Source organism: Mytilus galloprovincialis, chromosome 3 (genome assembly GCF_965363235.1).
Source record: "Mytilus galloprovincialis chromosome 3, xbMytGall1.hap1.1, whole genome shotgun sequence".
NCBI classification, from domain to species: domain Eukaryota; kingdom Metazoa; phylum Mollusca; class Bivalvia; order Mytilida; family Mytilidae; genus Mytilus; species Mytilus galloprovincialis.
Window position 1 is genome coordinate 46,053,972 of NC_134840.1, and position 144,179 is coordinate 46,198,150.

The 144,179-nt window shown below is 31.3% G+C and overlaps 3 protein-coding genes across 9 annotated transcripts in view; 1 reads left to right on the forward strand and 2 right to left on the reverse strand.

The window, feature by feature from the left end:
- Nucleotides 1-5,533: 5,533 nt before the first annotated feature.
- On the forward strand, nucleotides 5,534-33,300 carry LOC143068112 (uncharacterized). Its single transcript, XM_076241901.1, has 25 exons — nucleotides 5,534-6,804; nucleotides 7,365-7,510; nucleotides 8,320-8,560; nucleotides 9,278-9,653; nucleotides 10,299-11,489; nucleotides 12,809-12,927; nucleotides 14,482-14,864; nucleotides 15,231-15,511; nucleotides 15,914-16,024; nucleotides 16,994-17,221; nucleotides 17,899-18,013; nucleotides 18,538-18,722; nucleotides 19,577-19,709; nucleotides 20,546-20,722; nucleotides 21,418-21,519; nucleotides 22,207-22,884; nucleotides 23,542-24,225; nucleotides 25,546-26,211; nucleotides 27,481-27,588; nucleotides 27,857-27,970; nucleotides 28,690-28,808; nucleotides 29,880-29,947; nucleotides 30,849-30,994; nucleotides 31,793-31,942; nucleotides 33,104-33,300. Exons 1-25 carry the CDS (start codon nucleotides 6,008-6,010, stop codon nucleotides 33,247-33,249), a joined length of 7,464 nt encoding a protein of 2,487 aa, XP_076098016.1. The 5' UTR covers nucleotides 5,534-6,007; the 3' UTR covers nucleotides 33,250-33,300.
- A 704-nt stretch (nucleotides 33,301-34,004) lies between these two features.
- On the reverse strand, nucleotides 34,005-52,250 carry LOC143068113 (uncharacterized). 5 transcript variants are annotated; one of them, XM_076241903.1, is made up of 5 exons: nucleotides 52,002-52,160; nucleotides 49,228-49,311; nucleotides 46,307-46,402; nucleotides 34,188-34,307; nucleotides 34,005-34,141 (listed from the first exon to the last, which is right to left on the reverse strand). In XM_076241903.1, the coding sequence occupies exons 1-4, from the start codon at nucleotides 52,062-52,064 to the stop codon at nucleotides 34,191-34,193; spliced, it is 360 nt and encodes a 119-aa protein (XP_076098018.1). In that variant the 5' UTR covers nucleotides 52,065-52,160; the 3' UTR covers nucleotides 34,005-34,141; nucleotides 34,188-34,190. The 5 variants fall into 5 exon arrangements, with proteins under 5 accessions (XP_076098018.1, XP_076098020.1, XP_076098019.1 ...); XM_076241905.1 differs by having other exon boundaries at nucleotides 34,005-34,307; nucleotides 52,118-52,250; XM_076241904.1 differs by having other exon boundaries at nucleotides 34,005-34,307; nucleotides 46,328-46,402.
- Nucleotides 52,251-100,215: 47,965 nt separating this feature from the next.
- Nucleotides 100,216-144,179, reverse strand: part of LOC143068114 (TNF receptor-associated factor 3-like) — a 45,597-nt gene continuing 1,633 nt past the window's right edge. The window contains exons 2-13 of one of the 3 annotated variants that reach the window (XM_076241908.1): nucleotides 142,141-142,194; nucleotides 141,048-141,154; nucleotides 138,310-138,396; nucleotides 123,305-123,796; nucleotides 122,475-122,579; nucleotides 120,609-120,779; nucleotides 120,290-120,367; nucleotides 117,657-117,731; nucleotides 117,041-117,160; nucleotides 111,263-111,376; nucleotides 110,292-110,505; nucleotides 100,216-107,531 (exon numbers count right to left, since the gene is read on the reverse strand). In XM_076241908.1, coding sequence (XP_076098023.1) covers nucleotides 106,960-107,531; nucleotides 110,292-110,505; nucleotides 111,263-111,376; nucleotides 117,041-117,160; nucleotides 117,657-117,731; nucleotides 120,290-120,367; nucleotides 120,609-120,779; nucleotides 122,475-122,579; nucleotides 123,305-123,544 — 1,689 coding nt within the window. In that variant the 5' untranslated portion in view covers nucleotides 123,545-123,796; nucleotides 138,310-138,396; nucleotides 141,048-141,154; nucleotides 142,141-142,194 and the 3' untranslated portion in view covers nucleotides 100,216-106,959. Of the gene's footprint in view, nucleotides 107,532-110,291; nucleotides 110,506-111,262; nucleotides 111,377-117,040; nucleotides 117,161-117,656; nucleotides 117,732-120,289; nucleotides 120,368-120,608; nucleotides 120,780-122,474; nucleotides 122,580-123,304; nucleotides 123,797-126,876; nucleotides 126,981-138,309; nucleotides 138,397-141,047; nucleotides 141,155-142,140; nucleotides 142,204-144,179 lie in introns of those variants that run through there. The other 2 variants (XM_076241907.1, XM_076241910.1) reach the window with 2 other exon arrangements.

Below are 144,179 nucleotides of genomic sequence, written 5' to 3' on the forward strand. Positions count from 1 at the left end.
AAAATTCCGTTGACCCTGAATTCAACGGATCGATAATAGCATCATCACCATCAACAAAATGTTTACCGTTATCTTTGTGAAATTTCAGTTATATAGTTCTTTAATTAGAGAAATTTTGGTAAGTATTACTTATTAATGTTAAGGTTCTACTGATGTGCTCCTCTAGACCTTTTTGACGGTCCGTTTTATCCCATTTATCTCAATATTATCTCCGATGACAGTAATGTCAACACGACCTATTCGTGTCAAAAGTGAAAATCGCATCGATTTATTGAACTAATTTCTTCTTAAACTATGCATGCATTATTTCTGTATTATATGATAACCAATCACATTCACGTTGCATGTTTGCATGAAAATGGTCATGTATTAGTGAATTGTAAGGGCGATGCAACTTCAGGTCAGTGCGCGATCACGTGACATTATTATTTGTAAACAAATTTAAAACATGCTCCCCGCGTAACACGTGTCTGAATTATCCTTTCAAAGTGTTATGAATCTTTCAATCACTATTTTATGAAATATTTCTAGGTTTGCATATCAGTAGTCAAAGTGAATTAAACGTAGTTCTTAGTTGTGTTTTTTTTATATAGAATTAGAAGGTAAATCTACATAAGGGGGTCTCATTGGGGGGGGGGGGGGGTGTTCTGATCCCAGATCCCACTTACTGTTTTGTCAGATTCCCATATCCCGCTTACACTATGTACATGAGCAATTTTCATTTTTTTGTCATTTCCGGGGTCCTGCAGAACCCCATTTCCCGTTTTCACGACAGACCTCATTTCCCGTTTTCATGACACAATAATTTGACTTTCACGTTTCACGCTTGCGAAAAATTGTCAATATTGGTCACGCTTAGACCCAATGAGAACCACACACTAGTCAGTATTTAACTTCACCCAAAAAGATGACTCAACTTCCCTCTATATTTAAAACCTGCATACTAATTTAAATAGCATTTGCTCCCCTTGAACACTATTTGGCCCCTTCCGTGTCATTTCCCTTTAAATTTGCTGAAAAGTCATACTTTAAGTCCATTTACAGTAACGGCTAATATTTGATTTTACCATCTTAATTTCAATTTTCATATTGAACACATTTGACCATTCAATATGAGTTCCCATGTATTTTTGTCATATATGAAGGAGGTTTTAGGTCATGTTTTCCTAAACACCTTATTGCTATTTGTCTGTCTGGATTGTTAAAACCACAAAATCAAATATTGATGAATATGCAAGTTTTCAACAATCCCGGAACATTAACAAAGATGTGTGTTAGAGGGTGAAAATTACCCTTCTGATGTACTGATATTTTTAGCACCCCAAGTGAGAATCTAACTCAGGACTTTCAGCACTGTAGCCATCGGTCTTAACCACAAGATCACGAACTCACATTTGATGAACTAATTTCTTCTATATTAACTGTACGTGCATAAATCCTGTATTATTTGATAACCAATCACATTCACGTTGCATGTTTGCATGATAATGGGTTCTGTATGAGTGAACTGTAGTGTATTGCAAAATTAATGCAAATTGTGACGTCAGTGCGCCTTCACGTGACATAATTATTTGTAACCAAACCGGTTTCTCATGTAATGTAACGGTTTATTTCATCCTCTGTGATATTTTATCCTGAGGATAATTTGTCCCGGTAATTTTTTTCCAGGCATGGTATTTCATTTCACAGGTTGATTTTTCCCAGAGGAGTGAAAATCTATCAGATTTCTGTGTTATGCGGATAGTATGTACGGGTATATATTTGCCGTATTATATTTCACAGAACCGTGTGAAAAAGAGTCCCATTAACTACTATGTAAGTTACTCTCAATCAATATATACCTGACTATAATTATAAAATGTTTACAAAGGTAAGCAACTGTCTAGGGCCAGGTAAGGGAGGGGAAAAATTAGTATTAGTACTATTTCGCAGAACGATAAACAGATGCATAGACAGACCAAGGGGGTGGGGGAAATTTAGCTTATGACATATATGTAAGAAATCATTGAAGCTTGATGGGAGTGGGCAACCCTCTGGTCCATCAGAGCCCCCACACCTTTTTGAAAAGTTCTGGATCTGCCACTGAGATTTGCAGGTTTTCTTAGTAAAGATACCTTAAAATATCACAAACTGTGTGCTTTCCAGACCATAGTTTACATTTTTTTTCATATTTTGCCGTGTCAAAATGACCTAAATTTAAAGGACAGTATATAGACCCAAAAATGGTATATCACATTCTACACATCAAGATTTTAGCAGGAAAGACTGCCATTGGAGTTTTTAACCATTGTGACTTTTTAATTTGATCTACTCCACTAATTAAAGTCGTTGAAGTAGAATATTTAATGTAGGTTTGTCCACATTTTGGTATATATTAATACATGTTTAGAAATAATGTTGAGCCTGTTCCTAGATGCCTGTTATAGACTTCAATATTTATTGTTTATTGAAAATAAATGGAATCAATTCTTTCAGAAAAGTTTAATTCTATGGAAATGTATCCCCCCTTTTATAAGTTGAAAAGGCTACATAGAGGTCAATATACAGTCTCCAACAGAAAACCAAAAAAGGAAAAATAAAGGGAATTTTGGAGAATTATTAAATGTACATGCATTTGAAATATTTAAGATATATTGTTTCAATTTTTTTAGTTCTAGGTTCCACATAACTACCATTTTAGAAAACGATTTCAATGCTAAGTCTATTAGAGGGATATTTGATTTTCATTGGTTGTAAATATGGAATCTTATTCAGTGGCAAAGGAAATAGACACTGACAAGTCTTAGATAACATTTTATATAGTTTTGAATTTTTCTTCGGCAGTTGACTAAAATTAGATGGAGGTGTGTTCTAATTTCCAACAGAGGAGCAATCAACCTATATCAATATGTGCATGAAGCAAATTGATAGTTGCTAGATACTGAATGATTATATCCACAATAAAGGTTTAACCTGTGCATATATACTTAAAACAAGATAAAAAAAGTCATGTCTTTTTCAGGACTTCTGAATCCAATCATGTAGTATGGAATGTTATTGAGATATGGTTTGGGTGGATGGATGGTCATGAAGGACCTGTAGTACAAAGTATATCACTGGATTTAGCTCTTTGTCTAAGTGTATTATTAAAGTACTTTGCTTTGAGCTCAGTTCATTGTTATGCAATTCATTCTTTGTGAAATTAAGATTTGACAGACAACTCTAATGGACAAGGATTTGTCAAAGTAGTATCATCTCTATGTACAATGTAAGTATTCAGGAGATAAAAGCATTCTATTTTGATTTGAACCATACATTTTATAAAAAAAAGTGGGAACAAATTTACCGGACAATGCTACTCCCACTACTAGCAATATGATGCTAGGTTGTTTTAATACATCTGTATTGCCTGCTGATGACTCGGCCCTGAGTGTAAACGGTCCTTCAATTAGGAGGGGAAAAAATTATAAGGCCTATCCAGTCTAAGGGAGCTACCATTTGATTTTTATGGGGGGAGCTAGGATGAAATTTGAAAAAAAAAGGCAGGACAGGATTTTGAGTAAAAAAAAAAGGCAGGATGAGTAACTTGGCAAAAAAAAAAAGGCAGGATGACAATTGTTGTAAAAAAGTCAGGATAAGCTAAGAAAAAAAGAGGCAGGACCGAATAGACTGAAAAATAAAAAGGCAGGACAGAGATTACAACTAAAAAAAAAGGCAGGACAAAATTTTTCATCCTAGCCCCCCCCCCCCCCCCCCCCCCCCATAAAAATCAAATGGTAGCTCCCTAATCGATTTCTAAAACTATACTTCATTGCACATGTTCAACATTTTTATACAACCACAAAAAATTTGGGGTCGTAAATTGGTATCCTGTCCGAAAGATGGTTTCTGGATAATAACTTTATTATAAGTCAACAGAAATCAACAAAATTATAACACAACGTTTATAACCACAAAAGGAAGCTTGGGATTGATTTTGGGGGTTATGGTCCCTAAGGTTTAGGAATAAGGGGTACAAAGGTGCCCAAAACAAGCTTTAATCTAGTGTCGGTTTAAAAAGTTGTGTATAAGTATTTCAATTGTTCTGAAATTGTACCACAATGTTTAATACCATAAGTAGAAGGTTCGGATATATTGTGTGGGTTATGGGACAAACAGTCTAATAATTACGGACCAAAAACAAACATTTTTGTAAATTCAAGACCCTTAATTGGAGTTTGTCCAGAATGGTTCTTGAATTACCTAATACCAATGCTTTATGAAATCTTCTTTGAAAATTGGAGTTATCTTTCTTTGTTCAGTCAACTTAAATCAATTATACAATATACAATGCAATATTCACTTTATTACCAACTGATAAATTAAAGCAGTCATTAATAACCATTCAGTGATTGCAAGCACTTTCTAGGGTATGCCCTTTTACAAATGGAAAAATTATACATTTTTTTAGTTTCTGATCTCTTAACTGAAGTTTGTCTCCTCTAAATGTTTCTCATTTCAGAAATTAAAAAGAAAATTTCTTTAGATATTTTTGTTTGAAAGGATTAATATTCAGCAGCATAGTGAATTGCTCCTAACACAAAAGCAAAACAAATATTTAAGTTCATTAGACCACATTCATTCTGTGTCAGAAACCTAAGCTGTGTCATCTATTTAATCACAATTCAAACTCAGAGCTGTTTCCAGCTTGAATGTTGTGTCAATACTAGCCCCAACTGTTCAGGCTTCGACCTCTGCAGTCGTATAAAGCTGGGCTCTGCGGAGCATCTGGTCCATTCATTTGTTTATTTTTCAATTTGTGTGAATTAACATAGTTACAGTAAATGCTAATTACTGCACTTTCATACCACAACAAATATTGTATTGGTACATGTATCACTCAAATGTGTATCCATATAACAAAAAAAATGAAAAGGAATAATTTTGCATTACCTTTTGAATACTATGACTTTTTAGATATGTAGACATATTAAGACTCATTAGTAGATGTTGATAATATTGGCTTAAAATGCTTGAAATTCTATCAGATTACTTTTGGAGCAGTTATGAGTTTTGAAATTAAAAAGATCATATCATATGCAACAAGTGTAGTAAGTTTCAAGTTGATTGGAATTCAGCTTCATCAAAAACTACTTTGACCAAAAACTTTAACCTGAAACTCCCACTTCCATTTTCTATGTTCAATGGACCGTGAAATTGGGGTCAAAAGTCTAATTTGGCTTTAAAATTAGAAAGATCATATCATAATGAACATGTGTACTAAGTTTCGAGTTGATTGGACTTCAGCTTCATCAAAAACTACCTTGACCAAAAACTTTAACCTAAAGCGGGACAAACGAACGAACGGACCCACAGACCAGAAAACATAATGCCTATCTACTATTGTAGGTGGGGGCATAAAAAATTTAATAAATAACACTCATAATGCTCAGATTGGTTGTCATCGTGCAACATAGTTAATAACACCATATAGAAAAAACATAGAACTCATTTTGTCATAAGACACTGTCAAACATCCATACATACTATCCACACTCATCTGTGTCCACACTTGTTCCTTATACAAAATATTCCACCAGAGGAAACATTAGTTATAAGATCTGAATGTAAAGTCATCGATACATTTTATGAAATAAAGGTTAAATATGGAAAAGTAGCGACAGATGTTGATTTCGATTTTGTTTCTGATGACCCTTTTAAGTCCAACCAAACTATCACTATATCTAATACAAAATTTGGTTCCTATTATATATTAGTAACCACCACAGACTCAGGACAGCGTATCTCACCAATTGATGTTTATCTTTCGGTAAAGCTCGCTCGTTTTGAAATATTAAGTGTTTTTCCAACCCGTGCAATTCCACTTGGTAATGCTACCTTAAGAATCGAAGGAACACTGTTCCCAGAGGAGTTAATCGTTTCCCTTGTAAATAAAACATCATATGAATTGAATCCTTTGCAGATATTTCGATTTTCTTCGATTCTGTTGTATGCTACGTTTGATTTTCGTCATACGATTGAAGGGCAGATGTTTAATTTACGCCTGGCTAATTCATTGACTGGAAATACAACGATATTAGAAGAAGCCGTTGAAATTACTACTGGAGAAATAGGCAAACTATCTGCTCATATGGACGTGCCTAGTGCATTACTACCAGGTCAACATGGTTTATTGTATTTATACATCAAAAACATAGGTGACACTGATGTCGTTGCACCTCTATTATGCATCCAGGCAAATGGAAATGCCCATTTGAATATCAAAAGTGATTCTGACGAAACGAAATTCTGGAAGCATAATATCCTAATTGCTAGTTCTAAAAATGAACCAGGTGGTATAATGCCTCCAGGAGCATCATATAGATTCGTCTTCAATGTAAAACAAATTGATAATTCCATAATTGGAAAAAGTAAAATAAGCGTAAAGTTGATCAAACCTTTGAAAGACCGGAATCACTTATATTTTCCACTGAAAGACCAACTACAAACTTTCGATATTGAAAATGAGGCATGGGATCGAATATGGGACAATTTTATTCAGTTGGTTGGTAAAAGCTGGTACTCTCTGAACTGGAAGGTGTCTGAAGTTATGAATCAATTAAGTCTTGCTGGTCGTAATGTAATTGAGCTGTCGGATTTAGTCGCCCTGCTTCTTAACATGGCCACTGGACATAACGAGGACACAACACTGACACAGGAAAATGATATCATAGTGAGGGGAATGACAAGAAATCTGATTTTAGATTTTAGAAGATTTTTTTCCTCAAAATTATTGACCAGATATCATAAAAGTGTGATGGGTAAAGGATGGATGATACCATATTGGTACGTAAATGATATGCAAATTTATATCCTGTTATTGTTAAAGAAGAACATTTTATTTTTTCTTAATTGCGAAAGACAGAATTAAAAAAGACCTGCTCGTACTTTTTCTTATGTTAATTACCCTTCTAAGGAGTATTCGTTCGTTTTAGAAATGACAGACAATATGCATATATTGATCTGCTTCAGAAACAGATTAAATCCCTTCAAAAACTATGGTAATATCAAAACTGCTTAACATTTGTTAGATGCTTTAAAATGTATGCAAATCCTTTGCCACATAAAACGAATAAATTTGTTTGACACGTACAACGATTTTCGTTTTTGTTAAGTGCTTTATTGCCAAAATATAAATATTTTAATCAATTTTTGTCCACATTTTGCAGTGTACTATTACAAAATGTGTATTGTAATAATAAAAAAAAACATTACTATTTAAATTGCTATTTTCAATAACTGACACGGAAAAATCGATTCTGATTTTTTTTAATGTTGCTTTATTCATACAAAAGAGACCCTTTCAAAGAAGAACACCCAGAAACTGTATAGACCTTACTTTTCAGGAGTACTAAGCTTAATACTGTTAATTATAACGAGGCTAATGTAACGTTTAATGGGAAGAGTTATACTTTTGAAAGACAAGTAGATGGTATATATCAAAACAAGCACCTTGGGAATTTGTGTGTTGTGTCAAGCAATGATACAAATAGTGAGTATATATCTCCACTTTATTATAGAAAAAAACATGGTCACGTTCAATGAGTACAACCCATTTTAAGACATTCAGTTTTACGCTGAAAAGATTATTTTAGTCGAATGAGGATCATTACTACTTAAATGTGTTAAATTAAGGAATGAACTTTTGTTGGATCACGTACTTCATATAAATGTTTTACTCTACCCTGTAAAGAGTTGTTCCTTTCTTATACGGATGATCCTTTTATGGACGAAATGCGCGAGTTTATCAATTTATGATTGGGGATGTTGTTAACAAAATACGTATATAAAACCAAGTTATTCAAGTTTTTCCAATGAAAGAAATACAAGCAATTTTTTGAAAGGAAATAGTAATTCCAAGGATCTTGACAGAATGTTTGGCATCTAAAAATTATATGTAGAAACATAATAATTAGCGGTTGGTATTTGTTTTTGTCGTAGAACACACCTAGGATGTCAAGATTGCCCATAAAAAGACACCCCTATATGTGTTCTACGACAAGACAAACCTTAAAATATGCATTATCTATAACAAAATATACCCCAAACTTGAATAGAATATTGAGGCATATCGTGCGTCGATTGATAGACTGAAATCAGACAAAGTTTGGTAATAAATATCGTCGGATTATATTTCGATTAGAGGATAAAGTTATTGGACCTTGATTTGATATTTTTTCTGGATGGACTCTTGTTTGAGTAAAATACGTAAATCAAAGTGCGGACGTCGATCTGATTCTATCAGATAAACAATTTAATAAGAACAAAAAAGACAGATAACTTTTAAATTTGTACTTGCAGATTTAACATACATTTATACCGACAAAGTTGATGGCTTGGAATATTTATATTCAAATGAAACAGGATTACTGATTGCTATCACATCAATTCACGACAACAGTTTTGCTAGTCTTTATTATAAAGATTCACAGTTACAGCAAATAAAACATTCCGATGGCCCTTTCCTGGTTATGACTTACAACGAAAGAGGTTTCATTAATTGGGTTGAACTTAGAAATAATTCAGATAATGAACAGGGGAGGTAAGTACCATGTTGATGAGTTTTTGATAACGTCCATTGAAAAATATTTTTTGCATATTCAGGAAGGGAGAATAAATTGAAAAATTATACTAAATGTATATTATGAAAGGGAGTTTAAACTCCAACTTTAAAAGGACCGAAATATTACGTTGCAACATGGTACGGTCAGACCACTCAGATAGTGTTGCAAGGTCCTCAACATGCAGAGATCAAAAACCAATCACGCTGGTCCCTCATTTCTACCGGACATGAATGCGCATTGACAGATCCACGACAGTCGAATGAACACCTCTCTATATCAACGGTTTTACCTCTGAACGGGAACAGTTCGGTGATGACCATTATTCTATTACTCGTTCAACCCTTTACTAATTGGAAAGTGAATCTAGTGGCCTAGAAGAATAACTGTAATCGGTTCTCGAACTAAGAAAGGAAAAAAGAAAATACAAAGCTTGCCTGACTTATTTAATTCTAAAACTCCTTGATATTTTCGTTTCATTGAAATTGGCATTTACAAATATTCAAAATCAAAATATCTAAAGAAAACCATAAGAAGTCAGAAATTTATTTTCATATTTTAAGAAGATAAATCAAATAAAAATTAAAAAATATCTCAAAATATACGGCTGAATTACATGTTAACTGAAATCTGTACTGTATCGTATATCCATAAAAACAGTATCATTTTTCATTAATATGCTATTTTTTATACATTAGTATATATGAATATGACATGGAACACGATTGGCTGATATCATCGGATGTAAATGGGTTAATCACAAGATACGAATACAACAGTGACAACTCTATTCAGCGGATAAAACACCCATCCGGATCGGTAGAAGATTTTGAATATTACCCTCAAGGTTGGTTAAAACTTTGGAGATTGATGAAAAATAACACAGAAATGGTAAAAAAGAAGTACAACTTTATCGGCGAAGCAATGGTAACTACCATCACTTACCCGAACAACGTGACTCTAACATTGACGTATGATGAAAATGGAGAAATTGCATTACGTAAAAGATTGGGATATTCAACAGAAAAAGTACATAATACAGGACATGCTACAATAATATCTCAAAGCGATTCCGTAAGTATGACTTATTGCAAATTTACTTTCTATTTGGGTTTTGCACTGGTCATGTCGTCCTTCTCGTATTATATTAATTAACTTGAAGGCTTCTTTTTTTCTCGAATAAATAGCAGTAGTCAATTTTGCCTACTTACTTTTTGTTTCCTAATTTCTTTTAATACGTCTGAAACTACAGCCTGGCTGGGACTATTATAATAGTCCTATGATAGTACCAGACCCATGCATGATTCCATAAAATCTTTGCTACTTTAAAGAAATGTTAAGAAAAACAAAGTGTTCGATGTAAAACATATCAATGTAGAATCCTTAATAAAATAAATATATTAAATTAGAATAATAGGACATATCTTTGTCCTGTTGTTCAGATAGTGTGTACGTGGTATCGTTTATCTGTTTGTTATTTGCGAATTACATTGAATAGAACTTCAGAAGAAGAACCCAGTATTCTATTTATAGTCTGATATATATGTGTAGTGTTTTAAATGGTTTTGATCTTGCTTTTTTCATTTCTAAAGACTTAGGACCTGGAAATTTGTACAGCAACTTTGTAGATTCAAAATTAGGTGTTTTTTCTTCTACAGTTGATATATTGCTTTTCTTATAACTTTCAAACAAATAGGATATTTTTCACACTTTCGATAGATAATTTCTCAAAACATCTATGATGAACTGGCGATGACATTAGTTGGAGAAGATGCTAACGGAGACTTGTTGAATGTATCGTACAATGATCACGGTCGAATAACCAAATTGAAGGATGGTGACAACAATGCGTATTCCATTACATACAATCCTGATGGAACTTTGGATAATGTCTTGTATCCAGATAATACGACTGAAAAATATGAATATAGTAAAAATGAAAGAAACTTTAAAAGTAGGTCTGGGGCAAAGGTCAGATCAGAAATAGATGGGTTTGGAAATATTGTTGTGAAAGACTTTGGAAACGATCGCGTTCATTCATTTTCTTACGATGAACAGCAAAGGTTGAAAGAGGCAAGAATGGAAATGGGAACAACTTCAATTGGTTATACCTATAATGGTTTGCCAGAGTATGTCAAGTTTCAATACTTCGATAACGATTTATTCGTAAACTATAGCATAAATGAAAATTTTCAAAAAATCAGGCTGAAAATATCTTTGGAGGGGTATGATGTAAAATATGAATATAATTCGAGAAAATTGTTGACACGGGTAATCAATTCATACGACAATACAAACTTATTGAGAGTGGAATATAACGATAAGATGCAACTAAAGAAAAAAATGCTAGGTAACGGTGCATATACGGTGTACTCGTACTATGTTGGTACGGACCTACTGAAAAGAGTATCTAACTACTTGTCAAATGGACATCTAAATTCAGAATTTGAATATTCATATGACCCACGACAGAGAAGAATATTGATGAAAACAATGGACGGCAACTGGAATTTCCGTTATGATCCATCTGGACAATTAACGTACGTCAAACATCCAGATGGCACTGTAAAAACTTTCCAGTATGATAAACGCAAGAATCGTAAAGTTTTAAATGAAAACAACGTTCGTAAAGAATATACCGTTAATGCATTAAATCAATACACCAAATTTGGGAATGGTGAGATCTTCAAACATGATGAAAATGGTAATTTCATATCAAAGGATGGATTGACAAAAGAGGATTTTATATTTGATGTGGAAAATCAATTAGTCCAGTATAGAACACCAAATGAAGAATGCACGTTAGATTATGATGGTCTCAAGAATCTTGTACGAAAAGTCTGTGGAAATGAACGAACAGATTATGTTGTTGATGCATTTGGGCGGTTTGGTCAAGATATTTTAGCAGAGGTATATTCACCACTATGTTTTAATTTGTTTTAACATTAATCATCTTTGTTAATATTGAAAACAGTTGAAACAAAGACAGCATCAGTATCAGCTCAGTTGATGTTAGGGACACTTTTTTTTGTTTCACTATTCATCATTTAAACTTATAAAGACTTTGAATAATATAAAGATATCTAGGAACTATCAAAAAGTAAAATCGCAAAAATACCGAACTCCGAGGAAAATTCAAAACGGAAAGTCCCTAATCAAATGGCAAAATCGAAAGCTCAAACACATCAAACGAATGGACAACAACTGTCATATTCCTGACTTAGTACAGGCATTTTATATGATACGTTTACATTTTTTGCGTGTGTATGGCGGAAGCCCCGTCGTCTGGCAACGAAAATATTTAAACGACGGGACGACCTGCGTGTATGCTTTGTTTTACATTGACGTTCGAGTGAAAGAAAAAATAGCATGAGAAAGGTAAACAGACCGGTAACGAGCCCCGTGAAGGGCCTGTGTACCTGTCAACCTGCACCCACCCGTCGATTGTGGATTAAACCTGGTTTTATAGCTTACTAAATCTCTCACTTGTATAACAGTCATTTAAAATTCCATTATATTGACACCGATGTGTGAACTAAACAGATATAATATGTCAAAATGTCAAAAATAGGGGTAGATCTACAGCAGTCAACGTTGGGTTATTATCTTAATAATTATAAAACAAAAACAGATATATAAACAAACATTCACCATTACACAATGATACAATGACATGATTTGTCATTAGATAAAAGCACAGGGAACAAAATAGTAAGCGGTTTTAATATAGTATGGAATATACTCATCATAGATACCAGCATTAAAATGTTGTACGCCAGACGCGCATTTCGTCTACAAAAGACAAATAAATGACTCTCGAAAAAAAAGTGAAAATTTGTGTGAAAAACTGAAACCAAATATCAACACAGATTATTCAATATTAAATCTTTTTGCAGTATAAATATTAATTATATGAAATCGCTTCTCAGTATTTAGTTTTGTATGTTTGTGTTGTGTTTTTTGTGTTTTTTTGGTCAATTATTGTTTGTCTGTTTATTTTTTTATGTTTTAGCCATGGCGTTGACCGCCCGAACTTCTCACTTTATTTTCAACTTATGGGGTTAAATGTCCCTCTGGTATCTTTTGCCTCTCTTTACGTTGAACTGTTACTTATTTTTTTATATCACCGGTAAAGTTTACATTCTAAAAATAAGATAACTCGTTACTGTTCTAAAGATATTTTGTTCGTCTTGTTATGTAATGTTTTAAATATAAATATGTATCAACAGATTACGCAAAAAGGCGAATCTATAGACCGCAATCTGTATTTCCATGGCGGTGATCAGTTAGGTTTGATAGCAATGAAAAACAAGAATGGGTATAATTATTATCAGTTTGACCCAATGGGGTGAGTAAAAACTATTTTGTTTTAATTCATGTTAAAGAAACCGTAAGTTGAATAAAAGCAGCGTCCACCTAATTAATCAACACTAGTTTTAAAACTTAGCTTGATTACTTGCAACACATTTTATATTTATAAATTATTACATACTTTTGAAACAGTAGTTGACATCATACATTGGAAAATCAGAACAATAATTTAAAAAAAAGTTATATAACAATGAATTGTTATACTTTGATATTAACATATAATTATAATTGAAAATAAACAAAAAACGAATATGATTTATCTACTTTAGATGATATATTGGCTCTCAATATGCCGAATTGACTTTAAATAAAGCTAATACTAACACTGTCCCTACCTGGATCTTGAGATATATATCTTTAATGGGATGCTTTATACCAAAATGTATGATAAAAGAGATGATTTTTCATTTCCTATTGTTCATTATCCATTTTTTAGTTAGTGACGTTCCCTAGTCACCATCGTATGTTGTTTAGATATCTCATCTTGTTCAATTCGCTTCTGTATGTAACAATGTATTTGATTTCAACGAAAGAAATTTCTGTTTTACTGAAATATTATGACACCATGATTTTCGATATCACAAACACTATGAGAAGAACATAACCCGTGTCATGCCAAAAACTGGTCTCAAAACAAATGTGTTTATTTCTGATGCAAAGACCCTATGAGTTAATCAATATTAATACCAAAATTTGCAATAGGTCATGACCTAACAATAGTATCGTACCAATATCCCTTCTAAATAAGTCTGTTTAAAGGGTTTGGTTAGATTTTGAGGTAAATGACGACATTATTGCGTTTTGTAAAGAATATTACCATAACAGATTGGATGTGAAATACCTGAATGTATAAGATGTTTTCATATTGATTTTGGTTTACGTATGATGTCCTTGTATCGATGATAAAACATGATTAAATGTGTTCACTAGTTTGTGTTATCGAAAACCCTGGTCTTATTATTTTTCAGTAATATAAAGACCTTTTTTTTCAAAATTGAATACGTGTATAAGCAACAACTTTACCTAAATTATTCTGTATTCATTCGACATATTTGTGAAAAAGCATGTTTAAACTAATTATTGCAATGGATAAATTTGTTACCATAGGTTTAAAGGTAAAAGGAAATATATATTATTATTATTATTGATATTTGAAAAACGAGTGTCTTGTTAAAATATACAGGTTATTTCTAGGTAAATATATACATTTTTATATTGTATCATTCTATAATCGATTTTTTGTATTTCAAAGGTCAAATTAATGGCTTTGTCGAAGGTTTTACTGTTTCACTTGTAACAATCTTATTATACTCCATTTGTTTATTGTAACATATGACCCTCTTGTTTGAATAAAGGATGAATGTTTATGACAATTATGTCTCAAACTGTGCACATAGCTGCTTGGGTTCTAAATAATATTGTACATAGTGAGAAAAAAAACTGTATATGTACACACACTGATTGCGTCAAAAGTCATTAAACATTACGCATTAAAAACACCTTAAAAATATTAAATATTATTTGATTTCAGATCAGTCATTAGCATTTTAGACAACAATTGTGATATCCTGAATACCTACAGATATGATCCTTTTGGAAATATTACGTCTCGTGTTGAAAAGCTACAGAATCCATTTACGTTTATTGGACAATGGGGAGTAATTAACATGAAGGAAATCATAGAACTCTTTTATATGAGAACACGATTTTATAACTCTGAACATGGACGATTTTTAAGCATGGACCCACATGCACTAGAAAGTAAACTGAGTAACTTCTATGCATATGCATATAATAATCCAGTTCATTTTGTTGACCCAAAAGGAATCTTTGCGTTTCGAATAACCAAAGAAGTAAATTTGGCATTTGATCGTGGATATAACTGTTTGATTGACCAAGAGAGCACATCAGGAGGTAAAACAATGCACTTTAATGTTATACATGAATCTTTATTTGTCTGTATACAGTTTGTAACCTAAACAACTGACAGATCTTTTCGTTACATTTATTTTGGTATTATTTTATCACCTACTTATAAAAAAGAAATGAGAAGTTCCAAGGTAACATTCCCAGTATCTGTACTGAATATGTTATTATGGGTTCTAATCTTTTATCTGATATACTTTTGCAGTTTCCTATCCTATTGTATTGTATGGACTGACCAATTAATGAAAACACAAAGAATGGTGGTAAAATTGTGTATCCTTAGTTGCATAGCGTTTGAGGAAGGTAAATTGAATATGCTACTAGTAATTAACGTAACTTTATTTGATATTGCAGGAGCCGCGGGTGCATTAGTCGGTGGCATGACAGGTGGAGAAAGTTCTTGTATGATAGGTGGAAAGGTTGTTGGGTATATTGGTAGTAAAATTGGGGCAATATCTAGACCGGTTACGGAAAATACTGAACAACTCGTTGCTGTGGAGGTTGCAAAAGTCATAGGTGATAGAGTTAATGGAGATAAACCGGTCAGCTGGAACGGTTATGGAAAAGATATTGCTTCAAGAAAAGTATCTAGTTTCTGGCCTAGTAAAAACGATGCAAGAAAATTAAGACAAGCGGTAGTATTGCTTAATCTAAGTTTATTGGCAGAATAATTGTGTAATCCAAATCATTTAATGATAAGTCAAATCCATTTTTGTTAGTCTATTGCAATCTGAAACATTTAATGTAACAGTTCTTTTTAGAAATTCCGAATATTTCAAATTAAACTAGGAACACTAATGTCGTATCATGTTTTGGTAACAATAAAGTAAATTTCGATTCAAACAAAATACCTCTTTTACACTGTTGTAATCCGTCCTCCAGACCTTGGTCCCGACTTTTCACCGGCATGTTCTGTGAGTATTCTCTAAGCTTGGAAACACATGTGAAGCAGAAATATAAGCTTACAGGAAACCAGTGTTACTTAGTTACGACAAACGATTCATGTATCTTTACAAATTCCAAATCATTATTTGCAGGACATCGAGAGTATTGCAGCGAAGTTAAACAAATCACTCAGTCAGGATTCCTGTTCATATGCAATATATTTGAAGGAGAAATCTGTTAAATGGATTCGATCGCATGACCCGGTAAGACATTTATTGAGCTATCTTTATGTACATACATGTTTTAATACATGATATGTGTCTTTAAAAAGGACTCTCTTACATGTTTATGTATAGTGATATTTGACCAGAGGGTCGTTTGTAAACTACACTTTACACCAAAAAAGAGTTAAATGTCCCCATTTTGTTATTTCTATTCAGCGACATTTAAGCAGTGCTTGTATATAAATTACATATTTCCTTTGTTTTAAATTTTCCAGAACTTGCGTTTTCTTTCATAATATCCTTTATTGAGCTAGCCCTTATCCTCATGAAAGCCTTTGAACAAATGGCATTGAATTATAAATTTTAGATTATCTCTTCAACAGTTTACGATAAAAAATCATGATTTTGTTGTCCGTTTTGGTATATCTATGAGCACAGGAATGTTCAAATGACAGAAGCAGTTGCTTCTTCCTGTTTCCTCCACAGTTACATACCGGAACTGCTTACTCTAGAAGTTTTACTTTCGATGAGTAACTCAACGGTTCCTACTTGTGTAGCAAAAAACAACAGCTTACATTTCCAATGCCCATGGTGTTATTAATATGCATCGAGGTAAAAATAAAATCTTGTCACAAAAACAAGGATTGAAGGAGTGGTGTAAACATAGAGATGAAATAAAAGAAAAGAGACAAAAGTACCTAAATATAATTTGTTTTACTTGGAACTTGTTTTAGAAATTGTCTTCCATTGGGTTCACTCTAAAACAGAATTTTATTAGAAAATTAATAACAATCTGCGGTTTAATGCGAGTAAATAATTTTTATAAACGTGATTGTTAAAATTGAAAGAGTTACTAAATAAAAACAAACCTTAGTTTTGGTAAATATTAATTTAAGAAAATGGCAAAAGTGACAAATGAAATAAGATATGTCGATACTGGTTAGAAGGTAGTGAAATTGATTTGCATTTATGTATTTATGAACTATGACATATTTTGTTTCTTCACAGAACGACATCATTGGACCCTCGGGATATGGTTCTGCCCGCTTTATCAAGAAGGATACTAGAATGGACATTAAAATTCGATTTGAAAATGACGCCAACGCATCAGCTCCAGCGCAAAAAGTTTTTGTAGTACATTCATTTGATAAATCCATCGATATGAGAACGTTTAAATTGGGTCAGTTTGGTTTTGGGAATTTCAATCATACTTTAAAGGAAAGAACACATTTTCAGGTAGGTATTTTGTTATATGATATAACATTTAATGTTATATAATATAATAAATATTGTTATATAAAATACTAAATAGTGTTATGATATATAAGATATAATGTTAAATAATATGATGAATAATGTTTTATAATAGAGTATCTAAAGCTATATCATTTCTATGGGATATGAAGTAAGGTAACAAAAATACTGAACTCCGAGGAAAACTCAAAACGGAAAGTTCGTTTTATCAAATGGCAAAATCAAAAGCACAAAGAAATCAAACGAACGGATAACAACTGTGATATTCCTGTTCTTGAACAGGGTTTTTCTTAAGCAGAAAAAAAGTTTATTAAACCTGGTTTATATATAGCTAAACCCCTTACTCGTATGACAGTTGCATAATATTATCTGGTGCAGTAAAATAAGTACCGATATTGTTTTCTCTCTCTTTGATATTTTCATCTGCCTTTGATTCCAGATTATATCATAACTAATTTTTATAACATATTGCAATAATTGTAAACCCTATTATTAAGATTCCAGATAATTCATTAAAAAAAAATTTCGATATGCAGAACATTTTTTTTAAGTAGCACATGTTAATGGTACAAAGTGCGATTTGTATAATCCTCTTATTAAAGAGTTCAATATTTTTTTAATATTCTTTGCATTTTTAAATTTTTTATTTTTTTTTTTAGATATTAGTTGATTTGACTAAAACATATGAGGGGTTGTTTGTTCGTGTTAGAGGTGGTTTGGACATTATGAAAAATAGAGTTACTTGGGAGTTTCAAACAGTTGAGGCCAGTACAGGTACTTACATTTGTAGAATAATATGTTTTTATTAAAAAAAAAAATTGAGAGAATAATTTCAATAAATAAAATTAACCATTTTGAATTTATAGATGTTTTTTTTAATCATCAAAAGTTATGCAACTGCTTAGAAATTCAAAATTTAAAAGCAAATGTTACATATTGTTCTTGAAAAAAGGATAAGGAAAACATCAGAAAATATATATAAAAATATGGAATTAATTTATGCAGAAGAAGATGAGTGTTAAACCAAAAAACTAATTGAAACAATGATTCCTAAAATTGAAATAGAAACTACTTATATTTCGAATTTTGTATATCAGGTAATTGTTTTATCATTTAATTACAAGCATATTATTTAGTTATTAAAAATTTCCTTGTTATTGTATTTTCTCCCCATTTTTTTATTTGGAATTTGAGATTACATTGTTATAAGACAACTCCAATTATTTTAACGTTTAGCATAATATAACATAGATTATATGATAGAATATTCATGATGACAGCTAACTATTTATACTAAGGTCTTGCCCCGAACGATCCACGTAAAGGTTTTCTCCCACCGAACAATGGGACCAATGGGCAAGGATATGTCACATTCTCGGTCAAACCAAAGAGAGATGCTAAAACCTTGTCAAGAATTGATATAAAAGGATCTATATATTTTGACCAGAACGAACCGATTGATACGCCACTGATTTTCAATACGGTAAGAAATTTAACCCAAAAAAAATGTTTTTGCAATATGTTGAATGTATTAACATTATATTGAAATATGGATATAATTTGTGTTGTGAGACAGTTTGATCCAGGAATAAAATATCATAATATATTGGACACCAGTTCACTAATTCATATGTCAATATCATAACCGCTTGAGTCTAAACAGAATGTGAGTGAATTCGATTGCAACAACCAGAGTTCTGCTACCAACACTAAATTATTTATGGACAAATACATGATTAAGAAACAACAACCTCAGGAAAAGTTGAATTTTTGATAAGATTTTTTTTAGTAATATAAACGATTTTATACAGGACTGATGACAAGGAAATAGTGTTTTTTTCTGTTACTTAATATTAATTCTACTTTGAATTTTGATAAGGAGTCTACAGTTAGGAATGTAGACTCGTTATCAAAATTCAGAGTTAAATTAAAAAAACCACGACATTCGAAATAATAATCAATCTAAACATTATTTATATGGTCCAAGAAAATTGAATAAAATATTACCAACAAAGGTTAAACGCACATCATCATTATCATCATCATCCTAATCTTTGTCGTTTTTTCCTCATTCTCTCTCCCCTTTTAAGTTAAGTTTAGTAATATTTATGATATTTATACTATATGAATCAAGATCACGTTCAATTTGTATTTTTATATATATTGTATTGTGGAGAAGACTTTATAAGTATGTTTTACTTGTGTCTGATCCTTTTTGCTCTGAGCAAAAAAATATGTTTAAATTTAAAAAAAAATAATGTAGAAGATTTAAGAAAACCGAACAACCTGATTTGATGTTTTTAGGAAACAGTAACCTTGTGTTTTCGTTTTTGACAGATAGATGATACTCCACCAGACATAAATTGCACTGTTGTAACTGAAATGCTGAGTTCAGAAATTCTGGCAGTAGCAATTTCAACAAATGATATCGGATCCGGGTTTCAATCTACAGACGTTCTGCTAAAATCGGGTTGGATTATACGTATATTTAATATAAAGTTGACAATTGTACCACTATCACTGCGAAAATATTTGATTCTCTATCGCTCATACCTGTATCTTGTTTTGATTTTTTAAAACAAGGGAAATATGACTTTTACACAAAATGTTTAAAGGATATATCACGATACATTTAAGCGCCTCGCACTTTTTTTTTTTTTTTTTTTTATCAATTTCAATATGGCAAATGACCCATAAAAAATGAATTTATAGACTATTGAGTAAACAAGAGGAAGAAGTTATTTAACGGGTATCCAAAACTTATAAGTATAAGATAATCTACCAAAGCCATAGCAAGAAACGAAGACAATGGAAAGACAAACAAAACATTACATAAAATTAAAAACTTAGCAATATAGGAAGGTACAAATCCGATGAAAAATCAAGCAACATGTGAACAAAACAAACAGACATATTAAGGGTAGAGCAGTTTGTGTTATAAACTTAAACTCTCTAAAACCAAAAAAAACTATGCCAACAAAGAAAACAAAATGACTCAGAAAAACAAATCAGTAAAGAACACTATAATACGTAATTAAGATTAAAACAACATCAGTGCCACTTAGAATCTATACTTCGAGACCACCGTGGATTACTTGTGATGTTGATACGGATTAGTTGTCAAAAATGTATAGGTGTCTTCCGATGAAGCTTTTGCCCTTTGGTCGGGTTGTTTTCTCTTTGAGATATTCCCCATTTCCATTCTCAATTTTACTTATAGAAAAAGTTTGATACGTTCTTTGACATAACCTTGGATCATAAACTTTCTGCTGACACTGATAACGTTTTAATATAATTTTATTGTAGAATACGGATATGAAACTTTACTTACCGGCAGGACTGAAAGCGTGATACAAATACCATTACCTCCAGGACAAGAGTATCAACTGTTATTTAATCCTGTGGATTTTACAGACAATCGACATGTCATCGAAAATATAAAACAAAAAAATTCTATTCATGTACAATTCCCAAAAATAGCAGGTACTGTTCTTTTAGTCGATATTAATGTATCAATATGAATGTAACGGTTCGAAAGTAATTGTTTAAGAATTAATATTTTTACTAAAGCAAATTTTGCATTAATTTGAAATTAGTTGGGCTATATCAGCGTAATTTATCATTCTCTAAACAAAATATGTTGCAGAAAATTGATATATTTTTTAGACTTGTTTTATCCAAAAACCATCTTCTTCAAATCATATCTAAAAATATAAAATTACAATACACATAATGCTGTATTGACTCCCCTTATATACGCCTGACGTCATGATTATTTTAACCTCCAGTTTTTATTAGTTCTTTAACGAAACTGAGATAAGAAAAACGAACTCGAAAAATATGATTGCAAATACCATATACATAATTCGTAAGGCAGTTCTCTTCAAGATGCGAGGGAAAGTTTTTACTTGTAAGAAGAAAAAAGCGTTGCCTCAACAATTATCCGAATAATTCTTGAATAAAAGATTGAAATTCGAGATCAAACTAACAACACCATAAGAGGAATAAAACGTTAAAAGCCCGTCTCAAAACATATAATTAATACATGTACAGTATTATTGTTCATCAGCGTGAATATTTTGTAGAAATGTGTTGCTGTCACTTTCATTTTCAAACACATTTAATTATTAAAGGTAATGCCAGATATTGTACTATAGATTTTTGTAAATTATTTTTAGGTAGCTGCAATGACCAGAACAACTGTTCTGGAAATGGAAACTGTACAAGTAATAATATTTGTGTCTGTGACTTAGGGTTTTATGGTTCTGATTGCAGCGAAGGTAACTGTTTATAAAAGCTTACATCTATTTATGATTATCTATGGTATTGTATTGAATACAGTGTTATATAATTCAAATTTATGATAAATACAGAGATGAGCATACCTGTTTGATTATAAGTCAACCTGCTTCTGATTTCTAGATAAAAAAATCTCAAGTCTCATTATTTTTAAAAACAAACAAAAAAATCTATCTCAATATTTGTTTCTTATTAAAACAAATCATCAAAGATATCTAGCTTATCACTTTATACGCCAGACGGTCGTTTCGTCTTCAAAAGACTCATCAGTGACACTCGAATCATAAAAGTTCAAAGACCAAATTTTATTATAATCTTTTTAAAGATAAATATCGTTTTCCCTTATAATGCCATTTTAAATAATGTGGAGGATAACATGTTCTCAAATAAAGCTTAGGTCAAATTGCAATTAAATATTTGTAAATTTTGGTTGATTCGTCTAATCTTATTTGGAATATCGTCCTGCATGCTAAAAAACAACTTTCTTCGCCTGATTTTCAAGGATTGCATTTTCATTTAAAAGATGTTTGTGGGGAAATATTATAAGATTATTTTGAACTCATTACAAAGATATGTAAAAATTCGAACACGATTTATACCAAATTATTAGTATATCACATTAAAACATTTTAATGGTAAACTTGATTATGTCATGTTCTCATTTTCAGACAATCCACCCCTCGAACCACCAATACTAGATGCTCGAGATGCCGAAGGTTTTGAAGACTCTAACATTCAAATATATTTATCGGCGAAAGCAACAAACAGAACGTCGTATGATACCTTAAAGATTTGTATAACAAATTTCCCTGACCAATCAACATTCTCATCTGGACACTTGGTTGATAATCGATGGGAATTAGATTTAAATGATTTCGGCAACATTTCTTTTGTGCCACCCAAGGATGTTTCAGGAAATTTTTCATTCAAAGTTATAGCAGAACTGATACAAGGTTTACGTAATTCCACCAGAGAAAGTTTTATTTCCGTTGTTATTAAACCCATTGTTGATGGTGTAGACCTACGAGTAAGAGTTGGTTGCTTTAGCAATATAAATTCGTATGCCAATTTACATATACATGCTCATTTGAAAGATACTGATAGTTCAGAAACACTTGAAGTAAGGGTAACAATTCCAGAAAATTATACTTTGAGTACAGGGCAAGAAAATAAAACAGGAAAATATGCACTTTCATCAATGGATATATTAGATACTATTAAAGTATCTGGGACGAATATGACAGATGATGATGACTTTGAAATTTTAATAGTTGCTATAGTAAAGGAGAATGGAACTACTCTTCAAACGTCTTCTAATGAAACTGTTGTTGTAAAGATATGTACAGGTAGGATTTCTATAACTAACAAGTTTTTTAATTCAATAGTATCAACTTATCATTTGAGTCTTGCAGAATTTAGACACCCCTAAAAAAACCCACCATAATGCAAACATTTGCAAGTGGGAAAATATTACACCCTTCTTTTTAATATAGATAAGTGCAATATTGAGAGGCTGCAGTATTTATAACTTTTTAACTTATGGAAAATTGAGATTATCTCAAAATGTAGCGATCCGGATAGGTCGACTGGGTAAACGTCTTAGGTTATATATGCATCATCCTCAATGTGAACCTACATTCATATTCAAATTTTCACAACAGGTAAATTTACAGATCAGACGACAATATTGCATCTAATGATCTAAGACGACAATACAATGTCGTCGCGATTTGAGATACAGATACAAGTAAATGTAAATGGTAACATTATGTTGTGTCGATTTCAGTTCTTATTCCCCATAACCCTGCTTGGGCATTTTTTTTTGTGTCATTTGCACACACTTGTAACTTTAGTTTTTATGTTCATGTTATTGCATTTCATTTGGAATCTACCATGAAAATTGTCTTATAGATATGTTTGATTGTAATAAACGTATTTGACATCAGTTTATTGGTTCTGGTCTTAGCTATATTTTAAATAACCGATTATGTCTTTTGTTAAAGGTAAACCTTTGGAATCACCTGTTATTCATGTCCAGAATTCGACTGGAAATGAAGACACCCAAATATCATTTTACGTTTCTGCAGTGCCTTCGAACGGCACAGAAGTTCAAATTGATGGAATTTACATTTTTCTAAGCGGTTACCCTATTAATTCATCCTTTTCCAACGGAAAGATTGTCGGTGATCATTGGAAGCTCCAAGAATCTGAATTTGGCAATATGCTCTACTTTCCACCGGATGATTATTCTGGAACATTTGATCTTCATATATTAGCATACATATTAAGCGACGAGGAAAATTCTACAAGTCAAGCTTCGTCTCATGTCCAAGTTAATCCAGTGATTGATGGTATAAATGTAACATTTAGTGTCGGATGCTACCAGCTAGATACACCAAACATAGAATTAAATATTTCTACATACTTTCTCGATATAGACAATTCCGAATCTGCAACTTTATATGTAACCGCTCCTTCTGCTTATACCATAATACCTGGTCTTAATCTATACGGAGATTTCTATCAAGTAGAGTTTTCGGACATACACAATATGATTCTCATGAGAAAACATGCTTTTGCGCATATCACTTCACCTCTTATAGTCGAGTTAACAGCTGTTATGAAAGAGAGAGAGGACAAGAAAAAGACTGTAATAAAAGAAAATACAGTTTTGCATAAATGTTTAGGTAATTTAGCATTTTAATGATGGTGTATTTAATAATATAGCTTCTGCATAGGGAAATTAGTAAGAATTAGTAACCTATAATAATTTATAACTGATAAAGGGAACATGAAAGTCTTGAGCTAAACAGATCATTTTCTTAAATATAAATAGAAAGCAAAGAATAATTAAATCGAATGCTATTTCAAGACTTATCTCTTTAAATTAGGGATTTTATACAAACATAGTACTGAAAGGTATTCTTTTGTTTCATAGCTGTTTATTTCAGGTCAGTTTCCGTCTCGTACCAGAAATGACTTGCATAAATCGGAAAGAACCATTTTTTTCTTTTTTTCCCAAAGAATACCTACTGTATGTTTTGTTTTGATACGATTAACTTGTATGTCCTAAAAGACAAATGGAGATTTTAATTCTTTAAAGATTTTAGATTACATCCTTTTGTTAAAACAACACTTGTAGCTATCCAAATTCACCGATCTCATAGTTCCGGTTTCCTTTACTTTAAGGTTAATAACCAAAAAGTAAAAAGTGAAAGGGTATTCAAAACGGAAAGTCTTTAGAAAATCGAATGCTAAATCACATCCTTTTAATGTGTTTGTCATACCAGTGAGATGTGAAACTAGCTATAGGTAAAAATGTACAAAATGGGATACAGCAGTCAACATTGTAATAAAAGCGTTATCCCTATGAAAAATTAAAGTGTTTCAACAAAGAAACACAAAATGGCATATATATAAAGTACATAAGCAAAAATAAAAAACAAGAACCTAAAATTGACCTTGCACACTAACACCATAATGGCGGGATGTATAAGTATCGTCAAGATCCACGTCATTATTATAATAATAAAATATGGATAAGCTAGTGTACTTTCATGAATCATATGATATATAATTGACGTAATTTATCAAAATTTATAAACATGATGTTTCGAATCTTTCAATGACCATATGCTAAGAAGAAAAGCAAAACCGAGGATTGTTTATTAACTGAAAGAAACCCCTTAAATGAAACAGGGCAAAAGATACCAGACGGACATTCAAACTCATAGATCGAAAATAAACTGACAACGCTATAGCTAAAACAGAAACTAATATTCAATTGTTCTTGGGTTTAGTTTTGATGACTTTTTATCTTGTTTTGTGATTTTCATCGAAGATATGGGGTCGTAATTTGTGGCCTTGGGCAAGTGATGAAAACAATTAACATTTCTATTTTATTGTTGTAACAGTCGACTTGATAATTTTCATATCTTAACATGTTTTCAAGGATTTTGCAAAACAAAACTAATTATTCTATTTTTCATTATTTAATTGATTTACAGCACAACCAATTACAACCTATCCTATAATAAAGGCAACCGCAGGACATGGCAGAGAGGATACTGCTGTTCAACTTTACCTTAACGCTACTGTAGACAAAGGAACTAACTACGATTCATTGGTTCTACTCATTCATAATTTTCCTGATGGTTCCAAATTCTCAAGAGGATTATATAATGCAGTAAATACATGGAAATTAGACCAAACTGATTTTGGGAATATTTCTTTCTTTGCGCCGAAAGACTTTTCAGGAAACATCACTTTAAATATATCGGCAATATTAAGCAATGAGTTATACAACATGTCAAGTAACACTGCATTACCGTTCAACATTGAACCAGTTGTTGATGGAATGGAGTTTAATATCAGCTATGGATGTTACAATGTCACTTCAAAAGAAATTTCCATCTTTATGTCTGTATACATGCTTGATTCAGATGGATCAGAACAAGGAAGAATAGATTTTCTTTCACCCGATAACTTTTCGTCACCACCAATACCAGTTAAAACAATTGTAATACCTTATTTAAATATTTCTGAAATATTTCACTGGAAAATTGAACTTTTGCATTTGCCTGTAAATATCACAATATACAGTTCCGTCTCAGAAATTCTTGGATCCGAAGAAAAAATATCTGATAAAGTCATAGAGATTGAAAGATGTGAAGGTAACAATATTTTAAGCAAATTAAAAACGAACTGATTAATAAGCAAACTTACAAACAATAAAGTTTCGTTTTAAGAGTTTTACGTTATCAAAGAACTCATGACGAAAGTAGCAATTTAGCGAGAAGTCGGTTCTTTAAAAATAACTGCTTGGAATTCAAATTCTAGAATGTGATGTTAAAATTATTTCGTATAAAAACTTAATTTCACTTGAATATTGAATGTTGTTCACTCTGAAGAATTATCTCTAACATTGTGAAATCTGGCGAGTCAAAATCAATAAAAATGTAAATCTTCAAGCAATAAAGGTCACACAGCTAATTGTTTGTTTTCGTCGGTAACAATACTGATTACAAATTATTTTAAGGCCTAACATTTTCGAATGTATGATTCACTTAGTAACCCGATAATATTATGTTATCCATGTCCGTCATTCTATCGTTCCGTCACTTTTTAATCAACCAGCTGGCCGGACGTTCTTGTAATGCCTACCTATCTGGATATTTTTGGGAAAATTCTTGCAGAATGATAAAATTATAAGATAGAATTTCATTTAAGATCAGTTTGAATGCGTTTTTGCGGAATTACAGATTAAGAATGTCATGAAATGTTACTCATTAGGAAATTTTTTTCTTCGCTTGAATAGCTGGTGTTCTGTGGTAAGTTAGTGCATACTAAAGACTATCATCTTATATTTATTTGATTCCGGCGCCACTGATATTTTTTTGGATACAACAAGAGCGTATGTCGTAACTGCATGCTGAATTAAAAGCATGGTATCTTTGATGGAATCGAGGCATACAGAATCTTTAGCTTGTGAACAATATTCCTATTAATTTTCTGTATTTTACAATGCCCCAATATCTATATATATTTCAATATAGCTCTTCTCTTGAACCTTTCATGGAAATAACATTTTATACATTTCGTGAGTTTAAAGCGCTTTTGGATCAACTTTCATCAAGACATCTGAAACCTAAACATTTCGAAGCAAGAGATGTATAAACGGGTAAAAAAACTAGGAGTTTAGTGAAATACAAAACAATAACATGCATAGGTGCTTATTAGTGCATTCCCCATTTCCATTCTCAATTTTATTATTGAAATGGTTGTAAGTAATTCAATTAACAGATATATTTTTTATTGTAATATAAGATAACTACAATGAAATGATAAATGTTTTCGTTTTTAAAGTCAAATTTGAGTTTCCAATTTTATAACTGTTTGTTCTTTTTCAAATTAGTCAAACAATCTTTTTTTTTAATATTTAGTGACATCAACTCAGCATTTAAGACCAGGAACAAGTGGTTCTTCATCTACATCTTACAATCCAGCCGCCTCAACAACAGAAACGCATCCAATTGTTCCTTCTACAAGAGGTATGTACATGAACTCATTGTTTATGTGTGACAATTAAAAACAATTGTTTTTTTTTTTAAAGTGAAAATTGATGTATCTCATTTTATGACTGATTGTTCTTTTTATAAGACAATAACAATCAAAACCAAGGAGTAAAAAAAGATTCACTTAACCAAAAGACATTTACATCAACAGTTATAAATAATAAATAAGAAACAACACGAACTCCACTAAAACCGGGAGTGCTCCGGAAGGATATATATAAATGTGTCAGACAATCTTTTCTAGATTTTGTGACATCAACTCAGCAATTAAGTCCAGGAAAAAGTGGTTCTTCATCTACATCTTTCAATCCAGCCGCCTCAACAACAGAAACGCATCCAATCGTTCACTCTACAAGAGGTATGTACACGAACTCGTATATATACGTGACAATTAAAAACAGTTGTATTATTTTTCTAATAAAAGCATATTAAAACATTTTGAGTATCAAGTGAAACATTGATTTAATTTATTGAAGGGGAAAATAATCATTTCATTGTATTTTTATATAAATATATCTCGATCAGTAATGTGTTATTTGTTTGATGTTTTTCTAGCATTATACAAGATGTTTTGCATATCTTCATAACTTATAATGACTTTGACCTTGATGCTTCTAGTAGGGTGAGTCAAATCAAATTTGACATCAATCGTTTAAAGTTATAATCAGCTTGACCTACAAATTAAACCTAAGTATGCCTTTTTAATTGTGGATCTGCTCTAACGACGTGAACTTTTTTGTTCTTAGAATGTGAAGATATCTAAGTCAAGTATTACTGCATCTTAGATTTAATCGGACTATTTGATTGGTCTGTTAAGATTTCATGATTCATTCGTGAGGCCGGGAGTCTAAGTAAATTTAGATTATTTTCTTCCATAGGATGTTAAAGGCCTATTTTTTTACGTCTGTGGATGATATGTAACAATTGTGAACGCAAGGACAAATGTAAACAGTTATTAAATTGAGAATAAGATTGCAAAATGTTTAAAAAGACCTTGCATATTCCGTGACATTAAAGACCAGGAATCCTTAACACTGAAATTGCTTTTATTATTTGTTCTATATTTTGCTTTGATAGTAATGGAAAAGACGTACATCGAAAAAGTAGAATTACGCCTAAATTACGAAGTCACAGATGATTTGACAGATACAAATACCGAAACATACAAAAAGCTGTTCCAAGATACATTCAGAGGGGTAAAGTTAGATTATGACATATATAGGTGCTAGCAAATATGATTAAGAGAACGATTATCGGCTGCCGTCGTTCGTTTCTAAACCTTATGTAAACAATATTTTCCTTTGGAAACACCCGGCAATTGGTAGCCAAACTTATTCATCCTGAAGCTGTCTATTTTCTGTGATGATCCTGATGTTTCTACATATCAACCAACATGAATACATATGCAATGTATAGTTAACAAGATACAATAATTTGATTGTCAAAATCTTACCCATAATAGATACAGTTACCGAAAAAGTTTACTTTTAAAAAATATGGCCATTATTTCATTTCTATTACAAAATATGGAAAAAATCACTTTTTATAATACAGATAATGATTAAAGACAAAAACGACATACATCACAAATTCATAAATATGAACATTTTCAAAACTTCTCGGGCTGATACCCGGACCGATATGGAAAAGTCCATGTATTTATCTCTATATATTTGAAAAATTAGGTTTTACATTTTAATATTAGGGCTACATCTTCGTGCATTTAGCGCAAATGCTAAAATTACAACTATAGTCTAATTTTTAAATAAATCAACTCGTAAAGCTTTAAAATGTATCAAATATAATATTGTGTGTAAAATCTTTTTTATTTTGCCTTTGCTTATGTCTTTTTTCTTCTATCAACTATGCTTGCTGTTCGTTGTGAGCCAAGGCTCCGTATTGAAACCGTATTTTGACCTATAATGGTTTACTTTTATAAATTGTGACTTGGATAGAGAGTTATCTCATGTGCACTCATGCCACATCATCTTATATAACACGTTCACATGAAAAATCCGAAAATTTCGACGTTTCTTAAGTATTATTAATATCGCATCTTTAGCATTTATAATGATATATATCTCTGTGAAAAAGTAATGGGCTTTGCTCATTGTTAAAGGCCGTAAGGTGACCCATAGTTGTTAATTTCTGTGTCATTTTTGTCACTTGTGGAGAGTTGTCTCATTGGCAATCATACCACATCTTCTTTTTTTATATAATGTTAATTAAATCTGAAGATAAAAAATGCATATACCTTCTTTTTTTAGTTGTTCGAGTATTATTCTCAATCATCTATCAAGAGTGTATTTATGAATATTACGTTGTACTCAATTGCGTAAGTATTATTTTAAGATTTTCATATCTAATAGCAGGCAATTCTTTTAAAAAAACATTTAAACTCATCAGTCGAAAATAAACTGACAAAGCTATGTCAAAAAAAAAATTAGGCAAACAACAGTATACAAAACACAACACAGATAAAACACTGAGCCAAAAAAACGTCTCAAATTTTATTTTAATTTTTAAAAAGTAGATTTTGGCAATAAATTCTTTAAACAATCCAATAATTTCCGTCATTTTTATATTTATATAAATGTGATTTGTCTCAAGTTTTATATACATGCATCCAAATATAAATTTAATTTAAAGTTTGAAATATGTGGATTTTCGTATAAAATTTTATATTTTGTTTACAATCTCAATACTTGTTTGCATGAGCTAATCGAAAATGCTTTGAGCATACAACAATCAATCGATATAAATATGAGTTGACTACTGCGTATGATTTCGAGTTTAGCAACAAATACAGTATTCACATTAAAAGTGAATAATTTCATCACTTGGAGTCATGTTAACATTTTTACAATTATTAAATAAATGTTAAGAAAATATTGCCAATTATATTTTAAAGGATTTAGAAATGAAGTAAATACGGTATTATGAAATCATGCCCATTTCCGTAAAAGATCAAATTTAAGTGGGAACTGTCATATGTATGCTACAGTCTTTAAGGATTACAAGTTCATGCTTTACTATAGGACTGTATCCTGTTACTTCTGATATCTCCATCTACAGCGTTAAGTGACAAAAGAGGTAACAAAAAATAGTATTGTGACAACAAAAAGGTACATTTTCGACAAGATATATCCATGATGGCAACATATATTCTGTTGTCTTATTTAAGAAACATCATGGTCATGTCACATATAATTCAATTTTAACCTTATATTGAATAGGAAAGGAAGTCTGATTGCTAACCATGCCGTAATAACAAGTACAGAATCCAAAGAAGTTATCAAGAATATATTGGATGCGACAAAAAATGAACCACTTATAAATATTGGAAATAAAGCTGTTAAAGTTTCGTCTTTCAGTGTGATTGGTAAGACTTTTCAGTTTATTATGTGAAATGGTTTTATGTAATGTCGTATTTTGTTAAAAATCTCTTCCCTAATTATTGCGATAAAAATCAAGTTTAGAAGAATTAATAATTAAAAAAAAAACTGTCACATGTAAGACTTAGATTTAATACGTTGTCTTTATCGTGCGTGGAAGGCCAAATATAAAAATATTCAGAATGTTTGGAAATAATCTGTTCTTTCATACATTCATTTTTTTTTTCACCACAATAATAATCAACATTTTACTGATTTAAGAACTGTTTATTTACCATTTCTTTTTCGGTACATTACTGTACATGTTGTCTTTATTTACATTATAGAATTATTCTAATCGTCTTTTAGAAACCAAAATAATTTTTGTTTAAAATTTCGTACAATTATATAACCTAACTCGTATATTCATTGATTTATTGCAGCCAGGCATTTTATCACAGTTTGTAATTGAAATAATGTTGAGGCAAACTATTTTGTATGCCGTCCTGTAAAATTAGATATCGTTATCGTCATTGGTAAACTTCATTCAGTTTCTGTTATTCAGATAGAAAGGGGTTGATACATTCAGCTTCAAGTATTTTATCTAGTTTGAATAATGGTAATTTAATTACTATCAACCAATGGCAGTTCATTAATACCAAATCACATGCAAATTTAAGCACTAGGGCTACAAGATAAAAATGAAGAATATCAACAAAAATGTAAAACTAACTATCTTAATCTTTTAAGGTGATAAACTTCCAATCATGAAAAGGTAATATGATAATGGTTTATATTTCTTTCAGATTCAACAGAAAGCAATTCACCAAAACTGTCAACACTTTGGATAGCTGTTATAAGTGCTAGTTCAGCCATTTTTGTATTTATAGTCATAGTTACCACTACCATAGTAATACGGAAACAAACGACCAAACATAAACCGACCGAAAACCTTGGTAAGTGTAAATAAACAATGTATGGTACGGCTATTTTAAGCGCTTCTCGATTTGTATGTAAAAAGGATCAATAATACTCTGCTCTTTTTCATAAGTTAACAAAATCATGAAATAAAACGAGCATAATGCATACCTATACTATGAATTCATATCCATCAGACAAATCTGGTGCCCGAAAGTTATTTTGATATTTAGCCCGTTTACACATATCTTGAATTATTTCTTACTTTTCGCAAGTGCATACCTATTTTGTTCTATATATTTTAAATATAACTGAATTCTTTGGTTTCAGTTCTATTTTTCAATTTGAAACAAGGTATATGACGGAGAGTTGTCTCATTGGCAATCATTCCACATCTTGCAATCTTTATATGCAGAGAGACCATATAACATAGTAGTCTATAGAGTGAGAACATAACCTCCTCGGGACATTCATTAATTTGTATTTTTGTTTTAAATTGCAAAATTTCATGTTGGTTCAGAACGTATTTCTATTGCACAGATTGTTTTTTTTTTATATAATTTCTGAAGACATAACTCGTTTCCTGTCAAATATTGTTGTCATTAAAGAGGTATTTTTTTTAACATTGCAATATAAGCGGGAGATTTGGCTAGCCAAACAATAAAATTTAAACCACAACATTTCTGAAAATGTCCAGTAACAAGTCAATAATATGGCAGTTGTTATCAAATAGTCCGTTTCTATGTGTTGGCGTCTTTTTTTTTATAGCAGGTCAGTGTTCCGTTGTTCATCTATTTTCCTTTTTCAGTTAATGCGTCTTCTTCAGTTTTGGTCTGTGACCAGACTCTGTTCAAGTTAAATCGATTTATGAACACTAAACAGCGGTATACTTTCATTGCATTTATTTGGCAGAATTTTGTAACAGTAATATGAAAATTCACTAGGATCAGTCATAAGATGGTAGTATTCTTCCTGTACACATTATTCCGACTCATACATCAGGACTAGTTTTAACTCTTAATCCTGAATGCATTGCTAAGTAGAAAAACAGAACATGGCAATTTTCAATGTTTTTCTTTAAACCAGACCGGGATCAAAACTAGGACTTCCGCATTCGAGGCGTGCAAGTTACCAAAATTACACCGGAGTTTCAATTTCATTGGAATTGAATCGTTATACACTTTTTATCTTATTTTTAGAAGTTCAAGACGAATCACAAAGTCTGATGGAAATGAAACCCATCAAAATAAATAGGCTGATGGACATGACACCTGTCCGAATACCTAGACCAAAACTGATTAACGAATGGAGTACCTATGACAATGACGCAGCTGTATATACATAATGTTAAAAAATGTAAAAGAATATATTACTCTATATTAAACTCGAAATGTTTTGTTTTGTTGTTATTATTAATTTTTTTGTTAAATATTTGGAATTGTGCTAGTGCAACCAATTCAAATTAATCGTATACTGTGCTATTTTCTATTTGTGATTAAGCAGTATCACAGGCCGGTACATTCGTTGGATTAATTCTAAATATCGTTGTTTTAAGTTTATAATTTAGGCTTAAAATGAATGAATACTGAGAATTAATCATAGAATCCTTCCATGGTAGGGAGATGTCCTTTTTTCAGAGAAAAGAAAACTTAACAGCACATTACTGTCTGTCAGAATAAAAGAATCAAGTTTACGGATATCATGTGATGAATTTGGTTACACGTTTATTTTCAATGCATTTTAGCAATGACTGCAATATTTTTTTTTGTCTATGAAGAAACAACATCAAAATATGTGATGCACATAGAATAACCCGCGTAGCGTACTATAAGTCAAAAATGTTAATTTTTATGTTATTTTGAGTAGACGAAATTTCTTTTTACACTAACTTCTTTTGATTTTATTCAAAATTCTATTTTTAAGTAAATAAACATGAGGAGGTAAAAAACGTTCATGACGTCATGATAACATTACAAAATGATGTCTTTGGGCTGGTAGACAATAAAACTTTCAGCCAAACAAAAGACATGCTACATCCAAAATTAAATTATATATTTATCATTGTTTAGACAATGTGTGTAACGTTAATAAAAAAAAACATTTTACTTATCAATTTATTTGTACATAAAATTGAATTTACAAGGTTTTACTAGTATATACATTAATAATCATAACTCATGTGCAAACAAGACAATTCATAGTTTTGATAATCGTCTTTATGTAAGTCTAATATTAAACTTTTTTTATCGAAAATAATTTCTTCTTCGTCTTCTAGGATTAAACATTTTACTGGCCGCAACCTTTTCTTTTATTACAACCAAATGGACCTCTTCTAATTTTGTGTTTTTCTTTGCATCCATCTTCTCCACAGTTATAATACGCATTACTTCCCCGATTATTCACCTAAAACGAGACAACAAAAATATCTACTGTACATGGTTTAAAAAGTATGAAATTCCCTTTGAAATGTAACTTCAAACATGAGGCATCCACAAGAAAAAATAGAAGATACATGTAACAAAGAGGTGAACACGATTATACATAGGAGCAGTACGTATTCCAATCGATTTTAAGATTGTAACACAGTGATGACTGCTGTCACCATATTTTGACTATTTTATTTATTATGTCTGTTTTGTTCACGCATCGTTGTAAATATATAATATATGGAATTTGATGAGACTGTCGTACAAGTGAGAGGTTAAGCGCTATAAAACCAGACTCAATCCACCATTTTCTACATAGGAAAGTCAGGAATATGACAGTTGTTATCCCTTCTTTTGATGTGATTGGGCACTTGATTTTGCCTCTTGATTAGGATTTATATCTAGAAATTGACTATGAGGGTCGGTTGAAAACAAAACTTGACGACACAGGAGTTGATTTCAGCTTCCCAATAGTGAAGCATTGGGAAGCTGCAATCATCACTTCGTACATTTTACCGACGCCATCACGAGTTGGTTCACCGTTATGGAATATCATTTATATAGATGATATCTGATATGTTCCTAATGTCGGAACTTCAATCCCGTTCCCTTTTCACGAATGTGACCTACCAAATTAGACTTTTTACCTTTATTTGTGTCATTTTTACCTATAGTGTCTGTTTGTTTTGTTCATGCATCATTATCAATTTGGTTCTACTCTATATCACATGAGTGATAATCAACGTTGTGTGTTTTAAAAAAACAAACATTGAATCACGTGACCACCGATACGGTTATTATGTTCCAGGTAATATAATTATATATCTTACCTTATTTGACAACAATATGAAAATCAGTTATTTTCTCTTTTCATACAAGTTAAGAAAAAGCATATAAAAAGTGGTCACTTATTTGGGATTTTTTCATCAAATTTGTACGTTTTTAAAGTATCATTGCCTTTTGTACATGTACATATTTTTCTTTTTTTCTTTACCTTTTATTTTTAGGAAATTCATGAAGGGTTATTCGAATTATATTTGTCCATGCTATGTATTATGTTTTAAAATGCAGTCCTATATTGTTATCCTTTTCTTTTGTATTGTAATTGACAATGGGCAATGACGTTGTAGCGTACAGGATAACAATAGGACTGTTTTATCACTAGTTTGGGTTGTTTGAGAAAAACAGTTTACCGGTATTGTTTTTCTTTAAATGATATGCTGGCAGAATTAATACTTAATGATTTCAAGATTTAAACTATGTATACGCAATTTATATAGAACTTGTAGTAATTTAATTACTTTTTATTTATTGCTTTTATGTTTATTATTAATATGTGGTGACATTGAACCGAACCCGGGTCCTGAACGCACACAAGAGTATTCCGAGAAAACATTGTCAATTTTCCATTGCAACATTAGAAGCCTAAGAAACAAACTGAACTATATTGCCGACATTATGGAGGATTATGATGTAGTATTTTTCACAGAAACACATTTAGACCCTTATATTACTGATAACGATATATCTATTATGGAGTTTCAAGTACCAGTTCGAAAAGACAGAAACTCACATGGTGGTGGTATTAGCATGTATTTTTAAAATTACGTTCACATAATCCGTAGACATGATTAAGAGCATGATGAAATATGTGGTTTGAGTTAAAGACCAAACTTCGATCTATTTTTATTAATATAAATTATAGGTCGGAAAGGCAATCTACAGTTTATTTCTGACAACACTTTGATCCAATGTTGAAAAACGCCCTTGATGAAAATAATTGTATAGGTGATCTGAATAAAAAAATTATGTTTGATCTACCGTCAAATATTAGAGATATTATTTTCATTAATGGCCTGATTAACATAATTAATTGAAAAGCCACGCACTTTGACACACGAACAAGTAGCTCGTCACTACTTGATCCTATTTTAGTTACAGATTCTATACCAGTTTTAGATAAAGACACAATTCCTATTGATAGAGGTATAAGTGATCATGATGGTACATATGTCACAATTGATTGTGGTTTTAGTAAAAGTCCAACATATATTAGATCTAAATGGGATTGTAAGAGAGGGGATTATGACTTGATGAAACAAAAATAACTAAATACTAATTGGGAAAATTTAATTTCTGATGGAAGTGATGTTCATGTTGCTGCTACAAATTTCACTAACACTTTTATTTATATAGCATCTGCGTGTATCCCTATAAGGGACGTAACTATAAGATGCGATGATAAAGTTTGGTTTGATTCAAATTTGCGACGGGAAACGAAAAAACGGGACAGACTTCGAAATTTTTTTATTCGTTCAAGAAGTACATCTGCTGAACATAAATATAAGCAACATAGGAACAGAGTCAATAATTAAAAAAAAAAAGCAGGCTAAAAAGCATTTCTATGCGACTATTAACGAAAATCTGGATGAACTGAAAGTTGCAAACAGTAAACAGTATTGGAAGACCATCAATATGCTAATTAAAAGTGACAGACCAACCGCTTAGAGACCCGGATCAGAACTTTAACCTTGCGTATGAAAGAACAGAAAAGTCGGAAATTTTAAATAAATTTTTTTGTTCCATTTCTAATTTAGATGATGCAAATACAAATTTACCGGAATTTGATGATCGCTATTTTCTTTCACAAATAATTGTTAGTTAACAAGATGTACTTGATATTGTTTCCACGCTCGATGCAAATAAAGCTGTGGGACCAGATATTGTTAGCAACAGAATGTTACTTACTGTTAGAAATGAAATTTCAAAACCATTATGTTTACTTTTTAATAAATCACTTCATGATCAAGTATTTCCCAATCAATGAAAAATTGCACATGTTATTCCTTTATTCAAAGGTGGTGACAAATCATTACCTTCCAACTACAAACCTGTCTGCTTATGTGCGAGTAAATTATTAGAAAAAAAATTTTCAAAAATATTTTTAACCATTTACATGGAAATAAACTGTTGTATAAGTATCAATCTGGATTTATTCAAGGATACTCCACTACGCATCAATTGATTGAACTTTACAACAAAATTTTATTGGCGCTTAATAATAAGCTAGTAACTAGCATTACATTTGCTGATATAAGTAAAGCATTTGATACTGTTTGGATTAAGGCTTTACTATACAAACTTGAAAAATATGGTATAAAAGGAGATTTGCTGGGTTGGTTAAAAAGCTACCTGTGTAGCCGATCTCAGAAAGTTGTCTTAAAACATTCACTTTCAAAATTTGGAAAATTAAACGCCGGTATGCCTCAAGGTTCGGTTTTAGGACCGTTATTGTTTTTGATATGTATTAATGATAGAGCTGATGGTTTTTTTTCTGGATTTTAGAGGCTTTTTGCAGATGACACTTCAATAGGTCATACTGCTCATAATGAATTCATTTTAAGAAATTTAATCAGCACAGATCTTGTTTATTTTAGTGCATGGTCAAAAAGATGGCTGGTGAAGTTTAACCCAAATAAAACAGATATTATGATATTCAGTATGAAAACTATACAAAGTAATTTTTCTTTTGATTTTGAAGGCGTTACATTAGAGCCAGTTCATACGCATAAACATCTTGGTGTAATATTTCGTAGTGACTGTAAATGGAGTAAGCATGTTGATAAGCTGATAGAAAAAACTTCGAAGCAGCTTAATGTTTTACGAAAACTAAAAATTTAGACTTAACAGGGAATATTTAGAAAAAAAAATATATGAGTTTTATTCGGCCAATTTTGGAATATTCATCAGAAGTATGGGGTAACTGTAAAAAAGTAAATTCTGATCGGTTGGAAAATATCCAAATCGAGGCTGCTCTAATAGTTACGGGATTAACTAATTACGCTATCAGGCACAGTATCTATTTAGAGACGGGATGAGAAAAATTAAGCGTCAGACGGGTTAAAAAAATATGTATGTTTTATAAGATTATTAATAATCAAGCGCCAGATTATTTACACGATTTGGTTCCGGATTTTGTATCAGATATTAGTAATTATTGTTAACGTTGTTGTGACCACATATTTGTGCTACGAAACATCACCGAACAGTGCACAGAATGGCAGAGACAACTGATCATTAACTTTATAGACTTTGAAAAAGCCTTTGACAGCATATACAGAGAAGGCTTATGGAAGATCTTACGATGCTATGGAATACCAGCAATAATAGTACAACTTATCAAAATGTTCTATACAGAATTCCGATGCACTGTGGGAACTTCATCAGACATTAGTTTTCTAGTAAAATTCGGAGTTAGACAAGGCTGTGTTATGTCTTCCCTTCTATTCATAATAGTTGTCGATTGGGTAATGAATTCCACCATCAGTAACAGTAACAACACAGGCAGTAGGTGGACTCTTTTCAACTACCTAGAAGATCTGGACTATGCAGATGATCTGGCCTTATTATCACATCTAGAAACACACATGCAAGACAAAACCACTAGTAACAAAAGAATGCAAGTATGATTGGATTGAATATCAACATCAAGAAATCAGAAGTCATGCCTCTTAACACCTCAGAGCCTCCTGTAATAGATTTAAATGAGACACCCCTAGATTTCACTTCATCTTTCACCTACTTGGGCAGCATAGTAACATCTTAAGGAGGAGCAGACAACGACATCAGAGCCAGAATAGGAAGAGCAAGAACTGCATTTTTAAAACTAAGACACATCTGGAAGACAAGCAACATCAGTAAGAACACCAAAACCAAAATTAGACTATATAACAGTTGTGTACTAGTAGTGCTACTATATGGAGCGGAATGCTTGAGAATGACAGAAAAGGACACCAAAAAGCTCTCCAGTATTCACAACGGTTGCCTTAGAATGATCTTAATGATATTCTGGCAGCGTAAGATCACCAACATAGACCTCCATGAAAGAACAGGATCCAACAACATGGAGACTTTATTGAAGCAGAAAAGATGGAAATGGATTGGCCATGATCTTAGAAGACCAGCAGAAGACTTGACCAGAGTAGCCCTAAGATGGACACCTGAAAGGAAAAGAAAAGACGCCCCAAAACAACTTGGAGAAGAACAGTTGAAGCCGAAATGAAAAAAACATGTAATCATTAGGGTGAAATAGAAAAGAAAGCACAAAACAGAGATGAGTGGAAAGATCTAGTCCATGCCCTATGTGCCTCCGGGCATAATAAGGACTCGGTAGGTAGGTAGGTATGTAGGTAGGATTAGTAATTATAATTTGTGTAACAGTCAAAATATTACTTTTCCCGTAAATCTTTTATCAGCGTATCAACAGTCTTATTTTCCGTCATCTATAGCATTGTGGAATACTGCAGACTTGAGTATAGGACAGATTCCTACATTTTCCCTTTTTAAATTAAATTTGCATAAACTATACTATAGAAATAATAAACCTCCGAGATATGGTTCTTTATGAGATCGTTTGTATTCAGTTTAACTTTTACACACAAGGCTGCGTAACAGATGTAGCGCACTCCATGCTGACATGTTCAAAGCAAATTTGATACAAAATGCAAATTGTTCGTGTGGTTTTATTAATGAAAATGTTGAACACTATCTATTATATTGTGTTAATTTTTCAACTCAGAGAAATCTGATGTTGATTACTATCAATTTGTTATTATTCGGTGATGTTGTTTTAAGAAAATGATAATATTTGTTTATCTATTCAAAATTGTATAAAAAATACCAAGCGTTGTTCTCTGCTTTGACAACCTTAATTCTGTTAACAACACATATGATTAAAGATATTTTTATATACATGTAATGGCAATACTCGAATGATCTTGATGAATAACTACTTTAATTTATAAATTTTATATTATCAATAACGATTCAATTGATTTTAACGAAAGATTATAGTATTAAGTTTCAAATCTATACTTACCATTGTGTAGTTGACACCCTTTCCTTTAATTTGCATAATATAGGAAGTACGAATTATTATGAGAAACACACAGACACTTATTACAGTTATGTCTACACAAAAAAAGGATTTGCGCATAAGTAATTCCACACAAACAATTCGGTGTGTTCGTGTTTTATTTATAGTGTAAAACGAAGCACTCGATTAAAATCCATTGATTCACTTCAACAAGTTTCCTTTGTTTTTATGTCTTTATTCTTAAATTATTTGTCTAACACTGATTATCAATGGGTTAAATTAGAAAAAAAAATCTTTGGCTTTCACAGAGACCTATATATTTGTGTTATTTATTACCCACCTGTGACATCCACTTACACAAAGAAAGGAGACATAGAACTTTTTGAATGTCTAGAAAATGATATCACATTATTTTGTAAAGATGCCGATATACTTCTTTGTGGTGATTTCAATGCCAGAGCTGGATCACACCCTGATTTAATTATACAAGATGAAATAGATTTTCTTCCTTTATACAATTCATATCCTTTGAAAAAAAATATTATGTTGCGTAAAAACAGAGACAAAAAGCTTGATTGTAGAGGGAAAGATTTATGTGAATTTTGTATTTCTCATCAGCTCAGAATTTTAAATGGGCGTACACTTGGTGATTTAAATGGTAATTATACCTGTTATACTCCCAATGGAGCAAGTGTTGTAGACTATTCTATTGTGTCGGAGAGTGCCCTTGATTATATTCTGTATTTTAGAGTTGCTGAATTTGTACCTACATTATCCGATTGTCATTGTAAAATTAGTGCTAATTTAAGAGATGATTGTATTGATCATGATTTGCATACTATGTCTTCTCGATACATGTGGTCAGATAACTCAGCTACAGTGTTTCAGGAGGCTCTAACTTCTCCATCTGTACTTGCAAAAATATCAGATTTCATGCTTAAGGGGCATTTTACTTCAAAAATAGACATAAATGAAGCCTCAGTTAAACTAACTAACATTTTCATTGAGGCTGCCGAACAATCTTTGAAAAAAAACCTAAATATAAGAAAAAGAAAAAGAAACACAAAAATTTCTTTGACTCTGATTTGCAGAATGAGAAAGAATCTTATAAATTATGGAAAAATTTACTCTTCTAATCCGAAAGATCCAATGGTTAAAAATCATTATTACAAATTATATAGGGAATATAACAAATGCGGAAAAACCAAAAAGACAGTTTTTAAGGCAGATATTTTAGAACAGCTAGAAATTCTTCATGAGGACAATCCCAAACTATTCTGGGGGTTAATTAATAAGTTACAGGACAAAAATCATGATTCCTCAGTTAACAATATATCACCATCTGACTGGCTTCATCACTTTCAAGATTTAAATAAGGTTAATGATAATTTTTTAGATAGGGTTAAACATCTTGAGGAGAGTTTAGAATCTGCGGAGATATCCCCGAAATGTTTTAATGAATTAGATTTTATAATAACTGATAATGAAATTATCACTGCCATCTCAAAATTAAAGTGGAATAAATCCCCTGGGTTGGACAATATTACAAATAATATGATTAAATGCAGCCAAAGTATTTAAGTTGGTTGCTTCAAAAAAATATTCAACTCTTGTTTGAGTAATGGCATTTATCCAGAAAAATGGGCAGAAGGATATATTGCACCCTTACATAAGGCTAATGATATTCTTGATCCTAATAACTATCGTGGTTTGACCATAACTAGTTCCATAGGAAAATTGTTTAATTCTATTTTAAATTCCCGACTTGACAAATTTCTAGTCGAACACAAAATAATTGATGGCTGCCAAATTGGCTTCACAAAGAAAGCTAGGACCTCTGACCACATGTTTGTAATCAAGACAATTATTGATAAATATTGTAATAACCCTGGTGGTAGACTATATGCCTGCTTTGTTCAAAAAGGCCTTTGATACTGTTATTCACACTGGAATCAAATTGAAACTACTAGATATTGGGGTGGGATCTTCTTTTTACAACATCATTAAAAGCATGTATGAAGTAAGTAAATCATGTGTAAAAGTAAATGAAAACTTAACAAATTCCTTTTCAACGCACCTGGGGGTGAAACAAGGAGACAATCTTAGTCCAAACCTCTTCAAGATCTTTATTAATAATTTGACAAACTATTTAAAACACTCTGAAGACCCAGTTTCAATAAATGATCAAGATTTACACTGCCTTATGTATGCTGACGATATTGTTTTATTGTCAACATCTCCGAATGGTTTGCCAAAAAAATTGGACATTTTGCAAAATTACTGCAATGATTGGTGCTTAAGTGTGAATACAAACAAAACAAAGGTTCTTATATTCAACAAGGTAGGTAGATTGATTAACAAATATGATTTTATGCTAAATGGTGTAAAACTAGAGTGTATTAATTCATATAAATATTTGGGTATACATTTTTGTGCATCTGGCTCCTTTACAGTAGCCCAGGATGAATTGTATAAAAAGGCACTAAAAACCTATTTTAAGTTGTCTAAAGAATTTTTATCCTTGCATCCTTCAGTCAAAACAAGCATGCATGTTTTTGATCATACCATCAAACCCATCCTATTATACAGCTGTGAGATATGGGGTGCCTTTAATCCAATGTCATCTAAATATAGAAATGAATTTTTTTCATTTGACCATATTTACTCTAAATTATCTGCTGAAAATTTAGTCTTGGAGCTCCAAAAAAAAGCACCAATTTTGCAGTATTAACTGAGTTGGGAAGACTACCAATATATTTTAACATGATTAAAGCAATGACTAAATACTATTACAGACTAGAAAAATCAGACACTAACTTTCCATTGTTATATAATGCATTTATAGAATCAAAGAAATTGTATGAGTCAAAGAAACCGTCGTGGTATATGTCATCTGAAAAACTTCTTTCACTGATTAATAATTATCAAATATCCTCAGACACGGCTAAACCAATTGACAACAGAAAACTAAGAAATGCCATGTTGAAAGATTGGGAAAAAAATCTCAAAACTCACTCAGAAGGAAAACTATGCACATATGTTACCTTTAAATCAAATTTTGGTTGTGAAAAATATCTCAATATTGTTAAAAAAATAAATTTGAAGACAGACGGAGTCTAACAAGATTTCGCATATCTGCTCACCATTTACTTATAGAGAGAGGTAGATATAGTAATACTTCCCGACACAATAGAATATGTAAGAGATGTTGTAGTAATGAGGTCGATGATGAAACACATTTTCTTTTCAACTGTGATAGTTTATCGGACCAAAGGAAAGACATGATAACAATGATAAATAATTGCTGCAAGAATTTTTAAAATCTTGACCCTAACCAAAAACTGATATGGTTAATGAATAATGAAGATGAGAATTTATTATCAGAATTATGCTTGTTCATTAAGAAATTTGAAAAGTTTTAATGGGATTTATCTCCCTCTACTACTTGTAATTTTAACTTTATATTTTCTCTATATTGAATTCTAGAGCACCGTCCCTTGATGAATATTGCCCAGTAGCAATGTCAACCCTTGCTGCTGTGCATTAATCATGAGGAGAATCACTATTGGAGTAATCTCATGTATCTGTAGCTAGTTCTGAAGGACCTCCCCTTGATGACCTTTGCATTGTTGTGATGTAAAAGTTCCTCACTGCTGTGCACTGGTCATGAGGAAAACTACTGTAGAATGAGATACTATATTCCTGGTTCTATTTTTACTTTTCTTTTTTTTTTCCCGTATTAATAAACTTTATATCATATTCTTTTAATATTAAATCGACCTCATTGCACTCAATGCCTCTTACCTTAATTATATCCTACATTGCTCATATTATCAATTTATTATTTGTGTATTACTTATTGTGTATTTCACTAATGTTTATATAATCATTTTATTATGATGTTTTTTGTATCTTGCCCGACAAGGGCCCATGATTGGTTTGATAAAATAATGTCTAATGTCTATTCATTAATTAATGTATATATTTTGTATTGTTTCGAAGAAGACGTTACTAAGTTTTTTAAACTTGTGTCTGATCCTTTTGTCATTTTGAACAATAAAATATGTTTAAATTAAAAAAAAAAATCAATTTTATTAAATTTGATGGACTGTCGTACGAGTGAGAGGTTTAGTGCTATAAAACCAGGTTCAATCCACCATTTTCTACATTTGAAAATGCCTGCACCAAGTCAGGAATATGACAGTTGGTGTCCATTCGTTTGACGTGTTTTGTCATTTTATTTTGCTCTGTGATTAGGGACTTTCCGATTGAATTTTCCCCGGAGTTCATTATCTTTGTGATTTTACTTTTTATTTAAATGTGGAAAGTAAAATCACGAAAAAAAAACTCAGAGGAAAGTCCCTAAGAATCAAAATTCAAAACATCATTATTTTAGGGAATCCTAATAGTTGAATGAACAAAACATCTGTTCCGGCAATCTAATTCCTTAATGTACAAAATATGCGATAAGCCATACAACTAAGAAGAAGAGGTATGATTTTCACGAGGGACTCAAAAGAAGTTAACAACTATAAGTCATCGTACGGCCTTTAACAATGAACAAACTCCATACCGTATAATCAGCTATAAAAGGCATCGAAATAATAAATGTAGAAAAATTCAAATGAGGAAACTAACGGCCTGATTTAATTCATTACAAGGGCTAAGACTTGCGACATAATTCATATATGCCGGGAAAAAATCAATCTTATTCAAATCAACAGAAGAACCAAAAGCTTAAAAATGCAATGGAAAAGCGATTGATGGAGTAATGTCGGAAGAAAGCAAGGAAAGGGATTGCATTTAAACATGACACAGCTTAATGCCTCAGTTACTGAAAGCAAGTTACCCCCTTTATTATATCTAGAACGCTAGGACCGGGTTCAGAATTGCGTAGTCTCTTCCAAAGACCTATCAGTGATGTCTATATAGAAAACAAAATGTGTAAAGCAAAATATTGTACGAAACTGAAGAATATTCGAACCCATAATTGTCAAAGGTCTTCCCAAATACAGCTAAAATAATATTCATCAGATAAAGCTAACTGTAGAGAATTTCGACTGTCCTTCTGATTTGAAGGTCTGAAAACGTTCAATGTATTTCATCGTGGTGTCGGTGTCGATCAAACATGATTAATTAAGCGAAATTTAAAAGCAAGACGACGGAAAAGTGTTTTCTAATTATATATGTATGCATTAAGCCTTTTTAGTGTGGACTTAGATGAAGAATCCTTTCGAGCTGGAAATGACTCGCATACAAGTTTTCTTTCCAACTTTCTCAAGTAAAAATCGTTTTTTTAGAAAATTTTCTGTATATTTTGACCTTGTTTTCCCCTTTTGCTTCGTATTACCGTTCCTGATGAAGGTAATTCCAGAAATGTGCTTCGGCCGCATGAAATTTGAAAAATGTTTTTCTGTTGGTTTTTTTTTAGCTTATTTGTTATAACTTTTTGTAACTTCAAAAATAGATTTAGTCTAAAAGAGGGGCAAAAGACACCAGAGGGATATTGAAACTCATCTTATAAGATATGTTTGGTTTCAAACACTGTTTGAATCTGTATCTGAAGAGATGAATTGTTGAAAAGCTAAATTTTACGCCTGGTATCTTTGAATATATAAAAAAGAAGATGTGGTATGATTGCCAATAAGACAACTATCCACAAAAGACCAAAATGACACAGACATTAACAACTATAGGTCACCGTACGGCCTTCAACAATGAGCAAAGCCCATACCGCATAGCCAACTATAAAAGGCCCCGATAAGACAATGTAAAACAATTCAAACGAGAAAACTAACGGCCTTATCTATGTAAAAATAAATGAACGAAAACAAATATGTAACACATAAACAACACATAAACAAACGACAACCACTGAATTACAGGCTCCTGACTTGGGACAGGCACATACATAGAAGATTATTTGTGTGTACGTGTATGTGCATATCACTTGTTTTTTTTTTTACATTCTTTGTTGCTTCTTTCAACTAATATACTGGCAGAAAAGATATAGGACGACTTCATAAAGTCGGGTTCTTTATGTTTTACTAATCATAGTTGTTCTTCTTATTTTATCTAATGAACGGGAGTGTAAAGATAACCTTTGAGTTTTTAAGTGATACCTCTTTTTCCAATTTTGAATCTGTCTCACGGTTTCTTTCGTCTAACATGTTTAATCTTGCTTTCAACAATATTCTCTGAAATAATAGTAATAAAGTAAGTGTTCTAACAAATGAAGGAGTATCATACTTAGCATTTAATTCTAAGTTTTACAAAAAAATAAGAGATTTTTTTTTCGAAATTTAACGTATTAGTTTCTTTTAAAAATTATGGGTATTTATGGAGAGTTAACTGCGAAAGATGGCATAAATTCATTTTCTTTAATTGAAAAATAACAAAACATATATTTTGACAGATACTTGGTAGTCTTAAATATTGAGCACATGCAAATTACACTAAAATGTCTACATAATTTGTTTTGTGCTTATCGACAAGCATCGTTGATTATATAAACTTGATACTTACATGTTCTTTAAAGCACCGAAGCAACTATTTGAAATTTAACATAAATATATGCATATCTAACAAAAATATGAACAACGCCTTTACATTACGGGACACCTATGTTTGTATTGATGTCATGGATAGAAAACTATCTATATTGGTAATGAATCAGGTTTTGTTACAGATCGTTGTAATTTTAGTTATTGGTTAGTAATTTTATACTCTGGAAGATAAAGAGATTAACATAGTCTTTATACCAGTCTTTTGTTGTAGACCATATGATGCTTTATATATGTATTTGGATATTTGTATCGTCTAATGGCTGTCTCATTGTATAAACTCCACATCTTATTTCATTTATAATTATAAGTATAACAAAACATTCAGAGAAACTTTTGAAATTTTAAATCGCTATCGACATTACGATCTCATATTGCATGTATATCACGTTTTGCAATAATGAATATTGAAGACAGTCGTACTTATACAATGAATTTACTTTTGAACCTAGAATGAAAAGGTCCTTTATTTTTTCGAAAGAGGTTAAAGAAAGGGCTTCATGAAAAAAATAATTAACAATTGCATTTAGAAGCCATAAAACTAAAATTAGCATGTCCTAATCGCGGAAAGAAGGAGTTGATATTGGTTTCGTCACGTGAACCTTATTTTTAGTGGTTTATGAAACAGAAATTACATCATGGAGAAGAAAATCTAGCAAACCTCGTAAAGCTAAGTTTTTGATATCTTCTTGTGTGTTGTGTACTATTATTTGTCTATTAGTCTTTTTTTTTTCAGCCATGGCATAGTCATATGATTTTGAATATGATTCTGGTATCTTTCGCCCCTCTTTAGAAAATTATTTCCATTTCCACTTTACCATTTGAATACTTGTTTCAATAGTTTCCTTGCAAGCAGCAACCCTTTACCGTGGACATTATGATTAGAAACGCAATCTCTTGATATCGTATCAACTGAGAGATCTAAACTGTCCATTCAAGTCCTGCCTTTTTGTTGTAAGATAATGTCTTGTTAAATAATGTTTTAAACTTTCTTTCATGTACAACAATTTAAATGCAAAGATTATCTTATATTTTGAAACAAGATTATAGTATTTCTAAGATATCCTCAAACGGAACAAATTTATAAAGTGGTTCTTTTCCTTACTTTTTTCCACTTATTTGGACGATTTTCTTTCGGAGGGTGAATTTGAAAGGGTCTTTTTGTAAAGTATATGATTTACGACTGTGAGTTTGTTTTGGTATCTGTGAGCTCTCTTTAAAGTCTAATAATATTATTTGTCAACATTTTACTCATACTTGTTTTGTTGCTTTGCTTTACCGGCACAATGCATTGCAGTATCAAGTTGTTTTTATAACCTCTTCTTACATACCACTCCTCTTATTTCACTTATTTATCCTCGTATGTGTTTTTAGTGGATTATAAACGGCTTTAATTTTGATTTAACATTTAACTTTTCTTTTTAATTTTACTTTATTTCCTTTCTATTGATTATGAAATGGTAAAATCAACTCATCATAGATACCAGGCTTAAATTTTGTATTTACGCCAGACACTCGTTTCGTTTTCGTGTGATATCGTGTGATATCGCAGCTTCAATTCCTACAGAGTAAATTTCATATGATTAGTACCGTTATCGATTTCAAACTAATTATGTCCAAATATTTCACACATAAAGACAGGGATTTCTAAATAATGTATTGTAAATTTTATTTGTCTTTTTGAATATTACTTTTATTGTTTAGTCTATTTTTACTATTGTTTTAGTGATCTTCATTTAACGTGTCACAGAGCTTATACATCCCGTCATTGTGTTACTGAATCACTAGCCAGTCAACAATGAGGGTGTGAGTTCGAACCCCGCTCATGCGGATGCACTTTACTCCAATCCTAATTGACCAGGACTGTCAGGTTTCCTATCGAAGGTCGGTGGTTTTCTCCGGGCACACCGGCTTCCTCCGCTAATAAAAACTGGCCGCCACGAAATAGCCTAAATGCAGTTCTTAAAAGTGGCGTTTAAACACCAAAAATCAAATCAAAGCATTGTGTTACTGTGCTATTCTTGTCTTTCAAATTTGCGTTTATGCTTTGTCTATATGCCTTAATGTGTTTTTTTTACATATCTGTTTACTTTTTATAGTTATTAAAAGATTATAACACAATGCTGACTGTTGTACCCCTTTTGACATGTTTGTTTTGTTCACAAGTCGTTGTCAATACAATTAAATTTTATACGAATGCCTTACAAGTGAGAAGTTATTATTTTTGGATTTTACATTTTTCAAGCTAACAAAGTATGGTCTACAAATGATAAATTTTCAATGAACATGGAATCAACTTTCTTAATTTCAGGAACTTCCCAACCAATGTCCTATATATTAGACACATCCTGAAATTTGCTAGTCCATATTTTTTACTTCTTTACGCAAAACACAGATTTTCTGGTTTTAAAATTGAAAGTTACTTGATACAATTTACATGTAATATTGATTGTTCTTACCTTTAAATGAGAAATTAATGGTATTTTGGAATCTTGTGGATTGTGGTCATGAATTTTCTTTCTTAAATCTTTGATTGAATAGGTCTGCAACATATGAAAAATGTGAAAAATAATTGCAATTCCATTTCGGACGTAAAACTAACAACACGAACATTTCTTTATGTTTGCAAATAAAAAAAAAAGATTATTCTTCTGAAATAAAGATACAATCGTAGTTTTAAAAAAAGATAAAACTGAACAAAAGTAATACACAAATGAAAATGAAAAGTCCATGAAATTCGGATACAGCAGAAAGTCCTAGCCGAGAAATTCCGGATGCGACGAAAGAGAAAACGTATCTCCAATTAAGCATCAACCGCCATACGAATCCACACTTTAAAAAATGTAAAAGTAGAGAACACTCTGTAAATTTACTAATTAAACAACTTGATCTAGTAATGGGAAACGAGTCAATTTTCAGCTGAGACACAAACACTTAGTTTCGGTCAATTAATTCGTGTTGTTTACCCCAAACCTGTCGATTTCGGTCGTTCTTTATCATATCCCTGCGGGAGAATGTTTTGTATAAGTTAGAAACACGTCAATTGATTGAGTCCGTATAATTTAAACATACATGCGAGTAAAATATCTAATTAGATATGTAAACGCCTTCTGATTGGCCAGAGTGTATGTTACTGCTAAGAAATAGACAGTTGATAATAAGAAAGGTAAAATCCTGTCATAGATTCGTTTGTAATCGCCCATATTTGTCATTATACAGTGAAAGATACAAATATTAAGGGTTTTTTTTCTAGTTTGAGTAGTATATTTTAAAAACGTGTAGTTTAAGAAAAGGAAACAAAATAATTTGCTGAAAGTTTTTTTAATTTTGTCTTCTAGAATAGTTGTATGCATTCAAATGGGGTCGTTTGCAATACTTTTATTTAATCTTTGAACTTCAAGATTCCATTTTATTTTATATTTTCCATTTTTGTCTTTTGTATAGTTTGTCTTTGAATGAAATTCTTATTTTTATAAAAAATAGTTCCAAAGGTAGATATATAAAAGTTCTTTTAATCTATGGTTATGGTGTTGTTTTCGACTTGTGGTTTTTATTATACATATTTTATTTCATATGACTTTAACAATTGATAGTAAGATAATATGAAGTTTATCATGCATCATGCATTGTTCGTTTCCTCTCTGAATATTCATGGAACTCGTTGTAAATAAACTCATCATATATACTAGAATTGACATTTTGTATTTGCGTTTCGTCTATTTCGTAATTTTCATTGAATATTTCTGACAAATTTAGATACAATAAATGACAAAAAATCAATTTTATGTTGTTTGGCGCAATAAATAGGTTTTAAAACGTGATGTGTCTGTCGGGAAATCCTATATCTCTGTATATTATAAAAATAATTACGGATAATGGGCAATTATTCTATCAACTTCTCTTTGTATTACAAATATTTAAATTACAACTGAATCATGCTTTTGTTTTGAAAAATACACACGCACTAAGAACAAAATTTCAAGTTCATTCATATTGTTTAATGAATGAACCCGGAGTTGTATAGCATTTCCTTATTCTTAAATGACAGTAGAACAAACCAAAACATGGTTAGCACGATAAATGTATTTGATTTTATTAGTATTTTAAAATAAGTAAACATACGATTTAACAATTATGCACAACTGAATATGAAGTCACAACTGATTATAAAGTACTATTATTACTAATCATTTGCTCTTTGGATTTAAACTTTTTCATTATATGATCTTAATTACATTTGTATTTTAAAACGTATTATGTTAACCTAAATTTATACAAAAGAAATTATTTAAATCAGATACTGGATACCAAATATTTTCATAATATCTCTGACCTTTCTATACCAGGATATAACTTTGCAAACATTTTGATAAAAAAAGTATTTTGGGGAAAACTTGTTTATCCAGTTGAAATATTGATGACCCATCTAACGTAATGGAAAAGAATGATAAGGTATATTACTTCATGACACAAAGATACAACATTTATGCGAAAAAAGTGAAATCTAAGAACAGCGCTTTTATGGTTTTGTACAGTTATTATTTTGATATTGCGGTCTTACATCGCCTCAGGAGTCTCGTAGCAGTGTGCTCGCATAAAATAAGGGAGGTCTTCGGTTTATTCCTCGAGAGGGTAAACAATGACAATTGCTCTTCTCCGCTAGAAATCGGCGACTAGGAGTACGAATAACGATCTGTCGGCTCAGAAATAAATGATTTTCCGGTCAGGTGACATGGTCTTATTGTGAACTAGCAAATTAAAATCAGAATCAGCGTGTATGCATAGTATGAAGCAAATATTACAATAATCAAATTTTTTAAACATCATCAATATAACCATAAATACTACTACTAACGATATTGTATTGTATGCGATGTCCCCCTTTGGCACGCTCTGTTGATGAGAACGTTCTGCAGGGTAAACTTTTGATAAAAAATTTCACGTATACAAAATTTTCAGTTTCTAAAATATCTAAGAACCTCCTTATTAAAACTTTATATCAATGCTATACGGCTATTCCACATAGTCAGGCAAATATTTAGGTGAAGTAGAAAAACAAAGAATGTTTGTTTCATCATATTATATTCAGATGTTTGAAAAAGTAACAGTAAAAATATAACTTGTACAAAAATTCTGTACAAATTATAATTTTTGTAAAATCACAAACACACACACACACACGCAAACATACGTGTATACATACTACTGTCTAATACATAAAACATATACATACTCTGGTTGAAAATAGTTTACCGCTTAAACACACTATTACCAGGATAAGCCATAAAGTAGACATCTGGAATGTTATGACACTTTTAAATGTTCAATACAACTTAACTTTCCTCTTACTTTATCAAAAGTACAAAATGTATAGAATTTCATAATCTCTTTTTACAGTATCATCCTTAAATCCGCTATAACAAAAATCGTTCTATTCATATTAAATGTCAATCATCACGATGAATTAACTTATCACTTTACTATTTATAGCTTATGTCACTTTAATGAAATTCAACCATTTTATTTGTTGTGGGTGTAACTTAGAACCAATACTGGTATATGTTATGGTCATTAACTTCAAACGTTAACATCAAAATGTATATCACGCTGACAGATACAGAGACATCATACATTTATATGCGTTACACTATATGGACCACTAATATACCTATCTTACGCTTAGATTTTAAAATCGTATGTTCTTTTTTATGTGCTTTACATTTCTTTTTATGCTCCACATACTGCTGGGATTGAAATTTTGAGATACTTATTCATTACATAAATCATAAACTTTTTATGTCAATTATGAGATAAATAATGAAAAGTGTAAAAAAATAACGACTCCAAGGTAGATTAAAAAAAAGAGGAAAAGTTCATAAAACTGATCAAATCAAACGTTAGACTTTGTCAACCAGCAGAACAAGGAACACAACTGTCATAAGTCTGACTTGGAACAAACATATTTTTTCGAAGAAACTTCTAGATTACACTTGGTTTTACATCTAGTTAAACACAGATTGTATCATTGTAGAATGTGTGTTTATGTTATAAAGAGTAATATAACAAAAAAAATCGAACTCCAAGGAAAATCCAAAAACAGAAAGCCGCCGAACAAATTGCGAAATCAAAAGCTCAAACACACAAATGAATAAAAACACAACTGTCATATTCCTGACTTGATACAGATAAGTTAATTTTCATAAATTTTAATATCAAATTGTTAATCTTAAACAAAATGAGTTTTGTTTACATGATAATTTACCAAGTAATAAAACGATATACACATATAAAGTTAACTTTATAGTTAAACCCGAAAAATAAGCATTAAAAGTATAAGTTTGTCCCAATTGATGTTTTTGCAAACGAAATTCGGTCAAAAAAAAATATCTGCATAAAAAACATTAGCGATCAAGATTTAAATACACTAAAAGAATATATACTAGTCAATAAAAAAACGATACACGACTTTTTTTCAAATTAAAGATGAAGTTTTTCGCATATAGGACCAATATTGAAGGTAGTAATACTTAATGACATTGGAAATCTAAATTCGTTTGAAAAATAATAATTTTTGCTTTCATGACGTCATTTGGCGAAATTTGAATTTTTTTACAAAATTTACATAAAACGACAATTTTAAAAATAGAAGTTGCAACGAATGATGCCAACCTCTCATTTAGAGATAAAGACATTGTTTGCCATTAATTCTTTTTTAAAAATCAAACAGTTTCTTCGTTTATTTGTAAAGCAAAGTTCGGCCCCACAAGAAATCGTTAAAATGTATGCATTATCAAATGATTTACCTTAGACAGTATGCGTAAAGTGAAATTAAAAAAAAAGGTAACAATCTTAAAACTAATCCGGAAGGTTCCAAAGTTGCAGTGTGTTGTTTTCATATCTAAAGCATTGATTTGAGTCGAAAACATTTTTTTTTTTTTTTTTTTTTTTTTATTTTTTTGAGATTTTAAAAAACACTTTTTTTACCAAAAATTTCAAAAAACAATATTTCAACCCATTAGTTACAACATGAACGTGAATTGATTAGCATATTGAATATTTTTCATTAAAGGAGTAGGTCCAGTAAAATATAGCAGTTTTACCAAACTATTGAAATGTAAACTTTTAATTATTTATTGGAAAGTAGAATGCTTCTGCTACATAAATATGGGCTGTTTTTTGACAATACAATGCACATATATCGGGTACTAGCATCATTAAGTCATGCTAAATTACTGAAATCTTCACAATTTTAGCATTTTAGTTAAATTTTAGACGGTTTCCGTCTTAAATGAAAGTGGTCGCATTCGTGTTCATTCTTAATATTGAAATGTAAGTTGTATTGGATGATAATACATAACATATTTAAAGGTTGAGGATGAACACGGATGCGACTACTCTTATTTTTGACAAAACCATCTGAAAAGTGACATTTTTGGGCATATTTGATATATTTTCCATATTTAAGCTTCAATCGGAGCATTTTTAATGACTTAATCAGTTGAAATCCTTTATATAAACTAATTGAATCAACTGAAATAGACACTTTAGTGTTTAAAAAGTGTTCAAAATCTTTCGTTAGATGAACCTGAAATTTGAGGCCTTTACCGGACCTACTCCTTTAAAAATTCATTTAGTAATTAGAAAATTGTGTGTCTATTTCTTTTCTAACTTTCCGCAAAAGTAATTCGCACCCTATGATCGTTTACACGGATTTTAGTTACTTTCCGAGAGGTTTTGATTCTCATTATGGTATGTGCATACATTGCAAATGAAAGCTTGTTAAAATAGTACATCTCATTTTGTTTTGTATTTCATACTTTTTGATAAATTTTAATCCAAAGTCGTGTATCGTTTCTTTTGTTGACTGGTATATGAATGCCATTTCGAATGTTCAAGTTGCATAACTGATTGCACTATAAACAAAAAGCAATTGAGAGGACAATACAAAGACAGATAAACTCATCATAGATACCAGGAATAAAATTTAATATTTACGCCAGACGCGCGTTTTGGAAACAAAAGAATGCTCTAAAAGGCCAAATCAAGTACGAGGTTGAAGAGTATTGATAGTAAAAAACTCCTAAAAGTTTTGCCAAATACAGCTAAGGTAATCTATTCCTAAGGTTGAAAAGACTTAGTTTTTCAAAAATTCAAAAATTTTGTTAACAGTTAATCTATAATTATGAACAGATCAATGATAAATCAAGTCAACACAGAAGTGATGACTACTGGGCTGGTGATACCCTAAGTGAAATAAATCTCCACCAGCAGTGAAATCGACCCAGTGGTTGCAAATAAACTCATCTTAGATACAAAGTTAGTGTTTTCTTTCTTTCGTATTTATTAACATATCTTTTTTTCTTCAAAATTGGTTACAGACGGTTTTTCCTGAATACTCTTCTTAGTTGTTGAATTAAAAAATTCTTACATATACTTTGATACAGATGAAAGATCTTTAATTGTCATGTTCATCGGAACATTTATTAACATGAAATTGTTTACAATAGTTTATATATTTATATCAGCGCAGTATTTGGCCAAACTATGCAAAGATATGTCTGCTAATTCAGGAACCTGTTGTTCACTGGTTGTCGCTTGTTAATGTGGTTCATAAGTGCTTACCGTTTCTCGTTTTTATATAGATCAGACCTTTGGTTTCCCTGTTTGAATGGTTTACACTATTATTTTTTGGAACACTTAATAGCTTCCTGTTCGATGTGAACCAAGTCTCCGTGTAAAAGGCCGTTCTTTCACTTATAATGGTTTACTTTAACAAATTGACATGGATGAATAGTTGTGTCATTGGCACTCCTACCACATCTTCTAATAGATATTGTCCAAAATCAGGAGCTTGCAGTTTAAGTTGTTTTCTTTGATTCATAAGTGTTATTTTTGTTTTTCATAAATTGTTTTGTAATAAATTAGACCATTTGTTTTCTCTTTGAAATGGTTGCATATTTTCTCTGTCGGGACCTTTAAAGCGGATTGTACCCAATTGTGGTTTCTTATTGTTGAAGGCTGTACGTTTGCACATGACCGTTAACATTCACTTCATTAAATCCAGTGTCTAGTTGTCTAATTGGAAATCGTACATCTTCTTTTGTTTATTATACATTACTAAAAATGCAAATTGTGCTAGTTATTAGTACAATATGGTCTTTCACCTAGGCGGTACTAACATTTTTTGGCATTCCAGCACGTTTGCTTTCTCATAAAATTGAGAATGGAAATGTGGAATGTGTCGAAGAGACACCAACTCGACCATAGAACAGACAACAGCAGAAGGTCACCAATATGTCTTCAATAGGCGAGAAACTTCAGCATCCGGAGGAGTTCTCAGCCTACTTGTGAGGTCTTCACACTAACTCCCTTGTTAGTGTTTAAAATTAGACAAATCTGGATATTCATGTCTTACTTTTTGTAAAAAAGTAGTCTTTGAATTAAATTTCATCAAATGCAAATACTCTTAAATGTAGATCAGTTATAAGTTTCTTTTGTGTTGTTGTTGCTTTTTTTATTGCTTAGATAGACATATTCAACGAATCTATAAAATATGTCAAATCCTAAGTCGTCTACAAGTCTTTAAAAATTGTAACTAAATTTAACAAAAACACAATATCAATTAACACTAATTCGAAATTAAAAGTTGTATACAAAAGGTAACCTGATGAACATTGATTATATTTGACACATTGTGTGCCAAGAGTATAGCTGATGTTATAGATAATGCATAGAGACGCGCAAAGTAAAATCCGTCGGTGAATTTGTTTGAGAATAATCGATTACTTAGTGAACCTTCCCCCGAACACGGGACAGTGGTTTAACAGTAAAACATAAGAAGAACTATACAAATAAGTTGAAAAAGACTTAACTCATCTAATGGATACTAAGTATAACTATTAATTGTCAGTAACAAATAATCAGTTATGTGTATCAACCTACAGTAATGAACTGTGAGTAACAAATAGTAAAATAAAAAAATAAAACGAATTCCAAGGAAAATTCAAAACGAAAAGTCCTCTATCACAGGCAGATAAAAGACACAAACACATTTAACGAATGGAAAACAACTATTATATTCCTGAAATGGTACAGACATTCTATTGTGTGCAAAATGGTAACTCAGACGTGATTTTATTGAAAGCTAAATATTTCACCTGTATGACAGTCGCTTAAATTGACAATATTAAGTGAGCAAAAAAAAAAAAACAGATATGATAGGTAAACCATATCATTAATTGGGATACAGCAAACAACATTGTGTTTTAATCACAACAAAAACAAACCTCCATGTCAACAAAGACAAAGAAAATGCCATAAAGACTGCCTATTGATAAATCACATGAGCAAAAATGAAAGGCAAGTATACAAAAATGACCATAAAACAAAAAAAAAATGTCGGATGTAAAAATATCGATCGCGAGCCACGATATTACCAAAAATAGACTAAGCTTGTAAGGTAAAAATATACAAAGACAAATATAAAGAATACTCGAAAACGTAATTAAAATGGTACAAAACATCAGTACATAAAATCAATACTTTATAACTAACATGTATTATTTGAGTTGATACCGAATATTCATCAACAAGGTCTTGGTATCTTCTGCAGATATTTGTTTTTAGAAAAGAACGAAACGTTCTTTGATATAACCCCTGTTCATCAACTTTCTTCTCATAAACTGATGATTTTTATAAAGTTTTAGTAGCAGCTGCAAGCTTTTGAATACCGAACGAGTTGGGAAATGCATATATCTTATGCAAGTGAAGTTGATATATTGCTGCTAATGTGGGATAAATTCAAAATGTCTAAAATAAAATAGTCTCGTTTTTCGACTCAGATACCTAAATGACCGCTTATGTTACATTCTTGGTATAAGTATAAAAACAGGTGGAGGTCACCTGTAAGGCCGATGTTTAGTTTTAATCGTTTTTCAAATCAGATTTCAGTAATGTTGTTGTTGTTAGTTTTTAAACAAGATTTTTTTTATATTTATAGTTGTTTCATGGAAATAAAGTTTGTTTGCATCAATGAACTTAATTGTTTCAAGTCTAAATGTATTTCATTTAGGTACACTACATTCAAAGTGAGAGGCTTAACGCTATAAAACCAGGTTTAATCCACCATTTTCTACATGTTAACATGCCTGTACCATGTCAGGAATATGACAGTTCTTGTTCATTCGTTTTTTATGTGTTTTGTCATTTGAGTTTGCCATGTGATTAGGGACTTTCCTCTGAGTTCAGTATTTTTGTGATTTTACTTTTTACATCGTTTGATTTTTTTTGTTGGTCTTCGTAACTGTAGTGATGTAGTGTTATGTTGCTTGTTTTACTTGGTAATTTTCATCTTTATATATTAGTGACCTTGTGATATTTTCTGCTGTTTGATCAGGTTGTTGTCTTTTTGACACCTTCTCCGTTTCAATTTTCTATTGTATTGTTATAGTTTGGTGATTATTGTATTAAACTTTACGTTAATTTTTTATGTAAATTGTTTTTCTTTTTTTTTTTTCTTTGGAAATTTTATGTCACCTTTCAAGGTTGAGGGGAAAAAAACACTATTATTAATGTTTTGTATTGAAGGAACCGTAATTAACATTAAGCCCAGTTGTTTTCCTTATCACTTTTATTCAGACCTAAACGGAACAACAGATACACAGTGCATATTGACTAAGATAGTAAAACGACGGCAAAATAAAGACAACAGTAGTATACCACTTTTCAAAATCCGGGTTCAAAATAAAACCGAGGGAAACACATCAACTAACTATGTAAAAACTGAAAGTTGGGTTATTGAGGACTGGACATTCTCAATATACCAAAAAGGGAAGTTTTAGATACCAGCTAGATGTTTTTTTTCACCTATTTTTCTTGGGGATCGTTTTTTGGGGGAAGACCTTTTGGTGACCTTCTGATGTTGTCTGTTCTGTGGTCAGTTTGTTGTCTCTTTGACACATTCCCTATTTCCATTCTCAATTTTATCGTTTGAATTCTGCTCTATATAAAAAACAAGAGTGCACACGCTGAAATGTCTCGACTTCTATTCTAATCATTGATATTATGTTGATAGTCCAAAGTATAAAGCTTAGCTTTAATACAACTGTCACATAAACTTAACATTAACCAAGATAACTAAACAAAGACCAATCAACCTTGAAAATGAGGTCAAGGTCAGATGAACCATGCCAGGCAGACATGTACAGCTAACAATGCTTCTATACAACATATATAGTTGACCTATTACTTATAGTTTTAGAAAAATAGACTAAAACACAGAAACTTAACACTGTGCAATGAACCGTGATAATGAGGTCAAGGCCAAATAAAACCTGCGCGACTGACATAAAGATCATAAAATATTTCTATACACCAAATATAGATGACCTATGGCATACAGTATTAGATAAAAAGACCAAAACTCAAAAACTTAACTTTGACCACTGAACCATGAAAATGAGGTCATGGTCACATCACATCTGCCCGCTAGACAGGTATACCTTACAATTATTCCATACAACAAATATAGCAGACCTATTGCATATAGTATGAGAAAAACAGACCAAAACACAAAAATTTAACTACAACCACTGAACCATGAAAATGAGGTCAAGGTCAGATGACACCTGCCAGTTGGACATGTACACCTTACAGTCCTTCCATACACCGAATATACTAGCCCTATTGCTTATAGTATCTAAGATATGGACTTGACCACCAAAACTTAACCTTGATCACTGATCCATGAAATGAGGTCGAGGTCAAGTGAAAACTGTCTGACAGACATAAGGACCTTGCAAGGTATGCACATATCAAATATAGTTATCCTATTACTTATAATAAGAGAGAATTCAACATTACAAAAAATCTGAACTTTTTTTTTCAAGTGGTCACTGAACCATGAAAATGAGGTCAAGGACATTGGACATGTGACTGACGGAAACTTCGTAACATGAGACATCTATATACAAAATATGCAGCATCCAGGTCTTCCACCTTCTAAAATATAAAGCTTTTAAGAAGTTAGCTAACACCGCCGCCGTCGGATCACTATCCCTATGTCGAGCTTTCTGCAACAAAAGTTGCAGGCTCGACAAAAAATCAGAAAAAAATTATTACGTTTATTTTTTTGAATGAAAAATCAATTCTAATTAAACACATTCGGATAACAGCCTTGTGTTCACCGATAAAAGTTTTACACATTAGTCATGATACAAATAGTTTCCTATTTACGTATTGGTTATGTTAACAACATAGAAGAAAACAATCGTTATCAAGTGAAACTTGTTTTTAAAGTGTAAGTTGCTTCCAATGCAGACAATAAACATTCAATAAATGCTTTATTTCTGATGTATTTCTAACAGAACAGCAAATGTTATACATAAATGAGGTGTCGTATGATTGCATATGAGACAAGTATTCCATCATGAATGACCAGAATGTTTACAAATCGATTTGGTACCTTCAGTCATGAGTCAAACTCGATTCGTATATTAAGTTAAAAAATCAAATGTGCAACAAAACAAAAAAGAAACCGAATGGCCTGATTGAAGTTATTAGTGTAAAATGTAATGAAAGATATTTACCAAGGAAAACCCCTGATACCTTTCTGGCTTGGGACAGGCACACAAAGAACACGACAAAGCTAAGTATTATTGTGAGCGATCAACAACTCCACACCCTGAACCTGGACTAACCCTAAAAGAATGATTTACACATAATAGAATGAAATGTGTTTGACTTTAAGTACCAAACACAAGTTAAGAAACAAATGCAATGGTAACACATTTTTATGGTTGTCTTTTGAAAAAGTGGTGGTCACTCGAGTGTACTATCATAATTTCTAGACAGATTGTGTGTAGATCAATTTATTTCGGCAACATTTCATATGATATCGAATGCAATATCATAAATTTTGTTGTTCTAAGCCTATTTATAAAGAAGTACGAGTTGTTTTCGTGAAGCATATTCGATATTTGTGTTGTATAACCGCGAAATAATAAACTAAAACAATAAGTATTCATACATGTATTTCACTGTTTAATGTTGCATACGTTTCAAATACATTATTTCAATATAGCTTTTGTTCGGTAAAAATTAAAGCTTAAACACATGACGATCAAGGTCTATTCATCCTATATACGTAGACAAATGAAGCATCTCTTAAAAGTATATATTAGACTTAGGTGTATAATCAATTCAAAGAAGTGATAGATTTGCAAGGAAGTTAATTAGTATTTTTCCTTTCCTGAATCAATTGTCTCAATACTAGTAAGTTCATTTTCGTGTATCTCTACAACAGACATTGACATTTCTGGTTTAGTAATCGTTGATAATCTTGGATTTATTGTTGTTGATAAATTGGGTCTTCTGAAATGTTGTAGCATATTTGATAGTCTGCTAGGTTCTACTAGGGTTGAAATAGTATTTCTTCTCTGTTTAGAAAACATTCCAAAGGAAATAGGATTAAAAATTGTTAAACATGCAGATAAAATACCGTATACAACAATATGATCTTGGAATTTGTTAACTTGATATTTCCGAACTTCAATATATATTTCAATAGTGTTCACATAAGTGCGTGGAACGATATTGAAAATTAACAACGATACTATGGAAATCAAAACTTGACGAATAAGATTGGCAGATGCAGATGGTAATTCGTTACCTATGCCATAATGCATGTTTTGTGGCGGAGTATTAAACTGTACAGACACACGTCTTTGTGGATAGGTTTCATTGTTTGAACGCGATCTAGCGTCATTATATCCAGATTGTGACATATGATGGCTTCTGGTTTTGTTTTTCTTAATGTATATTAAAATCATATAGATAATCAACACTATGTTAAGGATTATCACAACCACCCATGAAGCATCAATGAAAACATGTTTTAAAGTTCTAGTTATGATATACCCAGTTGTACTATGAACTGGATCTAAGAAAAATAGAACAAGTCCATAACATGTAGTTGAAATAATCGTCAAAATGGTCGATACACTCATAAATATATTCGAAAATTTTACTCTTTTCCTTGAATTCTGTATGATGTACATTTTCTTCAAAACTAAAATCCTAGCAATTGCCAATGATAACAGGAACCAAGTGTAAAGTCCACGTAGTAAGAAGTCAAATATACCTGAAAGAAATTCAAATATTTATTAATTTAAACAATACCATACAGAAAATATGGTAGGATGGGATATAAATTCGAATTTTATCGTATCTTCAAAAAATCAGAGATGACTATTTGATTTTCCTTGTAGGGAGGAAGTATTTGAAAATGAATGTTCTGGTCTAGTGATCATTAAGCCGTATTATCAAAAAACGAAAGGAAAACTGCATCCAAAAATATTCTTCCGCCTCCAACCTATTTAAAAAAATAAAATGTTGTTTTGAGTTTAGTCGATAAGAAGCAACCCCAAGTGCCCAAAAGCACAATACGCATTGTCAATAACAACTTAAAAACTATAACTTGTTACATCCAGTTGAAAGTAATGTGTTATTGTTCTTTTGTTATGAATGTTTCACGATAAACCAGGCAAAACAATTTTATGAAAAGTCGAATGAAACTAGTTATAACTATAGTAAGAATATCTCATAATCTTAAACTTCACCTTTTTACCTTAAATGTCAAAAGAACTCATCAACAGATATGATTGTTTAAAAGGCCATACACAAAGGTTCTAAACGCCTCAATCAAATATTACGAATAACTAGCTGAGGACTATTCCTCATGTGTTGACTTAACTGTTGAATACCTAAACTTTTTTTTATTCTCTTTTTCATAATTTTAAACCGAAATGTTTAACAAAATTACATTATTTTTTTCACAAAGATCAATTGTTTCACCAAATAACGTTTATACCTTCCGAAGTTTTGTTTTAACTCAAATTCCATAGTCCGATGAGTGAATGCGATAATGATACATAATAACAATTATCAAGTACGTAAACATGTTTGTTTCATCTTATAATACTTGCTTTGACTTTTCATAAATGTATTTACGTATGTTTACAAGCAAAATGATACCTACCAAATAAGTAGAGAGGAGTAATGTCGAATTCAGCTTCGCCTAGAGAATATTTACACGAAGACTTCACAATTATAACAGCAGTATGGATTATTTTTACAAACGTGGCAGCAACCATGGCCCTGTCAACTGATTTTCTTTTATCGTCTATCTTAATGGTTATGTATGCAAACAAGCTATTTAAACCCAAACCAGCTATATTACAGAAAACTGAAGTCCAAAACACTATAGGGTTGTTATATGTTGACGACAGAATAATGTAGGCATCCATTTCGAAAAGCAAATCTGTATGAAAATGGTTGGATTGTCATCTTGAATTGTTTTTAAGGGAACATGTTAAAGGTGTTAATATAACCTTTCTTGGCTAACTATTAAATCAAACAAAAGGGCAAATGCCAATCTAGAGAAAATGTATTTGACGAAAAAACATAATAATAAAAGAATGTTGACTTCACGAGGACACTGCATGTTATAAAATATAAATGAAAAAATCAATTGTCTTTAACTCCACACCAAGTCCATTTCAGAAGACGCCTTAGCGTGTTTATTAAACATTATTCTGTTATCATATCTCTGGTCTAACAGAGACAGGTTGATTTAATATCCATTGTAACATAAACAGCGTGAATTGCGGTGTTTGTCATATCCTCGATTTAATGCAACCTGACCCTTAACCCTTTGATCACATTGCGGATTTATCAAACGATATACATAACACAACATAAATAGTTACACGAACCCCAGCAAACAAAAACTGTGATAATCGCAGGCGCCTTTGAAAAGTAGATTCTGCTCCTCATATGGCACGCCACTTTGTTCATTTAAGTACAATATCGATGTATAATTCGATGATATTACTTACAATGAAAAGAAAATGAGATTACGGTTTAATCCGATGATATTACTTACCATGAAAAGAAAATGAGATTACGGTTTAATTCGATGATATTACTTACAATGAAAAGAAAATGAGATTACGGTTTAATTCCATGATATAACTTACGATGAAAAGATGCTTAACTAACTCTTCATGGAGTCCATCTAATTTTTGGAGGATAATTTCAACTTCACCACTTTGAACTCTTGGTTCAATGGCTTCCTTGTAAGCACCAATCTGTTATCAATGCAATCATGATAGGAAATACAAGCTATTGAGTATCGTATCAACTGGGAAATAAATTCTTCATACTCAGGTGCTGAAATTGCTTCATATAAATGAGAGGTTTATAGTTCTGAAGCTGTAAGTATCTCTTTTCATCGATATGAAATAGACTCCTTAATTTCAAGCTAGATTAGAAAGATGCGTTCAACATAGTCACCTATCTCTGTTATTTTGTAAGAGAACAACATCTTTATAGGGGAACGTGTAATCAAGAGATAATACTAGATTCTGTTAATTCATCTTAAGATGTTTCTGTAGGAATTTGATCATTATATGAATAAAGTAAAAATTCGGAAAGAAGAAGAAGAGCACAAGTGATTCCAATAGGACTGCAGATTGCTTGTTGAAAACACGTTGTTCAAACGTAGCTAAAAGTTATAAAACTAATTAAAATATAAGATTTTATAGATTTGATAAATTAACATTTGCTTAATAGATCTCGTTTTTGTCATTACATATTACTTCATTCATACGTTCAAACACCATCACCGGTACATTGAGGGCGTGAAATCCCATTAGCATAGAGATTTATACAAGAGACGCCAAACTTCCAAATTAAATATTTGTAATAATTAAATAAGGTTTTAAGTTATTTATGGTTACGAAAATCCGACTTGATAACAAACTGCTGTACAAAAATTACGCTTACTGAAATCAAATAATTATTACAGACCTAGTGGAGGTGATGGGAGCCCAGGTATGGGAGATAAACACTAGATAGCCGGAAGATATTAGATGGACATTCAAAATCATAATTAACGCAACGCAATGGTAAAAAGATAAACAGACAAACAACAGCCTACAAAACACAACAATGAAAAGAAAAGACGACTACGCAGCAATCCCCCCACCAGAATGGTCATCTTGTGTGCTTCAGAAGGGTTATAGGAAGCAGATTCACTTGTGACAACCGCCTTGTTGTTCATGTAAATACAAATTCTTATTCGAGGATGTCATATTAGAGTAAAAGGGGATAGAATTATGGTCACTACACCTTTGTAAAAGTAAAATCACAAAAATACTAAACACCGAGGAAAATTCGAAACGGAAAGGCCTTAACCAAATGGTAAAATCAAAAACTCAAACAAACCAAACGAATGGACAACAACTGTCCTATTCCTGATTTGGTTTAGGTATTTTCTTCTTTGAATGAATTCAGCGTTTTATAGCAAGCTTTACTTAAAACTTGCATGACAGACGCATAAATAGAGTGGTTGTCATTTCTGTCCGGCTATTATACCGGAATTGCCTCTTATTCATTGTTTTTCAATCACCTGGTTTTCTCGTTTAAAATGTTCTTCTTTTTCTATGAGCCTTGTATAAATAATGACACAATATTAGTTTTGCTCATGATTATTGGTAGTACCGTTATCTATGGTTGCCTACATGCAATCATTGGTCCCTGGTGGAAAGTTATTACATTGGCATTGATACCACATCTCCTTTACTGGGATATAAATATTGTCGAGGATCGAATTGTCTATCTGCTTTCTTTTGTACTTTTCTTTTAAATAAACTTAATTTCAGTTATACCATAGAACAAGAAAACGAAAGTAGAATTACTTTTGGTTATTTAATAAACAATGTCTACTTCAAACAACACAATCTTTATAATAAACGTAACTCCAAATTTAAAAGACTCAAATAGAAATAATCAATATTGAAAGTGTTATAATGTTTCAGCACTTCGTGTGTATTTTAGAGTAAACGTCACCTACGATTATTGTCGATGGTCATATGACACGCTATGAATATAGATACGCGGACAATCATGTGTAATTGTATATAGACGCTTTTTCACGTCTTGTATTAAATTCATGTCATAAATGAAGAAAACAGGCTAATAACCGATTAACCTGTATCAAAATGAATTTTTTAGGAGGGCAAATTAATCAAATGTTTTTCCCATAGCTCCTATGGTTCACCTTTGAATGTCAGAACTCAACATTACCATTAAAAACGATGAAAAAGTCTTGAGATATAAAAGTTACATTTAATTATCATTTTCTATATTGAAATTTTTTATTTTTCTTCGCGTTGTTATTATAGGGTCATGGCATAATTAGAATTTTCAGTCTTGCATATAGATGATAACACCCGGGGTGCTTTCACTGTGACATATGTTAGCTGGTATAATGTGTCTTTTTTTCAAAACCACGGTTAATAAATACGTCGCGTCACAGAAATGGTCTAAGCGTCTTAAATATAATATATGACACCGATAAAGTTTATTTTTATAATAATGTCTTAAAATAGTTAAATATATTTAGTACCTTATTAAAACAAGAAGATGCGGTACCATGTCCAAGAGACAATTCCAAAAGTTCTATATGTCCTTATTGTTTACAAAATTTAATGAAATTCTATTTTGTTGTTTCAGAAGAATTGCAATGACAAGCTGTTGCAGTAGTAAATTCATTTGATAAAAGTGGGTTATCACACCTAAAATTTCCTATCATTTCAACTGAATTCAATTTTTTTTCAAGAAAATAATACCACCAAGTACCTATTTGACAAAAATAAATTCCTTGGAATGCAGAAATTTTAAAAGTTTTATTGTTTATTTTATTATGATATTATGCATGCTCATTTTGATTTTTTGACAAGGTGAGCATGAAAGAAAATATTTCTGGAAAAGTTTGCTATGAATTCTAACCAAATTGAAATTGTAAAAAAATGCATTTCTGTTTAACCTATTAGAAAATGAAAACAACCCTCATGTGAATTTTACTCAAATAAACAATTAAATTTCACACATGTATGCATCTATTTTATAAAAATCGCTCATAAAGTAACTTGGTAATTTTTTTGGAAAAATATTAATATTAGCTGAAATGATATAACATTATTTTAATGGGGACTCAATGTTGTCCTATGACTGTATATTTAGGCCACAATTCTAAGTTCAAATTGACTTAACTCCAAAAGTCCTAACTTCCGGTCAATATCCACATCTAAATAGCATGTCTTTATTAATAACAGTTACATGAAAATCTATTGTGGGATGTTAGAGTAGTTGCGTGTTCAAGAACATGTCTGATGAAAGGACAGACAGATAGACGATTAAAAAAAATTAATACACCATGAAACCTTGGTATACCTAGATCTTGGTAATACAAATTTTTGGAAGCGTAAATAAACACATCATAGATACCAGGATTAAATTTTGTATTTAAGCCAGACTCGCGTTTCGTCTACAACAGACTCATCAGGGACGCTCGAATCCCCCAAAAAAATAAGGAGGTCAAAAAAAGTACGAAGCTGAAGAGCATTGAGGACCAAAATTCTTCAAAGTTTTGCGAATTACAGCTTAGGTAATCTTTTCCTGAGGTAGAAAATCCTTAGTCTTTCAAAAATTCAAAAGTTTTGTAAACAGTTAATTTATAAATATGACCATGTCAATGATAATTCATATCAGCACAGAAATACATAGAAATATTCAAAACGAATTATCCGATATCCTGAGGATAAAAAGAAAGAGAATAAAAGAAAAAAACGGAATACAAAACTCTACCCATAAACACCTCCTTATAACAAAGGGGTTTAAATCAAGGAATCTTGAAGAGGAAACCAGATCTATCTCACTCTTTGGTTGCTTATTCGTTACTGGTACCCCTTGAACTATTTTTGAATATTTTACAGTTTACCTTATTTTCTTTTAGATAACAACATTACAAACGATGAATGTTTCAGATATAAATGTTTTGCTTCATTATCATTTTCTGTATTGAGATCATTTTATTTTTCTTCGCGTTGTTATTATTGGGATTAGATTAAACTCTGGGTCAGTATAGAATATAAGTAATTAAACCCGCTTTCACTGTGACATATATGCAGGTATAATGTGTCTCATATTCAAAACCACGGTAAATATATACGTCGCGTCACAGAAATGGTCTAAGCGTCTAAAATATCAAATATGACCCCGATACAGTTCATTTTTATAATGATGTCTTCAAATGGTTAAATATGTTTAGTACCTTATTAAAATAAGAAGATGCGGTACCATGTCCAAGAGACAATTATCCAAAAGTGTCCAAATGAAGCAATCAGATATAGGTCACCGTACAGCCATCAACGATGAACAGAAAATCACATTTTGCAGTCGATTTCCCAATTTCATATATGTCCTTATTGTTTACAAATTTAATGATATTATTTTGTGTTGTTTCAGAAGAATTGCAGTGACAAACTGTTGCAGTAGTACAGTCATTGGACAAAAATGAGTTTCCACTCCTAAAATATCCTATCATTTCAACTGACTTCAATATTTTTCAAAAATATATATTACTAAGAAACTTTGTTACCAATTTGCGTAAACTAAATACTGCGAGATGCAAAAATGTTTCAAGTTGTATGGTTTATTCAGTAATGATATTATTCATGCTCATTTTGATTTTCGGACAAGGTGACTATGAAAGAAAATATTTCTGGAAAAGTTTGCTATGTATTCCAACCAAATTATAATTGTAAAACATTGCCGATGTGTTTAACACATTAAAAAATGAAAACAACACTCGCGGAAATTTTAGCCAAAAACAAAACAATTAAACACACATTTATACATCTTATGGTATCTATTTCTTAAAAATCGCTAATAAAGTAACTTGGTAATTGTTTTTTTAATTATCAATATTAGCTGAGATGATATAACATATTTTTTTAATGGGGACTCTATTTTGTCTTATGACTGTATATTTAGACAAAAAGAACACATTGGCTTTACTCCAATAGTTTTAACTTCCGGTCGATATCCACATTTGTGACCTACCGAATTAGACTATTTACCGGATTTTTTTTATCTCATAAGCAATACGAAGGGTGCCACATGTGGAGCAGAATCTGCTTACCCTTTCGGAGCACCTGAGATCACTCCTAGTTTTTGGTGGGGTTCATGTTGTTTATTCTTTAGTTTCTATGTTGTGCCATGTGTACTGTTGTTTGTCTGTTTGTCCTTTTCATTTTTAGCCATGGCGTTGTCAGTTTATTTTCGATTTATGAAATTGACTGTCCCTCTGGTATCTTACGTCCCTCTTCTTAATAGCATGTCTTTATTATTAACACAGTTTTATGAAAATCTATTGTGTGATTGTAGAGTAGTTGCGTTTACAAGATCATGTCTGATGAACGGACAGACAGACAGACGATAAAAAAATCATTACATCCTGAAACCTGGTTATAACTAAATCTTGGTATTAAAATTATTTAGATGGAAAAACATAAAATTATTTAAAACTAGTTATCAGATACACTGCGGATAAAAACAAGGAGAAAAAAGAGAAGATTATATACAAAAAAACTACCAACAAATTCCTCCTTATAATAAAGGGGTTGAGATCAAGGGATCTAGAAGGGAGAAACCATGTCCATCTTACTCTTCGGGTTTCTTAATTGTTACTAGTTCCCATTGAATTATTTTCAAATATTTTACAATTCACTATATTTTCTGTCGGATTACAGCATTACAAACGATGAAAGTTTCTGAAATTATGTTTTGTTTAATTATCATTTGCTTCATTGATATTATTTCTACTTCTCTTTGAAAGTGTCTGATAAAATATCGTATATGACTCCGATAAAGTTCATTTTTTATAATAATGTCTTAAAATAGTTTAACATATTTAGTACTTTATTAAAATAAGGAGATGCGGCTCTATTTCCTGTGGTACAACTATCTACAAGTGTCCAAATTACATTATTATATATAGGCCACCGTCCGGCCACCAACAATGAACAGAAAATCCTGTAGATTTCACAATTACATATATGTCTTCTTTATCTGCCCAAAAAAATCTGTTAATATTATTTCAGAATAGTTGCAACGACAAGCTGTTGCAGGAGTATAATTAGGCTTCAAATTGGCTTAACTCCTAGAGTCATCATTTCCGGTCGATATCTACATCTACAAAGTATGTCCATATTATTCACACATTTTATGAAAATCTATTGTGTTATGTTAGAGGAGTTATACCCTACAGTTCCGTCGAGGTAAAACTAGACCTTGGTAATAACATTATTTGAAAGAGGGGCGAAAGATAAAATATTTAAAATGAGTAACCAGATATACCATGGATAAAAAGATGGTGCATAAAGAGAATTAAAATTAAGTCAAAAGAAAAGACGGTATACAAAACACTACCCACAAATATCTACTTATAACAATTGGGTTGAAATCAAGGAATCAGGAACGGGAAAACCAGATCCATTCACTCTTTGGGATGTTTATTCGATGCACAAATCTAGTGATCAATCGAATTTGACCGGAAGTTAATACACCGTGTTTATCTTTGAAACATATTCTTTATTAAGGTCAATCATTATGGTTGGGTGAGTGTTTACGGACGTCAGATGAGTGTGTTGACCTTCAGAGAATATGTTTTTATAATCCAAACTGTATTTGTTCCATATGTAAAATTCGCAATACCATCATGTTTTCTTCCTGCATGACATACCCGAAAACGACATAACAGCTGTTAAATCATCAAAAAATCACATGTGACACTAGCGAACCAGAAACAAATGTGGAGTTTGATTTGCTATATCTTTGGTTTTCTTTGTCGTTATTTGTGCAACATTTGTCTTTTTCTGAAGCCAATGATAGTTTTGTCATTTTTATTTATTTACAGTTTGTTTTGCCCTTTGTTTTCCTTCTGACGTTTTAAAAACTAATAAAGAGCTATGACATCGCCGTATATATAACATTTTCCAATAGGTAGATTATCACATAATGCACCTTATGTGTGAATAACTTTTACCAATGAACTGTTTAATCACAATATTTAAGAGTCAACATGTTTTGTAGTTTTGTATACATATATGGTCATTAACGAGTATCAGCAGTGAACAGTTTTAATAATAATAAAACAAATAAATCCTTTATCAAAGTACAGAAATAAAGCATATATGTTTCTTTATAAGATGTCATTAGTTATCAAAGGTACCAGACTAATAATTTTGATACGCCAGACGCGCATTTCGTCTAAATAAAAGAGGGGCGAAAGGTACCAGAATGACAGTAAAATTAATAGATCGAAACTAAACTGAAAACACCAAGGCTAAAATAGAAAAAGACAAACTGACAAATAATAGTACACAACATATAAAACTAAAGTATAAGCAACACAAACCCCACTAAAAACTTGGGGTGATCTCAGGTGTCCCGGAAGGGTTAGCAAATTCTGCTTCTCATGTGGCACCCGTCTTGAGACACAACATAGAAAAGAAAAGACTCAGCAACACGAACCCCACCATAAGACTCACCAGTGACGATCAGATCAAAATAGTTAGAAAGCCAAAACAAGGGACGAAAGATACCAGAGGGACAGTCAAACACATAAATCGAAAATAAACTGACAACACAATGGCTAAAAATGAAAAAGACAAACAGACAAACAATAGAACACATGACACAACATAGAAAACTAAAGAATAAGCAACACGAACCCCACCAAAAACTAGGGGTGATCTCATTATAAAGTATAAGAGCATTGATAAAAAGTTGTGCCAAATACGGCTAAGGTAATCTAAGGCTCGGATAAGAACATTCTTAGTATTTCGAATATTTCATACTTTTGGTAACAGTTAAGTTATAAAAATATACTATTGATACGCAAGACACGTGTTTCGTCTACACAAGACTCATCATTTACACTCAGATCGAAATAGTTAGAAAGCCGAACATGTCTTGAATTTAAGATCAATTACCTCTTAAAATGTTTACGAATGTCATTATGAATTTGTTGACTTTTACAGAATATATTTATAATAGCACATAACGCAATTCTTCCATTCTGTTTTCTTCCTATATAAAATTTCCCCCAACCCGACATAACAGCTGGTTTAGATTTTCATCAACTCACAAGTGACGCTGGTGCAAGATTGGAACAGAAATTGTGGTGGAGTTTGTATGTTATATTGTGTGCACTATTTTGTCTTTATCTAAAGGAAATGATGTTTCTGTCTTTATTTTTATTTATAGTTTTTTTAATAAGCCTCTTGGTTTTTTTTTTTTTTTACTTTTTAAAAACATACACAACTAGAGCAAAGGGTCGCTATATATCAAATTTTGTCAATAGGTAGTTAATCATATAATACACCGTATATATGATTAAGATTTACCCATGAACTGTTTACTTACAACATTTACTCGAGCAATACTGAAGAGACATTGATTATCGAAATGCACATCTAAAAGTAGACCCGTTTATGTTATTACTTCCATTGGGACGAGGCTACTGTTGATAGTCTGATAGTCTCCGAGGATATCACCAGCCCGGTAACCAATACTTCGGTACTGGCATAAAAATACGGAGTGTTATTGAAATTCGCTGCTTCAAAATTCTTATAAATTTAGGAATGTATCTCCCTCCTCATGCAAAGCTTTTATTCCTTGCCCGGCTTTACCTAATCGTGTTGTCTTTTTTGGGGGGTAAATAGCTTTTCCTCTTTTCAATAAGATTTGAATTTTGAAATAGTTTGGCTTCGAATACCACTGAAGAGACATTGATTGTCGAAATGCGCATCTGTTGCAGAATCATTGGCACCGTTTATATGTTATTAAGAGTAAAATTATCAACATGTATTGTAATTATGTATATTGTATATTGTAAATTCACGGGGAGTTTAAGCTGTGATCAGTTTAAACCAAAATACCTCATTCCTTTTTTTTTTTATTAAAATGAGGAAATTTAATATATCTGTTACTGTATGAGATATTGATTAACGACTATCCCCAGTGTAAAATTGTCTAAATGTATAAGACAACAATAACTTCTTAATAACTTCTGCAAATTACTTGCATAGAACATTGATTTCAAATTGTGGTAATTTAAAAAACATAAGTAATAAGTAATGATATATTGGTTTCATGTATTTAGCCCTATATATATATATATATATTGGTTATACAAGGCTAATACAATATTGGTTATACAAGGCTAATACAATATTTCATACATTTCGGGAGTTCATTCAAACAAATTTATAATAGTTTTTAGCAAATTTATTGGAAAATGTTTTTGCTTTCTACGGCAGTACGCATGTCAATTGTATGACTTTGTACACTTTGTACATGCATTTCCCCTAGTTTTATAGCTAGCTAAACCTCCAATTTATATGACAGTTCTTTATAAAACTTTCCGCTAAATTAATGATAAATCGGATTATCAATTAAAACAGACACTGCAAGTAAATGTGACAAGAGATAGGATAAGCAACCAAACAACCCGACCAAAGCACAGCAAACAGCCCAAAGACAACAATGAGTCTTCAACACAGCAAGAAAATACCACAACATGACCCGGGTGTCAGCTGGCCCCTTTACAGAAATACGCAATAGTAAAATTGAACACCATACTAAATATCGAAACATATAACTAAACTAAAAAAAATGAAAACATGCAAGACTAACAGAGGTCGGAGACTTCCGTCTTGGACAAATGTTGCCGGATTTAACACGTTATGTTAGATCTCAGCCTTTCCGCTATACATCTAGTCAATGTAGAATAAATAAACACACATCAATACGCACAGTAAAACTCGGTTAAACAGAAGTCCGAGTCCGATATCAGAATAGGTTAAAGAAGAAACTAATCAAATACAATGATACAAACATTAATGAAGGACTACTAGCAGTTACTGACATAACAGCCTAAGACCTCAATAAAAGTGATTCAAAGATTATGTCTTCATCATATGAAAATCACGTTCAACCCCTCATGTTAAGGATTTAGCGTCATATAGTTAAAAAACATAAATCATAAACATACAATACAGCTGACTGAACAATTCAAAATCTGCATGCATTGATCAAGGTAAAAGTACCCGACAATGAGTGCAATCTTTCGAGCAACACACGAGAAGAAAAGATAATTATTACCTACCATCAGAGACACTCATCCTCTGGTGTTAGTTGGGCTTCTGTTTTCTATATAGTATTTTGAAGGGTCTTTGAAGACTGTTGCTTATGATTTCGTCTTTTTACGTTTTTGTTATGTATTTTTTTTTTTTTTTTTGATTTATGAATTTTGATTTTCCAGTTGGAAACTTCCTCTCCATTTCTGGAACACAGTATCAAGTTGGGTATCTGTTTTCCGTGTATACACAGGTGCTGCTGAGGTTTACTGCGCAGAAATAGTAAGGGAAACATAAGAAAATTCAAATTTTAGTTAAGTTCTCATTGTAAATTTTATATATAACTTCTGGATAATACAATCAAGGATTCTATCAATAACTGTCGTTTTCGAAAGGTGTAAAGGATTACAAATCGACTGTATAACATTTTCACAATACATGTCTCTTCAGTGATGCTCGAGGCTAAAATATTTGAAAATTAAAGAGCTGATAAAACCAAGTGTAACTTACAATAAAAATAAATTACTTCGTATTTTTCAATTGAAAAAGATTTCATAATGGGTTTTCAAATGTACTTTCTATTAAAAAATTTCATTCATGGCTAATCTAAAGAATCATGCGTCATATTTTTTTAATCTTTTAATCTTGTTCTTTATTCTCATTTTTATTGATTGAAATATATTTTCAATGAATTTATCTAGTCCACATGCATTATTCATGTTTAAACTAGATTCAGATATTTTTACTATTAACAAATCAAATAGTTTATTCCGTCATTAGATTTTTTATATCATATGTATAAACCCACCATAAGTATAACGCTGTTCAATACTTTTAGACGTAAAGAAGAACAGACTGGTATTTAAATGTCGTACATTAACCTAAACACTTATGTTTTCAAATTTTGTTACTCATCGAGGCGACCTATTTCGTAATATACGTCACTGTCGTGTTAAATGATTCATTTGAGAAAGATGTTACATAAAAAGTGCATGACCAAAAGGGAAATGCTGAAGGGTACTTCAAGGTCAACTTATAGGCAATTGGTAATGGCATTGGTTTTATTAAGAATAGTATGAGTTGAAATCCTTTCATTAAAACGAAACTGTTTTCATTTTGTCGAAGTCTATGTTAAACAATTGAAAAATAAATAAAAGAAGACAAAAATACTATGATTGATTGAACTAAATTTGTGGATGCGTTAACAAGGAAAAGAATTATAATCTTTTTCAAAGACCTTTTGATAGACACTTGTACGACAATCATTTCATCACTGTTGTCTCTGATAAAGTTTGAAAGGATTTTCTGGTATTTGTGTGAATCAATCCAAGAAAGAATAACCTTTTTAATGAAGGAACTGGATATTTAAACTTCAAGTAGAAACTTGACCAGGGTATCACCAGTCCACTAGCCAGTACTTCGGTACTAGGATGACAATTTTGATTTCATTGGCTCATAAAAATTATATTAGTGTTTTGGTTTTCAAACATGTATTTATAACCTTTAAGTCAGGGACAAATTATACTTTATAACAGATCACCATGACTCTGACTACACAAAATACGTTTTTTTTTAAATAAAATTATAAAGATGTGCCTGATATTCATATGATGAAGACATAATCTTTCAATCAGTTTAATTGAGGTCTGGAGCTGGTATGTCAGTTAACTGCTAGTAGTCTGTTGTTATTTATGTATTATTGTCATTTTATTTATTTTCTTTTGTTACATCTTCTGACATCGGACTCGGACTTCTCTTGAACTGAATATTAATGTGCGTATTGTTATGCGTTTACTTTTCTACATTGGCTAGAGGTATAGGGGGAGGGTTTAGATCTCATAAAGACGGCAGAAAAGACAGTTGGTCACAAGACAAAAAAGAATAAAGATTAGTTAACATCTTGAACCTGGCAAAAAATTGAAGAGTAAAAGACTAAAACAAAAATCAGTAAATACAAAATCCAAAAGGTTACAAGATCAACTATAAGTAACATACAGAGCAAAAGACAAAAAGGTTAAAAGAAGTGCTAGAAAAGATAGACATATCTGGAGGACCTAGCAAAAGAAGCAGAAAAGGCAGCCATTCTGGGAGAGTTGAGTACAGTTTACAAATCCACCAAACAACTCTGTGGAACATCTAATGTACAGACAGCACATGTAAACGACCAAAATGGCAAAGCATTGAAAACGGAAAGGGAATAAGCAGAAAGGTGGTCCAATATTTCAAAGAGGTATTAAACTGCCCTCAGCCTGATATCTTAGCTACCCCTGAAACATTAGAAGATGATTTAAACATCAATACAGAACCACCAACTATAGAAGAAGTAAGAAATGCCATCAAATCATTGAAGACAGGGACATCATCGAGCAATGCATTGAATGGCTCACACCACTTTTCATTAATTTCATCGACTTCAAAAAGGCAGTATACATAGAGAAACTCTTTGGAAAATTGTAAAATCATATGGAATTCCGCCTAAAATTTTGATTCTTAATAATGCCTTCTGTGTCATGGTCAACCATGTGACAAAGCTTGCAAATATTTATTTTCACGCCCGCACCTATCAAGATCATCAGGTCGCGATCCCTTTTGCTCCAATCGACTTTAATTTGTTTTTCTTGAAGAAGGGTCGAGGCTTTGGCCGAAAACAACTTATGGTAGTCGTAAAACTTATTACCATAAAAGTTGCTGATTTCTATGATATCCTCTTCATAAGCGTCTAATTCAAATCTCCTACCTGGAAAAGCAGACGTCATTACACGCTTGAATTTACCGAAAGCTTTTATGAATTCCTGAATTGTTAGCTGTCGATTTAAGCGTGGGTCTGGTTTATTCCCCACGTTAATTTCCATACCGTCTGCCAAAATGGTATGTGACTGGGGACTCTCGAAACTAGGGATAAGGAGAGAAGCTAAGTTAATGTCCTTACCCTGTATTATTTGTTTCTGTAATCCTGAAGAAACTATGTCTACATTTGGAAAATCATCCGAACGAACTCCTGTTCTATATAATCCTTGATGTAACGCATCCGGTGTGTTTTGTAACGGCGGTGTCGTATTGCTGGAATTGTACCATTGATGGAGATTATATGGTTTACTATCATACAACTTCTCTGTCATCAGGGTATCGACGGATTTCTGAAGGCCGTTCACACATTGTGACATAGTGTTAAAAGCAGTCACCAATATATTAGTGTTGACATTCTCCGTAGCAGAATTATGTTCAATGTTTTGAGTCTCTGTTGAAGCTGTTGGATTAACAGATGAAAAACCTTCTGTTGGACTTAAACTGGTTTCGATGGTTTCTACGGCGCGATCATCACTTTTGTTTACAATGTTCTCTGTATACAGAGATTTTACTACGTTTAGAGTTAAATTCGGAGGCACTTTGAAACCAATTTTTGACAGTTCGTCCACCATTTCGGATTTGGTTTTCTCAGAATTAGTGTTTGTAACATTGATTTCCGTACTATACGGTTGAAAACGGGATTTCCGTTTCGTCGGATTCCGTTTTTTAGTTGGAGGCATAACTTATATTACAGTGTTTTGAGAATAAGTTATAAAAGCTGTTGCCACAAGGAGCAATTACTAAGACTGTGATCAACTTGTTTTTCACGTGACACATATAATGTAAAACTGCAAGCACGCAACTTTATCTAACCTATATTTATTATGACCTCTTAACCGATATTTAATGTCGAGTAACGGGTTATGCAGAAACGGGTTAAGAAAAGTCATCGGCACCATTAAACAGCTGGTAATAAACAACTCGTCTATAAACCATGATTATACAATTATATAATCTACCATCTACAACAGCTTTGAATGCAGCGTCATCATTGATAGCTCTATCTCAGACTCATTTGAAGTTAAATCTGTTGTAAGACAGGGATGTATTATGTCACCAATCCTATTTTTATTGGTCATTGACTGGAAACAAAGAAATACAATATCAGACAAGAAAAGGGGTATACAGTGGACCATGTTTAACCAGCTAGAACACCTTGATTTTGCTTATGAAATTGCCATATTATCAAAAACAAGTGAACACCTCAAAGAGAAGACCAACATACTTAACAACTATGCAAAGCAAACTGGTCTGAAGGTCAATACCAAGAAGACCAATGTAATGTCAATAAACACTAGAAATAAAACACCAACAACAATCAATGATCTGCCAGTGGACAGTGTTGAAGATTTCACTTACCTTGGAAGAGTCATAAGCAAAGATAATGGGACAGGGAAGGATATAAAGGCAAGACTGTCTAAGGTACGTGCAACATTTGCAAGACTTCATACAATCTGGAAGTCCAACCAGTACAGTTTAAGGCCAAACTGCGAATTTACAACAGCAATGTAAAATCTGTCCTACTGGTTGGTTCAGAAACTTGGCGTGTTTTAGTTAATGACCTTCAAAAAGTAGATGCTTTCTATACTAGCTGCCGAAGAAAGATCAACAGAATATTCTGGCCAAATAAGATCAGCAACAAGAGCCTTTGCAATGCTAAGAGCATAACAGAAGAAATTAAACAACGAAGATTTAGATGGTCAGGCCATGTACTGAAATGCCACAACACCGCACACCAAAAACAGCTCTATATTGGACACCACCAGGAAAAAAGAAACCAGGGAGACCTAGAATCACCTGGCGAAGATCTGTTACAGCAGAACTAGATGCAATGGGCTACACCTGAGGCCAAGCCCAGTACATCGCTAAGGACAGAGAGAAGTGGAGGCAGTTTGTTGTGGCCTTATGTCTAACTGGGGATGAAGAGGATAAGTAAGTAAGTAATTGTAGTAATCGTCAATAATGCAGCATTCCAATGACAAAAAAAAATAAAAATTCTAGATTCCAAGATGCACGCCAACAACGGACAGATGTCCATACAGATTTACATCTTGAACTCGTCCATATTCTGTGAATTAAATAAACAATAACAATAAAGATTTCTCAGCATCACCAAATTCTTCTAATAACGAAAACCTTTTAATGGCACTTTCAATAGAATTACAATGCTTATCCCAAACAGTGTCGCTAGTGAAGACGAAATCGCGTAGATTTAGGGAGCCTTTGTTTATAAGGTTTGGGTTTAAATCGTTAGTTTGCTGATAAATGCATTTTGTTCTGTTATCATTTTGTTATCTCGGTACTTCTTCCCTTATAAATAAAGACTTTCGTTTTCTATTTTGTGTTTTTTCATTCTATTGGTAATCTTTTGGTAATTTTTCGAATTTTGCCATGGTATTGTCAGTATATAATCGACTTATAAGTTTGAATATTCCTTTGGTATCTTCCACCTCTCTGTTATCAGGTATGAAATGGTTGGAAGAAGGTAAGTTGCACTCCCGTATAAAATGACGTGTTATCGCACGTCTAATTGACATAGTTATTTCCTTTTTCTCAAATTAAACTAAAAAATATATTAGAAACAAACAAAAGTAATTAAATATGCATCAAACGATTTGTATGGGGAGTAATCAAGGAGCAGCATTTAAATAGTGTGTCATACCATTACGTCAAGAAACAATTAACTATCCATACATATATGTGTGTGTATTTGACATTAAATAGAAGACAGACAATGGCATTTCGGCGTCATTAATTCATCTTAACCTTTTTATTTTATCTTTATCTTATAAATATTAGTTCCTGAACAATAATAGGTTCTATATTAGATTATAAAACAAGTAATTATTTGACTAACAGACAGCCTCAAAAAATTGTTTGCGAGTCAGCAAAAAAGGAGAGATCAGATCGACTCTATTCTGCATGAATCCATAACTATGAATCGTCCATAAAAGGTATTTTTAAGTGCTGAAAGGCAGCACATATCTCAAAGTTACCAGATTATTATTTTGTGAAGACATAAAAAAAAAACGTTATAAAATTGTATAGACGTAATTCATTTCTCCAAATAATTTACCAACTTTGTGCTTTTCGGTGCAGGAAATGTTTACCCTTCCGGAGCACTTGATTTCACTCCCGGTTTTTAGTGGAGTTCGTGTTGTTTCTCATTTTTTTTATTTCTGTTGATGTAAATGTCTTTTGGTTTGATGAGTCTTTGTTTACTCCTTGGTTTTGATTGGTATTGTCTTTCTTCGATAATTTTGGTTTTCCAAGACGCATGATCAACGTAAACTTTATTCGGTCAGCCGGGAAGTTGTCATGGCCAAGAAATGATATTTTGTCGATAACGCTTACTAAGAAATTGTGTCTATGCTATTGTTTCAATAGATGCTAGAACAAGTACATACTTATAACCACAATTCCAACCAACACAACATATACAACAAAGGTACAAAAAACAAATTAACAAAACAAACTATCATAAATAACTTAAACTGTCCTAATTTCTTCCATAGAAACAAGGATATTTTATTGTGCCTGTAGAAAAAATATCACTTTCGGGATATCACATTATGATTTTAAGATGAACCCGTAAATTCAGATACAACCCATGTTGGCTTATCGTTCCATTTAATAAACTTTTTCTAATGTTCATAAAGTTTATCTTTGTTTAAATTTTTAAGCTAATTGCGTTGTATGTCCGTGATGTATGTTTTCACATTTATGGTTGCTAGATCCAAATGATTGTCACTTTAACCGATTATGTTGTTTGGTTTACTCAAACAATTTTATTAATATAACGAAAATATTAACGTATGTGCTGTTGATTTGGAGGTCTAGATAGTTATTAGACCAAATTTAACCCCGATTTTATTTGCATGTTCCAAGTCAGGAATACTAAGAATGAAAGTTGTTTTCGTCTCGTTCCGTTGGTTGGTAATGTTTAATTTTGTAATTTTCATGGACTTGCTTTAAATTTGCCATTGAGTTCAATATTTTTGTTGATTAGCAAAAATAATAAAAATTTTAACTGTTATAAATCAGGAATATTTATGAATTTCAATCATTTTTTTTTTACCTTAACACTTTCTTATTATTCGAGTTCGCACGTAATCAAGTAGCTTCACTTGAAGGGCTTGCAGAATATCGCTAAAACAATTGCTTTTTTGAATTCAGTAACATTTCAAAGACACAGAAGTGTTTCAAATATTAGGAAAAAATAAAATCACAAAAATTCAAAACGGAAAATCACTTATTAAATGGTAAAATCAAAAGCTCAAACACATCAAACGAATTGACAACAATTGTCATATTCCTGACATGGTACAGTAATTTTTTTAATTAAAAAATGGTGGATTGAACATTGTTTTATAGCTAGCTAAACCTCTCACTTGTATGACAGTCGCATACAATTCTGTTATGTTTACAACGATGTGTGAACAAAACAAAATCGCCAAATGTCAAAAATTGGGGTACAGCAGTCAACATTGTGCTATCATCTTAATCAATATATTCAAAGTGCTTGTAAGCACTGAAGGGTAAAGACTGTTTTAATTAGTGGGTAAAATAATGAATACTGCATTGATTAAAGCATCGGTTGTTGTTTTTCACTACAATTCTGGACAATGGGAGATAACTCCATTTTTTAAAGATGACTTTAATAATGACATCATTTATATTTTTAGAACATATTAGATTCCTGCACCTTGCAAAAATTGTAATTTTCTTGACAGATGTAGCATTTTTTTGTGATTTGATTATCTGTGTATATATTACATTGATAAATATATGAAAATGTTTATGGATAGAATGTATAGACTGTTAGGATCAATGCACTATATTTTGTGTATTAAAAAGGTAGTGATAAGTCTTGGAAGATTTAGATATCAAGTCAGTAACATAGGGTTTGGATTGTATTTATGCAATCGTTACCCAAAAATAAACAAATATAAAAACAGTTATTTACCATGACACAATAAAACATTAAAAAATACAGTTTTATTTTTCATCATTTTTGCTTATTAGCAAATATTAGGAAATGCTTTAAATATTGTTTCTCTAATTCTATGGAAATTTATCCCTTTCCGAACCCATTGTATAAAAAAAATGTAATCAACGTGTGGATGCAGGCGATCTCAAAAGATGATTGGATGAATTTAAGGGTCATAACCTTTTTAGCTAACTGGATGAATCAAAATGTGCTAACAGGTGTTTATGAAATTGACAACTTCGTGGAATGTAAATGGCACTCGAAGGGGATTTTCGTTTAACAAAAAAAGAAAAAATATTTTTTAATCATTAGAGAAACAGATTCTTACATAGTTACTCGTAGATTATCGGATTTATCCAATCTCGATAGTTAAATTATGAATTTTAAAGTCCTCGCCGAGGCTCGGGCTTTAAAATTGATAATTTAACTATCTCGATTGGATAAAACTGATAATCCACTGGTACCAATGTAAGAATCTATATTTATCCCATTTAACAGGGCACTCAATTTCATCTCTTATGATCTCATCATGAGGGCCGATTTTTAATAACTTTTTCAAATATCTTTATCTTATAACTTTTAAAATTGAGAGTCGGTATCCAAGAAATCAGAGTCTGGATCAGGTACTCCAATTCTGTAATCTTTTATTTTTTTCGGACGTAGTTCTTTATTCTTTATAAATTTATAAATTTAGACCATTATTCTGTATTTATTTTTATAGTTTTGATTCTCATTTTTCTCTATTCTTAATTTTTATTACAATTGTTATGCCTTTTTTTCAATTGGCCCATTGTTCTCTATTCTGTAAGCCTCGTCCATACCCTCATCAATGAAAGCTTTAACTAGGAATGATGCTAAGCCCCTATCATTGATAATACAAATAAACAAGTGTGCGTGGTTGGCCATATCAGGAAGTGAAAGTCATCAATATATATATATTCCGAATGTAGAATATAGCGAATTTCAAAACTTGGAAAACTTGTTTTATTTTGATGTTGCCAACTTTGTAGAATGCGTATATCGCGTATTTTGTTTATTTATTACAGGGACTCATTAATCTCAATGTTTTTGTAACTGGTTTTTATTTTTCAACCTTGAAAATATTCCTCATATTATTTGTTTACAGACAGCTTATTAAGTTGATGATATATTTTTTAAAAAGAAAACTAATATCCTATCAAATTTATATATTCCTCGTTAATAATCACTGTGTCTTCTAAAAGTTCTTTATGCTTTAAAACATAATTGTCTGTTGCTGACTGATATCATGAATGTACCTTGAAATGTTCAATAATAGGAGGAATGATAAAAACAAATGTTTTGCCCCTGAAATTTGCTTATCAAAGTTTTGTAATATCTGAATAATAAATGATCCAGTTGATATAATGTGGAAAGTTTAGTGGAGAAAGATCTCAGGTGTTGTAACAATGAAGTCTTGGACTTATCAAAATTGAATAGATTTCTAATATGAGACTAGGTCTTAGCAAAACCGATGTTATACACAATATTGTGTATAACATCTTACTGAACAAAAAGTTTGTTTATAAAAAGCTTTGGTTCATATCAAAATATAACTGGGGGTATCTCCAATTGAGACTTAGTTTGCATTTTTGCCGTAAAGTTTGAATCCCTTATGGAAACTTGAAAGACTAAATTTAAAAGTAAAAATATTGATGTCCGATAGACTATCTGCACAGTTACTGTGCTATTTGAGCTGTCAAATTAAATTGACTTTCGTCTGTAGTTCTTTTCTGATTTTGATTCCACCAGAAAAACTCAAAGCCGAATAACCAAACAGGATCTAAAAATAACAGCCAAATCCATCTGAGGTCAACTTTGCTTGAGGAAGTTGGAACTATGATCTCTTGATAAATCCACGTTAAGCGTTGTATGCCGCGGCATTGTAAGTTTCTCTCGACTTACGTTTTTTTTATTCCTTAGAATGTCATCTTGGTATCCGCTGCCCCTTTTTTATTTCACTCGAAGTTTCGTTGACAATTATGAGTACAAAGTGTTTATATCACTAAACAAAATATCCTCTTACGGGAAACTCAATACACCTTAATGTAAACAAACAGCTTTACAATTGGTAGAGTTAGATAAAAGAAGTGGTAGAATGTGTAATTCAATGTTAAAACTGGAAATCAGTAGGGTTCAGAATACGTTTTTTAAATGGAATACCACAACAAAATTAAACACTTCTTAGGTTTAGGATTATTTTTTTGTATTACAATATGAAAATAGTTGGTTACAAAAAAGACTATGTAATGAAATATAAAATTATAAACACGGTTCAAGAATAGTAGCATGAGTACAATGAGAACTCTATAAATTTCCAATTAAAATAAATTAAACAAGTTCTGAAACTGTTCTCTTATTTCATCATTTTAAGAAAATATCATAATGTTATCTAATTGAATTAATCGCTTATGGATTTTACAAAATATTCAATCATGTAATAATTTCTTTAAATATAATTACATGCAAAACTAGATTATAAACAAAACAAACTAAAAAGATTATGTTAAGCAATAGCAAAGCAATTAAAAATAAGCATAAGCAAACAAAATAATAAGCATTGATAACAAAACATATACAACCAAACTCAATGCTTACCTCACACTTTTATGAGAAGGTCAAAACAGTAGTAATCCTTCATGGGATGGAATCAACAATACATGATAACATCTGAAAATAAAATAAGGATTATAACTAGTGTGCCCCATATATGTACAATTACACAAATACACAGATTGTACATGGAATCCTACTTAAGTCATTAAAATACTTAGTGATGAGTCTTATATAGACGAAACGCGCGTCTGGCGTATTAAAATTATAATCCTGGTACCTTTGATAACTATTAGGCTAATTGTCGAAAGGTATACTCATGGACTGCCTGATCACTAGAAGCATCTCCAGTCTAGTGGTAGTAAAACATATGATATGATATATTTCCATACATGCATATATCATGCTATTTTGAAATGTTTTGAATGGCGAAAAGGGTATTTAACAGATGAAACGCTTAATGGCAAGTCAATCAGTGGAATTTTACAACCCTAAATTCAAAGGATCGTATTATCAATTTCACTTTGGTGTAAATTTTGAGATGAACTGATTTTTTAGGCCTTGATATCAGCATTTCTGATAATTGTTTTCATTCCAAAATTGTAGGAAAAGGGGTTTTCTTTCTATTCTTACCGATATTTATCTTTCCCTTATGGTGAGGTTTTTGTTGGTGTCATATAAATGGTTGTATATATGTGTTTCCACTGATATCTTCAATTTTACTTAAGCGTTAACTAGCTATATATGGTGCTCTTTGGTCGGCTTGTTGTCTCTTATATATAAATCCCCGTTCCGTTTCTCTATTCTAAATGCAGACGTTACTGGAATGTTGCTAAACAAAAATGAAAAGTTCACAATTTGAAGGCTGAAATTGTTTCCAAAAAAGCATCAGACATGAGGAGAGTAAAATAACGAAAAGTTTCCTAACAGAACTGTCAACACTGTTTAAAGGAGCTGCAACATGGACTTTGGCATAATTATATAAATATATAAACTGGAAATGAGCACAAAAAATGTATGATTTGAAGTATGTCAATATAATGGATATACCATTTGTCGAAAATTTCACTCACGGACAGACTGATCACTAGAAGTATTTCCAGTCTAGTGGTAGTAAAACATAGGATAATAAAACATCATCACTTGTTTAATGATTTGATTTGACTAGTCAAATAAAGCAACTAATTTGTATAACTTCTCGAGTTCAGTGAAAATAGCAATTTTTCGCTTTTAAAAAAAAACCAAATCTCTATATTTGCTATTTCAGGATTATTTTTTTTAATGTTTAAATTATCACCTTTAAACAATTTGCAAAAAACTGTTGCCTATCCTAAAGGTTTTTGAATTGTTATAAAAACTTTAATTAAATAACAAAAATGTCACTGCAATGGTGAACACTTCATATTAATAAATGAATATTGATATATGTAACGATTACGATAAATTCGGCGGATATAGAATTAAAAAAGTTAACATGAGGATGCCGCTGTTCGAACTGACTAAAAGAAAAAGGACGTTGTCTTTACCCGGAAATGTAGAAATAAAATTGAGAATGGAAATGGAGGAAGTGTCAGAGAGACAATAACCCGACCAAAGAGCAGAAAACAGCAGCAAGGTTTCTTCAACACAGCGAGAAAATCCCGCAAAACAGATGCGTGCTTCCGTTGGCCCCTTAACAAAAATATATACTTGTTCGATGATAATGGACGTCATACTAAACTCCGAAATATATGAATGAAACTAAAATTAAAGAAACTAAATTAAATGAAAATGATACATAAATAAACAACTGACTACTAGCAGTTACTGACCTGTCAGCTCCAGACCTCAATTTAATTGATTGAAATATTGTGTCTTCTTCATATGAATATCAAGCACAATCCCTCCCGAAAGGGGTTTATAATCACACAATCATAAAAATATATATGAGAAGAACATAACCTATTACAATACGCTATCTTCTTTTTGTCATCTTTAGTTTTTGGTCATGGCATTAACTTTTTTTTCATTTATGAATGACCTTTTTTGACAAATATGAGTAGTTAGCGTAAAAAACAAAATATCATTTCAGTCAGATACTCAAAACGACTTTTAAGCTCGAACATCACTAGAATCATATAAAGTTTAAGCTCGAACATCACTAGAATCATAAATCAGAAGATTGTTTTATTGATTTTCTCTTGGTTAAAACTAATTTTTTCAAACGTTCAAATAGTAAGCAAAGGTACCAGGATTATAATTTAGTACGCCAGACGTGCATTTCGTCTACATGAGAATCATCAGTGATGCTCATATCAAAATATTCATAAAGCCAAACAAGTTCAAAGTTGAAGAGCATTGAGAGTCCAAAATTTCCAAAAAGTTTTGCCAAATACGTCTAAGGTAATCTATGTCTGGGATAAGAAAATCCTTAGTTTTTCGAAAAATTCTAAGTTTTCTTATCAGGAAATTTGAGAAAATGACCACGTTATTGATATTCATGTCAACACCGAAATGTTGACTACTGGGCTGGTGATACCCTCGGGGACGAAACGTCCACCAGCAGTGGCATCGACCCAGTGGTGTAAATAGTTATCAAATGTACCAGGATTATAATTTAGTACGCCAGACGCGCGTTTCGTCTACATCAGACTCATCAGTGACGCTCATATCAAAATATTCATAAAGCCAAACAAATTCAAAATTGAAGAGCATTGAGGGTCCAAAATTTCCAAAAAGTTGTGCCAAATATGTCTAAGGTAATCTATGCCTGGGATAAGAAAATCCTTAGTATTCGAACAATTCAAAGTTTCCTAATCAGGAAATTTGTAAACATGACCACATTATTGATATTCATGTCAACACCAAAATGTTGACTACTGGGCTGGTATCACACTCGGGGATGAAACGTCCACCACCAGTGGCATCGACCCAGTGGTGTAAATAGTTATCAAAGGTACCAGGATTATAATTTAGTACGCCAGACGCGCGTTTCGTCTACATAAGACTCATTAGTGACGCTAATATAAAAATATTCATAAAGCCAAACAAGTTCAAAGTTGAAGAGCACAAACTGCTTATTTTTAGACCTTGATTTGAGAACTTCTGATGATAACCTTCATACAAAGATTTAAAAGAAAAAAGTTAATCACAAAATACTGAACTCCGAGGAAAATTCAAAACGAAAAGTCCCAAATCAAATGGCAAAATCAAAAGCTCAAACACATCAAACCAATGGAAATCAACTGCCATATTCCTGATTTGGTACAAGCAAAAGGTAACTGGAAGATATATATCTTATATGCAGGCGCTGAAGGAATGTTGCAACAAAGAAATGAAAAGTTCACATGAGAAAGTACAGAAACGAAAAGTTACCTAACCGGTGTCGTTTTTCTTCTGATTGTAAATTTATCTATTCTTTATGGTGATTTTTTTTGTCGGATTAACATACATTGCGTGGTATACGCGTGTCCCCTAATGTCTCGATTTTTCATAAATCATAACTAGTTGATATATATTCCATATGCAGGCGCTGAAGGAATATTGCTACAGAGAAATGACATTATTACATAGATTGTAACTAAATCATAAAGGAATGCCATTGCAACGGTGTCAACGCTTCAAATTTATAAATAAACTGTTGATATATAAAATTGTTAAAAGATATTAAATGGATCTAGAATTCCGGTACTTTATAATGTTCAAACATTGACGTAATGCAGAAAGTTTGATAAAATACCGAAAAAAATAGTATGAATTTTATCCTTATCTTATTTTGCTTGTAAAAAGGTACTTTACTTAAAGTAAAAAAAATGTTATTCACTTTTCTACTAAGCGTATAAAAATAATGAAACATTGACATTGAAGTGAAAAAGTCTTTGTTTTTTATTAGATAATAAGTTCCTAGTTGTGGATGTTCGGTTAAACGTGTTAAATTCGGTTGATAGCTATGAATTTTCGACACTCTGCAATACACATCCACTAAATCCTATCAAACAGACATTTTCTTACTTAATATATTGGTCATTTTGAAATATTTGATTGCAAATCATTTTATGTATTTGCTACAACTAATTCTAAACTTTCTTCTGTTAAAAAATAAAAGGTAAATATAAATTCTACATGAACATACTGGAACTGTGATGTCATGAGACGATTGAAGCTGTAAATTTTCTTTGATAATATCTATGCACGTATCGGTACTAAATTCGAAAAAATAAAATCACAAAAATTCCGAACTTCATGGAAACTTTAAAATGGAAATTCCCTTATAAAAATGGCAAAATTAAAACACCAAACTAATTGAAAACAGTTTGAAAATTCCTGACTTGGTACTGGCATTTCCTTTGCATAAAATGATGGTTTAAACCTGGTTCTTTTATAGCTAGTGTAAGCTCTCACATGTATGACAGTCGCATAAAAATCGATTGTATTGATAATAATTATTTAAAAAATATCAAAAATAGGGGTACAATAGTCAACTTTATGTTTTAATCGTATTCTAAATAAAACAAACAAAGATGTCAAAAAAGAGAAACAAAATGGGATGTAGACACAGCACATAAGCAAACATATGAAAGAAAAGAGTACAAAAATTACTTTAATTGCGGGAAGTATAAGTTCATTTGTACCGAGACACGCCAAAAGGATATTACCAAATATAGAGTTTTACAATAAACAAAGAATTATTACGTCCATTGGTAATTGAGGTACCGACAGTTTGGTTTTACAAATGTAAAGGATTGACACCATTGCAGACACATGCATTGAATTAAAATTAAGATCAAATTCTATGTAGAATGATGTTTTTTTACACTCTGTTGCAAACATGTATAAAGGTGATATTTTATGAATATTAAGCGAAATAAACAAAATGTGAATTCCGACGTGTAATAAACAGTTTTTATTTTCTGGAAAATTTAGTCAAGGACAAAATAACACTTCGAACAATCCTTACAGTTGCATTCCATACACCACAAATAGTTGACGTATGTACTATAGACACAGGCCTGATCACTAACACTGACCAATGAGCCATGAAACTAAGGAAGAGGTCAGATGAACCATGCCACAAAAATGTATACGCCTTAAAATCATTTCATAAACCAAATGTCGTTGACTTCCTGCTTATAATTATAATTTCTGAGAAGAGACCAAAACACTAAAATTAAACATTGACCAATGACCAATGAACATAATTTGGTAACTTGCAAGTCTGACATGTACATCTTACATTCATTCCAACACCACATAAAGTAGACAATCCTCGTTTTATCTGTAAATTGACATAATCAAGTACCTTCATCCTTAAGGGCATACGATACAGTTTTGATCCTGTATTTACAGTTTGATGAAAATTTCCATATAGGCTAGTTTTTGCCTGCTTCAATCAAATATGTAATATAAAATATACCTTCATGTGCTACTTTTCGAGTTAAATGAGGTCGAAATTTTGTATATTTGCTCAAAATTCGGATTTGTGGCCGTATTTTCCGTTTCGAAAGAAAGCCATAACTTTTTTGTTTTAAAAGATAAACACAAATTGTTTTTTGTTAAATAATTTGTATTTTTTGTAGTTTATATGTATCATAAAAAAATATGCATTTTTCATTCAGAAATAACTCATATTTATCAAATGGTCATGAATTAAGAAAAAAATCGCATTTTTTTGCTGTATATCTATCAAAATTAAAAAAAATCCTCTATTTACAGTTTTATAAAATTTGGTCCACATAATCTCCCTGCAAAATGAAACAAAATGTCGTTTTACAAAATAGGGGTCCATGCACTCGTTTTAAAATTAAATCAGTTTGAATGATAAAAATTAGTCGAAAAATGCATCTTTTCCCGATATGTCATAGTTTGACGTCGCGAAAATAACATTTTACGTTAGCAACGTCATTACCTTCTCTGTAACTGTATCGTATGCCCTTAAGCTTGATCACTAAACAATGTAATGAGGTCGAGGTCAAGTGAACCCTATTTTAGAAGGATTTGAAGACCCTACAAGTACCAAATGTAACTCATAAAAAAGTTCACATAACAAAAGACCTTCACTTTTTTTGAATAGTCGCTAAATCATGAAAATAAGGCAAATGAAAAAAATTCCATATACAAAACTTCGTATTTAAAGTCATCTAAAAGTCTAGGTCTTCTATCTTCTAAATTATTAATTATAGCTTTAAACAAACAATTACGTCGCCGATGCCGGATTGTACTCCCTAAGTATCGCATACTGCAAAGTTCGATACAAGCGAGACATAAATCAGAATCAATTTGAGAAACTTATATATATGTATTTATTATTGAAACAAGTTCATCCATGATTGTTTATGATTTCAATATCTTTTTCTATCGAATACCGATAGCATCTTTATTACCATTTCACATACAGAATTATTTAATAATATATTTTTTTTAAAAAAGCAACAATCATCTATTGATTTTCACAAGAACAAAATCTCTATGTGAGAGCCGTCGCCTTTATGGTGTCAGTTTGTTATTGATTGATTGATTGATTGATTGATTGTTGGTTGTTTAACGTCCAGTGGCAAATATTTCATGCATATTCAGGACAAGAACAAGTTCACAATAAATACAATAGGTAGGTTGATACAATAGAGGCCATCTGGGATGTAGTCGGGGAAATTTGGACTGCCACTGGAAAATAAGGGTATATTGGATAGGGACAAAAATTTTGCCTTGCAACAGGCCACCTACGGACCCCTCAAAGAGTTGTTGCAATGGTTCTTAACGTGCAAAGAGCGTGGCACTCTCTTTACACGAGGCAAGTTTGTTATTGACGTAAGTTTCTAAATATTCCTTTTGAATCATTCGTCTCTCTTTACACTTACCAACGAATAAAATCCAATCAAGGTCATTTCTGTTATTATTATTATTATTATTATTATTATTATTATTATTATTATTATTATTATTATTTACAGTGCTTATATAGAGCTTATTTAAATAAACATTTACTCTAAGCTCTTTACAATGCATAAAAAAACAATGATACAAGTACATATATATAAATAAACACAATTTAAAAAAAAAATATCTATATCTATGTGTCAATGGTTCAATAGAATCAAAATAGAGACCGTAAAAAATACAACTCAATATATGAAAATTAAAAAATTATTCATCAAAAATAGCTTTAATATAAAGATAATTTTTTTTATTTTTTTTTAAAGAAAATCAACTGAAGAGCTTCAATTTCAAGGGAATGAAAATGCAATAAAAAATAAGTAAGTATGAGAAATGACTAAAAATAAAAAGAGAAAAGGAAATAAAATGCAATAAAAAGTAAGTATGATACATTAAAATATATACGGTTTACTGAGATCGAATAAAAGTCTAAGTACTGTCCGATTATTAATCATGGGGAAAAGCCTGTCTAAATAGATAAGTTTTAATGTTTTTTTTTTGAAAGCATTCACAGTTTCCGTGTTTCGCAGTTCTTTTGGTAAGTCATTCCATAAAACGGCGGCAGCTCTATCAAACCGTCTCTCTCCGTATGCTTTAGTTCTTACTGTTGGTCTGACTAGAAGCATATTGTTTTCAGACCGAAGAGTTTTTGTTGGTTTGTAAATTTTAACTAGTTCTTGAAGGTATACGAGTGCTTCTTGTTTCAGAGCTTTAAACACATAAAGCAACACTTTGTATTTGCAACGAAATATTATTGGCGGCCAATGAAGATGTTTTAAAATTGGAGTAGCATGTTCGTTTTTCTTTTTCCTTGTGATTAATTTTTATCTGAATAGTAGTCAGTCTTACACTTTAAAAGCAGCTTTCGTGTCTTGATACATTGCTCTTTATACAACTGTTTATGAACCTCAAGCTTTGTCTTCCGTATTTTACGCTCAGCTTTACGGCGTTCTGTCTTAGCGGTACGGAGCTCGGATGAGTGCCATTCTGTATTCGGGCGCAATGTTATAGTTTTGGATTGAATTGGAGCATGTTTTTCTATGATAGAACTGAGTACTGAAACTGAGTTATAAAACGAAAGTTAGATGAAAACCTCAATGTACACAGTAAGTGTAACCAGGTTTATTGTCCAATCAAATCAGCTTGTCTGGATATGCTTCAAAACCATGTGACACCGGAATCGGTTTTAAAAAAATTCGGACGTCTTTACAAATGGGAAAACTTGTCTAAGGGCGTTTGTGAAGTGACACGTTTAAAGAGGCTCGAGGATACAAAAATTTCAGCAAAAAATCAAAAAATAAATCATTACAAATTTTATTTGTTACAGTTTTAGTTGTTACTTTATGATATGGTACAAGAATCAACCAAAAATATCGATTCGTTATGACCTCAGTTGACTTTTAAAATATTCATATCATTCTTTAGTGACAAAAAATGCCATGTTTGCATTTAAATTGAAATATCTCTTTTTACTCATCCAAAAAATGCATGCTTCTTTCGAAGTTGAGTGTGAGCTTAAATGAACGGTGACCACATATTTTGATACAGTTTATTTATAGAAAAAAATAGCGAAATCCGATATTTAAAAAAATATATGTATACCCGCGAGCCCCCTTAAGCGTCAAAAATCCTCTTAAGACATATTTTGGCATTAAGTGACACCAGACACGTTATGGGGAATTAAACACGTTTTTGAGAAGGACATGTGTCTGGGTGTTGCAGTTATATATCAACCAGTTGTTGGTTTCCTATTTCAAAATTGGAACTCTAGGCCTATCTGGTTTTCTTTTTCTGCCAAAATATTTGTAATGTCTTTAATGGTTTGTAGGAATGTCATACAAAGTTTGAAAATTATAAAAACCAACAGTTTCAATAATGACAAGAAAATTATTATTTATAAGAAATTAGGTGTTGAGAACATGTAATTTTTTAAGGGCCAATTTCTTGTTTTACTAGGTATTTACTAAATCTGACTGATATATCGTTCAAATGATACCAAATATCCAAGTATTTCCAATGCCAGGGATATTCACAATCCATATATGGCATTTTTCGAAAATTAATCTGATAAATGGCACTTCAAACGTCATGTAACGTTCGTTTTATCTGAACTTCTGTAATCAATTATCACTTCATTTTATTTTCTAACGAAGTCACGACTTACATAAATATATTTACTATTATTATAAATAGTTGATCACAACTGACTACGTATACCACTGTAATGATACATTTTAACATTTAGAAATAACTATTGGTATATGAAACATTAACGAGACCTTTGATAAGGACAATTTTTGTTTAACCTTATATAATAATAGCGACATATTACATGTGAAAAAACATGGATGTAAGGAGAAGAAAATAAATGGGAAGAAAATTAAAATAAAACTATAGCCAAGTAATTATTTTACCATTAACTAGCTAGTTCTAAACCAAGTAAAAAATCCAGAAACAAAAGAACAAACAAAAAATATAGCCATAGCCAATCAAGAAATCAGAGATATGCATGCAGAAAATATATTCCTTAATTCAAAACAGCTTTTACAAAAAATTTACAGCAAATGATAATAATATAATATCCGAATTTGCATCCCAGTACAGATATACTGGATGCTGAACTGATAATACCATCGAAGACTTACAGCTTACCAACAGAGTTATCCCCTAAGTGGTAATAATAATATTAACAGTAGCAATTGTGAAATTTCGACAATAAATGTTTCTTTTTCAATTCAATTGATACGTTACATCCGTGCATATTTTCCAGCAATTTATGTTAACAGGAATGTGCTCCTTATTTGATAGGTATGCTCTAAGTAGTTTGCGAGGAAATAAACAGATGTAACAATATTTGTATCATACTTATCTATGTCTACAAATGTGTTGCTGTTTCCGATCTATTCATAATTTGTCCATTTAGTGTGACGAGTAACTTCTTCTAATGTTGCATTTGACTGACAGCTCCACTCTGTCGAATTCAGAATTTTCTTTTGCTTCGGCAAATTTTCGTAAACGTCTGTAAACCGCACTTCGATATCCCGTTCTAGTCGATTTGAGCCTCGGTTACTTTTTTAGTCAAGGCACCATAAATGTGGGTGACGACGTCTTCTCTGACTCTAGCAGAACAAACAAATAATTTAAAAATATTGCTGGACTGCTACTGCTAAAATACCGTATGAATTTTATCTAACTGATATATTTATAATGGACCTTGCTAAAGCATTCGATGAGGTAACAAATCAATAGACTTTTATACAAATTAGATTATTATGGTATTTCTGGAATTGGACCTTTCTCTCCCTTTCAAAAAATAAAATCACAAAAAAACAAAACGGAAAGTCCTTAATCAAACGGCGAAATCAAAAACTCGAACACATCAAACGAATAAACAACATCTGCCATATTCCTGACTTGGTAATTAAATCAATTGTTAACTAATCGTTCGTTTCTCTGTGTTAAATTATCGTTTGGTTTTATGTTCCACTTTAGTGTTTCTGTTGTTTCGTTGTTTCCCTCTTATAGTTGATGTGTTTCCCTCGAGCGGTTTTAGTTTGTAACCCGGATTTGTCTTCTCTCAATTGATTTATGACTTTCGAACAGTGGTATATACTAGTGTTGCCTTTTGATTAGAGGCATTTCTTATGCAGAAAATTGTTGACTAAACCTGATTTTATAGCCACCTAAACCTTTCACTTGCATGACAGTCGACAGTCGCATAAAAAACAGACATAATTGCATGGAATAGGTAACGAATAAGGAATAGGGAATAAGTAACGAATAGGTAACGAATAGGGAATATGGAATAAGTAACGAATAGGTAACGAATAGGGAATAGGGAATAAGTAACGAATAGGTAACGAATAGGAAACAGGGAATAAGTAACGAATAGGGAATAGGGAATAAGTAACCAACTTGACGTCCATCATAATTGCTAAAATATTAAAATATGGGTACAACAGTCAACGTTGTGTTATAATATTAATCATTATAAACAAAACAATCAAATATGTAACAAAGATACACGAAGGGCATATAGACAAAACACATAAGTAGAAATGAAAGACAAGAATATAAAATTTACCACAGAACAATACAACAATAACGGGATGTATAAGATTGGGCCATGTCAAATGGATATCAACAAAAAATAGACGGTAGTAAAAGTTTTAATTTACAAAGACAAATAAAAAAACAACACTGTAACACGTAAATAATTTGATAAACAACGTCAGTACCCAGAACTTGTACTCATAAACCACCATGTATTGATTGTGAAGTTCATACGGAATATTTATCAACAAGGTCTTGGTACCATCCGATGAACTTGTTTTAGAAAAAGAACGAGACGTTCGTCGACATACCCCTGGTTCCTCAACATTCTGTCCAGGCATTGGTGACGATTTACAATGTCTGGGTAGCAGCTGCAATGTCTTCAATACTGAATAAGTTAGGAAATGTATATCCAAAATGCAGGTGAAGTTGGTATATTTATACTAAGGTGAAAGAAATTGATAATTTCAAAATGAAAATCGTCTCGTTTGTTATAGATTCTGGTATTGAGATAACTGTATATGTCATATTCCAGGTATCAGTCTAAACAAGAGGCTCTCATGGGCCCGAATCGATCACCTGTATTTTTTGGCTTAAATCTTTCATTAAGGATTAATTTTGCTTTTCAGTATATATTCATGAGTAGCTTAAAAATTCCATTCAAATGTCCTTTGTTTCTGTCATATTTTTTTTTAAAGTAAAAAATGCATTTAACCCTTATGTTCCAATTTTATCCATAGTGGCTATGTTTCTTGACGTTCAAGGAAATAAAGATATTCTGAAACTCATTCAGTCCAAGTTTGGCTGAAATTGATTCAGCAGTTTCAAAGGAGATTTTTTTTTCATATTAAGCAAACTAGATGAACAAATTGTGAAAAATTATCTTTCCTTAAAGGGCAATAACTCTTTGGGGGTCAATTGACAATTGTGGTCATATAAATTTATTTGTAGATCTTACTTTGCTGAACATTTTTGCTGTTTACAGTTTATCTTTATCCTTAATTATATTTCAGATAACCAAAACTGTATTTTATTTTTGTGGCAGCAACCCAACAATGGATTGTTAGATTCATATGGAAATTCCATGTTTGATAGAACTTGACCTAATGAACAATTTTACCTCCATCATATTTGCTCTTAATGCTTTAGCGTTTGAGATATAAGCCAAAAACTGCATTTTACCCCAATTTTCTATTTTTAGCAATGGCAGCAATGTTTTTTTACGAAAAAAAAAACAAAATTCAAACTTTATTCTAATTACCCTAAGGATAATTCAGCTTGTGTTTAGTTGGAATTGCTTCAGTAGTTTCACAGAAGAAGACTGTTTAAAGTTAGTGTAAAATTGTCCTTAAAGTACAATAACTCCTTAAGGGGTCAATTGACAATTTTGGTCATATAAACTTATTTATAGATCTTACTTTGCCATTCACAGTTCATCTTTATTATTAATAATGTTTCAGATAATAATCAAAAACTGTATTATTTTTTTTTAAATTACCATTCTTGTGGCAGCAACTCTCTCATGGGTTGTTAGATTCATCTGGATATTTCATATTTGATAGAACTTGACCTAATGAACAAATAATCTGTTTTTAGCCATGGCAGCCTGTTTTTGGACGAAACAGAAAATAAAGCACAAACCTTATTCTAATTTCGCTAAGGATCACTCAACTAACATTTTGTTGGAATTAGTTCAGTGGTTTCATGGAAGAATTTTTAAAGCTAGAAAACATTATAAACAAATTGTGTAAACTTTAAATTGTCCTTAAAGTGCAATAACTCCTTAAGGGGTCAATTGACAATTTTGGTCGTATAAATTAATTTGTAGATCTTATAGTTTTATACTAGACGGACGACGATGGACGCCAAGTGATTGCAAAAGCTCAGTTCCTTTGGAACGGCGAGATAAAAAGAGACAGAGGAAGCCGTGTCTGATTTTTCTTTAAATTCAAGTTCTGGGGTTATATCAAAAGAACCCAATCAGAAACGTTTTGATTGTTATTGGAGAGAACATCATCAATATATCTGATTGTGAAATTGGTCTTCTTGTTTATGACAAGTGTCTGAAGGAACTCCGACTAATATGGAAAATCAAACCGCTCTCAAACAGTTGCCATGGATGGTAGGTCATCAGACAATTTCCCAGTCCCTCCAGGGATGCCTTAATGTGCCGACTGAGGCCAAGTCTTATTTCAGTCTACATACATGACCTTTGTGAATACTTACTAGTTATCAAAGGTACCAGGATTATAATTTAGTACGCCAGACGCACATTTCGTCTACATAAGACCCATCAGTGATGCTCATATCAAAGTAGTTATAAAGCCAAAAAAGTACAAAGTTGAAGAGCATTAAGGATCCAAAATTCCAAAATGTGCCAAATACGGCTAAGGTAATCCATGCCTGGGATAATCGTTGCAAAGTATTTGCTGACGATAGTATCATGTACTGATCGATCCGAACACATAAATGACCAAACAAATTTCAGGCTGCAGCAACATAGGACTGTTTGGTGGCTTTTCATTCTAATAATTGTACAGTCCTATCTGTTATAACCAAATAGAGCCAGACAAATAAAATACTTACCCTCCCTTAACTTGGGTACTCTTGCTCAGTCTGGGACCAACACACAACAAAATTAATATCAAAGAATGAAATTGTCCAAAGGCGAGCTACTCGATACATCTGTAATATTTACCATAATAGAAGTAGTGTGTCGGACCTGCTGAACACTAGATTTGTCATTATGTATAGGATCTCTTATCATCTACTCTGCAATTTCATCAGATATTACCCTTCTACCTGCAGATCCAATTCCTTCTCAATTTTAGACACATTTTATTTACATCTAAAAGATACACAGGCACGCATTCTTACCGTTTCCAATACAGTAATGTAACACATTTTTATATATACACCTAGCTAAATATCAGTGGCGGATCCAGAAATTTTCATAAGTGGGGGCCCACTGACTGACCTAAGAGGGGGCCCGCTCCAGTCACGCTTCAGTGATTCCCTATATAAGCAACCACTTTTTTTTCCCAAAAAGGGGGGGCCGGGCCCCCTGCCCCCCCTCCCTAAATCCGCCTCTGAATATAAGTACAGACACGCAGTCTTTCTGTTTACAATTGCAATGAACCACATTTTTATATACACCTAAAAGATATATACAGACACGCATTCTTTCAGTTTACAATACTGCAATTCAACATATAACCTATTTACAGTTCAGTTTCCGTCAGTAGACAGCTTTAGAGAATAGCCAACTTCTGTTGTTCTCTTTACTCTCATTAAATATCAAATATGTTGTACATAACGACCTCTTCAGTCGTTCATCTTCACTCAATCAAACAATTTGTACACTATTGTACTGCATTTGAATTTCCAAGTTGATTAATTTATGTTAAACGGATACCTATGCATGAACAGTATTCAAGTATCACACTCCTTAATGATATATTGTATACTTAGAGTAGAAGAAAGAAATACAGTCATTCAAAGGGAATAACAAAGGAAAAACGTCAGGCTCGAACTTTTCATTTCCCTCCGTCTTAGAATAGGATGTTGTACATATTGTGACAGTATTTGTAGCATATATTTGCCAGTGAATCTTTGTGCTTCCATAAACATAAACAGCATAAAATTTCATTAACATTAGTCAGCATGTCTATGTTGACATACATTGTCAGTGAAACTGTCATAACTATACATCAACTGTTCCCAAAACTTCAAGTTTTCGAAATAAAAAGGATGTTCTATCTAAGGAATCGAATAATTTACCTGTTATTTTTCAAAACAATTCGGAATGAATTTGTGTTCATCAATGCTTCTCAACTTATATACTTACATAATTTTTCCCTAAAAACAGTGTTAAGGATATTTTTGAAAGTGAGTTGTCAGCTTTCTCTGTGTTCAAGGATTGTTTGTGAATTCGAGATTAGAAAGCAGGAAAACACTGTTCCTTCGCTTTGTTTTTTACGTGCCTTCTTGTCAGATTAAGATGACTATTATACCTCAATTGTTCTTACCTTTTTGGTGTGTGTCTGGAAACATAGTGCTAAAAGTTAATATGAATAGTTCCATTATAACTTAAGTTATTGTGTAAAACATTGTCTATCTTCAGATGACCAGCAACAACGACTCAAGCATACCATAATGAAACATGAAAAAATTGAAGTTGTTTCAATTTATCGGTTTTATGATCTTGTTGGTCTTGGCAGATGAACATCACCTTGTGAAAATGACTGTAACCTATTAACTCTAAAACTAAAGTACTTGACAAAATGAACAAAGCACTCAGTCGGTGTCAACTGTGGTGTCCAATGTCAGAGTGAGCCTACTTGTGGTTTATAAGACAAAGACCTCTCTGAGAAGAAGACATTTTTCCTGTAAATTTACACAATAAATAGAGTGTCCAACCTACCTAACATGTTGTTTTCGCAGATAGATTCTTTAATGATTGGACACATATATGTAGTTTTGTAGAAGTGTTTGAAACATTTCTTATTAATTTTTTTTTAAAAGTATGATCATATAGTGTAAAATTGGTTTAACTGTAATAAGTTTGGGAAAATAAATCCCCTAACAGGGTTCTTCCAAGTGAAATAGATAAATGTCAGTATATTACTTGTAGTGCTTTCGCATGTTAAAATATTAATATTTAATTGATCACTTCAAATAAAAGAAAAAATATTCAATTAGTTTTCCAAGAGATCTCCCACTTTAAAAGTTTTAAAGTTTTAAAAATACCCACGATGTTGCTAAATAATGGATTATTCATCTAGGCACTTTGAATTACAACTATTACCAAAAAGTTTGGTAGAAGTAAAAAGCCATTAGAATCTTTGAGTATGAGTATGTGTATTTCATAATTCAGGATATTTTAGAAATGTCTAAGATATGAGTATTCTTCTAAATGGTCTTTCTTTTTTTATTTCAATTATTGATATACTTTTTTGTCTCCTTTACACAAACACACTGTTCAAAGTCATGTTTGCTTTCTAAAATACTGATACCAAAGAAAACAATACTTATTCTAACAACAACTATTTATGTAATTGTACAATACACTGCAATAATAATGTTTATAATACACATAAATACAAAATGATAGGAATGAGCTCAAGATATTTAACAGAAAAAGCTCCTCATCATTACAATATGATTATTTCAAAATTTACTATCAGACACAAACCTCAACAAAGCCCAAATGAAAAGTAAGGAAAAAAATCACAGTGAATATCACAGATTATTTCAAATGTGTTTGATGATTTTTTTTTCTCATTGACTTTTTTCTATATACATCTGGTTACAGCTTTTCTGCTACCTTTACTTTGGTGCATATCTACAGTGTATTGTATTTTTAACTATAAACTTTTCTTGCAAATATTAAGTCTTACAAAATCTTATGACTTTAAAATTTAAAAAAAAAAATATTTACATTGAAAAAGGTTAATAATAAAAAAAGATTATTTAAACATATTATTTTCATTTTATATAATCAAGTATTACTTTTGTGCAAATGGCAATTATATCATATCATAAATTAGGTTTGTTTATTGTTCAATATTTATGGTTAAAAATTAATCGAAGTATCCCCTGGAATAGTCTGAGAAATTACCTAAGTAGGTGTTCCTACAGTTACCTCTACCTACTGCTAATTCAAAATTGGAAGGTATAACACATACCTTTGTGTCTGGCTTTTTCCCCTATTATTGTACTAGTAAATGTGGATATTTTCATAATTTTTTATTTTACTGATTTCAAATAAATAATCTTGTGTTAAATCATGTACATTGTACATTTACAATAATTAGGTGTGCCTATCACATCAAAATTGGTAAATTGTACAAACTTTTGAAGTATATTTTTCACATTTAACATGATAAAAAATAAGCAAAAGTGATCTCTGCAAGTTGTTTGCTTCATTTAAGTGTTGCATTATTAATCCAGGTACAATTTTTAAATTTAAAAACTGCATAAACTTCTGAAAGTACAGTTATCTTTTTTACACATATATATATATATATAAAAAAATCTGGGATGGAAATGTATAAGGAAACAATTCTATACATATCAAATGGTGACATAAAATAATTCACAAACAGATAAATAAATATTATTACCGTATGTATTTATTAGACAGCAATGTTGTTACACTTTTCTATACCATAAAAAGTTATTTTGCTGCATATTGGGTTGACAATTGGTGATTTAAAACACTTTTTTGTCAGGGCCACTTTTAAGAGATTTTTCTACATGAGCATGGTACATTTTGCATTTTTATCTCAAAATATACAATGAAAGCCAATACCTATAAATATATGACAAAACCTTATATAAATATTCAATAAAGGTCAGTAACTTATTTTGACATACCGCTATAAAAACACATTTAAAGTGACACAGAACATTTGACATGTAATTTTTTTTAAATGCAAATCTATCACAGCTTTGAAATACATCGCATGAATACAATTTTTAAATATGAATATTGGCAAAAAAAATTATGGAAATTACCCAAATTCCCAAAATTGAACCCTATTTTTCTCTGACTCATTTAGATCTAAAACAAATCTCAAAATCATGAAAATAATAATAGAATGGAAAACTACCCAGTCTCCCAAATAAAAAGAGATTTATGTGATCTCATGTGAAAATATGAAAGATATATGACCAAATCTTGAACTGGCTTTTATCTATTGTTTATATGATAAATGAAAACAACAGTCTTACAGCCAGATTGTATTGAGTGTGTAGCGAATGGTAATATCTTAGGTTAACTTACTTGCCAGCTGAATCGTGAAGTCATCATTAGGTAAGGTATACAACCCTCCTTTCAAAGAAGTCTATTCCTACAGACAGATAGATAGGTTATCTGTCGGACTAGTCTACTCTTACATGAGGGTAGTTTACCCAACTTAATACTGACTTCAAGGCTCAGCTAGCAACCAAGCTAACCAAATATATTACCTTTGCCTACACACTCTATGCAATCAGCTGTAACACTCCTATCCAATTTGATTCGGTTAATGCCTTTTTCTGAAGCGTAATGAATCTTGACTTTGATGAAATTGAAATTCAAGTTAAATACTAATGATTTAATATGCTAGAGATGTTATTTGCAACATTTACTAAAAATCTTATTAAAACATGTAGAATTAATGAGCATGTGTTATTATATAATGGAACCAGTTATATAAACCAGTTACTTTCCCGAGCAGTTTATTTCCATCTATTTCTTAATATTTGATGAACTTTTATTTGCAATTATGTATAATTTTGACTTGCTTCTCTACAAAATTTTTAAAATGTATATTAACAAACTATAATGGTTTCTTACTATCAAAAAATTATATCCTAGATGGGATAAAACTTCCACCAGCAACATAATTTACTTTTGGGGTCAAAACCTTAAAATAAAGTTTTATTTTGAAGTTTTTGGAAGGGAATTGGCAATCATAGTGAATAAAGAGTATAATGCACCTTGCCCTGAGCAAGGTTTCATCTAACAACCTCAGTGTTTACAGGCTAAAGACTACTGAAGATCACTGAAGTTGAACTACTTATATCACTTTGCCACTAACGTCCCATCTTTTTATGAAGCACAATGGAAGGAAAATACAGTAATTGCATATCCATAAAACAGCAGTTATATAGCATCGCTGGGCTTCCAAAATGTCATATATGACTTTTTTTGCTAAAAATAATTTTTTACAAAAATCGTCTTGGCGGGAGGAAATCTTTGATATTCCAAGATAGCATACAGTTAGACCAATCAAAACCATTGAAATAACAATGTTACAAAATTTCCAATCTCAGCTGTTTGTAAAGTTTGCTTCCAAAATGTTGTATGTTACTTGAAAATTGTTGTATAATGGCTTAGGGAAGCAAATACTTATTCATTTCTTTATTTCCGTGAAAATAAATAATTTTTTCGGGTAATACAGGGATGTCTAAGGTTTTTTTCACTGGCATTTACAAAAATATTCAAGTTCACTTACGACATTCTGAAAATATGCATTCCGACCAAATTTACAACATTTTGGAAGCCCGGCGATAATAGATAGCTAATACAGTAATAGAGGTATGTATATAGCCAATAGTTCTGTTTCATTCAGTTATATCCCTCAAATTGTTTCAGGTAAAATATTTGTTTTAACATGTATAACTGGTTATTAGAACTAAAATAGCTTGAGACATACAAGAATATATCAAATTAAAACTATCAATGATTAAGATATAATAAAGAGAAAATTATTCATAATTATATTGAGAAAATAAAAAGAAACAAATGAAATTTTTAACTAATAGAAGAAAACATATTTACAAGTTAAATATCTTTTTTGTTTGTTATTGTACTATATAATTTGCAAATGAAGTTAATAAATATATCATAAAATGATATTTATATATTTGCAGTTTATTCCTAGCTATTATGGCTATAATGAATTGAAAAATAGATATTGATAAAAAAATATATGATACAGAGTTCCAATGAAAAAATGTATTTGACATGAAGTTCATAAAATGTATATAATACTGATAACTTCCTCCCTAAATATCTACTCCATAGAAACATGTACCAACATTTCAGTTGCCATTTTTTCTGACATCAATTGCAAAACTTGCATTGTTCAGAAACCACATTGAGATCAGATAATAGTTAGAACTACTTTTTACCACCAGACAATCTAATACATATTGTCTTTATCAATCTTTGAACACCAAGATGTGCTGGGTATAAAGTTTACAACTGAACTTTTAAACAATATCATATATTATTTTTACTTTCATTACTTCATCTAGAAGGCTCAGGCATTCATTATAATTAGTTTGTCAAACGATAAACAATGTATCTCAACTACACAGCAGCATGCACATCAATCTCCTTCTTTCAGGATTCTCCAAGCAATTATATTTGCATTTACACTTATTGAATTATTTCAGATTTCAAACAGAATAAACAGTTAATAGTCATTCTTGACATTCAGGCTAAATAATCATCTTAGATGTTATTTTTTGCAGATTTAATGCCCTGTTCAAAAACCATCATGGTTGTCAAAATCATAAATTCAATATTTCTTGAAAGATGGTTGTTATGCATGTTCATATTTTAAGAATAATAATCACTATATATAACAACAAATTGTTTTGAGCAAATTCCAATCTGTAATCCAGCCTTGGTGATAATGCTGAAATGTTATTTTTCCAGATAACTCCTAGTTTCAAGTCTGCCACATCAACTCATCACACACCTGTACTTGTGTGTATGTATAATTATTCACAAAAATAAAGTTATGTGTTCCTATTCCCATTCGAAAGGTTTTTTGGCCAAGGAAATGTGACAACATACTTTTAAAATCTGACAAATACAAATATGTATTTTTTTGTCAATTTACATCCATTGAAATATGTCTTTTTCTGAATCATTCTAAATTGTCTAACAAAGGTAGGAAAACTAAAGAAATATATCTAAACTGAGTTATTTCCAATCTGCAATAAATGTTTCACAAGAATTCAATTCATAATTTAATATCAAGTTTCTCTCTTTTTTTTGTAAAACCAAACATAATTTAAAAAAATAAAATTCAAACGGTGTTAAATTTTTCTTAAAATTTGGAGGGACAGCTTTACATGAAAACAAAAGAACAACATGATGATATATAATTTCCTATAATACTAATATTTTAATAACATATTAGTATTTCATCATGTTATACATGTGCATCAAAAGAGATACTTTTTTTTCAGTCCTGATTCAACTCAATCAGTTTACCTTTTATAAGGCAGATTTATAAACTATAAGCCAATCTGAATTTGCTTTTGTAAAATTGAGAGTACAGTAGCCTGTTTATAAATTATGAAAATCATTTTATTTAGTTTTAAACAAATACACTTATGTGCAGCATAGTTGACTTTATGGTACAATGAAAGACTAAATTTTAATTGTATTCAGTCTTGTGTTATCATGTTTTGTAAATTTTAGAAATATGTAGAAAAAGTTACGGATGGTACATATATGTGATTATCTAACCTGAAACTCTTTGGAATTTTGCAATTGATAAGAGGGCGCTACTTCAAGCACATGTTTTAATTTTCAGCCTCTTTTCCAAATAGCTGCCAAAGGAAGAACACACAGAAATTTGGTGACATTCAATTTTCATAAAAAATTTTAATCCCCTCCCCCTCCCCCTTCTTCCACCTTGAAAAGAGGTTTGTTAATTGTTGAATTAGATGAGGACAAAAAGAGCGGTATCTGCTCCCAAAAGTTGAAATGTTACACTATTATTAACAAATTTATAGTCAAGGGGAGATAACTCTAAATTGATTGACTTTTCAAAAAATTCAATTTCAATAATTGATGACATTTGTCTTTTCATTTATTACATAATATGCTCATTGGTTCAGACTGTAATGTCTAATGATAGTATTGTATATTTAAATTCATAATTGGTACTTATAATTGTAGTGTATGCAAATTTTATACATGTATCTTTTGATATGATTGATTTTGAAACATAAACTGTCACATCTGTGGCCTGCATCATCATAATATGTGTTAGTTGTTATTTTGACTTTAGCGGACCATAAAATGTGTTATAACATAATCAGTATCAATGTTATTGCACTAGATGCACAGTTCAACAATAAATGTATCGTCAGTTTGCTTAAGACCATTTTTAGAGTCCAAAAATTTTACAAATGTTGAAGAGCTAATAAAACCAAAAAGTGCTATAAGAAAAGCCAAACACAGACATGGAATACGAGATATGAAAAGTTCATTTCTTATGTAAGTTCCAAACTTCAACTAAACTAGGTTTAATGAGAAATAAACTATAAAATTGTATTCTGATTTAAACACTAGTGTTTCAATTGAAGCCATTAAATTGAATGTCTGCTTTTTTCTTCTGTGATGTCCTCTTTATCTATTCTATTGCTTATTAATATGCTTATTCAAGAAGGTTTTAATTTTCAAATAGGCCACATATTTTCAAGCTTGGATTATGCTTCCTTTTTTCAAACTGAGCATTTGGGAAAAAAAAGTTTTCCACCATTGCAACAATGTTTGTAGGCAGGTGCCCTTTTCTTATAATGTACCATCATTTATTTGGAGAAAAAAATACTTCTCATTAAAATATTGAGATGAAAAGCTAATAATTATAAAATTTTACCTTGATTTATTGTGAATACAGTTTGTACTTTCAAAAAATAATTTGAAGATTCATTTACTATTTCCTGTGGATAAATATCACTAGTTCAGTAAATCAACATGGAAAAGTTCATTTTTTTACACATTTTTCACTTAAAAAAAACTTTAAAAGACAGGCAAAGTTCAAACAATATATAAATAAAAACACCTTTTTTTATTAAGTTTTTGAGCACTGATGTATTGGAGATAATTCTAAGTGGTAATCGAAGTCAACATTTTTCTTACTTGAAAATTGAAAAATTAATCATAAGGTACAAAACTTAAGTTTTTGCTAGCAATATTCTCTTTATACTGCAAACTTTAACTATGTCACTAAAAAAAAGTAAAATATTACTTAAGCAATATACATTCAAATTTGATGGAATTTAGTAAAATAAATAACTTTTAGATTTTTATTTGTTACTTATGTTTCCTGTAAAAGCTGTCCAAATAATCCACCCCCCAAAAAGACAGAAAAAGAGCCTGCTGCACCATCCTCTCCAGTTTGTTTGACTATTTTTAGTTCATTCAAACTGGACAGGAAGATGTGGCAAGACTTGTCACCCTCCCCCATAATGAGTTCTTAATGGTGTGGCAGACCTGATATATCAACAGCAATTTTCAAAAATATTGTATCGTCTCTCAGGTATTTCCTCGTTTCTAATTTTGCATGAGAAACGAACATTGGGCATCCTACTGCAGTATTCATGTCTGTTGTTGGTCGCTGGAAACTAGAGCTTGAAGTGTCTGGCCTAAAGCTATCGGATACTGGTGATGAACCATCTTGCTGATCTAATAATCCCATTTGAATGTTTTGTTGAAAAGGCCAAGGCATAAGCGCATCATGCTCTCCCTTCATAACAACAAAGAAAAGCGATAAATGTGTTCCTTTTCCCATTCCGTCTCCATTTAAATATACTCTTCCACACATCTTATATCCAAATCGTCCGGTATAAAAAGGTTGACTAAATAAAGAATATGTGCGACCACTGACAGCATCGTTTTTTCTGCGAGCAAAATCCATTATTTTCCAAATAAGAATGCCATTATAGCTTGCAGTTTCTAAGATTTGAAATCGTAAATCTAATTCTGCTAAACGAATGTCCTGAATTGCTGCTTGTTTCTCCAAATTTGAAATTTGTTTTTTAAGTGCCTCTGCAAAATCGAAAGTAACAATTAAGATAGAAGCAAGTTAAGAGGTCAAAGGAAATGAAAAGAAAGGAATATTAATTAGATATTGTTATGAGCTGAATAATATTATGATCACAAATGAATGATAGGACTATATGCAACTCAAAACTATCATGGTTTTTAATATGAAAAAAAATTGTCTGAACAGCTATAAAACAATTTTTTAAGCATAACAATCATCAAATTTAAATAAATATTGAAATTCTCCTGAAACGAAACTGTTATCTGAACTAACAGAACATGAAGAATATTCTATAGTGATAATAAATAGGGCATCTATTTTTTATATCATTTCATACATTTGTCTATTGCAGTATAAAACCCTTTTTTCTATAGACTTTCTCAAACCTTATATATGTTATTTTTGGTTTGATAGTGTTTAATTCTCTTTTTTCTAGTTGTGCATTTTGTGTTTTTGTGTCATAATATGGTTTTTAGTCCCTTTTACTATAATACCACAATATTTTGGCAAACATTGTAATTGGTACAGGCAACCAGTCTATCAACAACTGGTGAGTTATTTACAAATGTACAAATTTTGTAACACTGCCCAATTCGAAGAATTTGTTTAGATAGCAGAGATATTTATGTCATTCAGTGAACTGGTGTCAGATAAGTTACAGTCAATTTTTCAATGAGTTGTCAATCAGCTACCTAGACCACTGGACAGTTTTGAGAAAACTGAATAATATGTAAAAAAAAAAAAAAAATGCACAGACCACTGGACCATATGTACAGATAATGATCATTATACATACTTCAACATTTACCAAATTACTTTATTATATTTTACAATAAATCTGAACATAATCAGGTACCTAGACAATTGGACTTCTCAGGTCACATTTACACATACTTTAACATTTACCAAATAACTTTATTTGAATAAATATCTGCATTCAACTAACTACCTAGACAATTGGACCATTCAGGTCACATTTTCACATACTTCAACATTTACCAAACTAAATGTCTGCATATAACTAACTACCTAGACAATTGGACCACTCAGGTTACATTTACACATACTTCAACATTTACCAAACTAAATGTGTGCATATAACTAACTACCTAGACAATTGGACCATTTAGGTCACATTTACACATACTTCAACATTTACCAAACTAAATGTCTGCATATAACTAACTACCTATACAATTGGACCACTCAGGTCACATTTACACATACTTCAACATTTACCAAACTAAATATCTGCATATAATTAACTACCTATACAATTGGACCACTCAGGTCACATTTACACATACTTCAACATTTACCAAACTAAATATCTGCATATAATTAACTACCTATACAATTGGACCACTCAGGTCACATTTACACATACTTCAACATTTACCAAACTAAATATCTGCATATAACTAACTACCTAGGCCATTGGACCATTCAGGTCACATTTACACATACTTTTAACATTTGCCAAATAAGTATATTTAACAAACTATATGGACACAATCAGCTACCAAGGGCATTGGACCATTAAGGTCACATTCATATTCATACATATTTTACAGCTGTTATGCTTATGCTAGCAAGTTAATGGTTTGTATGCTTGCTTTGTTTGTATTAAAAGTTTGCTCAAGCATTGTAATTAAGATTGACATCTGAAAACAATACAAAAATGCAGAGTCAAACTTGTATATATTATATTTAAATTTGATTGTACATAATCAAATAATCAAATTTACCTATATATATACAAGTTTAAATCAGCCTACTTATATTGTTTGCAGATGTCAATATAAATTACAATGCTTGAGCAAACTTCCATGCAAACAAAGCAGGCAAACCGACCAAACTTTTAACTTGCTAGCAATATATTACAGCTGCAACCTTTACCAAATAACTAAATTTGAAAAAATAAAGAACACTAGCAACTGTAAATGATTTTATTATCTAATTTTCATGACAGCATAGAAGAAGTGTGAAACATGAACTTGTATAGGTGGTCCCTAGACACACAGTAAGTTGATAATTTTCTTTATTCATTAAGCAATAGAAGTGGAGGGCAAATAATCTCATTTCAAAGTATATCTGTGTTCGTAGTTATTAGGTCAATAAATTGTTTGTACATAACGGTCATCAATAATCAAAATACCACATTTGGGTATAAGTAATCTAAGTCATAAATCATTGAGACTAGTTCACAAATAGTCAAACCAGAATAACATATGGTGGCATATGTCTATAATCACTTTTTGTGCTAATGCGGCGTAAAGCAACCAACAACAATCTATAATCAACTTCTCATAGTTTCTAGTAAACAAACAGTGTGATAAGATATGCATTGTAAAACAACAGACTAGAAGTCTGTTCACATGATTACACTGAGTCTAATATTTCTTCTTTAAATGGTCTTGAAACTGTATATTTTGTGTTGCTTTTTGGAATACCATTTTTAAAAGAAATGATAAGTACCAAAAAATACATTTGGATTTTAGTACTGAAATCCACGTTCTATGTGGATGTCTCACATCTTTGAACTAAGTTATTTTAAAGCAGCAAACTGGTATAAGTATCCAAATATAATACCATTGACACACAAATTAAACATACCAGTACAAGCTTTAACATATAAGTATCAGTGTCTTAAGGTTCTAATTATATAATGTTATATCATGGCACAAGGTGACAATAAATGCACATGTATTTATAAATCTGCTGCAGACAAAAGCAAGTAACAAATTGTAGTTTGTAATTACCTGTGCTACTAGGATCTGTGTTACCGCGTCTTGTGTCTCCTCCACTTGTGAAACCTTGTCGATCAAAGTCTGATAGTTTTCTATTTAATTCTTCCTGGTTATCTTTTAATGACCTTAGTTCTCGTCCAAGGTTATCAGTTGTATGCTTACTGGGAACATTTTTTAATAATTCTTCCATTCCAAACACTTTTTCTACAGTTGAGACAACTCTCATCTAAAATTGATAAATAGTTGCAAAAATGTATAAATAAATACATAATTATTTTTTAAACTAAGCTTAACTGCTACTTCTGGATTTTTTGTTTTAGGACTATCTTTAATTTAAGTTAGAACAAAAGGTATAAGAATATGTTTCTGAAGAAGTTAAGTCCATAGCCTAGGCCACATTTAAAAGAATGTCTGTTTCCCCTCCCCCGGGTCTACCCTTTGTAAACAGACCAGGAAGGCAGTTTTTTTTTTTTTTTTTTTTTTTTAACTGGATGTGATTGTCATAGCATGGTCACATGAATGGTTTGACTTGTCCAGTCCAGGCCACTTATCAGTTGTTTGTGCTCAATTTGAGTGTATTTATTTAGATTATCAACCCTTCTGCTTTCAAGCACTTTCCAAAAATGGAAACAAATTATTTTCAGAAAAAAAATAATTTTGATTTTTTTGTGGAAAATAATTTTTTGACCTGGGGGCTTATTTTTGACCCGGGTGGGGGGAGGGGAAACAAACATATTTTTAATTTTGGCCCTATACATTTGATATAAAAAATTGATCTTGTCTAACATGGCCAATAAAGAATACCTCAAAAATTAGGTTTTTACCTGATAAAAATTAAATGGTTATGGTTTTGATAAAATAGCAGAAGAAGCAATAATCACCATTTGGTATTCAAAATAACCTAATCTTTAATATTTATCCTCAGGAATTCATATCCAGGTATCCAAGAAATGTATTTTGCTGCTTTTTTAGTTGATTCTTACCTGAAAGTCTACGTAATCCTTTTTCAAACCTTCATAATGTTGTACCAAAGTTCTATAATCATTTCTGGTGGCTATTATTTCTTCTTCCATATGTACTTTCTGGTCTTTCAGAATCTGTAAAAATATCAAAGAAAAAGGATGACTTCTATTTTATAATTTCCAAAATAACAATTTTTTCTAAAAGTAAGCAATGTAACAATAAATAATGAAGTAGAATACAACATTCAATTAACGGCAGCTGTTTTATCACTTTTGTGCACAACATTTGATTAGAGTTATAAATCAAAGAAGTACATGTTATATAATGGTGGTATACTATTTATTTTTTTCTTTTTAAATGTTCAGATACTGTTAAACCATTACAAAAAAAAATTATAAACAATTGTACAAACCTATAGTTTAAAATCAACTATTACACATGTTCCCCAGTTTTACCCATATTTGAAAAAAAAACAAACTTTTTTTTCAAACCAACTCAGGCATTGCCAACATGGCTTGTCATACAAAAAATAGATTTGAAATTAGCTAACTGACAAAGTTATAAATTGATTCACTGATGAAAAGTCAATAAATTAAAACTATGCATTTTTTTTTCAAATCAATTTTCTTTCAGAATAGAAATTTTATATTTTTCTATGTCACCATTATTTCTGAACATAGTATACAGTACATATCATAAAAATAACCAATAGTTTTACAAAACAAAAAGTACTGCCACCTCTGTATAAATTTCTAACTTGTTAAGGATGGCCATCTTTTTAACTATTTCACTAATGCATAAGCATGAAACATGTCAATGAATAAGCAATGCTTAGATGTACAGGTAAGGATAACAATGTATGCAATAAAAAACATGATCAAATGGATGAATAATTTAAATGATTGCATATTCTGGAAGAGAACTCAATGTGTAAATTTTGTCAATTTAAAAAATTCCTGCCTTCATACACTATAACATCATCTGCCTTATTTCCAATACGATTTTCTACATTTACATGCAGAAAAAGAGCTTCCATTACTGTTATCTCGAACTAGACATTTAAAACTTTCCTTACAACACATACTGTAGCTTTAATTTTAACAATAGCTTTTCAGTGTTCTCCCAAAAAAAATCCAAATTGTATCTTAAAACAGTGCCAGAATCCAATTTATTAGAATAGGGTTAACCAAATTTTACGATTAACCCAAAGAAAAAATTCTTTCTGAAAGAATATCTGATAATTAAAATATAATGAATACAATAGGGGAAACACTGTTGCAAAATTGTATATCAAACCAACTTGACAATCATCCGGTGTTTGAACTTGGTACATCTCTACATTTAAGCAGACGTCAGTCTACGTACCAAACATGTAGTGAAATCTAAAAGCAAATCATGACTAAGCTAACAGAACAATCTGTAAGTACAGATAGGATTAATGATTGTTATTTTTTTCAACCTTTTAGCCATTTCCATTTCTGCTCAAATTCCACAGCATATAAGCTGGCTTCCTTCCACCATTTTTCCTTCGTGTCATTTCTATTTCTGCTAAAATTCCATTGCATTTAAGTTGGCTTCCCTTTTTCCTTTGTGCCATTTCTATTTTTCTAAAATTCCATGGCATATATATAAGTTGGCTTCCTTTCTCCTTTGTGCAATTTCAATGTCTGTTTAATTCCATTGCATTAAAGTTGGCTTCCTTTCTCTTTTTTTCCTTTCATGCCATTTCTATTCCTGCTAAAATTCCATTGCATATACTAATTGACTTCCTGCCTCCTTTTTCCCTCATGCCAATTCTATTCCTGCTAAAATTCCTTTGCATGTATAATGGTTGGCTTCCTTCTTCCCTTTTTTTCCTTTGTGCCATTTCTATTCCTGCTAAAATGGCATTGCATATATAGTAGTTGGCTTCCTTCCTCCTTTTTCCTTCATGCCATTTCTATTCCTGCTAAAATTCCATTGCATATATAGTACATGTAGCAGGCTTCCTTCCTCCTTTTTTCCTTTATGTTATCTCTGAAAATGAACTATTTCTCTATATTTCTATTATGTGGTGAGTAGGCTTGTTTTTTCCTGATTATCATTTTTTCTTTTCAAACATGTATCTATTTCTATAATTTTTATGCTGCTTTGCATCTAACAATTCTTTCTATGTATTCACTTTTCTGTATACTTAACTCACAAAAAATAGTCTTCCTTTGGCAGCAGTTCACCAAGTGTTTCATTTTATGTTAGTTATTGTAAGGTGGTTGCCCACTAAATATTGGCAATCATCATCTTTTTTAAGTTTTGCTGCTTTTTGATAGTGATTCATGCAAGTTCCTTCAACCCGCTGCGACAATTCATCAATTGGAAATCCTGTAAGATTAGTTGTGAATATCTTTTTCTAATATTGTCAAATATGATGTGTTCTAGGTATTCTAAAACCAGAGTAGCAATTGTTATGTTCTGCAGATTAAAGGTACAGTCTGACCAAATTTTAAAAGCCAAGCAAAAGTTACTATTTTGAAGCCGTCTCAATTGTCCATTGATAATTTGCATTCAAATACTGGTATGATGTATCCTGCGAGAACGGTTGAATATCTATTTCTATAATTGTCAAATATGATGTATTCCAGGTATTCTAAAACCAGAGTAGCAATTACAGGGATCTTCTTCAATACGATTGCTGAAGCTTTATTCTGTTGACTACATTTTTTATCATCCAACTGATACACAAATATATGTTGTTTTTCTTCGATTCAATATCTGATTTCGGTATCCTTTTTTTTTTTAAACAACTAGAGAAATCTACAACATTTGCTTCCTGTTGACATTTTCCTCTCACCATTAGAATTCATCACTAGTTAGTTATTTTTTTTTATGAAGCTATCATTTCATTAGTACATTAATATAATGAGCACTTTTCCTCTAGTATTTTCTTGTTGAACGAATTTTGCTGAAGTTAAAATTCTAAAAAATTAATAAATATTCAACACTGTATATGAAAGCTATAATTATAATGAATCTAATGATGAGCAATGAAATATTTTTTCACAATTTGACATACATATGTTTGCAACGCTCTCAGGCCATCCATCTTAACACAGTTCAACTTTCCTTGCATTCTCAAATTCATAAAACGCCATAAGGCTTTAAGTTCATACAAAACAAGTCATGTGTTTCTTTTTTATTACAAATTATAATCACAAATTATAATAAAACCATTTATTTGTGTTTGCTCATTTTCCTGTGAAAGACAAAATGAAAGCTGAAATTTTGAATTTCTTGAAAGTTTGGTGACAGGGGACAACTGCATTCTCTTATCTATGGTGTCTATTGTGTACAAACTGGTTTGAAAAGGAGAAACAATTTATCATCTTTTATTGTTTTATCAACTGTCACTAAGTTCAAAATATAGAAGTTCTAATCAGCCAATCAAAAGCTCTGTTAAAAAAAAACTTTCTTGTTGTAACAAAAAAATGTCAGCATGTTTTGCACACCTAAAGAAGAATATTCCACACTTCCTTAACAGTCAGGATGACTAAAATTCTACCTTAGTATACAAAGGTTCTCATTTGGAGCCTATGTTTCTACTGTCTATGTGTAATAAAATTGACGGTACTAATTTTCTTGCACCAGATGCGCATTTCGACAATACATGTCTCTTCAGTGATGCTCGTGGCCAAAATATTTGAAATCCAAAGCTTATATAAAAGATGAAGAGCTATAATCCAAAAGGTCCAAAAAGTATAGCCAAATCCGTGAAAGGAATCAGAGCTTTGTAAATCTTCTTTATTTTGTTTACAAATCAACAAATGAATCAAATGATTTTATCCAAAACTGTGAAACATGAATGGAAAATTGAATCTGATGTAGTACTAGTAATACATACATTTTGTTTTAGCCCTGTTGATATATAAAGTCTAGATTTTTCTATCTTCACTAATATTGTAAAATTAGGATTAGAAAGGAGCTCATTTTTAAAAATTGACTTTCTAAAAATGGTGCAAAAGGGAATGGATAAATATAATAACAGTAAAGTATTCAAAGTATACCAGTGAAAATTTACAAACCTGGGGATCAATGATGAACAATTACATCTTTAAATACTAGTAGTGATTTACTACAGTACACTTTATTACAATAACAAGTACCCACCAGGAAATATTTTTTTATGTATCTGGCTACAGTTTACTTAAAGTTAACTGGTCAATTATCTAAAACCAAGGCTAATTCTCCTTCAAAATGTAGAAGAAAGTGTCATTCCTTTGTAGGTCTGATGCAAAACAATGGAGAGACTTAAGGATTATGTACCCTTGTGTTGATTCAATGCTAAACATATGGAAATTTTATAGAAAATTCACAGCCTTTATCCTTGTATTCTCATATTTGGCAATTTGTTGACTGATAGATATAGGATTATTGCATGCAGTGCTAGCATTGGTTTCCTTAAAAAAAGTTTATTATGTAGTTACTGGTTAAAACAAATATAAATATGGACCAAATCAAGTATACTTTAAGGGTGCACTCGACTTTAGTGACTCAGCACGAGGTGTTTTGGAATTTACAGGTTTCTTAGAACTTTTTGTAAAAAATAAACGCTAGCACATCATAGAAAAGCAGGTGAGTAATATATGCTTCAAATTTTATAGCAAAAATATCTGTATTAAAGGCTGTGGATTTTCTAAAAAAAATCTTGGTTTATTTGTCACAAAGTCCTCTTTTTCTATTAAATGCAATGAAACAGTAAATAATAATGCTTTGCATCAAGTTACCCCTTGGTATATGTACAAAATGGCCTATCTCTATTTTTCATTATATCTGTAGTTTTGATACTATTGAAGATTGAAAAGTTCGTACAAAAATGGCTACAGAATGGGTCATTAACCTTAAGAGATAGATGATAAATTGTGTACATCGTCATACAATGGTGTGACAAAGGAAAGTAGTCAAAGAACATCATACACATTTGGCTACAACATTGTCTTCTTAAACTCCAATATACTTTTTTGTTTTACAAGAAGCCAAGTTATGTATTATTATATTTTGTCTACTTTATATAAGTAGACTTAAAACTCAAATTATGTAAGGCAAAACCAAAACCACCTCATTTTACAATGACTATTAGTTTTAAGCAGAATTAGGTTTTCAACTTGAACTACAATTCTTATTATCAACATTTATTTTTCCATTTGACAATAAAGTAAAATTTCTTGCTTGTATATATATCTTGTTTATACTTTAGAATATTTTATCTAAACACTGCCTCATTTTTCTTATTTGCTTTGTTTACATCCTACTTATAATGATCTGGCTAATTGTAAATGAAGACATTATTTCTAGTGTAAAGATTGGGGCCAATGGATTATTTAATTTCAAAATGTTAAATATTGATAAGTAATTCTATAGTTAATTTAAAAAACGTGTTGCAAAATGTTGTTGGTTTCATGACTAAAGTTCACTTTTAGATGAGCAGAAGTCAAGTTTATCATATAAAAGTGCTCATGTCATGCAAGTCTACCTTATTTTGAGCCCTCATATCCAACCAGAACTTAAACAGCCTTAAAACATTAAAACAGGATAATGAGTTATCCCAAACTTCCCAAACTAACAAGAAATTAAGAAATGCAGATATTCATTATCTCAATCAACAACAGGTTGCTGTTTTTTTCTTGTCAGTCACATGTTTCACTTTCTATAGATTTATCATTAGTTTGTTATTCTGGTTTGGTATGAAGGCAATTCAATTTTGGAAGGATTTGTGTTTATAGGGAAATATAAGACAGTGCTTCTTTTTCATAGCTGCAAATTATTACCTGCATCTCGTGCTGTATATTGAAGTTTTGTAGTTCCATATTTTTAGCATAATCTTGATTCAAAGACAGATGATAAACAAGTGCTGATTTTTCATGCTCATTTATTTCATTTTCTTTTCCCTGAAATTCAATATTACTAGGTTTCAAAAAAATATCCATGTATTATATTCCTACAACTGAATGCTGAGAGAGAACTTTGACAATAAACATGATAAACACAGAATTTGTACATATTTTCTTAATATTGACATAAAACAATATTACACATCTTTTCTAAAAATGGTCAATGGTATGTAGGTACATTTTAAGGAATTCCTTTCATAATTTCACTGTAAAAATGACTGCCTGTAAAAATGACTGCAGCATGTCAGCAATTATTAGGGTCTTAGACAACTACACATATTATTTAAACATGATCGAATTATTCTGTTACCTAATGAAAAGAAAATAGAAATAAAAAAACAAAATTTTTTTTTAACAATATTCCATATTTAGATGAATTATATTTTTTTCAGAATTTTGAGCCTTTGCTTTGCAAAATATTCAATTGAAAACAATATTGATCTATTTTTCTTATATTTTTAAGGTTTTCATGAAAGGAATCAAAAACACTTACCTCAAAGGCACAGCCAGCACTGGAATATGGACACTTTGTAAGCTTCTTTGGACATGCATTCTCATGGACTTTCATCTATAATGATATATTAAAAATCAAAATTCTTTAGCAAGCTCACAACCCTCAAGGAGTTTTGTTTATTGTTATTCAAAAAACAATATTTGATTTCAACATACAATATGGCTCTTATTGTTACTTTCTGGAATTCAAGTTGAACCAGGTGCTCCGCAGGGCGCAGCTTTATACGACCGCAGAGGTCGAACCCTGAACAGTTGGGGCAAGTATGGACAAAACATTCAAGCGTGATACAGCTCTGAATTTGGATTGTGATCAAATTTTTGACATTACATGGGTTTTTTTTACACAAAACAAATGTCAAGATTTTGCAAAAAGTTTTTTTTTGCCTTTGAGCAATTCACTATGCTGTTGAATATTAATCCTCTCAAAAAAATGTTTGAAGAAATTTTCTTTTTATTTATGAAATCTGAAATGAGAAAAATTTAACCCCCCCCTTTTTTTTTCACATCCCCCGTTTCTCTTTTTCCAAAACTGATATCAATTCAAATTTTTAATGGAGTTTGCAACAATAACTACTCTTTTAAATACATCATAAAATATTAAAATGTAAAATAAAGTGCTTGTTATCACTGAATGGTAAAGATTGGTTGGTAGTAAAAGTGAATATACATTGTTTATTGTATAAAACAATAAAAAAAACTTCATCAGGAACATTTTATATTGGCAAATTTCCAATGAAGTTATTTACATAAAGTTATTGGCAAATAAAAATAGAAAATGACATCATAGTCATGTCTGGCAAATGTCCAACATACATTATCTAAAAACATTTTAGATAAGATAAGGAAAAAAAGCTTCATCAGCAACATTTTATATTGGCAAATTTCCAATGAAGTTATTTACATAAAGTTATTGGCAAATAAAAATAGAAAATGACATCATAGTCATGTCTGGCAAATTTCCAACATATATTATCAACTACTATTCTATACAAAGAAAGATAACTCCAATTGAAAATTAATTGCTATTGCACAATATTGTGCAATTAGATATTTCTTGCTATTGTGCAATACTGTGCAATTGAAAATTTCTTGCTATTGCACAATACTTGATATGGAATCCTGATTTGGACCAACTTGAAAACTGGGCCCATAATCAAAAATCTAAGTACATATTTAGATAAAGCATATCAAATAAGCCCAAGAATTTAATTTTTGTTAAAATCAAACTTAGTTTAATTTTGGACCCTTCGGACCTTAATGTAGACCAATTTGAAAACTGGACCAAAAATTAAGAATCTACATACACAGTTAGATTTGGTATATCAAAGAACCCCATTTATTCAATTTTTGATGAAATCAAACAAAGTTTAATTTTGGACCCCGATTTGGACCAACTTGAAAACTGGGCCAATAATCAAGAATCTAAGTACATTTTTAGATTCAGCATATCAAAGAACCTAACTGATTCATTTTTTGTCAAAATCAAACTAAGTTTAATTTTGGACCCTTTGGACCTTATTGTAGACCAATTTGAAAATGGGACCAAAAGTTAAGAATCTACATACACAGTCATGACAGTTAGATTCAGCATATCAAAGAACCCCAATTATTCAATTTTGATGAAATCAAACAAAAGTTTAATTTTGGACCCTTTGGGCCCCTTATTATGTTGGGACCAAAACTCCCAAAATCAAACCCAACCTTTCTTTTATGGTCATAAACCTTGTGTTTAAATTTCATAGATTTCTATTTACTTATACTAACGTTATGGTGTGAAAACCAAGAAAAATGCTTATTTGGGTCCCTTTTTGGCCCCTAATTCCTAAACTGTTGGGACCTAAACTCCCAAAATCAATACCAACCTTCCTTTTGTAGTCATTAACATTGTGTTTAAATTTCATTGATTTCTATTTACTTAAACTAATGTTATTGTGCGAAAACCAAGAATAATGCTTATTTGGGCCCTTTTTTGGCCCCTAATTCCTAAACTGTTGAGACCAAAACTCCCAAAATCAATCCCAACCGTTCTTTTGTGGTCATAAACCTTGTGTCAAAATTTCATAGATTTCTATTAACTTAAACTAAAGTTATAGTGCGAAAACCATGAAAATGCTTATTTGGGCCCTTTTTGGCCCCTAATTCCTAAAATGTTGGGACCAAAACTCCCAAAATCAATACCAACCTTCCTTTTGTGGTCATAAACCTTGTGTTAAAATTTCATAGATTTCCATTCACTTTTACTAAAGTTAGAGTGCGAAAACTAAATGTATTCGGACGCTGGACGACGACGACGACGACGACGACGACGACGACGCCGACGCCAACGTGATAGCAATATACGACGAAAATTTTTTCAAAATTTGCGGTCGTATAAAAAGGGTACATGAATAGTGATAATTGTTAAAGTTTAATGGGAAAATAGATTCCTACCTTGTTTCCTGATCAACAGTAGTCATCTGGTATTTGTTTAATGTATAATTGTACTAAACCTAGTGCTAAAGTTTTTCTAACTCTTTCATTGGAAAAAAAATATATAAAAATATTTTACAAGCATTATAAGTGGTCATTTAGAGCAACAGGCTCTAAATCAACCTAAATTTAGACTGTTCTTACCTCCTCTCGTGGTAGCACTCCTACATCACAATGGAATTTACAGGAGATAGGAAATCTTGTGCAATCATCTTGGTGATTCTTTAAAAAAAATAATATGTAAAATCGTGAAAAAAATCTGTTAAAATAGCTATTTATGACATAAATTGTATTTATTAATTTGAAATTTAATAATAGAGAAGAAATGTATTGAAACCAATTAATTGTAGATTTATTTTTCTTTTAATGTTATAAATCAAACTTTTATTAAGTAAGTAAAACAATAATTTTCTCAGCCAAAAGAGAGATCCAATAGGTAATTCTGCTTTGCAATTAATTGTACCTGAAGGTCTTTTCTCATGACAGGTGTTTGACAATCTGGACATGATACAAGAGAGTACAGACAATGGTTAGTGATATGGTCTGTTAAATCTTTAAATGATAAAGTTTCTTGACAACCGTCGTTTCTGTTTGGACATTCTCTAGGTTTATGTTCACAGCTTTCTTTATGGTTCTGTAATTAAAAATTGCCTTTGAACATTTAACATTATACAATATATTTTTTGAATAATACATACAGATTTGCTTTATTTATGTTTCTAGTAGGTCATTAAAATTTAATGTTCTTACAGACAGTGACTTTAGGCATTGCATTAGATCGTGTTCATACTTAAGTATGAAGTACAGCCTTGATATAAGAGTATCAGACAACATAATTTCAATATAAGCATGTATAGGCTTGCTTTCAGTGGCTATCCATTCTATAGTACATGTACTGTCTTTGGGAGGGTCACTTTTGTAGAAGGGGTGAACAGCTAAGACATTCAGTATCATGTTCCTTTTAGAAATCAGAAACTTAGTCAGTGTCTTTATTCATAACATATAGTTTATAGATATATGTCTTTTGTGGAATTTCAAGTTGGTGTTGAGTGACAAGATTGAATATCTTAAATGGTGTATGTTTAATTTTATTTACAAATTTTTGGGGTTCTATGTGATTTAGAACTTACACACTGTATATACATTGGTCTATTGTTGATGATCATATATTGACCTGTAGATTTCTTCTGTTTTATTGAAACATTATATATTTGTTTTGAAAATTTTATCTTTGAAAATTACTTGATAATTTACAAGATGCATCATTCATTCTTCTGTTGAAATAAATGTGCAAAATTTTACTTTACTTAAATTGTAAATTTCAACATTTTTTTTATGTCATTATATAAAACACTAGTGAATCTGTATTTTAGTATTTAGATATATTTCAATATAGTTTAACTGACTGTAGTATGTGCTAAACAATAAAAGATTACAAAGAAAGGCTATAACACTACTAGATTGAATTAAACAGAAGGAAGTATTAAGTTCCCCTTAATTCGAATAAAAAAATTTTGTAATTATCTCAAATATTAGTGGAAAATGGCAAATATCTTTTTTTTTCAAATCAGAACTTCAAAATTCCCACTTCTGTGTTATCAAAACTGAAAATGATAGAGAAGAATTATGTTTGTTTATTATAAATTTACAGTAAAACAAATTTTAATCATTAATCTAATATGAAAATTTTAGTTGTAAATTTTACAGGGAAATTCCTGACCAACTGGCTACTGCACTTCTGGAGTTTGTTTATTTTAAGAAATATATTATAAGATATCATCATATAAATATCAATTTAATAAAAGCCAGCATTTATCTTTATTTAACATGTTTAATACTGAATTCAAAAATAGTTTGAAAAAAATAAGTTTATAATGATTATATACTTCCTTTACTTTTTATCTATACAGGAACTATTTCATATTTAAATATAAACATGACTTCATAAGTCAGAAAATATCTCAAAAATATTTTTCTTCTCTTTAAAAGGCCTGCCAACAATTCCATGAATTATTTTATCCATATATGTACATCAAAATAGGTATATTTTATGGTCTGTTTAGATTTATTAGCTGTTTTATGAACCCTTTTTTGGAAGTCTATATGGTGTTAAGGAACCTTAAATAGTTCAGATATTTAATCAACTACAATGTATTTGAAAAATAAAACAATTCAGTTAATCAACTGATTCAGAATAAAAGGTTGAAATGTCTAATTGATATATACCATTGCCCTGTATGTCTTTTTGTTCACAGATATACAAAAATTTCCATTCATGTTTTCTAAACATAAAAGAAACCTATATACCATCTATGTAATATGGCATTACCTGTAATTTTTGCCACTCTATTGTAGTGGCACATCCATTTGTTTTGTATGGACAATAGACTTTGGATTTGAGAATTTCTCTTCTGGTGCCATAATCTGGAACAACCTACAAACAATGGTAAATAATTCTAAAATAACCATTGCACAACAAACTTTTTATCTTTCTGATATATTTTGTATGATACATTTATCAATCTGATATACATGTATGCTGTATAATACATTTGTAGATGCTGTTTGAAATTAGATCATGAAGAATTTGAACATTTATCAATGAAATCAGAAAAGTAATGCACTGACACAACTTCTTTGATATGGTACTGAAATATGTGCAGTCTGAATATATAGTCATCCAAACAAGTAATGATGTGTACATTACATGGAGAGCTAGCTTGTAGAATGGATTTGACACTTCATATGTACAAATGTATACCACAGTCATTAACTCTGTACATGTTAGTTTCAAAGATATTTTAGTTTATGCAAGTATAACAAGTTGTTTACAGCCAACAGTGTCTCAAACCTACAAATGTACAAGTATTGTACATGTGTATGATAGGATGATTTAAGTACTAATATACATTTATCTGTTATATCCTTTTAGACTTTATTTTTATTATATTGAGTGTATCCATGGAAAAAAGAATTCACCTTGTTAAATTAGAACAATAAAACTCACTGTGACATTCATGACATTGAAATGAAGAACAGCAATAAAAGTGCAGTTCCTTACTTTTTGTGTGTGTTTTTTTGTTGTTCATTAACTGATTTTGTGTCATGTATCATACAGTAATGTATAAAAATGTGCATGTAATAGGTATCCAAACTTACATCAATCCTTGAAAAAGCAAAGCAGTCTTCATCATTCACTGGACAGGTTCCTTCCGAAATAGAATTATTAAATAACTGGTCAATACAGGATTCACAAGTCTTGTGCCCACAAGGCAACTGAACACAGTCTCTTAACACATTACTACAAATAGGGCAACTATTGTTTCTGAGATCTAGTTCAACAAATTCTGGTGTTTCCGCTGGAGTAGATATGATTGATCTGGATGACATGGAACTCATTATGGGGGAGGGTGCTAATTCACAAAGTTAAAGCAATATCATAGGCAACAAAAACACAGCTATACTCTATTTATACACACGCAAACAAAACAAAAACACAAAAAAATGTTGGATCAAAAAGCAGTTACAGTGTTGGATCTTTGATTTCAATAATAATGTACAATAGTTTTATGATCCTCTCTATAGGCTGTATGAAATGGAAATTGGAACAAGCTCTGGTATGTCTGTAGAAGTGCAAACTACTTGGCATTACTAAAAAAAAAGTTTACAAAATATTAAAACATTTCATTTATACTGTGTAAGTATTAATTGTACTTTATTACAAAATTTATGACAATCTTCCAGTGAAATCTGACTTAAAATTTCAATAGTTGTGACTTTTTTACAATTACATTAACTGAAACTATGACAGATTGTTTGATAAAAATAAATGTATTATTTCTATTAACTGTCTCAAGATAATAATTTAAGTACATGTATCTGGTGTAAAACATATGCAACTGTAAATAAATCATCAATATTCCAATGATAGGAAAGTTAAGGTAAAGATTTTATGCTCTGACTTCTAGAAAATCAAGACTGACAAGAGACTGTTTCTATTTAATTTCCTCCTTAAAAATTCAGGTGATTTTTATGTTGAATTATGGAAAAGACCTTTTTTTACGCTTCTTATTGTTGTGTTTAGAAATGTGACCTATTTATATAAATAGCTCGGGAAAGCGGATTCCAAACTTTGGCAAAGTCAAGGTCAACAATGACTGCAGATGATGTTAGACGCTGACAAAATATTATGATCATCGTGAGACGTGGACCATACGACATACACTTTCCTTCACACAACTGTTTAAATAATTAAAATAAGATACAAAAATATGGTTCTTTACAAAGAGACTTCTCCGCTAAAAAGTTCTGTTTTTGATGAATTGACTTAATTCTTCAATAGATTTAGGGGTCATCCATAATTGTCAACCATTTTCCAAAGTGTACAAAATGTACACTTGGGGGGAGGGGTTAAAAAAATCAACATTTTTACCGTACGCTTTTTTCTTATTTCCGGAATTTATATCGTTTCCGTAGGGAAAGTCGATTTTTAAATCGAGAATTGGCTTGGGTGTGTTTCTCTTCTTATTTCTTCTTTATTATTTTCACTTGATGATATTGATTTTGATATCATAATTCTACTCAATCGGGATTGAACGATTAAAAGATCAAATCATATGAAAACTAAATCTTTCAAAAATATGAACTAGTAAAATTATTTAAATAAAAAGTTTGCAAGCATTTCTCAGTACCCCTGATTGTCAATTTCACCTGCTTTATCATTGATCGATATCGTTTTACTCTGTTAAATAAACAAAATTGATGGAAACACTAACATGCTAAATTCTTTGAATGTTTTGATTTTGACAAGACACCATTTTGTGAAAAGATTTTAAACTGGTCATTCGATTAATTTCCTTGTAATGCATTCCAAAATAGTAAACCAGTAAATCGGAAGTAAACTTATTTTTCTTAGTATAAGCCTCCTTTAATTTAAAAACTCAAAATGTTTTAAAACATTACACTTTTATTGATTGCTGTCTTGAGCTCTGATTCCATCAACAACTGTCAGTCCATACTTTACCAATGCAATATAACCATGCATTTCCCTTTCTTTGATTCGTAGCATAATTAATGTGCCCTTTTGTTAATCTTTTGCATGCTCTAGGTGCCCTTTTTTATTGGAGTTACCATTCCCACTGTGTGGTAGGGGAAACACTAATTTTTGTACTCTTTATTCTGACAAAACACAAGCATAGATAGATGTCATCAAATAAAACAGTCAGATATGTTTTAGTTTTTTTTCAAAGCAAATTTCTATATTAAACTAAAATATAATAGACAGGATCTTCTTTTTATTAAGAATGACTGATTCTTCTCTTGAAATCTGAAAATGGTTGTACACTTTTTGAGGGAGGGTGGGGGGTCTGAAAAAGTGTACGTTTTGTACACTTTGGAAAAAGGTTGACAATTATGGATGACCCCTTACTCAAATTAAATATATGTTTAACATGTATTAACGAAAAAAAACCATACAGAATAGTTAGGCCACACCAATTTGATTAATAGTTCTTTGGATTTTCCCGCTCCTGTTTTGGAGAAATTGACTTTTCAATAAAAAAAACTATTACCGCTTCCGCAAATTTTTGGGCTGCATGCCGTTCCAAAATTAGTTTATCCTTGACATTTTTTTTTTCTCATAGACGTTTTTCTTGTGCATATATTGCTTCGATTGATTCAAACGCATGTGTGATAAATCGATTTGTTAATATAAAGACAAAAATCGGGATGACAACATGAAGTTGTGTCAGATCCTTGCATAGGGCAAGTAGTTATTAAACACACAGTTATTTGAAATGGATTTCATTTCATCTGTTCTAAAAGACAAAATAAACATGTTAATAAAAAATCACTTTTTTTACACTTTTGTAGGTTTAGGATGCATTTCATTGTAAAACATATTTTTGAATCATATACATATTTCTTGGGTATTTCAAAGCACAATTCTTTTTTTTATCTGATGTTTCTTAAAAATAATGGGAAATCTTAAGGTGACCTGGTTGCTGAAGCTTGTAAATAGGAATAAAGGGGCGCAATTAACTCATTATCGCTGCTAGTCCAAATAATTATGACGTCTTCAAGACGTCAAAATTATTTGGACTATATCGCTGCCTGAGTCAATACATTTGTCCTGTCATGCCTGTTTCGTAGTCTATATATCAGATAATGACCAGATTTTCCATAACTAATATATAATTATACTATCAAGTCTGATAACTTCAGGTAAATCCACTTGGTTTTTACTCTATGCTATTTTTACATAACCAATAATCAATCAGAATAAACTTTCTTTAAAATTGGCAATGAGAGGAAGTTTAAAAATTGAAATCGCAATGAAAATTTAAATATTCTTAAATATGACTGAGAGTTCAGTAAGAAGACTGATCGGAATATGCGTACATATATATATCTGTGCTAATTAGGCCGTGCTAATTATATATTTTATTGTTCTAAATTTAGCCAGAGCGTAATTTGTGCAATCCTTAACGATCCCTTTATTCTTTCGTGTTTTTATAACTAGTATCATAAAAGCACAAATGTACAGACACCATTGGCTATTAAAGATGGAACCTTTCGGACTAGATTAATATACTGGTTGGTCGCTATGAAGCTATGCACTGGTTACATCCAAAGGTTAAATTAAGTCTTGAGTTTTTTGAGTTTTCACTGTGTAGTTAATGTCTTGTTGCTTTGGTGTATTTGATTTAACTTATAAATTTCTCCTTTTTTACCTTAAACAACGTGTGTAACGCATTATCTGTGTCCGTATTCACGGTATTGCCACATGAGCACACATTTGAACAGCGTTGAATCAATGGCGTCACCCTCAAATGTTATTTATAGAAAACGGAATTTATAAAATTATTAATAGACAGCATCGGCTGGCGGCTAATAACCGGTCGTCAAAAACGTGTCAAGGCAAAGGACGAAAAATATCTGTTTAGATTCTAAATGTAAACAATCTTATTTGCGAAAAGTCGGCACTGCAAAATCAGAAGCTTATTCTAAATAATATGCTCCGCAAGGCGCAGCTTGATACGACCTCGATACTAGTACTAGTACGACCGACTGATAGATCGAACTCTGAACAATCGGGAACAGTATGGACACAACATTTAAGCTTATTACATCTTAGTCCCAATAACTATGACATCTTGAAAGGCTATTATATTTTTTTTCCTTTACACCTTAATACAAATACAAATACAAATATTTTATTGGCACAAACACAATTACAATAATTGGCAAAGGCCCATATTACAGTGCATTACAACAATGAATACAGCATACAGTTACTAGTATTTAAATATGTTATAATTAAGAAGCTAAAATCTCGTTTCTATACATCAGACATTTATATATATAAGAACTAGTCACTTTCAGGACTTTTAAAGAATTACTATTAATACAACTATTAATATTTAGCTGATTTTCACTACAACATGTAGGAAGTATATTTAATATCTTATTTTTAAAGTTAAATCTATAGTTTGAAAAAATTCACATTTCAGTAAAAAATTATTTTCATCTTCTACCTCACCTGATTTACATACATTACAAACTCGTTCGTCAGTGGCTAAACCTAAATATCGCCCCTTTTCAATAGCAAGATTGTGTGCACTCAATCTAATTTTACACAGAGATGACCTTTCTAATCTATTACTTAGAACATCAACATAAGAACTACGCTGCTTTGAATTATGAAATTGTTGGTAAAATTTTAGTTTTGATGAACATCACAGAAAGGCGTCAAAGCAAAAATTTAAAATAGCCTTCCAAAACGTCATAATTATTTGGACTAATTACATCTCTGAATTTGGATTGTGATAAAATATTTGACACAGCATAAGTTTCTGACACAGAATCAATGAATATGGTCTAATGAACTTATTTTTTTACCTATGGTCCAATATCCAAATCTAAAAAGCACTCATATCTGCAAAGTGGAAAGTGATTAATATAAGCTGCAAAACTTGTTTCCCAATCCACTATAAATAAATATGTTTAAACTAAATACATGGATTGATTCAGCATATCAACGAATCCCAAGAATTCAGATGAAATCAACAAAGTTTAATTTTGAACCCTTTTGACCTCAATGTGGACCAATTTGATAACACGGCCAAAAATCTAAAATCTAAATACATGGTTAGATTTACCATAACAAAGAACCCCTGATATATACCTTCATTTTTTGTTGAAAACAAACAAAGTTAAATTTTGGACCCCAATTTGTACCAACTAAAAAAACTGGGCCCATAATTAAAAATCTAAATACATGTTAAGAATTAGCATATCGAAGAACCCCAAGAATTCAATTCTGTGAAAATCAAACAAAATTAAATTTTGGACTCTTTCGACCTTAATGTAGACCAATATGAAAACGGGACCAAAAAAGTTAAAATCTAAAAACACAGTTAGATTCGGCATATCAAAGAACCACAATAATTTGATTTTTTTTTAAATCAAACAAAGTTTACCTTTTGACCCTTTCGACCTCAAAGGGAACCAATTTGATAACGGGGCCAAAAAAAATCAAAAATCAAAATGCATGATTAGATTCAGCATATCAAAGAACCCCATATATTCAATTTTTGTTGAAATCAAACAAAGATTATGTCTTCATGACTAATGTAGGAGACCAAATTCCAAACCAGATGCTCCGCAGGGCGCAGCTTTATACGACCGCAGAGGTCGAACCCTGAACGGTTGGGGCTATTATGGACACAACATTCAAACTGGATACAGCTCTGAATTTGGATTGTGATTAAATACTTGACACATCATAGGTTTCTGACACAAAATGAATGTGGTCTAATGAACTTGAAATATTGTTGTTTTTTTTTTTTTGCTTTTGAGCAATTCACTATGCTGTTGAATATTAATCCTTTGATATTTGAAGAAATTTTTTTTTTTCATTTCTGAAATCTGAAATAAGAAAAATTGAACACCACCATTTTTTTTCACCTCCCCTTTCCCTTATTCCAAAAATGATCTCAATTCAAATTTCTAATGGAGTTTTCAACAATAACTACTCATTTAAAAACATCATAAAATATAAAATATGTCATACAGTCATGATTTAAGTTGATTTGACTACTATTCTGGACAAAGAAAGATAACTCCAATGCAACATTTTATATTGGCAAATTTCCAATGAAGTTCATTAAACTAAAGTTTTTGGCAAATTTCCAATGAAATTTATTAATAACAAAGTTTTTGGCAAATTCACAATATGCCTAATTTTAGAGCAGTTTAGGTGAGCTATTAAAATGAGTTTCAATTACCAACCTTACACTGCTTTTAAATTATGTTTTGTACTTAAGTAATTGTCCATTAACCTGGAAACCTTTTTCCCCCTTTTTTGCACCTTATTCCTTAACGATTTGAGCCATAACTCCCAAAGACAATTCTTACCATCCCTTTGTGGTATTCCAATATCCAAAATCTAAATACATGGTTAGATTCATCATATCAAAGAACCCCAATAATTCAATTTTTGATGAAATCAAATAAAGTTCAATTTTGGACCCTTTAGACCTCAATGTGGACCAATTTGATAACCGGTCCTACATATTAAAAATCTAAATACATGGTTAGATTCAGCATATTGAAGAACCCCCTATATTGAATTTTTGTTGAAATCAAACACAGTTTAATTTTGGACCCAGATTTGGACCAACTTGAAAACTGGGCCCATAATAAAAAAAAACTAAGTACATGTTTAGATTCAGCATATAAAAGAACCCCAAGAATTCAATTTTTGTTAAAATCAAACTAAGTTTAATTTTGGACCCTTTGGACCTTAATGTAGACCAATTTGAAAACGGGACCAAAAAATTAAGAATCTAAATACACGGTCAGATTCGGTATATCAAAGAACCCCAATAGTTCAATTTTTGATGAAATCAAACAAAGTTTAATTTTGGACCCGTTTGGCCCCTAACTCGTTGTGGATCCTTTTTGACCTTTAATTTCTAAACCGTTTAGGCCATAACCCCAAAATCAATCCCAACCTTCCTTTTTTGGTATGGAACCTTGTGGTACAATTTCATAAATATCCATACGCTTACACATAAGTTATTGTCTGCAAACTAGAAAATACTTATTTTAACCCCTTTTGGGCCCTTCTTCCTAAACTTTTAGGACCATAACCCCCAAAATTAATCCCAACCTTCCTTTGTATTGTTGAGTTTAAAGTTCTAAAGATCCATTCACTTAAACTAAAGTTATTGTCCAGAAACTAAGTGTCTTCGGACGACGGTGACGACGACGACCACGTGATTCCAATATACGAACGCAAAATTCTTTGCGGTCGTATATAAATGATTTGATTTGATTTGATTTGCCTGATATGGTGTCTTTGATTTGCTCGATTTGGATTTGATTTAATTTGATTTGATTTTTTTCATTTGAATTTTTCTTCATTTTCTTTTATAATTTAGTTCAACTCTTTATAAAAACAAACATTCAGATCTGTGAGTATTGCATGGCAATACATAGTCATGGACCGATTAAAAATTCATTGACTTTGTATTGGAACAAAATTCGTCCTTGATTTGTTAGATGTCAAGGTGTTAACTATATAACAAATATCAAGTCAATATCTTTAATAAGCATGACGAAATAAAGTGTTGGACACTACTTGAATTGTTTAAGTTAATTTTGTAAGTACAAGGACCATATAACTCTGCAAAATAATCATGAGACCAAAATATAATTCGAACTCGATCTGTAACTTATCATGATTAAAATATATACCAATTTTCAAATCAACATCTCTAAGAATGACGACAAAAAGTGTTGAAACTGATTATTTAAGTTAATTTTGTAAGACCAAGGACCATAACTCTGCTCAAAATCTTCAGACCGGAACAAAAATCGAACTTGATCTGTAAGTTGTCATGATAACACAATATACAAAATATCAAATCAATATCTCCAAGCACAGTGGGGGAAAATGTGGAAAACTGATTTGCCGACAGACCGACAGAAAGTCCCCTTCGACTCAGCTGGATACGACCGCAAAGGTCGAGGGGCATGTATGGACTCTACAGTCAAATGTAATACGGCTCTGAATTTGCCTTGTTGTTGACACGTCATAGGTTTCTAAAAAGAATAAATCTGGTCAAAGAATTGAAAATTTTGAAATAAGTCGTCAGTTACCTATCATGGTCCTATATCCAAAATCTAAATACACAGTTGAATTCAGCATCTCAAAAAATAAGAATTTTAATTCCTGAAGAAATCAAACGAAAAATTAAATTTTCACCCCTTTTGACCTCAATGTGAACCAATTTGATAACAGGTCCTAAATACAGATTCTAAATACACATTATATTATAGTGTTTAGACTTGTCAAAAATCGGATTTAAATTAGTCATCACTGAGACATTGTAAGAATCAGCATATCAAAGAACCCGAAGAACTATATTTTTGAAGGAAATTAAGGAAAGTGTTTTTTTAGGATCCTTTTGACCTCAATGCAATATTATTAAAATAAATACAGGTTTGTATATAGCATTTCAAACCAGATGCTCCGCAGGGCTCAGCTTTATACGACCGCAGAGGTTGAACCCTCAACGGCTGGGGCAAGTATGGACACAACATTCAAGCTGGATTCAGCTCTAAATTTGGATTGTGATTAAATACTTGACAGGGCATAGGTTTTGGACAGAGAATGAATGTGGTCTTTGCCTTTGAGCAATTCACTATGCTGTTGAATATTAATCCTCTCAAAAAAATGTTTGAAGAAATTTTCTTTTTATCTATATGAAATCTGAAATGAGAAAAATTTAATCCCCCCCCCCCCCCCATTTTTCACATCCCCCTTTCCCTTTTTCCAAAACTGATCTCAATTCAAATTTCTAATGGAGTTTGCAACAATAACTACTCATTTAAATACACCATAAAATATTAAAATGTAACAAAAGGTGCTTGTTATCACTGAATGGTAAAGATTGTTTTAATTTATCAGTTGGTAGTAAAAGTGAATATATCACTGGACTAGTATATATTTGTTTAGGGGCCAGCTGAAGGACGCCTCCGGGTGCAGGAATTTCTCGCTACACTGAAGACCTGTTGGTGACCCTCTGCTGTTGTTGATTTTTATTTGGTCGGGTTGTTGTCTCTTTGACACATTCCCCATTTCCATTCTCAATTTTATACATTGTTTATTGTATAAAACAATGATTTAAGTTGATTCAACTACTATTCTGGACAAAGAAAGATAACTCCAATCAATTGAAAATTTCTTGCTATTGCACAATATTGTGCAATTAGATATTTCTTGCTATTGCGCAATACTGTGCAATTGAAAATATTTGCTATTGCACAATACTGTGCAATTGAAGATTTCTTGCTATTGCTGAATACTGTGCAATTGAAAATTTCTTGCTATTGAACAATACTTAATATAATAATTTTGGATCCTTATTTGAACCAACTTGAAAACTGGGCCCATAATCAAAAATCTAAGTACATGTTTAGATGCATCATATCAAAAAAGCCCAAGAATTCAATTTTTGTTAAAATCAAACTTAGTTTAATTTTGGACCCTTTGGACTTTAATGTAGACCAATTTGAAAACGGGACTAAAAATTAAGAATCTACATACACAGTTAGATTTGGCATACCAAAGAACCCCAATTATTCAATTTTTGATGAAATCAAACAAAGTTTAATTTTGAACCCCCATTTGGACCAACTTGAAAACTGGGCCAATAATCAAAAATTTAAGTACATTTTTAGATTCAGCATATCAAAGAACCCAAAGGATTCAATTTTTGTTAAAATCAAACTAAGTTTAATTTCGGACCCTTTGGGCCGTAATGTAGACCAATTTGAAAACGGGACCAAAAATTAAGAATCTACATACACAGTTAGATTCGGTATATCAAAGAACCCAAATTATTCAATTTTTGATGAAATCAAACAAAGTTCAATTTTGGACCCTTTGGCCCCTTTATTCCTAAACTGTTCAGACATCAACTCCCAAAATCAATCCCAACCTTTCTTTTGTGGTCATAAACCTTGTGTTCAAATTTCATTGATTTCTATTTACTTATACTACAGTTATTGTGCGAAAACCAAGAATAATGCTTATTTGAGCCCTTTTTTGGCCCCTAATTCCTAAACTGTTTGAACTTTAACTCCCAAAACCAATCCCAACCTCCCTTTTGTAGTCATAAACCTTGTGTCAAAATTTCATAGATATCTATTTACTTAAACTAAAGGTATAGTGCGAAAACCAAGAAAATGCTTATTTGGGCCCTTTTTGGCCCCTAATTCCTCAAATGTTGGGACCAAAACTCCCAAAATCAATCCCAACATTCCTTTTGTGATCATAAACCTTGTGTTAAAATTTCATAGATTTCTATTCACTTTTACTAAAATTATAGTGCGTAAAATAAAAGTATTCGGACGACGACGACGCAGACGACGACGCAGACGACGACGCCAACGTCATACCAATATACGACCAAAAAATTTTCAATTTTTGCGGTCGTGTAAAAACCCTTTATTTATTTTCAATTCAAGTTGAAATTGAAAAAGTTTAATTTTGGACCCCTATTTAAACCAGCAACAACAGTTTTTACAGAATAACAAACAAATTACAATATTCTTCAAACAATTTACCAAAGAAAAGAAAAGAAAAAACATCTTAAATTTTATTTATCATTTACACAATGGCATTTCAAAAATTTGTAAAACTTATCTGTAGTTATCTCCAAAATGTGTAATAATGAATAGTTAATTTCTACCTTTATTTATACAGTCATATAGCTTATAATCATCAACCCTTATTTTTTTGTAATAAATCTGTCAACCCAATCTTAAGACATTTACCAGATGCTTTGTTATCTATAAACAGGTAACATTAGTCATGCAAATGTTTTCAAAATTGATATATATATAATGAAATGAATCATGATCCTATATGATATATAAAAATTGTTGAGTTAGATTGCTGATAAATAATAAATACATTGTGTATGAAAATAATAATAAAACATTTACACACGCTTAAAAAACACGTGTCTCATGTCTATCTCTAGATTCACCTTCCGTGACAAGGTAACACTACGACTATTGAAGTTATATTTTTATATAGCGGATGTGGTCGAGTGGTCTAGAGCGCTAGACATGAGGCTAAGCGATTGGTGCTGTAGTGTATCAAAGGTGTGAGTTCGAATCCCGCTGAGCCCGTCCGCGAAAAAATTTGTCAGTAGAAAATCTAACTCTAACACTGTTTGGTTTAATTTTCAGACTTATATATATATATATATATATATATATATATATATATATATATATATATATATATATAATTAACCCTGATTTCTGTTCAAAGAGAAATAACTCAATCACATAATATAACCATTTTTGGATTAAAAAAGGGCGATAACTCAATAAGGAGGAAAGCCAAAATCTAACTTGACCTCCACAGGGTCACAGGAAACAACATATCTAAATTTGAAAAAAATATCTAAAGCGTTTTTATGTTATTGAACATACACTGTATGGCAGCCGCCCGTCCGTTCAACCGTAAGCCCACCCTCCCGTACCAGCTCGCCCGCCCGCCGTACATCCCCATATCAATAACGATATTTCCTTAAAAAACGGTTAAAACTGTTCTCTTAAATTTAGATATGATGTTACACAAAATATATCTATTTTCAAATTTAAATCAAACATATTTAACAGTTTCAAATATTTTATCATTCATTTGTCACAAAGTAATATAGATCTGCAACTTATTTATCAACTTTATCTACATAACGTAATGTAATGAAATACATACTTAAATGAAAATAATTTTTTTATATTATTAAAAGAGTTCACTTCATATTTCAGAAAATCAGTTTATACAGAATTACAAACAAACCTACCACAAAATTCTTCAAACAATTTACCAAAGAAAAGAAAAAAAATCAAAATTTTTACTGAGCATTAATGCAATGTCTTTCAAAAAGCTTTTAAAAATTGAGTTATTTCCCTTGGTAATAAAAGTGAATTCTTTGGAAAAGGCTTTAACTGAACAATGAGAAAAGCTAAAAATCATGAAAATTGTACTTGACCTTCATTTAGTCACAAGACACAACATATCTAAATTTGAAAAAAAAATCTTCTTAACATTTTTAATGAACGGACACTGTTTGGCAGCCGCTCGCCCGCCGTACATCCAAACATCAATTGCCGATTTTTACTTCGAAAATCCGGTTAAAATATATGTTAATCATCGATTTTACCTGTTTTAGAATAATATTTTGTTGATCGAATCTGTTTTATTGAACCAAAAAAAAAATATATTTTAGATTTTTTATATATCTCGTAGCTAATGTCTCTTTAAAGACCAAATTTAAGAAAATTTATGTAACAAATATGAACGCATCGGAAATATAAAAACAAATGCCATGGCTCTTTCAACATCACGATCTGGTAAACTTTGACAACAAACTCGAAAGTTGATAAGCTTGATTTCAACAACCACTGAATGAAATAATATCTGTCGATAATTTGTTATAGATGTGTAATAAATATAATAAAAACACACGTGCATGCAAAAATTAGTTAGTATATATGCATGCATTGATCAATAATTTCGATAACATTAAACTTTCAAGAAACTCGTTTCATATGACTTTAAAACATTTTAGACTATCATTTTGCAAAGGTATTAAACATTTGACTTTTCTATACTTCGCGATATAGCCTTTTTGTGCTAATGCGGCGTAAAGCAACCAACACTCACTCACTCACTCACAAGTATTCACCATTCAAAACTAAAAGACAAATTGAAAGAGTTGATTGTTTTATAAAAAGAAATGGCGAAGGCCATAAAAAACAGAATAGGTTTGTTTGCCCAAACCCTACCTACCCAGAAAAAAGCTGCCTACTCAAATTCTTTTATTGTCCTGATTTGAAGAAGGTTTTTTTAATCAGATAGGCATGAAGACTAATAAACATCCGATACGTAAATTTCTTTAAAAAAAAAAATTAAAAAATGCCTACCTACCTAACCACTGTCTCAACCTTGGGTAGGGTTTGGGCAAACCAAAATATTTTTAATTGTGGCCAAACGTAAATACTTATAAGTTTCTTGTCTCAGAGAGCGATAAAACTTTGTAAAAAATAACTCTGATTCAAACATTCTCTAAAACTGACATTATCAAAATGCTTGATTTTTTGATTGACAAAATATTTGTTACGTTTGGAGAACGTGTTTTCAACAAACAATCGACATTCTTCTGGGTATAAACTGTGTTCATCAAGTCTTGTCGACTTGTTCCTTTATACATATGAGTCTTTCTTTAAACAGAAACTTCTCCGGAAAAAAAGAAATCAGTAATATCCTTTAACTTTGCTCCGCTATACATAGATGATGTTTTCTCACTGAATAATTTAAAATTAGATGACTATGTTGAACGCAGCTTTCCCATCGAACTTGAAATAAGGGATATAACAGAAACAGCTAAGTCTGTCTCATATTTTACCGACCTAGAAATTGACAATAGGGTTTGGTTGAAAACAAAACTTTGCGACAAAAGGGATGATTTCAGCTTCCTAGTCATGAACTTTCAATTTCTGTAAAGCAACATTCCAGCAGCGCCTGCCTATTGAGTATAAACCTCCCAGTTGGCACGATAATCCATGTACTTCCTATCATGAGTTCCTTGATAGAGGATTGCTGCTCATTTTACGGACGCCATCACGAGTTGGTTGACCGTTATGGAATATCCGTTTAACAGATTATAGCGAATATGTTCAAAATGTCGTAACTACGATCCCGCCCCTTTTCGAATGTGACCTACCGAATTAGACTTATTACTGGGTGTGTACTATAATGATCAACACGTTGATATCCACATGTAGAGAAGGGTCTGCGTATTATTTCGAAGTACACTAGATCATCACCATTTTTTGTGGGGTTCATGTTGCTCATTCTTAAGTTTTCTATGTTGTTTCTTAAGAACTGTTGTTTGTTTTTTCTTTTTATTCAAGATGAATTTTTCTTTGGTCTCTTTCGCCTCTCTTTTATCCTATTAAAGTGAAAAGTGTGTACACCCTGGGATTCTAACAATACGCTTTCTCCTTATGGACATTTCGAGTTTGTTGTGAACTATGCTATTCGCCATACCTCAGTTGACTTGGTTTAAAATGTACAAAAGGTATAACAAAACCATCAACTAAAAAGATTTGAACAAAGACAAACAAAACCCAAAAGAGACAAACGAACAATCAACAGTCGATCACAAACGAAATATTAAAGATTGTCATGAGCAAAATTAACTGTAATCCGTTCTTTTACAACTATAAAACAGATATAAAAGGTACCAAAACGACACCAAGGAAGCCAGTTTATACAAATAACGTGATCTACTCATTAAGTGAATTGTCCTCGATTTTCCCTTGCACATGATTTTAATTTTATTGACGCTTTATGCTGAAAATAAAATAAATGGGGAATGTGTCTATAGGGACCCCGATGATGCTTACGCTAGCATATAACGTTATAAAGGGACATAACTCAAGAACTGTAAAAGTGACGCTGCCAAAATTTGAGTTAAGTAACAATCAGCATTATATATACATATCATTAAATTTAGTTCCAACAAATTTAAGTAAGGGAAGGAAAATGAAAAACCTCAGCAATTTTTCCATTTGTAAAGGGGTATAATCCTAGAATGGTAATTAAAGTTCTTGGCAGCACTGAATGGTAAAGATATCTTTATTTAACAGTGGAAGCAAAATTGAATATTGCATTGTATATAATAAAGCATTGGTTGTAGTAAATTCAACTACCATTTAGGACAAAGAAAGATAACTACAATTTTCAAAGAAGATTTTAAAATTTACATAATTTATATTTTAAGAACAATATTTCGTTTTGCAAAAGGGCATAACTCTTGAACGGTTAAAGTTACGGCACCAAAATTCAGTCTTGACCTGTGTTTTGTGGTAATAAGTATTGTGTATAAGTTTTATAACATTTATTTGAGACAATCTCAAGAAAATCAATTTTGTGACAAACGTTAACTTGTACGGACGGACGGACGAACGGACAAGGGTAAAACTTAATACCCCCTCCGCTACGACAGGGGCATAGAAATCTATTGCGGCAGAATGACTATATGAATATTGATTTTGAATCCTAATATTACCTTTCGAATCCATAATGATTCGTCCAAAGATATACAACAAATGCGTTATGTCTTCTGTTATATTCCATCTTCTGCTATCACAATAATCTGTAATAAATATTAAAAAAACCTTAACATTATGAATAAGAATAAGAATTGATTCCATGAAGTTAAATTAATTGTTTCTTTTTGTGGAATATCCATGCAAACGCATTTTAGATCATGTCCATGATAAGCATATAGAGATAAATACCAGAAGTTTTTTTATGATGCGCTGACATGTAATTTTTATACATATACATTTGATTTCCCATCAATGTAATATATCTTCGTTTAATTATAGAAACGGTAATAAATTTCGTTGTGAAATTGCATCGTTTTCTTCATCTTTGGTTTAAACTGAAGTAGGAAATTGAACAGACAACTGGACAGTTTTCTCATTATGAATCATATCACATCTCATTTTTATATTGCATGGTATGTTACAGTACTCGTGCAAAATATCCAAGTTATGTTTTTGTCTGTTTGTGAACTAGCTGTCTATCGTTAGTTTTTGAATTCTGGTAGCTAGGTGTCTCCTTGGTAATCATATGTACCATATCTCCTTATTTTTATGTTGGTATGATTCCTCCAGATTTTTAAATATCGTCATCGTTGTAGTATTTGTTTCTATGTGATCCTCATCTATTTCGAGCTGTACTTTTAATGGGATTTATATATTCAAAAATGGTAATGTTATGCGTTTGTCTGTGGCAACTACAACACATTTGTCATAGCGTCTAGATATGTGTTTGATAACATTGGTCTTAGTAGATTATGAAGCATAGCAGTTCATAAACTTTTCAAAAAATCAATCTATTAATTTCGCATCAACTTCGTGTGCGGAGAAAAGTACCACGGATTTCCTCATTATCTGACATATGAGCGTCAACAGAATCGATTGGTATTTCAAACTAGCTTTCAGTTCCTGACATCGGTAAACTTTTGTCGTCTTGATATAAGGTTTAGCGCATTTGGACACTAAGGTAAAGTTGTTTATTGACACGTTTAATTTTCAAGTTTTTCATAGCTACTATAATATGTCTATCCGGACAAAATATATATGAATGAAGACGTTGCGCATTACAATCAGGAAATTTAGATTTAAAATAATCATGCAACACGTGTTTGTGCTAGAAAATATTATTTGCAATTATTGCTGTGATATAAGTTTACAAGTTAATTAAATCCATCTGATCTGTACAGATACTTAGTAGACATACCGGCATTATATGCGCATGATTTAAACGGTATGAAATTGCATAAATAAACTGCAAAAGCCAAAGAAAGTTTAAAGATAGGACCGTTATCTTTAACAATGTCATTGAATAAACTCATCATAGATACCAGGATTGAATTTATTTTGGCAGCAGACGCAAACTCATCATAGATACCAGGATTGAATTTATTTTGGCAGCAGACGCGCAGGTTGAGGAGCATTGAGGACCAACAATTTCTTCAAGTTTGCCAAATACAGCTAAGGCAATCTATATAAGACGTAGAAAAAGCCTTAGTATTTAAAAAAAATCAATGTTTTGTAAACAGTTAATTTATGATTATGACCATATCAATGATAATCCATGTCAACCCAGAAGTGCTGACTACTGGGCTGGTGATACCCTCGGGGAATAAAAACTTCACACCAGCAGTGGCATCGACCTAGTAAGTGGTTGTGAATAAACTCATCATAGATACCAGGATTGAAGTTTTGTTTTGCGCCAGACGCGCGTTTTGTCTAAAAAAAAGGATCCATCAATGACGCTAGAATCAAAAAAGTTTTCATGACGGAAAAGTTTGAAAAATGAGGATATCGGTAAAGGTTACTATGCGGTTTGTATTGATTAAAATAGGCACTAGTAATTCTAGATGTTTCAAAATACATAACTTCCCTTTCGAAATGACCGGTTATATAGTTTCTTGCATAAATAAGTAAGTTAGTGCGTCATCTTTTTTAAAACCATGAAGTGTAAATGAACTCAATTTTATGATTAAGTCGCTACAGTTCTTTTTGAGATTGTCTATCAAATTGGTAGACAGACGAGAAGAAGTTATAAATTGATGAAACATAGAAAATTTTCACAAAGAAGTAATAGGACGAATTATAACATGTCATCTATTGCAACTGACTAAAGAGAAAAATTTCATTGGTTTGGTAGACATGTTACTATAGACTAAAGTATAATAACTTTAAATTGTCATAAAATATATAACTGACCTATTCAAAGCTTAGGATCGGACATCGAACTAAAGACCTTGCCGAATATTTCTATCAATTTGAGGCGTATGACGTAAATTTTTTCGCAAACCTACATTCATTCACGACAAATGCATGGTACTCAAAGGATTAGTGATGTATAAAAAAACAAGGAATTGTTTGAATCTGGAATAATTTTGAATTCTGGAAAAATCATGAGAAATTCATGATGAAAACTAACCATACTAAATAGGCCGGTTAGACATGCCCGCATGACTAAGGTTAATTTCACTATCATGTCAGTGTGAACTAACTAACCCACATGGCTACATTATTCATAATAAATGTCTCATCATTTTTTCAGAATTCAAATTATTCCAAATTTAAATAATTCCTTGTTCAAATAAGGTTTCATGCGGTCAGAAACTGGAAAAGTCAAGGTTTATATGACAAATGCATTTTAGTGCGTGAATATTACAGTTGCAATGTAATGGATAAAAAGCTCTTTCAGTACCAAAAATCTTACATTCCAGCTTCAAAACAAGATTCAAACACACAACCTTACAAAGTTAAATTGAAGTAGATTGTTCAGCCAGGAATTTAACTGCGGAAGCAATTGCAACGAGTGATAATCTGAAATTAAATTATAGAAATAATGTTTTATTGATACAAACGAACTTTTGAAGCTTCCTTTTAATGCGATCACTGTAATTAAGTTTGTTGATGGTGTCGCTCATATTGGCGATTTTGTAGATTTTTTTTATCGAATAGCTGTTTTTGTCTATCGTATCATTATCGATTTCAAGAGGAATTACCAGACACGGTAAAATTTGTCAAAACATTTCATTTAATAACATTTACTCCTAGTTGCTATCTGTCAATTGTTTAGTCATATAGATCTTGTACTTGTACTGCTGATATATTTTTCTGTGTACATTTATAGGAGATAACTGTATTGTATTTTGAGCTCCGACGGCATCAATTGGGGATTTGATGGTCGCAAATTAAGTTTACTGGCGACGCGTTAGCGGAGACAGTAAATGGGTATTTGCGACCATCAAATCCCCAATTGATGCCGTCGAAACTTAAAATACAATAGTGTTATCTCCATTCTAATGAAACTGACAAAAAACAACGTTAAAACATGTATTAAAAATTTGCCATATGCCGTCTGCTCTTGCGCGTACGTCCCATAGCATCAATTGTCAATTGATGCCATGTAAATAAATGACGTTATACAATCAAAATGTTACAAACGTTGTTGCATTATAATTGTCATTTAAGGCCATTTGTAGATGTTGTGTTGCAATTATTTTTGCTGTTTATAATTGTTGTGTTGCAAGTATTTTTGCTGTTTATAGATGAAAATTATAAGTAGAAATTTGCAAGTCAGGAATATGACAGTTGTTGTCCATTCGTTTGATGTGTTTTGTCATTTGATTTTGCCTTTTGATTAGGGACTTTCCGTTTAAAATTTTCCTAGGAGTTCATTAGTTTTGTGATTTTACTTTTTGTTCACATTTTGAGAATGTAGTTAAATCTACCATTCTACTGTTGGTTCGAATACGGTATGAAAGCACTTGAGTGTAATGTTTGTTTTTTTGGTTTTTTTAACTTACCTAATATATAATATTTATGACCTCCATAACAAATTGAAATAGAAAATTTGATACCTGAAAAATTAAATGTTATAGCTGAGAAAAAAATAATTAAGTATATATGATGCTCTCACTGTTATAAAAAATGCATGGACAAATAAACAATAATAAAGATGTTTGTCATTTGGTTTATAGAGGGGATGAACAATGCACCTGAGCATAGAAACACGGTATACATTCTTCTTTTGTCGAAAAGCGTCATATTGCGTCATATTTATATACGAACGTTTTAAATATATCATCCCCTGATAAGGTTTTATAATTGTTGACTTTATACATTGTGACTTGGATGAGTTGTCTGATTGGCATCCTTATCACATCTTCTAAAATATTTTAATAAGTATTCATACATATCTTATTACAATATATATGTGGTCGTGTGGTCTAGCGGGACAGCTACAGTGCAGGCAATTTGGTGTCACGATATCTCAGTAGCATGGGTTCGAATCCCGACGAGGGAAGAACAACAAAATTTGCGAAAGCAAATTAACAGATCTAACATTGTTGGATTGATGTTTAGACGAGTTGTATATACATAATGTACACAGCCATGTATCACCATCATTGCTGGTGATTCGATGGATTAATCTGTTGAAGAGTTGTCACTGACTCAGACGTACTTATAAATATATATATTAATATTAATTATATATATATGATGTTGTGTGTGCTGTATTTAGACCCTTCTACAACGAAATTTGTTTTACATGCACACGTATAAAAATTGTGGTTTTTGTCCAACGCAATCATAGGTTTGAACGTAGTTTTCAATTTAGACTTGTTTATATATATATATATATAGAGAGAGAGAGAGAGTCTATAAAAACCTACCAACCACACTTAATAGGTATTGGATCATCAAAATTGACAATACTACACAAACAGGAGAAATTATATGAGTCTAAAAGATTGTGTAACAATACCGATAAATAGATGGAAAACAAAACACTAAAAAATGTTGAATATCATCGCACAAAGATGGAAAAACTGAACAGATGACATAAATTATACAATAATTGCAAATATTTCGGCTCAACAAATGGCCTTCCTCAGTGTTAACAGTTTTAACAATACTGATACATAATGTATAAGGTGTAAAAATAGATCAGTAATAATACAGGTAAGTTTTGGTAGATTGATTTTAATCCAAAATCCTGAATATCATAATATAAACATTAGACTGTGATGATTTAATTATTTCTTTCTTTTGATTCCATTTGGATGGAGGACACCAAGTTCTTTTATCCAAAACTTCTCCCGAGGTCACTCCTGTGGCCATTAAGGCGTTTGTGAATTGGCTGCATAGATTCACCAACATATTGGAGAACTCATAAAGGACACTCAAGAACGTAAATCACGTTTGAGCTTTTGCAGTTGACATTTGCAGAAGATCTTATATGTCTTTCTGTGGTCTTACTGTGTCTTATCTATGCAGCCATTTCACAAACGCCTTAATGGCCACAGGAGTGACCTCACAAAAAAAACGTATATTCCTGTTCGATCATATCTTCTTATTTAAGGATGTTGTTTATATTTAAAATGATAATTTAAAAATATCCAAATGAGGAAACGTTTGCCTTTATTTTTAATAATTTCAATACATTTTTAACAATTATATATGTCAGACATTTTCTTGCGACCATCTGAATTGGCTATTGTTAAAAAAAAAACGTTAAAACTTGTTGAATCCATGTTGATTTGAAACTTCAAAAGAGCTTTGGGAAGTAATTATCCTGAAGATAAGGAATGAAATTTATAACTATAAGCAAGTATACATTTATATATGGTCTCCAAATTTGAATATTCCCCACGATGGAAGTCACACCAATATTAACCATGGTCCCTTAAAACTATTTTGTTCGAGGTTAAGGTAAATGATATACTAACAAAACTTCAACAATCATGTTAATTTCTGTTCTCGTACTATGAACGACAAATTTATATATTTTGTAAGGCCATTTGTAATATTTACAAATTTGTTATCTTTTAATTTACCTGTG

What these genes read in the sequence shown, in the direction of transcription:
- LOC143068112 (XM_076241901.1), top strand. Translation starts at nt 6,008, where the DNA reads ATGTTTAATTTACGCCTGGCTAATTCATTGACTGGAAATACAACGATA. An exon ending in CGCCACTGATTTTCAATACG is followed by an intron (nt 18,723 to 19,576) that starts GTAAGAAATTTA and finishes CGTTTTTGACAG; the next exon opens with ATAGATGATACTCCACCAGA. An exon ending in AGAGATTGAAAGATGTGAAG is followed by an intron (nt 26,212 to 27,480) that starts GTAACAATATTT and finishes TTTAATATTTAG; the next exon opens with TGACATCAACTCAGCATTTA.
- LOC143068113 (XM_076241903.1), bottom strand. Translation starts at nt 52,064, where the DNA reads ATGTCTACTTTATGGCTTATCCTGGTAATAGTGTGTTTAAGCGGTAAA. An exon ending in GTAAACTATTTTCAACCAGA is followed by an intron (nt 49,312 to 52,001) that starts GTATGTATATGT and finishes CATATGTTGCAG; the next exon opens with ACCTATTCAATCAAAGATTT. An exon ending in TATCACTTAAAAACTCAAAG is followed by an intron (nt 34,308 to 46,306) that starts GTTATCTTTACA and finishes GTCTCGTTTTAG; the next exon opens with GTGAATAATCGGGGAAGTAA.